Here is a 133912-nt window from a genome sequence, read left to right on the forward strand (position 1 = left end):
TGAGAAAGCGCGAGGACATCCAGGAGGTGATGGCTGAGAGGCAGTCAGATACATGAGAGAGGAGGGAGGTGGAAAGATCAGAAGAAGATATGTAGAGTTGAATGTCATCAGCATAGAGGTGATACTGAAGACCGAAAGAGGAGATGAGAGCGCCAAGGGAGGAAGTGTAGAGCGAAAATAGTAGAGGGCCCAGAACAGAGCCTTGAGGGACTCCAATAGGGAGAGTGGAGGGGGTGCAGACGTGGATACAGAGAAAGCGGTTAGCAAGGTATGAGGTGAAACAGGCATGGACCGAACCGGAAAGGCCGAGAGAGAGAAGAGTTTGCAGCAGGAGGGGGTGGTCTACAGTGTCAAAGGCCGCGGAGAGATCGAGGAGGATGAGTAGGGAGAAGTGACCCTTGGCTTTGGCTGATAGGAGATCATTGGTAACTTTGGCCAAGGCAGTTTCAGTGGAGTGGAGGGGGCGATAGCCAGATTGGAGGGGGTCAAGGAGGGAGTTGACCGAGAGGTGTCTGGTGAGGCGGCTGCAGACAATCCGCTCGAGTAATTTGGAGGCAAAGGGGAGAAGAGAGATAGGGCGATAATTCGCAAGGGAGGTGGGGTCAAGATTGGCTTTCTTGAGGATAGGAGAGATGAGAGCGTGTTTGAATGAAGAGGGGACTGTGCCAGAGGAGAGTGATAAGTTGAAAAAGTGAGCCAGGTGAGAGCAAGCAGTAGGAGTAAGAGAGCGAAGGAGGTGAGAGGGGATTGGATCAAGAGGACAGGTAGAGGGTGGAGAGGAAAGAATAAGGGAGCGACCTTCATCACCAGATGTAGGGGTGAAGGAGCATCAGAGCTGATTAATAGAGGGCGGTGACGCGATGGTGGTGGCGGGAGAGGGATTGGAGGAGGAAATGTTCAGTCTGATGGCCTCAATTTTGGAAGAGAAAAAGGTGGAGAAGTCAGAGGCGGAGAGGGAAGGTGGGAGAGGGGGAGGGGGAGGAGAGAGGATGGAATTGAAGGTGGCAAAGAGGCGACGGGGATTGGAGGACTGAGAAGAAATGAGGGACTTGAAGTAGGATTGTTTAGCAAGGGACAGGGCAGAGCAGAAAGAGGAGAGCATAAATTTAAAGTGGAGGAAGTCAGCCAGGGAACGAGATTTCCTCCAGAGGCGTTCAGCTGTGCGAGAGCATTTTTGAAGGAAGCGTGTAAGTTTTGAGTGCCAGGGTTGGGGAATAAGGCGTCGGCGGCGGATAGAAGAGGCCGGGGCGACAGCGTCTAAGGCAGTAGTGAGGGATATGTTGTAGACAGAGGACGCCTGATCAGGGCAGGCCATAGAGAGCAGCGGTGATAGGAGAGTTTCAAGAGAGGAGGAGAAAGAGATGGGGTCAATGGCATCAAGGTTGCGCCTAGTGAGGGTGGCTTTAGGCGAGGCGGGAGCGGGGGAGGAGGACAGAGTGAAGGAGAGGAGATGGTGGTCAGAGAGTGGGAAGGGAGAGTTGGAGAAGTCAGAGAGATCGCAGAGATGAGAGAAGACAAGGTCGAGGGAGTGACCAAGACAGTGGGTAGGGGAGGAGGTCCACTGAGTGAGGCCAAGGGAGGAGGAAAGGGCGAGAAGTTTGATGGTGGCAGGGTCAGGGCAGTTGTCAATAGGGATGTTAAAGTCTCCTAGTATAATGGATGGAAGGTCAGAGGAAAGATAATGGGGGAGCCAGGCGGCGAAGTTGTCAAGAAAAAGAGAGGTGGGGCCAGGGGGAAGATATTACTTATCACAATTTATCAAGAAAGTGCTACTCAGCTGCCCCATGTCATACTGTCCTGGTGCAATAAGCATTCGCTTACCAATAACCAGGTCAGTCTCTGCAGGAATGTGCCTGCTAACATTTTGGCTTTCAGTTCCACTAATGCGGAAAAAGGTTTAAAAATAGATAAACAATATTAATAGAAATAAAATTAAATAAAAAAAATGTAAAAAACATTGTCATTGAAGAAATACTTTATAAAAAGAATAAACCATTTTTCAATGATTTTCATCTGTCATCGCTACTGCTGAGATGGCGATAATAGAGGAGTTATTGCATCGGTACAGGTACCACTGCAATGCTTGTTAAATAGGCATTAGGCTAGAAAATGTTATCTCTGTTGGGGATTACAGAGCGAGAGAGAGACAGGCAGCGGCCGGTAACCTTCGTAACAGTTCTTTATATTGGGAGAACAAAAAAATTGCTGATCTGCATCTGGGCTTTTCACACAAGCTGTTGTATTTATTACATACTGTCCATCACTGTACAATAGGCCTCCAAGGAAACTCTTCTACACACAGACTATATCTTACAGAGTTGCTTTTTTGGCAACTGCGAGTAGGACAAACCATTTAAAGGTTCAAAAAGGCTTCTTAACTTGTTCTTCAGTAGATCTGTGGACAGGAAGTTTGGGTTGCATTGAAAAGAAATGTTCCCACCACAAATGAAGCATCATCTAAAATATATTTAGTTCTAGCAAGATGCTGAAACGTTATCATATCTCTGCCTGTTACTTGTAGCTCCGTTATATAGAGCTGCTCGAATTTTAGCTGTAGTGGTCCTTAGAAAGCACATTTATTAGCAAGTGAAAGTCACCTACCCACAGTGGTGGCAGCCATATTTTGTACTGAACTAACATTCAAAAGAATGTTACCCACTAAGAGCCAGAACCTCACAAATATTGGTCATGAAGAGCCTCAGTGCTGAATTGATATATTCCTGTGATTAGGTTCAGACAGAAGACAGTGACGAATATTCTAATTGCTGTGGAGGGCAGTGGTCTTCCAGACCAGTGCTGGGAGGGAGCAGGGGCAATTGCTTCCTAGTCAATCATTCATTTCCTTTCTGGTGCATAGAGAAGGGGTATTTTTTTCCTTTTTAACTTCAATAGTATTTGTATTATTCTTCAAAGTTTAAGGGGTACAGAAAGCAAAGGAGGGGGATGGAAGGAAAGGACAAAAAAAGAAGGGAAGGAGGGGTACATAGTGGGGAGGAACACAATACACAATACCATACTTATAATACATTTTATAGAGATAGCCAAAAAAAAACTCTGTAGGTCGCTTACTCACAAATAGCATGAAGGACACAACATCACTGATTCGGCCACCCGGGAGAAACTATGTGGGCCCCTAGGGAGATTCATTCAGCGAGAATGGGCAGAGAGGGTGTAATGAATTAGGTTGGGTCAAAGTCACCCCCCCACCTTCTGTGATGTACTCATGCCAAGTAAACCACCTCATTAGGGGTGTATTTTTTTCTCCTTTTAATTTAAAGGGGTTCTGCACTTTAAGAAATGTACTAAACCCCTTCACAATAATTGTAAATAAAGTGGAAATCCCCTTTAAGTCTCTATTAGAATTTAGTAAGCGTATACAAAGTGTCCAAGGGTCAGGTCATGAAGCAATAGTTTCATTTTTGAGAAAAAAATGCCCCTTATTTCAAAACATCAGAAAATGCTGAATAAGGCTGAAATGTTATCGTCTTCCATGCCTGATTTGGCAATTTTACTCTAATCATGTTTCCGTAAGAAAATAGTGACTTCCACTTGCAGAAGTCCCAGAAAGATTACACTTTTATTACCACATATTAACACTACAGAATACAGAGAACCTTCTCTCTAAAGAGCAAGTTAACCCAACCTTAACATTGATACTTGTATGTTATTCATTTAGAGCAATGTATCTGAAATGTTGCTATATGTTTTCAGTAAAATGTCATCATATGAGAACTTAAATCAAGCAATACCTCAGCGGTATAACAGACCTATCAGTACCTCAGCGATATATAACAGATCTAGCAGTACCTCAGCGATATATAACAGATCTAGCAGTCCCTCGGCGGTATAACAGATCTAGCAGTACCTCAGCAATATATAACAGACCTATCAGTACCTCAGCAGTATAACAGACCTATCAGTACCTCAGCGATATATAACAGATCTAGCAGTCCCTCAGCAGTATAACAGACCTATCAGTACCTCAGCGATATATAACAGATCTAGCAGTCCCTCGGCGGTATAACAGATCTAGCAGTACCTCAGCAGTATAACAGATCTAGCAGTACCTCAGCGATATATAACAGATCTAGCAGTACCTCAGCGGTATATAACAGATCTAGCAGTACCTCAGCGATATATAACAGACCTATCAGTACCTCAGCAGTATAACAGATCTAGCAGTACCTCAGCGATATATAACAGATCTAGCAGTACCTCAGCGATATATAACAGACCTATCAGTACCTCAGCGGTATAACAGACCTATCAGTACCTCAGCGATATATAACAGATCTAGCAGTACCTCAGCAGTATAACAGACCTATCAGTACCTCAGCGATATATAACAGATCTAGCAGTACCTCAGCAGTATAACAGACCTATCAGTACCTCAGCGATATATAACAGATCTAGCAGTACCTCAGCGATATATAACAGATCTAGCAGTCCCTCGGCGGTATAACAGATCTAGCAGTACCTCAGCAGTATAACAGATCTAGCAGTACCTCAGCGGTATAACAGATCTAGCAGTACCTCAGCGGTATAACAGATCTAGCAGTACCTCAGCAGTATAACAGATCTAGCAGTACAACAGACCTATCAGTACCTCAGCGATATATAACAGACCTATCAGTACCTCAGCGATATATAACAGATCTAGCAGTCCCTCAGCGATATATAACAGATCTAGCAGTACCTCAGCAATATATAACAGATCTAGCAGTACCTCAGCAATATATAACAGATCTAGCAGTACCTCAGCAGTATAACAGACCTATCAGTACCTCAGCGATATATAACAGATCTAGCAGTCCCTCAGCAGTATAACAGACCTATCAGTACCTCAGCGATATATAACAGATCTAGCAGTCCCTCAGCGGTATAACAGATCTAGCAGTCCCTCAGCGATATATAACAGATCTAGCAGTACCTCAGCAGTATAACAGACCTATCAGTACCTCAGCGATATATAACAGATCTAGCAGTCCCTCAGCGATATATAACAGATCTAGCAGTACCTCAGCAATATATAACAGATCTAGCAGTACCTCAGCGATATATAACAGATCTAGCAGTCCCTCAGCGGTATAACAGATCTAGCAGTCCCTCAGCGATATATAACAGATCTAGCAGTACCTCAGCGATATATAACAGATCTAGCAGTCCCTCAGCGATATATAACAGATCTAGCAGTACCTCAGCGATATATAACAGATCTAGCAGTACCTCAGCAGTATAACAGATCTAGCAGTACCTCAGCGATATATAACAGATCTAGCAGTCCCTCAGCGATATATAACAGATCTAGCAGTACCTCAGCGATATATAACAGATCTAGCAGTACCTCAGCGATATATAACAGATCTAGCAGTACCTCAGCGATATATAACAGACCTATCAGTACCTCAGCAGTATAACAGACCTATCAGTACCTCAGCGATATATAACAGATCTAGCAGTACCTCACCAGTATAACAGACCTATCAGTACCTCAGCGGTATAACAGACCTATCAGTACCTCAGCGATATATAACAGATCTAGCAGTACCTCACCAGTATAACAGACCTATCAGTACCTCAGCGGTATAACAGACCTATCAGTACCTCAGCGATATATAACAGATCTAGCAGTACCTCAGCAGTATAACAGACCTATCAGTACCTCAGCGATATATAACAGATCTAGCAGTACAACAGACCTATCAGTACCTCAGCGATATATAACAGACCTATCAGTACCTCAGCGATATATAACAGATCTAGCAGTACCTCAGCGATATATAACAGATCTAGCAGTCCCTCAGCGATATATAACAGATCTAGCAGTACCTCAGCAATATATAACAGATCTAGCAGTACCTCAGCAATATATAACAGATCTAGCAGTACCTCAGCAATATATAACAGATCTAGCAGTCCCTCAGCGATATATAACAGATCTAGCAGTCCCTCAGCGATATATAACAGATCTAGCAGTCCCTCAGCGATATATAACAGATCTAGCAGTACCTCAGCGATATATAACAGATCTAGCAGTACCTCAGCAGTATAACAGATCTAGCAGTACCTCAGCGATATATAACAGATCTAGCAGTACCTCAGCAGTATAACAGATCTAGCAGTACCTCAGCGATATATAACAGATCTAGCAGTCCCTCAGCGATATATAACAGATCTAGCAGTCCCTCAGCGATATATAACAGATCTAGCAGTCCCTCAGCGATATATAACAGATCTAGCAGTACCTCAGCGATATATAACAGATCTAGCAGTCCCTCAGCGGTATAACAGATCTAGCAGTCCCTCAGCGATATATAACAGATCTAGCAGTACCTCAGCGATATATAACAGATCTAGCAGTACCTCAGCGATATATAACAGATCTAGCAGTCCCTCAGCGATATATAACAGATCTAGCAGTACCTCAGCGATATATAACAGATCTAGCAGTACCTCAGCAGTATAACAGATCTAGCAGTACCTCAGCGATATATAACAGACCTATCAGTACCTCAGCGATATATAACAGATCTAGCAGTACCTCAGCGATATATAACAGATCTAGCAGTACCTCAGCGATATATAACAGATCTAGCAGTACCTCAGCGATATATAACAGATCTAGCAGTACCTCAGCGATATATAACAGATCTAGCAGTACCTCAGCGATATATAACAGATCTAGCAGTACCTCAGCGATATATAACAGATCTAGCAGTCCCTCAGCGATATATAACAGATCTAGCAGTACCTCAGCGATATATAACAGATCTAGCAGTACCTCAGCGATATATAACAGATCTAGCAGTCCCTCAGCAGTATAACAGACCTATCAGTACCTCAGCGATATATAACAGATCTAGCAGTACCTCACCAGTATAACAGACCTATCAGTACCTCAGCGGTATAACAGACCTATCAGTACCTCAGCGATATATAACAGATCTAGCAGTACCTCACCAGTATAACAGACCTATCAGTACCTCAGCGGTATAACAGACCTATCAGTACCTCAGCGATATATAACAGATCTAGCAGTACCTCAGCAGTATAACAGACCTATCAGTACCTCAGCGATATATAACAGATCTAGCAGTACCTCAGCAGTATAACAGACCTATCAGTACCTCAGCGATATATAACAGATCTAGCAGTACCTCAGCGGTATAACAGATCTAGCAGTACCTCAGCAGTATAACAGATCTAGCAGTACAACAGACCTATCAGTACCTCAGCAGTATAACAGACCTATCAGTACCTCAGCGATATATAACAGATCTAGCAGTACCTCACCAGTATAACAGACCTATCAGTACCTCAGCGGTATAACAGACCTATCAGTACCTCAGCGATATATAACAGATCTAGCAGTACCTCAGCAGTATAACAGACCTATCAGTACCTCAGCGATATATAACAGATCTAGCAGTACCTCAGCAGTATAACAGACCTATCAGTACCTCAGCGATATATAACAGATCTAGCAGTCCCTCAGCGATATATAACAGATCTAGCAGTACCTCAGCAGTATAACAGACCTATCAGTCCCTCAGCGATATATAACAGACCTATCAGTACCTCAGCAGTATAACAGACCTATCAGTACCTCAGCGATATATAACAGATCTAGCAGTACCTCAGCAGTATAACAGACCTATCAGTACCTCAGCGATATATAACAGATCTAGCAGTACCTCAGCGGTATAACAGATCTAGCAGTACCTCAGCAGTATAACAGATCTAGCAGTACAACAGACCTATCAGTACCTCAGCGATATATAACAGACCTATCAGTACCTCAGCGATATATAACAGATCTAGCAGTACCTCAGCGATATATAACAGATCTAGCAGTCCCTCAGCGATATATAACAGATCTAGCAGTACCTCAGCAATATATAACAGATCTAGCAGTACCTCAGCAATATATAACAGATCTAGCAGTCCCTCAGCGATATATAACAGATCTAGCAGTCCCTCAGCGATATATAACAGATCTAGCAGTACCTCAGCGATATATAACAGATCTAGCAGTACCTCAGCGATATATAACAGATCTAGCAGTACCTCAGCAGTATAACAGATCTAGCAGTACCTCAGCGATATATAACAGACCTATCAGTACCTCAGCGGTATAACAGACCTATCAGTACCTCAGCGATATATAACAGATCTAGCAGTACCTCACCAGTATAACAGACCTATCAGTACCTCAGCGGTATAACAGACCTATCAGTACCTCAGCGATATATAACAGATCTAGCAGTACCTCAGCGATATATAACAGATCTAGCAGTACCTCAGCGATATATAACAGATCTAGCAGTCCCTCAGCGATATATAACAGACCTAGCAGTCCCTCAGCGATATATAACAGATCTAGCAGTCCCTCAGCGATATATAACAGACCTAGCAGTCCCTCAGCAGTATAACAGACCTATCAGTACCTCAGCGATATATAACAGACCTAGCAGTCCCTCGGCGGTATATAACAGATCTAGCAGTCCCTCAGCGGTATATAACAGATCTAGCAGTCCCTCAGCGGTATAACAGACCTATCAGTACCTCAGCAGTATAACAAGTTGTGCCACCATCAGTAACAGTACAGATCCAGAAATACATCACCAACATTAAGAGCAGGATTATGATAAGTATGCATTCGAGTAGTAAGCATTGTCCTGACATCTGCCAAACCAGGCATTTGGCAGCAATGCCACCCAGAACTGCCATCAGAAAGGGAAGGGTCCAGTACAACTGTAACAGGCAGGATCTCCTCCTTTCCTCTCTCACTAACCCCCACTGCTCTCTCCAGCCTCCCCAGTCCAGAGGCTGAAGAGTTACCTTGCTGCTTCTTCTTGCTGGATCCTTTGGGCTACTCTCCAATGACAGTGTTGTACCATCATTAGTTACGTGACCTCAGTGAAACTGCAGCGCACTTCTCTGCCTTGTCGCAGCTCTGTCTGGAAGCCAAGTGCCTCCTTCTCGGGCAGAAGAGCAACTGGGGGGCAGAGACTGGCGCAAATGGAGCCATAATTCACTGCGGAGGCCCCCTGCCCTTATAAATCTGCTTGGGCCCAGGGCTGGTCGGGCATACTGCTGTACCCCTGATGGCGGCCCTGATGCCACCATCATCATCATGTATTTATATAGCGCCACTGATTCCGCAGCGCTGTACAGAGAACTCACTCACATCAGTCCCTGCCCCATTGGAGCTTACAGTCTAAATTCCCTAATATACACACAGACAGACTAGGGTCAATTTCTGATAGCAGCCAATTAACCTACCAGTATGTTTTTGGAGTGTGGGAGGAAACCGGAGCACCCGGAGGAAACCCACGCAAACACAGGGAGAACATACAAACTCCACACAGATAAGGCCATGGTTGGGATTTGAACTCATGACCCCAGTGCTGTGAGGCAGAAGTGCTAACCACTGAGCCACGTGCTGCCCATGCCCACCACCAGCAGCAGTCAATCTCCTCATTCTCAATGCTGTCAGCATGGTCCCTGTGTTCATGTGAGTTGGACATGCTCTTTCTGATCATGACTGCTGTGGTGCACATAGTGAAAGAGCATTTATTCACTCATCTGTCCCCTTCCCCTACAGCCAGAGACATCACAAGTTCACGTCTCCATGAATACAGCATACTTGCCAACTCTCCTGGAATGTCCGGGAGACTCCGGAAATTAGGGTAGGTCTCCCAGACTCCCAGGAGAGCAGGCAAGTATCCCGCATACTGCAACTTACTCGTCAAAATGACGCGATTCGTGATGAATCTCGTCATTTTTGCCCCACCCCCGACGACAAAATTACATTTTTGTAGCGGGGATGGAGACAAAATGACACGATTGACTGTGCTCCGCCCCCTCCCGCCCTCCAACCACGCCCCCTGCCCGGGATCTCCTGGAATTCACCTTTCAAACGTTGGCAAGTATGGAATTCAGCAACTAGGAATACGTGACCTCCCGCACACTAACACCTCTATCTAATCACAGCTCTTGTTTTATATAAAATACTACTTGAAGTCTAATTTATGTCTTATTTTAGAGCAACTCGCTCTGTTGATAAATCCAGGGATCAGTGATGAGATGCAGAGGATCGTCCCAATCACCCCCACACACCACATCTGTCTGCTGAATTATCTTGGAAATATTGTAAGTGTATTTATTTATATTATTCATTAAAAGTCTCTATTTACTGTTTATCTATTGGTGGATTACAGCAATTATACCAGGCCCATTATTAAAGAAAGGATTATACGTGCAATTAATAAGGCACTACTGAAATCACTGAGGCATAAGCTCCTAACATAAAACCATGGTTTAATTACACATACTCTGATGTTGGGTTGATTGGGGTAGCTGGGAACACAAGGCGCCTCTCGTAGCTCCCAATATTCAGGTCTCAAGTCTCAAATTGATAGACTAAAAATTGGTTCAGACCACAATATAACGTCCTGAAGTAAGTGAAACCTGTATTGCACATTATTTGTGGCCAGGATGCTGCAGTTGCCCTATCACTGATTAATGCTCAGGTATATGCAAAAGAACATGAAATGCGCTGCCATTGACACTGATTCATAAAGGGTTAATACATTAGCCGGGGGCGCCCAACCCAATGTGTCATCTCTGAAAGACTCCCAGCATATAGTAAAGGCAGCTGTGATATCTCTGATATTTCCAGCGTTCCCAAAATTTCACCTGGGAAAAGATGGGGATAGGAAGAGGTTTAAGGTTTAGATGCAAATCTGTGCAGCCGTGTTTACATTAACATCAGACACAAACATGTTACTGTATATACAACTGCATGCTACTACATTACATGTAAGGGCCAAGTAGACACAAACATGTTACTGTATATACAACTGCATGCTACTACATTACATGTAAGGGCCAAGTAGACACAAACATGTTACTGTATATACAACTGCATGCTACTACATTACATGTAAGGGCCAAGTAGACACAAACATGTTACTGTATATACAACTGCATGCTACTACATTGCACGTAAGGGCCAAGTAGACACAAACATGTTAATGTATATACAACTGCATGCTACTACATTACATGTAAGGGCCAAGTAGACACAAACATGTTACTGTATATACAACTGCATGCTACTACATTACATGTAAGGGCCAAGTAGACACAAACATGTTACTGTATATACAACTGCATGCTACTACATTGCATGTAAGGGACAAGTAGACACAAACATGTTACTGTATATACAACTGCATGCTACTACATTGCATGTAAGGGACAAGTAGACACAAACATGTTAATGTATATACAACTGCATGCTACTACATTACATGTAAGGGACAAGTAGACACAAACATGTTAATGTATATACAACTGCATGCTACTACATTACATGTAAGGGACAAGTAGACACAAACATGTTAATGTATATACAACTGCATGCTACTACATTACATGTAAGGGACAAGTAGACACTTATCAGACACAAACATGTTAATGTATATACAACTGCATGCTACTACATTGCATGTAAGGGACAAGTAGACACAAACATGTTACTGTATATACAACTGCATGCTACTACATTGCATGTAAGGGACAAGTAGACACAAACATGTTAATGTATATACAACTGCATGCTACTACATTACATGTAAGGGACAAGTAGACACAAACATGTTACTGTATATACAACTGCATGCTACTACATTGCATGTAAGGGACAAGTAGACACAAACATGTTACTGTATATACAACTGCATGCTACTACATTGCATGTAAGGGACAAGTAGACACAAACATGTTAATGTATATACAACTGCATGCTACTACATTACATGTAAGGGACAAGTAGACACTTATCAGACACAAACATGTTAATGTATATACAACTGCATGCTACTACATTACATGTAAGGGCCAAGTAGACACAAACATGTTACTGTATATACAACTGCATGCTACTACATTGCATGTAAGGGCCAAGTAGACACAAACATGTTAATGTATATACAACTGCATGCTACTACATTGCATGTAAGGGCCAAGTAGACACAAACATGTTACTGTATAGACAACTGACTGCTACTACATTGCATGTAAGGGACAAGTAGACACTTATCAGACACAAACATGTTAATGTATATACAACTGCATGCTACTACATTGCATGTAAGGGACAAGTAGACACAAACATGGTAATGTATATACAACTGCATGCTACTACATTGCATGTAAGGGACAAGTAGACACAAACATGTTACTGTATATACAACTGCATGCTACTACATTACATGTAAGGGACAAGTAGACACAAACATGTTACTGTATATACAACTGCATGCTACTACATTGCATGTAAGGGCCAAGTAGACACAAACATGCAGTGCCGTAACTAGACATTTCGGTGCCCTGGGCGAGACAGGGCACCGATGCCCCCCATCTAAGTGGGAATGGCATTTGATAAGTGGGTGTGGCCAACCTAATGTGGGTGTGTCCAGCACTTTACTGAAAGAATTTGTGTATATATATACACAGTGGTGGGATTCCAATAAATTAACAACCGGTTCTCTGCCCTAATGACTATTTAAAGCATGCTAAAAATATATAGTGATAGGTATTATGCAGTGGTATTGTGTGTGTAAAAATTTTTACAAAATTGTCTTGTATATAAGAGCTTATGAATTTATATGTAAATTGTCACCATTTCTTCAAGTAATTTTGAAAACCTAATCAATTGGAATTGAACACCAAGAAAAGTATTTTACTGCAACAACATTATACATGGAAATAAATATTAAATACTAAGGCTAATAATTAACCAAGTACTATGGTAGCTAAAGAACATTTTAATGGTGTTATCACACACAATGGCAAGTCTGCAGAACAGAGGCAGCCCACTGTGGCTCTCATGCTATTATGGAACTACAAATCCCAGCATGTATTATTATTCTATATTTGCAAATCAGTTCAACAGCAAGAGAGACACTATGTCTACTTCTGTCATGAATAATTAGCATCACATTAAATCTTTTTTGAAAGTAGAGTACAGGTAAACCTCTTCCCCTTGGTGTGTGGTAGAGAAAGGCATTTTTACACCAGGGAAGCTGGATTCACACACTGTAAATACTCCTACATGTGAGGACCTGCAGACACGGGAGGGGACAAACGGCAGACCTGGAGGAGAGTGCAGACACGACGCAGCGGTGCACGGCAGCGGAGCCTTTCATTCAAGATGTGCCTTTGACTTCCGCAGTGGAACGTTCCACAGACAGGAAGTTCGGCATTTGCGTTCCAAATACCTAACTTCCTGTATGTGGAACGCACATGCGTTCCACTGCGGAAGTCAAAGGCACATCTTGAATGAAAGGCTCCGCTGCCGTGCACCGCTGCCGTGCACCGCTGCGTCGTGTCTGCACTCTCCTCCAGGTCTGCTGTTCTTATCACTGGCAACAGAGCTAGGTAGCGGGCGGCTGCTGCGCCCTCTTTGGGCTTGCGCCCTGGGCGACGGCACCGCCCGCACCACCCTAGTTACGGCTCTGCAAACATGTTATTGTATATACAACTGCATGCTACTACATTGCATGTAAGGGACAAGTAGACACTTATCAGAGGCAAATGCTGATTTGTTTCATGCAGATTTATACATCAGACATAACATAGGACCATCCTGGTAATGAAGCCAGATTTGTGTTCACAAGAGAGACTGCTGGAAGCCAGAAAAGTAATGTCTTACAAGTCACTATTTTAACCTACATTTAGGGAAAAAACTGGAAGATAATATCCCTCAAATCACCCAGTGAGTCCTGAGCTGCAAAATGACTAAACCACTGACCTTAATGTAAGTGTTCAGAATGCAGGATTCATGGTCCTGTCCTCTCCATGTGAGTTCTGAAGAAGACTGAGGGAAGGGTGTAAAGACACAATGAGCTCTGGGAGGAGCTGTTTCCAGATTACTTCCGTGTATGCAGAGAGATTCCATAGTACAACCTGACATCCCATTTCCTGCTCTAAAACCACATAAAGGGAAAGTGATACCTGGAGTCAGACACACCTGGCTGCCCATGATGTGGTATTATGTCAGAGATCTCTGATAAACTACATCTAGTGACTTCTCTAATAAATGGACTAAGACACCGTATTCATGACTCTAGGGCTAGATTTACTAAGCTGCGGGTTTGAAAAAGTGGGGATGTTGCCTATGGCAACCAATCAGATTCTAGCTTTCATTTATTTAGTACCTTCTACAAAATTAAAGCTAGAATCTGATTGGTTGCTATAGGCAACATCCCCACTTTTTCAAACCCGCAGCTTAGTAAATCTAGCCCTAGGATTCAATTTGGCGCAAAGTGTCTGCAGAACGTCCATGTAGACACAACGCGCTGATTTTATGGCAGAAATCTACGCTCATATTTTCGCGCACCCCATAGAGGTGTCCAGAGGATTGAGATTCCTACTGTAATAGTTGGAGCATCTGCCCCTAAAGCTATTGTGTAACTACAAGTCCGAGCATGACCAGTAAGATCTGACTGACTAAAGCTTTCTGGAGCTTGTAGTTCCACAGCACTTGCTACAAGCCTAGGTAGTGCCCTTTGTCTACCAAGAGAGCACTGAATGCAACTTGTTATAGATGCAGCAATTTTTATTACACATTAAAGCCCTTCTGCTTTCAGTGTTTATTGCTCTAGATATTGTTATATGAAGTTTGCATCAGAAGAGTTTACAATCTGATTTTATACTGCACATCTTCACTTAGTGCACACAATCTGTCATTATTTACATACATATGTGTAAAGTGGGAAATATATTTAAAAGTAAACAAATACAACACTAAAGCAATTCATAAAATATCACAAACAAAAAGCCGGTAAGACAAGATTAGTTCATAATAAGTTATAAATGTAAACACCAACAATTCAAAATAAAAGCCTAAGATGCAGATATATGTGGATGCATCATCTAGTGAACATTTCAGTGTTGTGCAAAAAGGTTACTTATCCAAACAGCTGTGGTCTGTCTGTAAAGAGAATGTTGTGGCTGATTGACTCCTCTAACGCAGAACAGGATGTGCGTTGTCTCAACCTAATTTAAGTTCCTCCTTTTCCTTAGTTTTGCAATGTGTTATATTATTATTCCTATGGCTATAATATGCTATGTCATTATTAATGATTACAACATATATGTAAAACTAGCCATCTCCAGAAAGATTTAATTGTATCATTACCTCTAATAATTCTTTAGGCTCACTCGGAATGGGCTGTTTTTATTGCCCAAATATATTACTTTTGGTTGACTAACTGTTATATGGTAGATTAAGTACAAAATTAAAAGAATGCAAACAATAGAGAAGTGTTGTTCACTGCATTAAATGTCCCACGGAACCAGCTTTGCCTCTGTGTAGTCAGGACCAGTGTTAGGGAAGGCAGAGAGGACAATTGTCCATGGACTACAGTTTCTTTAATATAATCCCATTAAGTAGCGTTCACTGATATAGGTGCAAATACATAGAGATGTTTTACAATGATATCAAATTCTTTGCTATGCTCTATTTTTTAAAAATTTGCAAATATTGCTATTAATAGGGAAACTTATTGGTCTAAGTCAGTGACCTAGGACACATTTTGAACAATAATGGCCTTATCTGTGTGGAGTTTGTATGTTCTTGCTCTAGTTTCCTCCCATGCTCCAAAAACATACTGGTAGGTTAATTGGCTGCTATCAAAACTGGTGTGTGTGTGTGTGCGTGTGTGTTTAGATTGCAAGCTCCAATGGGGCAGGGACTTGCTGATGTCTGCATCTTGAAGGGTGGAACAGGGGAGGGATGGGGCGGATGAACTTACACAAGGTACAGTGAAGGCGTTTTCCAAGCAGATGCAGGTAATACAAGTTCAGCCATACGCAGAAGACGTAAGGTTTGCACCGCGTCCAGAGCAGGTGTAACTGCTGGATGATAGTGATGACCGAACACGTCGTTCACTCTCGTAATCTTATGGGATGATTGACAATTCACTGCACACCTGACGCCGCTCAGCGCAGTAAACAGCATTATAAGATCATGGCAGGGGGACACTATTGTGCCATTTCGTATCCAAAAAAGGAAAATCCAAACCACTGCTTACATAAAAGAGTTGGTGAAACCTTCACATGTGCATCTCAGTAACAACAAGAGCATTTTATTTTATGCATGGCCGACGTTATTGGATGTTTTAAATTATCTTACTGACCATTTTTAAAAAATGTGCCCAATGTGAGACTTTAGAAATACACCAAATGAATTTACAATTTACATTACAGAATATTGTTGCAAATGTTTAGACATAGTTACATACATTAGGAAATACAGGTTGTTTTAAAATGTTGCCAATGTGAAGCAGTTTACACATTACCGTTTTTTTAGGTGCAAAAGACACTACACATTTTGTTGCAAAACATAAAAAAAAATAAAAAATTAAAACAATATTTAAATCTAATAAAAAAAAAAATCCTAAATTACCTTAAGTATTATAAATATGTTTATCTTTATTTTTGTTGATTGTTTTATAAAAAAAAATAGTTGTTTAATAATCCTTTGTGTGTTTTTTTTCTAAGCAAATGTGCATGAGACCTATTTGTGAGTAAAGTGTGTTATAGATGGGGTTTTGTTATCACGGAATAGTGTAGGTTGATAAGGTAATGCATATAAAGGGTTAATTTGCAGTAATTGTCATGAAACATGAGTATTTAGCAGTAATAAGATGAATTAGAGCAATTAATGAATTGCACACATGTGCAATCATATGTGAATTGCGAGTATAGAAGTATTAACATGAAAATAATTGATTGTCCAATGATATTTTCTTAAGGGAAAAAAGAACATTTATTATTTAAACATTAATTTAATTTTGAATTAGCAGTGTGGCCAACGTCAGCTTTGTCTCATACTGAACACTCTGCCACTGACACTTGTTTTTATACCATTTGAACAATTGTATAGGACAGTGTTTCCCAAACTCAGTCCTCTAGTACCCCTAACAGGGCAGGTTTTCAAGGTCACAAGTGAAATAATTACACCACAGGTGGATCTGTTACAATGTGTCAGTAATGACTACACCTGTGCTCCAGCAGAGAGGAGGAAAACATGGACTGACGATGGTGGATGATGATGGTGGATGATGATGATAACGACGACGACGACGATGATGGTGGATGATGATAGGGGTACTTGAGGACTGGGTTCGGGAAACACTGTTATAGGAGATGATAAACATTCACAAATATACATAAATTATATTACAATGTTATACAGCAATTAAAAAAACCAGTTCATTATAAGATGCAGTAGTCTCTTGGGGTGGTTGAATGGTGTCTCTGTTTTGGTCCCTTAATCAATTAGATACCTGGATCTTTATTAACATTATAATTAGTGACTGGGCCAGTGCAAGATTGTCCTGCCCCCTAGGCAAAGCTGCAACACACCGCCCCCCCCCCCCAATACCCTCTTCACAGACCCTCACACACTTGTAAAATAAAAAAAAGATCTCTTACCCCCTCCTGGCTGGCTGGTACCTCCTCCTGGCTGGCTGGTACCTCCTCCTGGCTGGCTGGTACCCCCTCCTGGCTGGCTGGTACCCCCTCCTGGCTGGCTGATACCCCCTCCTGGCTGGCTGGTACCCCCTCCTGGCTGGCTGGTACCTCCTCCTGGCTGGCTGATACCTCCTCCTGGCTGGCACCCCCTCCTGGCTGGCTGGCACCCCCTCCTGGCTGGCTGATACATCCTCCTGGCTGGCACCCCCTCCTGGCTGGCTGGTACCCCCTCCTGGCTGGCTGATACATCCTCCTGGCTGGCTGATACATCCTCCTGGCTGGCTGGTACCCCCTCCTGGCTGGTACCTCCTCCTGGCTGGCTGGTACCCCCTCCTGGCTGGCTGGTACCCCCTCCTGGCTGGCTGATACCTCCTCCTGGCTGGCTGGTACCCCCTCCTGGCTGGCTGGCACCCCCTCCTGGCTGGCTGGTACCCCCTCCTGGCTGGCTGATACCTCCTCCTGGCTGGCTGGTACCCCCTCCTGGCTGGCTGGCACCCCCTCCTGGCTGGCTGGTACCCCCTCCTGGCTGGCTGGTACCTCCTCCTGGCTGGCACCTCCTCCTGGCTGGCTGGTACCTCCTCCTGGCTGGCTGGTACCCCCTCCTGGCTGGCTGGTACACCCTCCTGGCTGGCTGGTACCCCCTCCTGGCTGGCTGGTACCTCCTCCTGGCTGGCTGGTACACCCTCCTGGCTGGCTGGTACCCCCTCCTAGCTGGCTGGTACCTCCTCCTGGCTGGCTGGTACACCCTCCTGGCTGGCTGGTACCCCCTCCTGGCTGGCACCCCCTCCTGGCTGGCTGGTACCTCCTCCTGGCTGGCTGGTACACCCTCCTGGCTGGCTGGTACCCCCTCCTGGCTGGCTGGTACCCCCTCCTGGCTGGCACCCCCTCCTGGCTGGCTGGTACCTCCTCCTGGCTGGCTGGTACACCCTCCTGGCTGGCTGGTACCCCCTCCTGGCTGGCACCCCCTCCTGGCTGGCTGGTACCTCCTCCTGGCTGGCTGGTACCTCCTCCTGGCTGGCTGGTACCCCCTCCTGGCTGGCACCCCCTCCTGGCTGGCTGGTACCTCCTCCTGGCTGGCTGGTACCCCCTCCTGGCTGGCACCCCCTCCTGGCTGGCTGGTACCCCCTCCTGGCTGGCTGGTACCCCCTCCTGGCTGGCACCCCCTCCTGGCTGGCTGGTATCTCCTCCTGGCTGGCTGGTACCTCCTCCTGGCTGGCTGGTACCTCCTCCTGGCTGGCTGGTACCCCCTCCTGGCTGGTAAAGCTGCAGTCCAGATGCACTGATGTCTGACACAGACTGCTGTCCAGGAACTAATGCAGGATATTTAGAGGGGAGGCCCCAAATCTTAGATTTCAGACAGCACACACCTGTTACACACTGACCTGTACCCGCTGCCCACCAGCTATTCTCGCATATGCCACCCCTTGCCCATAATCTTTTGTCACACATGCTACCCACATACCACCAGCTTTACTCACATACACCCCTGCCCAAGGTACCCTAGCCAGCTGTTTTTTTCACATAGGCTCCCCTGACAAACCGCTTTCCTCTCACATGCCCCCCTGCAAACTAGTTTATTGGAGAAGGTACATGAGAAATAAATAGCTTAATTCTGTCTGTGTGTGTCTGTGTCTGTGTGTGTGTGTGTGTGTGGGTGTGTGTGTGTGTGTGTGTGGGTGTGTGTGTGTGTGTGTGTGTGTCTGTGTGTGTCTATATTGGGGAATTTAGACTGTAAGCCCCAATGGGGCGGGGACTGATGTGAGTGAGTTCTCTGTACAGCGCTGCGGAATTAGTGGCGCTATATAAATAAATGATGATGATGATGATGATGATGATGATGAAATGCTTAATCCTGATGCAATGATAATTTTGTGTTTGGGGAATCATCTAATGCATGATTCCTGGAACCGCTCAATTATACAACGTTTGCATTCATGGAGTTGAAAAAAATAAGCTCTTCAGTATCATCATCAACATTTATTTATGTACAGTAGTGCCAGGAACATAGGTGGAACTAGTGAGATGTGGGCCCCAGCAGTGTCGGACTGGCCTGGTGGGGTCCCGGGGAAATACCCGGCAGGCCCCACTGTCCGATGGCCCTGCCCCCCAGAGTGCGGTCACCAGGACCCCACGGAGAGGTCCGTGTAGGAGCAGCCTGAGCTGCTGGTAAAGCAGAGGAGCTTCCTGCGCAGGCAGGAAGTCCTCACTGTCTCCCTTCACCCCCTCTGCTATGTTCTGATTGGCTGACAGTCACTCAGCCAATCAGAGCAGACACACCCCCTACCCACACTGCCATGGAGGAAGGTGTGTGTGTGCGCAATGGGGCTTGTGGCAATGTAATGGGGTGAGGGCAGGGGGGCTTGTGGTGATATAATGTGGGTGTGAGGTAGGTGGTGGTTAATGTGTGAAATTTATTTTGTGGGGTGATGGTGGGTAAATTTAATTTAAGATGAGGTGGCGATACTTTTAATGCTGGGGTGGTTTGGGGCTATTAATTGAATATGGGGTTAAGTTTGGGCAGGAGGGCTATTTATTAAATGTGAATTATTTAATGCCAGGGATGGTTGTGGGAAATTATTATATTTATTAAACTTAAATGCTATTTATTGCTAAGCCTGTTTGGGGGTAGGGAAATAGATTTATTTATTAAATGTGGATACTATTAATTTAATGTCGGGCTGGTTAGAGCGAAATAGATCTATTTATCAAAAGTGAATACTATTGTTTTATTGTTGGGGCTGGAAGGAGGCCTAATTATTATTAAACGTGTGTACTGTTTATTTAATGCCGTGGCTGGTTGGAGTTTTCTAAATGTCATGTACCTATTTTTTTCCAGGTAGGACTCCAACATTGCAGGATCCAAAACAGCAGCAACTAATCTAACGACATCAGCAGATACAGGTCAGGAAAGCGACAAGAAAAGGACACACAGGTACATACAGTAGGCGCACACACACATACTGGGCCCCACCTAACATTTATTTGGCCCGTCTACATGATGTCACTTTCAGGGTTTTTTCCAGGGCCACTTTTATGTTCCAAATCTGCCCCCTCCCCTTTTCTATGTAGGTGGGACCCACCCAAGTCCAAAATTTGCAAAGCGCAAGTAACCTGCACCTTTAAGAGTTGCACACGTCATGACGTTGCAATGCTGGCAGTGTACAGGAGCTACGAGGACACTGCCCGGCCAACCACAGAGAGGAGATGAAGCAGAGGTAAGTCACATTTACTTTATTTTATTGTAATTTTTTCTTGCTATTTTTTTTTTTTTTTTAAACTTGACAATGTTCCCTTTTTACCTGGGGGAAAGTGGCCTGTTCTTGTACATATCCCTTTTTCAAAACAGGACCCCAACATTCCAGGGTCCAGACAGCAACTGAGCTTATGACATCAGCAGCAGCAGGTAGTGAACACTGCAAGAACAGGTAAGAGAGAGCAGGACAGTCTGCCAATTGTTCCGATTATAGTGGGACAAGACTTTATCCCGATCTAAGGGATGGAGCATAGACTATGCATTCTTTATATACTACACTATGCCACTAGCCATGCCCTTCATGGGCTGACCACTGCCCCTCTAGTGTCTGGTCCCACCTCTATGATGGCTGGCCACACCCCCTCTGGTGGACCCTACCGTTGCAGTCCCCCTGTGGGCCCTTCATGCCCCAGTCCGACACTGGGCCCCGGTGCAGGGAGACGGGGAGGATATATCTGGGGCCCCCGACCCTCTGCATCTGCCATGCAGCGGGCCCCTTTATCTCCATGGGCCCGCACCAATAGTAGTTCTGGCACTGGTCAGGATATTTCATAGCGCTTTACAATTGGGAACAGACAATACTGGGTAATACGCAGACAGAGTGGTAAGCTTACAATCTACAGGACAGGAGCAGGACTGTCAGTGAGAAAGGGTTAAGTCATGGTTATTATTATTTCTTTCAGTGTAACAATGACAGGAACAATAATCTATCCCATAACGCAGGTGTGTGTGTGCTCGCAGCCCTTCCTATAATAACACAGAGCTTCACCTGCTGTAGAGGGAACACACATCCAGACTGTAGCAGCCTCCACAGCCGCATGTAAACAAGGCCGTGCCCAGAGGCACAGGACTGTCTTGGTGTTAGGTTACCTGAGGAATCAAAAGAACGAGGTGTCAAGGTCTCATACTATTGAATAATTCTTAATATTACTTATAAGCAGCAAACCTTAAGGGATAAGAGTTCATAGTAGACAAAATGGCTTAACTCTGATGTCTTATTGGCTCATACACACATCCAAAGTTACAAAATGATTTAAAGATATCACTTAAATGCCACACTGAGTGGCCACTTTATTATTACCTGTGTAATGTGTTCAAATGTGGGAATGGCAGATAATTTAAAGAAGTAGATACCAATAGATTGTATGGACCATTCACAGCGTATAGTGCCCACCACAGAGAGCAGCAGTGTCCGATTTATATAAAGGACATTTACGACAGCTTATGATCCAGGAACGGTTGAATACACATAGGCTATGTACAGTAAAGGCATTCCCCGGCAAATATAGTTGATTCAGACTCCAGCGCACGTAGAAGTGCGCTGTTATTCAGACGTGAGGTTTGCACCTGTTCGGGGTCATGTCTAACTCACGGATGATAGTGATGACCAAACACAGCATTCACATCCTTATCAACTAATCGGAGAATGGACTATTCCCCTGCACACACTCATCTAGATATACACACTATATAAGACCCACGGAGGGGAGAGGACTATGGTGCCATTTAGTCAGAAACACAATTGTTTGATATCATAAGAGCAGGTGCATTATTTTCTATTTTACAAGCACTGCAGGGTGAATGCTTGAAATTGTCTTATACGTTATATTGTATAACTTTTGCATACATTTGTCTTGCGTTTGTTGGTATTTTAAAAGTCTTGCCTATGTTGTCTAATATGTATGCCAAGGGTCACTACTCCATACTCATCCTCCTTGACCTCTCCGCGGCCTTCAACACCGTGGACCACCCCCTCCTACTGCAAACTCTTCTCTCACTCGGCCTCTCTGGCTCTGTCCATGCCTGGTTCACCTCATACCTTGCTAATCGCTCCTTCTCCATATCCACGTCTGGTTCTTCCTCCACCCCCTCCCCTCTCCCTGTTGGAGTCCCTCAGGGCTCTGTTCTTGGCTCTTTACTTTTTTCGCTCTATACTTCCTCCCTTGGGGCTCTCATCTCCTCTTTCGGTCTTCAGTATCACCTATATGCTGATGATATTCAACTCTACATCTCTTCTCCTGATCTTTCCTCCTCCCTCCTCTCTCGTGTAACTGACTGCCTCTCAGCCATCTCATCCTGGATGTCCTCTCGCTTTCTTAAAATTAACATCTCCAAAACCGAACTCATTGTCTTTCCCTCACCCAGACTCCCTTCCCACCATGACCTCTCTATCGTTGTTAACAACTCCACTATCTCCTCTGTCACCCAACTCCGCTGCCTAGGAGTCACTCTTGACTCCTCTCTCTCTTTTGCCCCCCACATTCAATCCCTTACCCAAGCTTGTCGCTTCCAACTCCGTAACATTGCCCGCATCCGTCCCTTCCTCTCTCAAGATGCCACCAAAACTGTCATCCATGCTCTCATCATCTCCCGCCTCGACTACTGCAACCTCCTCCTTACTGGCCTCCCCTGCTCCCACCTTGCCCCCCTCCGCTATATACTTAATGCGGCTGCGAGACTCATTTTGCTCTCATGCCGCTCCTCCTCTGTCTCCCCTCTCTGTCTTTCCTTACACTGGCTTCCCTTCCCCTACAGAATCCTTTTCAAACTCCTCACCACCACTTACAAGGCTCTCTCCCAGTCTACTGCCCCTTATATCTCCTCTCCATTCACACTCCCGCCCGCTCCCTGCGCTCGGCCAATGATCGCCGCCTCTCCTCCACTCTGATTACCTCTTCCCACTCTAGAATACAAGACTTCTCCCGTGCTGCCCCCCTTCTCTGGAACGACCTCCCTCGCTCCATCCGTCTATCACCCAATCTGTGCTCCTTCAAGCGGGCTCTTAAAACTCACCTGTTCCTTAAGGCCTACCAACCATCCACTTAACCTCTCACCTCTTCTGGTTCTCCCCTGCCCCCTTTCTCTCTCCCCGTTGCTTCATTGGCTCCCTTATGTACCTGATTCTGTTTACCCTTCCTTAGGATGTAAGCTCGTATGAGCAGGGCCCCCTCCCCTCCTGTCTCCATACCTGTTCTTCCACTCCGTCTCTACTGTATCTGCCTGCCTGGAGTTTCTGAAGTACTGGTACTTTGTGTTTATTGTTCTGTACTGTCTTACCCTGTATAGTCTACTGTTTGTACCATGTACGGCGCTGCGGAAACCTTGTGGCGCCTTACAAATAAACGATAATAATAATAATATGCCTATGTAGTACCATACCTTTGTAAGGTGTTTTTTTATTTATTAGAATTTAATAAAATTCGACATGTTTTTTTACATTTCATGTCATGTTTTTATATATTTTTTGCATGATTTTACAGCTATTTGAGAATTATTATTATTATTACCCTTACTTTATAGGGCACCACAAAATTTCCGCAGCGCCGTACAGAGACAGACAAGACCATACAGGGTAGATACAGTACAGAGAATGACCCTCAGGCTGAGTACACACTACAATGTCTTCAGCTAATCACCCAATAAACGACTATTCAGCCAGATATCGCATTAGTGTGTAACTTAGACGATGAACGATGGTTATTCCAAAGCACCAACCATAGTTTGATTTGATTGTTCAGCAGAACTATAAATCTGGTCCCAATGTCATTCTAATCCTGCAGTGTGTATGTACTCAGGACCAGGATCTCCATAGAGTTTGCAGAGTCACAATCTTTTCAGCCAACATTTATGACAGATGAAGAGCACAGATCTGAGGGTAAATCTTGTAAAACATGTTCAGTGTGTGCACAGGAATCAGCTGCTGATCGGGTCTTCTTCTTCAGTCGTTAGTTGTAGATAACATATTGGTCAGAAAATCCTGCAGTGTGTACCCAGCCTTAGAATGAGCCTTAGTAGATCCTTTATAGTAAATATGTCTATAATGTTTAGTGTTCAATAAGGCTACAAAATCTGCAAGGCATTAGGTAGTTGATTTGTCACATATACCCAGGCATGGGCATGGTAGAGGCTTAGAATCAGGTGATGTCTGCTCAGGGCCGGATTAACGGAATGGAGGCCCCTGGGCTAAGGGGGCCCCCATTCCCCCGTGAGGCCCCCCTCCGTTAGCTGACCGCCCCCTCCCCCAAGCGCTTACCTTCTCCTGTCACTGCAGTCCTCCTTCCGCGGCGCGCTGTATGCTGCTTACTGAGGAGATCTCGTGACACTCTTGCGAGATTTCCTCAGTAAGGAGATTACGGAGCGCCGGAGAAGGAGGACTGCAGTGACAGAGCTCAGCATTGATCGGGCCGGGGGCGCCCCCGCCCCCATCCCGATCAGTAATTCTGCTGAGCTCTGTCAAGGGCTCCCTGGATGCCCGAGGCACCTGGGCTGTAGCCCAGTTAGACCTTGGGTTAATCCGGCCCTGTGTCTGCTCCGAAACCAGCAACTGGTACACCATTACTGGCCCAGGGAGCGTGCCTTCAGGCCATGTGTCAGCCTCTTTGGGATGTCGGAGGTGGTCTGCACTATTGTCTACCACCTCATCATGGACACCTTGTGGATTGTGCAGAATGACCTACAGCTGTTGTGCAGCCCATTCACCATCCGCTAATTTACAACTACTGTGGGACACACTGAAGTTGGCTTGGCCACCTGTCGTAGTTTCTACAGTTTCCTGACTCCATGCTCCCACGTTCAGGCTATCCTGGGGGTAACCTCTCTACTACATACATAATCCAGCGTTTCTAACCAATGTTTATTTTCACTGTAAATGTTCAGCAGTACAGAGTGGCAGAAGCCATTTCACACTTGTAACATTCACCCCCTGCAGGTTTACATTTCTGTACATAATGAAGCTGCCATTTTGGTTGCTCTTCTAAGGTAAAAGCAAATATCACAGATTCTCAAAGAACAAGTGTCATGGAAACTGACAGAATATCTAAGTGCCAGTGACAAGCAAATAACCTGAACATAAATTCCTTTCAGATATGAGGTTCACTAGTTTTACTCAGCTACAAAGCCATAAAAGATAATTGTTGTAAAGGTACTTTCCGCTGTCACCCCCTCTCACCCCCAGGCAATGTATTTATTGTGGTTCTCTCAGCCCTGTTATGAGCAGTTGTGTATTATCTGGCAGCCGCCTCAGTAATATAAGCAGAAGCCATGAAGATAAAGCAATGTGTTTGATGACGTTTGCAGGAAGGGGGTGGGGTACGTTAAAACGGCCACATTAAATCCGACAAACTTGTAAACGACTTTGAAATAACGATGCCTATAAGCCCTACACTAATCAAATAACTACTTACCATATTTCAGACATGGACTTTGTCCGGCGCTTGAAATTTACGTCCACTGTACCATCCAAATGTGTTAAACAGCTACAGTGTGAAATTCCGTCATTTAGTGTGGGCAGAGTGAAAACGCCGGACCCCGGACCCCACGCCTATATTCCATTATACAGGCATGTGCAAGCTAATAAATGTTATATTAAGGTGAAAAATGTAATGTCAGCTTAAATGAGCTTATTGAGATTTATATTATTCCTCAAGCTATTTAAACCCCTAAACTAATGCACACGGTCACATCTTTCAGGTGCAAAATAAAGTTCTGTTATGTTCTAGTAGTTCTAGACATCTCCCAATAGAATTCACCCGGACACTCCACACCATGTGACTGACACTCCCCACCATGTGACTGACACTCCCCACCATGTGACTGACACTCCACTCCACTCCACTCCACTCCACTCCACTCCACTCCACTCCACTCCACTCCACTCCACTCCACTCCCCTCCACTCCACACCCTGAAACTCCACTCTACACCCTGACACTCCCCACCATGTGACTGACACTCCACTCCGCACCCTAACACTTCACTCTACACCCTGACACTCCACACCATGTGACCGACACTCCACTCCACTCCACACCCTGAAACTCCACTCTACACCCGGACACTCCCCACCATGTGACTGACACTCCACTCCGCACCCTAACACTTCACTCTACACCCTGACACTCCACACCATGTGACCGACACTCCACTCCACTCCACACCCTGAAACTCCACTCTACACCCGGACACTCCCCACCATGTGACTGACACTCCACTCCACTCCACTCCACACCCTGACACTCCACTCTACACCCTGACACTCCCCACCATGTGACTGACACTCCACTCCGCACCCTAACACTTCACTCTACACCCTGACACTCCACACCATGTGACCGACACTCCACTCCACTCCACACCCTGAAACTCCACTCTACACCCGGACACTCCCCACCATGTGACTGACACTCCACTCCACTCCACTCCACACCCTGACACTCCACTCTACACCCTGACACTCCCCACCATGTGACTGACACTCCACTCCACACCCTGACACTCCACACCATGTGACTGACACTCCACTCCACACCATGTGACTGACACTCCACTCCGCACCCTAACACTCCACTCTACACCCTGACACTCCCCACCATGTGACTGACACTCCACTCCGCACCCTAACACTCCACTCTACACCCTGACACTCCACACCATGTGACTGACACTCCACTCCGCACCCTAAACTCTACTCCACACCCTAACACTCCACTCCCTGACACTCCACTCTACACCCTGACACTCTACACCATGTGACTGACACTCCACTCCACACCATGTGACTGACACTAGACTCCACACCCTAACACTCCACTCTACACCCTAACATTCCACACCATATGACTGACACTCTACTGCACACCCTAACACTCCACTCCACACCCTAACATTCCACACCATGTGACTGACACTCCACACCCTGACACTCCCCACCATGTGTCTGACACTCCACTCCACACCCTAACACTCCACTCTACACCATGTGACTGACACTCCACACCCTGAAACTCCACTCCACTCCACACCCTAACACTCCACTCTACACCATGTGACTGACACTCCACTCTACACCCTGACACTCCCCACCATGTGTCTGGAGCATCCTTTGGATGCCTCATTTATTGATCTGTACTTGCTATACATTGCCTTACATACCTGCCTTCTATTGGGCTTTTTAGTCATAATATTTATTCAGTTGTTTATTTTTATATGCACTGGACACACAAACTATTGCCTAAAATTAAAGGCATAGCGTCCTCATTCACACAAGAGAAAAAACTATGTTATTGCTAGTCTCATATCCCTCTCATTTCCCATCCATGTCTCTCTCATTAGTCCCTCCGTGCCATTCTTATTGCTGCCTCATCCCTATAGTTGGTGCAACCCTCCCCCTCCCCTGTAGATCTCATTGCAGACCCCCCTTCCCCATAGGTCTCATTGCAGCCCCCCTTCTTGTGGCATCTTGCGCGACTTCACTGCGCCACGCCTAGAAGGAGCACCAAGCATGAGAACAGACACAGTCTCCAGAACACACACACAGCACAGAGCTGTGCGCACCGAGAAGGAGCACCAAGCATGAGAACAGTCTCCAGAACACACACACACAGCACAAAGCTGTGCGCACCGAGAAGGAGCACCAAGCATGAGAACAGACACAGTCTCCAGAACACACACACAGCACAGAGCTGTGCGCCCCGAGAAGGAGCACCAAGCATGAGAACAGACACAGTCTCCAGAACACACACACAGCACAGAGCTGTGCGCACCGAGAAGGAGCACCAAGCATGAGAACAGTCTCCAGAACACACACACACAGCACAAAGCTGTGCGCACCGAGAAGGAGCACCAAGCATGAGAACAGACACAGTCTCCAGAACACACAGCACAGAGCTGTGCGCACCGAGAAGGAGCACCAAGCATGAGAACAGACACAGTCTCCAGAACACACACACAGCACAGAGCTGTGCGCACCGAGAAGGAAGGTAAGAAAAGAGAGAAAGAACATTAATTTCTATTGCCAATTGCACTTTCTTCATTATCCCTTGTCATGAAAATTAGACCATTTCCTTCAGGTGGTGCACTCATATTAGATGGAAATAAGTCTAAAAATTATACTTTATTGCTCATTAATTAAATTCCTTAAATATAAGGAGATGGCGAATATTAAAAACAATATTGTCCTCTGCGTAGTGTGGTTATACAAAATGAGTTAAAACTCGCTTCTTGCCACAATTTATATAATAATAATAATAATAACAGTCCTTATTGAAACATATTTTGAGGTATCTTATAGTTGCCTTTTGATTTATTTTCATTTTATAATTACCCCTTATTTATAATTACCCCACATATGTATCTATGATGATTAATAATTGCTGTACGGAGGCCCAGTATTTTCCTGGCCTGCCCTGGTCATATGCTGCAGGATTCAGGACTAAGACTGCAGGTTGTTCCACTGCTGACACCATCCCACAGTTAGTACCAATGATTACTGGTGGACTGTAATAGATCTTGATAAGTGTATTCCCCACTAGTACATCTTGTGAGAGACCCAGACAGAGATTGATCAGATATTTCTTTCCAGCCGCTTACACAGGGGGGACAATAAAACTCTCTGCGGATTAGAGGGGATCCAAGGCTGGCCTGGACTGGTATAACATTGGGTGTCATCGCTCTCTCACAGCTAATGCCTCTTGGTAAAGACGACTATAAGTTGGATGAAATCTGCAGCGTTAGTCAGGAATAGCTAAACGGCTCATTATAGTTCCGGAATACATTGATTTCTATTAGTAATTTTCCAACAGATGGTTTCTATGAATGATATGTGCTCTTTTCTATCCACATGGGTTTGGTTCATTTATAAATCAGCTTCTAACCCGAGTGCGGTTGGTGTATTTTACAGCACTTCCTTCATATAATCAACAGAAATTTAGCAACATATTCACTGATACATATTTTACATCTACTCATCCTGGAAATATTCAGGGATGGATATTTGTGACCATATCGCTCATTGGTGTTACATGTTTAATATTGTGAGCTGCTATTTAAACATTTTCCTTATGATCATCTGTGTTAGGGGTAAGTGTGTTAGTGGTAAGTTTAGTGTTAGGGGTAAGTGTAAGTGTGTTAGGGGTAAGTGTGTAAGGGGTAAGTGTAAGTGTGTTAGGGGTAGGTTTAGTAATAGGGGTAAGTGTGTTAGGGGTAAGTGTAAGTGTGTTAGGGGTAAGTGTGTAAGGGGTAAGTGTAAGTGTGTTAGGGGTAAGTGTGTAAGGGGTAAGTGTAAGTGTGTTAGGGGTAGGTTTAGTAATAGGGGTAAGTGTGTTAGGGGTAAGTGTAAGTGTGTTAGGGGTAAGTGTGTTAGGGGTAAGTGTAAGTGTGTTAGGGGTAAGTGTGTAAGGGGTAAGTGTAAGTGTGTTAGGGGTAGGTTTAGTAATAGGGGTAAGTGTGTTAGGGGTAAGTGTAAGTGTGTTAGGGGTAAGTGTGTAAGGGGTAAGTGTAAGTGTGTTAGGGGTAAGTTTAGTAATAGGGGTAAGTGTGTTAGGGGTAAGTTTAGTAATAGAGGTAAGTGTGTTAGGGTTAAGTGTGTTAGGGGTAAGTGTAAGTGTGTTAGGGGTAATTGTGTTAGGGGTAAGTTTAGTGTTAGGGGTAAGTGTGTTAGGGGTAAGTGTAAGTGTGTTAGGGGTAAGTGTGTTAGGGGTAAGTTTAGTAATAGGGGTAAGTGTGTTAGGGGTAAGTTTAGTAATAGGGGTAAGTGTGTTAGGGGTAAGTTTAGTAATAGGGGTAAGTGTGTTAGGGGTAAGTTTAGTAATAGGGGTAAGTGTGTTAGGGGTAAGTTTAGTAATAGGGGTAAGTGTGTTAGGGGTAAGTTTAGTAATAGGGGTAAGTGTGTTAGGGGTAAGTTTAGTAATAGGGGTAAGTGTGTTAGGGGTAAGTTTAGTAATAGAGGTAAGTGTATTAGGGGTAAGTGTGTTAGGGGTAAGTGTGTTAGGGGTAAGTTTAGTAATAGGGGTAAGTGTGTTAGGGGTAAGTTTATTAATAGGGGTAAGTGTGTTAGGGGTAAGTTTAGTAATAGGGGTAAGTTTAGTAATAGGGGTAAGTGTGTTAGGGGTAAGTTTAGTAATAGGGGTAAGTGTGTTAGGGGTAAGTGTGTTAGTGCGTTAGGGGTAAGTTTATTGATAGAGGTTGGTGACAGCTTCCAGCGCTGCACTTGTTTCTTTTATCATTAGTTGTCATTGTGGAGTCCACGTATCCCTCATCTAGCCGCGCTGGTTGCCCTTCCTATTACATTAAAGTGAATGGTATATGTTTATGTCAAAATATTTTTTTAGATATTGAGACATAATATACGGCATTAGGAGGTTTGTGGGTTTTTTACAGTTTGGTTAAATATTGCCTTAGCATCATCATCATCATCATCATTTATTTATATAGCGCCCACTAATTCCGCAGCGCTGTACAGAGAACTCATTCACATCAGTCCCTGCCCCATTGGAGCTTACAGTCTAAATTCTCTAATATAGAGACACACTCACACACATAGACATAGACATATACATACAGACAGACAGGTAGAGACTAGAGTCAATTTTTTGATAGCAGCCAATTAACCTACCAGTATGTTTTTGGAGTGTGGGAGGAAACCGGAGCACCCGGAGGAAACCCACGCAAACACAGGGAGAACATACAAACTCCACACAGATAAGGCCATGGTTGGGAATTGAACTCATGACCCCAGTGCTGCGAAGCACAAGTGCTAACCACTAGGCCACTGTGCTGCCTTAGCAGACAACATGGCTGCCTCCAATCAGTATAGACGATAGATCCCCTGTCAATGGGATGTGCATTTGGACCAGATTGGAATGGGCATTTAAGAAAACTCTGTTACTGTATGTGATGAGCTTCCAACAGCAAGATAATGTGTTACAGCAGGTAAACTTTCACACAAAGAGCAAGATTTCCAGTTCTGTACTCTGGTCTTTCATGTATCTGTCTTAGCATAAAAGCAACAACATGTTTGTCATTTCTATGTGCTAAATATAGTGGTGTGTAGAGTGTATGAAATGAGTTCGCATAGGTACATGAAATATTTGGCAGCATGGCTGTGATTATATATATATATATATATATATATATATATATATATATATATACATATATATATATACCTGGAGTGTTACTGTATAACTAAACATGTTCATTGCGTTCCCTCCCACCCCTCTGCAGCAGGCTGCCATGTTAGTGGGGAGCAGAGCCCTAACTTAGAATTCTAGTGCCTGGGGTGAGAAAGACAAGTGACGCCCCCCTTCAGCATTGCGCCCTGGGCGGTCGCCCCCTGCCGCACAGCCCTAGTTACGGCCCTGGGGGGAGGTTCTCCTCTAACCTAAGAAGAAGAGAGGGACTGACAGCTTGGCAGGCTCACTTTGCAGAATGGACAGTGTGTTTTCATGACGGATTCATACACAGAGGTGGGGCAGTGATGTCACAGCCACTGAAATGACTGCATGTAATTTAGAAGAGAGCAGCAGTGATGTCAGGGTAATGCTGAACAGTGTATTTTACCTTCATGGTTCAAATCTAAAAATAAAAACAACCTGTTTTTGGTTTGCGTCGTCCTTTCATTGAATTATTGGATTCTATATTTTAACTTCACTGCCAGAGATCCAAGAAAACATTTGTTCCTCCGGAGGCCACACTGCTTTCCACTTTATACACCATGGTAACTTCACCTGGAAAACAATTTTAGTTTTTACTCAACAAAAGTGATATTTACAATGAGTTATTTTCAGGAAAGGAATTTTCTTCTGTACCACAGTCAAGTAATACCCTTTTTTGTGATCCTTCCACTACTTTGATAATTATTGCTTATTTTATTATGTGACTTAATGTTTACAGGGATGTTAGATTTGGGTATCTTACTGGAGACTTGGAGCTAGATTTACTAAACTGCGGGTTTGGTAAAGTGGAGATGTTGCCTATAGCAACCAATCAGACTCTAGCTGTCATTTTGTAGAATGTAGTAAATAAACTAGGATCTGATTGGTTGCTATAGGCAACATCTCCACTTTTTCAAACCCCTAGCTTAGTAAATATACCGCTATATGTTTTCTCAAAATAGAAAAATAGTTTCCTTACCACAATGAAAAACATGGTGAAGAAATAAATCATAGCTTCCATGTGGAACTTCCTCTTTGCTGCTATGCTGATAGTTGGCAGGAACGCCAGGCTGCTGATGGTTGGTATCTATAGAGCCCATGGTAATATAAGACTGGAGATTATAAATATATTAGATTATATATAGAAGACTATCAGAATCTAGCTTTCATTTATTTAGTGTATACTACAAAATGACGGCTAGAATCTGATTGGTTGCTATAGGCAACATCTTCACTTTTTCAAACCCGCACTTTAGTAAATATACCTCTTAATGTTAAAATATGTTTTGTGCTACAGAGTTAAGTGCATATATTCAAGCAGGTAATAAACACATGCTCTACCACTAGTGTCGCTGTGGTAAAGATATCTTACTAGACCCAGATCATCTCTTTCATAAAGGAAACATAAGTGATGAGGTCACAGTTGTTTCCTGCCGTTATGGGTGATGCAATCATGATGCACAAGATGAAACCTGATGCTACTTCCATGAGAGTCTGGTTGCAGATGTTCTACACCAGGACGCTGTAGGAGTGGATGACAAGGAATTTACATCATTGGTCACAGAAGTGTAGAGTCAGAGCAAGGGTGGAACAGAATCTGTGACCACGTGCATTAAATGTATGCATGACCCAAGTGTCCCAATCTCCTCTGTGAGCCACACTTGGCCTTTGTCTCGGCTTTGCTTTTGAAAGAGCGAACAATCTAATGGGGGAAAAAACAGAGCACTCTCTACCTTTTGTTTTAATGTCCTCATTTATTCTGTTTTCCTTGCATGTCCATGTTTGATGTACACGGTTCTCCCTCTCTGTCATTGTGGCACCTTACAGAAACAACAAAGATAATAACAATAATTTGCATTGCTCAGAACATTGTTGACCTTTGATGTGAAATAACTAGAGCTGTGTAGTGACTTGTCGGCCTGGTTTGCTATTGACTTGTGTGTAAGCTACAAGCACGGTTTGTATGTATAAGTAAAATGTAAATCTAGAGCCAGGTGACCGACTCTTTTCAAAATACTATGTTATGTAATAAAAGTATATAAGAAAACAGTTTTACTGATATTATATAGCAGTGTAATCAAGAATGGGCGCTGATGTATCGCCAAAAAGCAGCCTGAGTCAACATATAAAGAGCCACCTGCTCCCCAAAAACATGTATGACAAGGAAAATGTTCACTGACAGCGCTGAAAGGTTGACATACATAAGAATGGCAGCATCTAACATGGATAGCTGTAACATAAGAAGAAAATATACATAGAGCAGTAAAGTCCCAATATTTATATGGGGATATTAAAGATGTCCTCAAAGGTGATCCCTCTTCCAAATGTGTTCTGGGTGGCCAATTAGTGGATAACCACGTGAGGGGGTCCCCGTAGGGTATGTGCTTACAAGATGGTTTCTTTAAAATCTGCACATCAACCAAATTCCTGGTGGGGAACACGGGATCCGTCTCCACTGTGGACTCCAGCAATAAAACACGTGCACAAAAAATAAAATCATAGCATAATACCATTTATTGCAAATGATTGAAATGGTTCAAATTGATTAAAAAAGCAGAAATAGGTTTGCTTCTAGGAGCGTACCTCATAGCAAAATATAAACAGCATATAAATATGAGAGACGGGGTCAATTACCCACACGGCAGTAGATTCTCAAAGCTGTAATATTTCCTCAGGTAGTCCTAAACGATTATCTTCCTGTTGAATCAACGCGTTTCAAATCCAGTAGATTCTTTATCAAGATAACAGGTAGATGAACATAGGATCCTTTTAAACTGACAAAGTCCGGTCACATGTAGAACTTTGACGAATCACGCTTAGTGTATACTCCGATAGCGGTCACATGGTAGTCATCCGGAAGCTTAGATGTGTCCTACAAAGAGGCTTGGATGTTCTGCGGTTCAGTCATGCGCAGATGGATTTAATCTTCTATGTAGCTGCTTGTACACATGAGGTGGTTATGCGCATGCGTGGATAGATTTTTCCTATATGCAGCCACTCTTGCATAGAGTGTCTCAAATGAAGTAGGAGGCAGTAATAAACCATTATGTGCTCCCAATGGAATGATATATAAAATAACAACAATAAAGACAGCATAGTTTGTTAAAAATAACGTTACAATAAAAAGCGCACATTTCAATCAAGATAAAAATCCTACTTTTGTGGCTATACATAGACAGACAACTATACACAGTCAAAAGGTGGTCTGTCAATAATGTTAAGCAAAAAGATAAACCCCCTCCGAACATCAATATATTTATTAGAACCATTTAAGCTGGTTTTACTGATATTGATCACTGTGAATGTATGAGTCAGGTCTGAGCTGGGGACAGGTATTCCTCTATGCACTCACAGGATCTGCCACAATTACCTCCTGTTTTACAGAACAATGAATAGTGACAAACAGTCGTATATTTTACATCCTCTCCCTCTATTACAGAGCGCTGGAAGCATCTTTAGGATAGTTCTTGTAGACTCTCACACAGGTCAAAAGTGGATACTCAGGTGCTGTGACATCACTGGGCCCTAGTTGCCTACTCTCCTGGCAGACACCCAACTTATTTAAAGATGGTGGGGCCTTGATGACAATTCACATCATAATGGTCCCACCCCGAATTGTGTACTGATGCCAGCGTGTCGTTGCACAGTGGGGGGCAGAGCTGTGATGATGCCATTCACCCCCACACTTGCCCTTTGTATGTCTCCTCTGGGATGTCCTTAATAAGTGGATGTTAGAGGGGCTTGAGGATTGGAATAGGGAACCACTGCCCTATGGAAAGGCTTTTCATTATTTACACCATCTAATTCAAACATCATGTGCTACCATGTAAGGACATTACCGTAGAGATCAGTGTGTGAGGGGCAGGTAACACTTACTACAGACTTGGGGTAAGGGCAGGTTCTGAAAGTATCTTGGGGGTTTTATTATACCCAGGAGTTCTCCCTCCTCTATGGAAACCCTATTGGTGAATTACATTGTATTTACACTTCCTATGCAGAAGAATAATAATTATAACTCTGTAATACGCCACAGTGCTGTACAGCAGGGAAAAGACGACATGCATAAAACCGGGGCATAAAAAGTAGGCAAAATATAAACAGACGTGAAAACAAAGAGTAGGGAGGACCCTGCTCACGAAAGAGCTTACTATCTAATTGAAATAGAGCACAACTAAAACAAGAGGAGTGTAGCTTAGAATGGAGACTGGGACAGTTGTGATGGTGCATTCGTGTGAGTAGTATCAGCAGGAGTAGGGTACGCTCTAATTGTCAGGAACCCCACGAACCAATACACCACCACCCGGAGTCTACTCTGATAGTCAGGTGTTCGCTGGAGCCCCTAGTGGTGGGGACAGACTTGGCTGCAGACTACAGAGGGTCGTGTGGCATGTACCAGCTGCGGGGAACCCAGGAGCAGAGGATAATGACAGGCAGCACATCCAAAGGACGGGCCGAGGTCGGGGGTCACTTGCTAGGAAGAATAGTCAGGGAACACGCCAAGGGTCGAGGTCACGAGCAAATCAGCAGAAACGGTGGTACAGGCCAGAAGGTCAAGGGCACAGGCAAATCCAGTAACCAGGCAGAGGTCATACACGGTAGGCAACAATCCAAAGGTAACACCAGAAATACAGCAGCAGGCAGCAACACAGGAAACTGGAAGCTATAACCGGCTCAGCCCTCCCTGCCTTATATACAGAGACTCTCCAATCAGAGCTTAGCTCTGTGATTGCTACCAGGACCCAGTTAATTAATAAGGGGTGAATCAGCCCACAGGCTTGAGGAACGCTAGCGCACGTGCCCAGCTGATTAGTGATGCTGGGGCGTGCTTACAGAGCGCTCGGCGTCCGACCGTTGCCCTGGCAACGGCCGTCCCGAGTACCGGAAGTGACGTCCCGGTCGTCATAGCGACGGCCGGGACTCAGGTAGGAGAGTTGCGGCGGCTGGGCACCGCCGCGGCTCGTAACACTAATAGATTGTTTTCAGAGAAGATTTTAGAAAGTCCCAGGGAGTATGTGGCCCAGAGACATTTTCCTCTGAAAAAAATGACTTCATGTAATAAAACACGTCAGAGAAATTTATATTGTGGTTTTAATAACCGTTGAAATTATTTTGTGTTTACTGTGATTGACATTTAGATATCTGATGGCAATAGACACATACAAACTTCTCTGAAGTTTAAATACAGCCTTTATACTATATGACATTGTTTCTCTATGAGCTACATTGTTCCATTGCTCAGCTAAGACTTCCATTGACTATGTCTGCTAAACAAATCCATTATTCACCTATATGGATCCATTCTAGAACTCGGGATATTAGATTTAATAATCACAAAAGCACAAAGTAAGATCTGAGTGGAGCCGCCGGGCCGCGGGTAAGAGCTGCAGACAAGCTGCTCTGAGAGGTCTCAGCTGCCACTTTGTAGATCTGTCAGTTGTTGTAAAGATAAACACGGATGAGTATTCTTCGGTTTGCCCAGTGAACGGTTTGGATAAGCTTCTATGGTTACCTTTCTATAATGATGAGAGCTGTTACATATTTTTGGAGAAGCAGCATGTTGGGCGCAGTGTGATCATAAGGGGGCACAACATGATCATGAAGGGGCACAGTAATGTGTGTGCGCGACAACACAGCGGGCTTGTGGCAATGTAATGTGTGTGTGGTAGGTAGTGGTTAACTAACGGATGCTATTTTGTTTGTGGGGTGATGGTGGGGAAATTTAATTTTATAGTGGGGACTATTAATTTAAGATGGGGTGGTTTGGGGCTATTATTTGAATGAGTTTGAGGAGTATCATTTATTTATATAGCGCCACTGATTCCGTAGCGCTGTACAGAGAACTCACTCACATCAGGCCCTGCCCCACTGGAGCTTACAGTCTAAATTCCCTAACACACACAGACTAGGGTCAATTTTGATAGTGATGTGTTTACAACTCGCTGCTTCAACACAGGGGAGTTAGCTAAACTCGGGAGTGTTTACATCGCAGCAAATCACCAGAGATGACCAGCGATTTTGAAGATCAGTTGAAGATCAGTGTCAAAATCACAGTTTGATACATTTCAGTTTGTTTTTTTTACTAAAATCGCGGGTTAACACCCGCGATTTGCCGCAATTTTAACAAGCTGTCAAAAATCGGACCTTGATACATTTACCCCCTGAGGTGTGAGGGAACACAATTGAGGAAATGGGACATTTCAGTCTTGATAGACCCCTCATGAAAATGCACGATTTGATGTCTAAAGCAGATTTTAAAACCTTTTTTCCACATAGCCATCACCCCCCCCACCTTTGGAGTTTAGCTGTCAAAAGACAGATTGATCTCCCAAATCGCACAGGACTTTTCGAAGGGAGTTAGGGATGTCACGAGAGCGGAATGTTCACAAGATCTGACTTCCCACCTTTGCTCCTTCTGCTTGGCTAGCTAGATGGTTTACAACTTTGGGGCTTTACACTCCTCCAAGATCCTTATCTATCCCGGGCCTGCTAGCTTCAAAAGATTAATGACACTTGCATAAGTTCAAACTCATGTCATCTACCAAATCACACGTTGAGATTACATTACAAGGTGACATACAATATACATTGTCATAAAAATAAGAAAATAAGAAATGTCAGAAAATAAGAATCAGTCATTGGATATACTACATAATCATCACAGGAAGTAATTCTGAACTCGGTCTTCCAGCCAACAAACCCTCTGAAAGCTGTTCTGACCAATGTTCCACAGCTTTGTTCACCTAAGCAGACACCAAGGCAGGCCTTAAGAAAGCACCCGCTACCACAAAAATGGACTTAAGGATTACCTCAACCTTACGGTCTGCACCATTAAGAGTGGCCACATTGGGAATTGAGAGTAACCTTAACTAGCCACACAACAGGAGCGTCCATCCATGGAGGTGCTTCCCCATTTAGCTAGAACCTCAGGAGAAAACAGTTAAAAGAACTGCAGCTGACCGGACACCTGGAACTTCTGAACCATTGATAGCCAGACCTCACCCAACAGCCTACCAACTGGGAGACAAAGGAACTCTTCAACCATAATGCAAAGGAAGACGGCTCTGCAGTCTCAGGGACTGCTTCCTCCAGAATGTCCAGCATATGCTACAAAGCCCGTTTCAAATACTCCACTCTGAGAAATGTAGATAAGGTTATTGGGACTGGAAGAACGAGGTGGATGGAAACTGTTGGGAGTAGAACAAGGAGTGTGACCAGATTGGGCCCATGCAGCCCCCCCTGTGTTGGATGAAATGTTGCAAGCAGCCACGGGTGATAAAGGACAAGCACGATTTGTGGTTGTGAGGTTTATTTCTGTTTATGTAGGCCGGTGAGTGCAGGAAACAAAACAGTTCATGGATGCAAACTAGCGAGAAGGGAACTAGTGAGGGTGAAATAATAAAAGGGGAGGGGGAGAAGTAGGATGCTGGAGAGAGAAGAGTAGTGAAAGTGAATAGGAGAAAGAATGGAAATTGAGTAGGTGCATGATCAACGAATGCGAGATGTGGATTAACTATGGTAGGTAATGAGAAAGTGGGAAAGAACAATTGGTGCAAATTGTGCAGGGCAGTGGAGGAAGTGAATCATCATTATCATCATTTATTTATATAGTGCCAACATATTCCGTAGCGCTTTACAATTGGGGACAAACATAATAAACTAATAAACAAACTGTCTGTTTTACCCAAAGAGGTGAGAAGGCCCTGCTCGCAAGCTTACAATCTATGGGACAATGGGAGATTGACACATGAGGTTAAGTCTACATTTTGCATTTTGGCCCAGCCAGACTGCAAAGGTAAAAGTGACTCATAAGCTAAATGATCCTGTCACACAACAATGTTGGTCAGGGGGCAGCCGCCCCACGTGAAACTGTGCAACAGGCTAAAGGTAGCGAGGTTAAGAGGGTGGCCGAGGAATATTATAAGCTTGTCTGAAGAGATAGGTTTTCAGAGAATGCTTGAAAGTTTGCAGACCAGAGGAGAGTCTTACTGTGCGAGGGAGAGAATTCCACAGAGTGGGTGCAGCCCAAAAAAAGTCCTGTAACCGGTAATGGGAGGATGTAATGAGGGTGGATGAGAGACGCAGATCTTGTGTAGAACAGAGTTGCCGAGTTGGGAGATATTTTGAGACAAGAGAGGAGATGTATGTTGGTGCAGCTTTGTTGATGGCCTTGTAGGTTAGTAAAAGTATTTTATATTGGATTCGGTACAAAACAGGCAGCCAGTGTAGAGACATACAGAGTGATTCAACAGAGGAAGAACGATTTACAAGGAAAATCAGTCTTGCCGCAGCGTGCAAAATAGATTGTAGAGGTTTGAGTCTGTTTTTGGGAAGACCAGTGAGGAGGGAATTGCAATAGTCAATGCGGGAGATGATGAGTGCATGAATTAAGGTTTTTGCAGTCTCTTGAGTGAGATATGTGCGAATTCTGGAAATGTTCTTTAGATGTATGTAGCAGGATTTAGATATAGAGTCAATGTGGGGAACAAAGGATAGGTGTGAGTCAAGGATTACACCTAGGCAGCGAGCTTGTGGGGTGGGATTTATGGTCATGTTATCAACAGAGATAGAAATGTCAGGTATGCTCTTGTTGGTGGGTGGGAATATTATTAACTCTGTTTTAGAAAGATTAAGTTTGAGTTGGCGAGAAGACATCCAAGATGATATGGCAGAAAGACAGTCAGTTACACGGGACAACACAGATGTCGAGAGATCAGGAGAGGATAGATAGATTTGGGTATCATCCGCATAGAGATGATACTGAAAGCCAAAGGAACTTATTAGATTTCCAAGAGAAGCGGTATAGATAGAGAACAGCAGAGGACCTAGCACTGAGCCTTGCAGTACTCCAACTGATAGAGGAAGCGGAGCAGAGGTGGCTCCAGAGAAATTAACAGTGAAAGAGCGATTAGTGAGGTAGGATGAGAACCAGGATAGAACAGTGTCTTGAAGACCTAGGGATTGCAGCGTTTGTAGGAGAAGAGAGTGGTCAACGGTGTCAAATGCAGCCGAGAGATCCAGGAGAATTAGGAGAGAGTAATGGCGTTCAGTTTTAGCAGTGATCAGATCATTGACAACCTTGGTCAGCGCAGTCTCTGTGGAGTGTTGAGAACGAAAGCCAGACTGAAAAGGATCCAACAGGTTGTTAGCAGAAAGAAAGCGTGTGAGGCGTGTGTAGGCAAGTCTCTCTAGAAGCTTGGAGGGGCACGGCAGCTGAGAGATGGGACGGTAATTTGATAGAGAGTTTGGGTCAGAATCTTGTTTTTTTAGAATAGGAGTAATCACTGCATGCTTGTATAGTGATGGAAAGATGCCAGTAGAGAGCGAGAGATTACAGATTTGAATTAGAGGTGAAATGAGCACAGAAGACAGGGATCTACCAATTTGCGAGGGAATAGGATCAAGAGGACAGGAGGTAGAGTAGGAAGATAAGAGCGTAGAAATTTCCTCTTCATTTGTGGGGTCAAATGAAGAGAGGGTGTCAGAGGGTAGTGGGAAGGAATTGAGTCGATTGCTTGTCAAGGAAGAGGATACAATTTCTAGTCTGATCTTATCAATCTTGTCCTTGAAGTAGGAAGCAAGATCCTGAGCACTGATAATAGATGGAGGGTTCGGGGTGGGAGGGTTGAGAAGATATTTAAATGTATTGAAAAGGCGTTTGGGGTTAGAAGCCTGAGCATAGATAAGAGATTGGAAGTATGTTTGTTTTGCAGTGTCCAGAGCATTTCGATAGGAGTGGTAGACAGAAGTATATGTGAAGAAGTCTTTAGAGGTGCGAGATTTACGCCAGTGACGTTCTGCTTTACGGGACAGTTTTTGAAGATTTCGTGTTGCTTTAGTGTGCCACGGTTGACATCGAAGTCGACGTGTAGTATGTAGTGTCGCTGGAGCCACTTGATCAAGGGCCGTTTCTAAGGTTTGGTGAAAATGGGGTATTGCCATCTCAGGGGATGAGAATGTACAGATAGGGGAGAGAAGGTGTTGGAGAGAGGTGGAAAATTGTTGAAGATTAATAGGATTCAGATTTCTGCGAGTATGAGGAGGCTTGGTAGAGTTAGACAGTAGAGAGGTTAGAGCAGTGGGGGTGAGTGAGTAGCTGATAAGGTGATGATCCGGGAGGGGGAAGGGTGTGAAGAAAATTAGAAACTGAGCATAGTCTAGAGAAAACAAGATCAAGGCAGTGGCCATCCTTATGAGTAGCTGATTCAATCCACTGGGAGAGGTCAAGTGAGGAGGTTAGAGAGAGTAGTTTGGAAGCAGCTTTGGAAGGTGGGTTATCAATGGGGATGTTGAAATCACCCATGATGATGGTGGGGATGTCTGAAGATAAGAAGTGAGGGAGCCATGCAGAGAAATCCTCAATAAATTGTTGGTGTGCTCCAGGTGGACGATAGATCACTGCAACACGTAGAGAGAATGGATTAAAAATGCGAATAGCATGTACTTCAAAATATGTGAATGTGAGTGATGGGACACTTGGTAGAACTGTGAACGTGCACTGTGGGGAGAGAAGTAGTCCAACCCCACCTCCTTGTCTGCCTCCAGGTCTGGAGGTGTGGGTGAGATGGAGGCCACCATGTGAAAGGGCTGCAGGTGAGGCAGTGTCTGATTGCATGAGCCATGTTTCTGTTATTGCCAGAAGGTTGAGGTTTTTTGAGAGGAAGAGATCATGAATGGAGGTAAGTTTGTTACAAACAGAGCGTGCATTCCAAAGGGCACATTTAAAGGACTTTGGAAGAGAGGGGAGACAGGTGATGTGTTTGAGGTTTGCTATAGAACGGTAGTGCTCTGATGTATGTGTTTGTATGGAGTGTGGGGGACCTGGATTAGGTGATATGTCACCAGCTAATAGAAGCAGAGAGAGACAATGATAGGTAAGGGGATTGTAAGATGTGTGACCTTTTATTTTCTGGCGACAGGTGGAGGTTGTACTTGTTAGAGATAATAAATAGGACAGCAGTTCATGGGTGTTGACTAGAGGTGAGTGGAGTAATGCAGGTGCAATGTGGACAAATGTTTGTGTTGGTGGCAGGGGCGGACCCAGACATTTGCCCTACCCGGGGTGATTTTAGGGGGGGGGGGGGGCGATTTATGCCCCGCCCCCTTTCTGTGTTCTAAGGCTGCCGGTGGCTGCACAGTATGTGCAGGTCCGTTCAGCAGTGACAGTGTGCTGTCCCGCTGCTCTGATTGTGTTTAAAACACAATCAGAGCAGCCGGCTGCACACTGTCATTGCTGAACGGACCTGCACAGTGTGCAGCTGTCAGCAGCAAGCCCCTGGTAGGAGGGGCGATCGCCCCGATCGTCCCCCCCCCCGGATCCACCACTGGTTGGTGGAGGGGTGGAAGATGACAGTTTTAAAGATCATGCCATGAAAAGAGACCAAGAAAAGCAATTTGTTCCACATTGTGATAAAAGGCGTTAAAGCCAAAAAGTTATACATTACGCCCCCCTGGCTGGGGTTAAAAGAGTAAGCAGTTTCTGCAGCTGTGGCATGATGAGTTTAGGAGGCTTATAGTAGGTCTAAGAAGGTCCAGCAGCTGAATAGAGATGGTAATTTTGTAAAGCCTAAAACAGCCTTGTTTTTGGTGTGAAGTCAATCCGCAGCATTATTGACATTCACAAATAACCAATGCTTTAGATTAGTGAGAATACGGAAAAATAGGAGCCAGAGCATAAGGCTGAGCAATTGTCCAGCTTACTTTAACTGCTTGTACATGCTGTTGATCTGTTATCAACTATTTCAGACAAAGATGCCCCCTGTGGTGTCCTGGGAACCTTGCAACAGACAGTCTGCTCTGCTCAGGGACAATATCTCATATAGTCAGACTCATGAAATTGCTACATATTCTTCTGGATATTAGAATTTGTATGTAATCAGGATAACAAGCTAGAGACAAAGATTTAAACGACTGATTAACTTTCTTAAGCAAATTTTCAATACCGTTGGATATAGAAAATTGCCAGTATCCACCATTCCTAGACTTTCCCATATATATTTCTGAATGTTAGAGGCATCTCTTTCATATAAAACTTTATTTATTCTCAAACTTGACTTCATCATTGTAATCGAACACAAACCTCTGATCATGAAATTCTGCAATAAAGAAACATCTGCATGTAAACCAGTTTCCTGGACCTTCAAGACCAGAGCTCACACAACTAGAAAATAGGGAAGGAAAACAGAAACACAGAGCAAAACAGTGAGGATGTTGTAACTCAGAAGAGAATTTTTTTTAATCAAATACAGTCAAGAATTTGATACAAAAAAAACAAAAACATTTTACAAGCAAAGCTGACCTCCTGAAAATACAAATCTAAAATAAATAGGACTTGTTCTTAAGCAATACTAACAATTGAATGCCACAAAACAAATACATTAACGTGTCTCGCATAAGCAGCATGGAGCAAAATATCAAAACAGATCAAAAATTAGACAGAACTTTCTGAACACTGTTACTAAATTAAATCTCCCATGATGCACTTGGTGAGCTGACATCATGGGATTACCCGGCATTCTCCTAAACAGTGCAGGAGACTTTAAATACCTGACGAACCATTATTCCTAAGTGGTGTCTTAAACACAATAACTTATGTGTCTAGTTGACCATTTGTGAAAAACACAAAAACTTGTAGTTATCGTCACATTCATCTTCCCAATGCTAGAGTACTATATTTTATAGTCCCTCTTTAATACCTTGCTCACATGTAATACTACTGGTAGAGGAGGCTACAAACTAAATAAAATAAAAAAATAATTAATCTTTATATAAACATTTTATATAGGTTGTTTTTGGTGAACTGCAAACTTATGGTGACCGACCCACTTAATTTTGTGATAATTAATGGAGCACCATTGTTAAACATTTCACTAGACTGTCCTACACCTAGTAGTCGCCATTTTGTAAATGCAGCCTGTGAAATCCCCAGTAATGACTGAGGCACAATGTAAAGGACCACGGTGAATGCAGATATTTTATGCCTCAGTGATGTCACCATGAATATAGGCTCAGCCTCCATTGTATGCGAGACATATTGAAGTGTCTTGTGCTTCTGAGGTCAGTCCATACACCTTCCTGCTCCTGCAAGCATAGATCTTCACATGCTGGTTTACAGAGAGCATGAATAACTCAGGCGTGTATCGGCGACGTATGTTCCACTCGGTTTCCCACCAATCTGCGGCAGACACACTTTTAGGTGGACATTTCTTCACTGCAAGAGAAAAACAATACTTCTGGATTAGTACACAGAGCGGACATATACAGCTCTCCTCTATATAAAAGCTCAGCACAGGTGAGGTGTACACAGAGCAGAGACATGATATCCTCTACTTACATATACAACATTCTTCTACATCTGTACAGTAAAACAGTAGTACTGAGTATTCCCAATGCAAAAGGAAACCTTCCCATTGCTAGTAGCCAAGATAAACTGTAAGTAGAGCAACTCTGCTGCTGCTCCAGCAACTCTGCAGACCCAAGTTACTCAGATGAACAATAGAATAAAATTTGAGCAGCACATAATTTATTTTAACAAATAAGTTAAGAACTATGAACCAAAAGCCAAAGTTGTGTGTATATAATGACACTCTAGGGGTTACATTACAACCTTGTTATTTACAATGACCCCAACAACCCCTGGGTTTCAAGAAGGGCCTCAGCTCTCTTCAGTACATGGTTGGTCATCACTGGGACAAGGGGCATACTGGGTTTTTTAGCAGCCACCTTCCCCCCTTACAGAGACACCAGCCTGCGATGGTCTCATACTCATGGTCTCCCTATTGTAGAAATTAGCCCAGCCTGTTTAACACTCAGATTATTGTTAAATATCTATAACAGGTTATTCCCCAATAATCTACCCTCCACCTGCTGTAACAAACTAGTTTAAAAACTAATGTCACCAGGATTTGTGTGTTAGGTTCTACCCTAGATTTATGTGGGTCAAACACCACTCTACAATCGCCACTGAAATAGTAGATTAATAGGTGGCCCCTAGACCAAGATGTAGGCATGAGACCAGAATTATAATTTATATATACTTGGGATTAACAAAAAAAAACTTGCCAGAGTGCTAGATGGGTAATTATACCACTGTTTTAAAAATGAATAATCTCCACTACTCAAAAAAGGAGAGTGAGGAGCTCATATTGCCCCCCTCACCCCTCTCCCATTTTGGGAGTCTGTTTGGAGAGCTGTGGTGGAGAGTTAGACTGACCAGTCTTCCTTTAATCACCCCATGGTGAAGGTTCAGCGGGATCCATAAGTGGCAGAGGACTAGAAAGCTATTTATACAGTAGCATCTGCCTCAGCGCGTTTCGTCTTAGTAGACTTCATCAGGAGGAGATATATATATATACACATACACATACACACATCATAAATTTGTCAATAGATGGATTATAGTGTACAATTATCTTCTGTTTGTACATGCAAGTAGCCAGTAATTTGTGTTGTACTGAAATCTATTTCATTAACATCTACTGTTCAGTCACCCCTAAAATAGTAAGTAGTCTCCATTAACTACTGCACTCCACTGCATACAATACTTACTCAATTGGGGGTTTATTTAGCAATATTTGTGTCCAAGTCTGTAAATAATGTATCAAATTATGCTTATGCTGTTATTACAGTTTGTCTCCTTGTGGAGTGACCAATGAGAATGTTTTCCCCCCCCCCAGGTTCATGTAGATGTAGAGAACTTGTCGCACAGTTTGTTTATTACATTGGTTTAGTAATGATGTAAAAGATATATCAATCACAAAATGAAACTTAGCATTATTACAATATTATTTTACAACACATTGAGTTTAACTAACCAAATATGTATTGTATAATATGTGTGGAAAATGATTTGTAGTGCCATAGTTAATAAAGTAATTAAACACATTTATTCAATTGGAATTGAGACCTGATGTTCGGTCAGGTGAACTCCAATAGATACCATAATGTATCCTCAAAAAAATACAGTAAATCATAGCAATTAACTGCATTGTTTTTGAATATTACAAGGTACAGAACAAGCACTTGCTGATATTTACAGTAGTTTGTAGAGGATACTGTACAGCCTTTCAAATTTTATATTACTGTACAGTTTTGTTTTAACAATTAACAGTATAAAAAGTTTTGTGTTTGCAGAGTAGAAATATATGTTAAACAAATGAAAACGTTAATGACCAATAGTAATTAAAAAATCACTCACCCTCCAACCCCCTGTACAAACCCCCCGTACATAAAACCCCCCGTTTCCCTCTTCACCTAACCTACAAACACCCCATACTCCCCTTTACCTAACCTATGACCATTCCCTAATATGGAGGTGGGGTCAGTGGGATTGCATGCCCAGGCTTCTACACACCACTGTATGTTCTCAGTCTCACAAAAATAATACAACTAGTAAATATATGGTTCATGTTTGTACACTACTGCAGCGGTGGGGAATGACCCGAACCCTAATATGTCCGGACCCAAACCCTAACCCCCTAACACCAACCCCCTAACCCCCTAACACCCTAACCCCCTAACCCCTAACCCCCTAACCCTAACCCTAACCCCCTAACACCCTAATATGTCCGGACCCAAACCCTAACCCCCTAACACCAACCCCCTAACCCCCTAACCCTACCCCTAACCCTAACCCTAACATGTCCAGGGAGATAGAATTCCATATACAGTGACCGTAACTCTTCACTCGCAACCAAACACAAAATCTTAATTCCCTTTCTTCCTCTGTTTACCTTAATTAAATCTATTATTGGGAGATCTGTTCCCTTGCTAACAGTTAAAGCATGCATGTGGAGATTACTTCTTTAAACAATTAAACTTTTAACATTCCCACCACCTGCATCTATTCTAATCTTGAGTAGGATAACAGATCATAGTAGCAATTCTTCCTATTCCACTGTGTGTGTGACAATACTCACTGTAGTTACACAATATAACATCTTATAGCAGGACATTTTATGTCCTACTCTGTGCAAGTTTACTGTAGGTTTACCCTTTGCAATGCCCTGACCAAAATATTGGCGTCTCACAACCTAGTTGACAAAAGGTGTCACAAAAACATGAGAAGGTTTGGTGAAGAACTGAAATTTATTGAACATACAACGCATACAGTAAGATTTCAATACAGTAAGTGGAACAGTTATCACATTCCTGTAGCTGAACCATTACGCTTGACAGCAATTGGCAAAACTCAAAATAGGTTTAGTGAATTACGTCAAGTATCTATAGTAAGGCAATTATAACAAACGTTTAATCACTGACAGGGTAGGAGACAATGAGGAAGGATTTGCCTTTCAGTGAGGAGAATGTGTGTACTCTTTGCAAGTACATAGTAACATAGTAAAATAGTTGATGAGGTTGAAGAAAAAAAAAAAAAAAAAAGACACCAGTCCATCAAGTTCAACCTATTTTGGATCTCCTGCGATCCTGCACTTATATTTGAAATTGATCCAGAGTAAGCAACCGCCCATCTGTTTCAAATGTGAAAATCCCCCAGACTCAATACTGCAGTCCTATTTTTACCCTATATCCACTACTATCCTTCATTTTAATTAACGGTCGTATTCCTGGATACACCTTACCGCTAAAAATTTGTCTAACCCTTTCTTAAACATATCTATTGAATCTGCCATCACAACCTTCCCTGGCAATGATTTCCATATCTTGACTGCCCTTACTGTAAAGAACCCCTTCCTTTGCTGGTTGTGAAATTTCCTCTCCTCTAACCTTAGGGGGTGAACACATGTCCTGTGTATGGTACTTGAGGTAAAAAGTTCCCATGAAAGTTCTCTGTATTGACCCCTAATGAATTTGTACATAGTAATCATATCTCCCCTTAGACGCCTCTTTTCTAAAGTAAACATGCCTAAACTGGATAACCTTTCCTCATAACTTAATGACTCCATACCCTTTATCAATTTTGTCGCCCTTCTCTGAACCCTTTCTAGTTCCAAATTATCTTTTTTATAGAGTGATGCCCAGAACTGTACAGCATATTCAAGATGAGGTCTTACCAACGATTTATACAGTGGCAAAATTAAACTGTCTTCCCTTGCATCTATGCCCCTTTTTATGCTTGCCAATACTTTGTATGCCCTTGCAGCTGCTGCTTGACATTGAGCACTATTGCTAAGTCTACTGTCAACGAGCACTCCCAAATCCTTTTCCATTATAGATTCTCCTAAATTAATTCCATTTAATTTATAGATTGCGTTCTTGTTTTTGATCCCTGAATGCATAACCTTACATTTATCTGTGTTAAATCTCATATTCCATTTGGCCGCCCAATCCTCCAGTTTATTTAAGTCCCTCTGTAGAGAAGCTACATCTTGCTGATTTTATTACCTTACAGAGTTTAGTGTCATCTGCAAAAATAGAAACTTTACTCTCTAAACCATCACCAAGGTCATTAATAAATATATTAAAAAGAAGTGGCCCCAGCACGGAACCTTGAGGTACTCCTCTTAAGACTTTTGACCAATTAGAAAATGTTCCATTTATCACAACTCTCTGTTCCCTATTCTCTAACCAGTTTTTGATCCAAGTACAAATGTTGACCCAGTTCCCTTATTTTGTAAACCAACCTCTTGTGTGGCACTGTATCAAAGGCCTTTGTAAAATCTAAGAAGACCACATCTACTGTCCTGCCCTGGTCTAAGTTCCCACTAACTTCCCCGTAGAAACTAATAAGAACTGAGATCTGCATAGGAGCGAAGGATAATAAAAGCTTTGCTGTATCTTTAACTGAGTTATTCTCCGGAGTGTTAACAGTTAACTTTGTGGTACGCCCATCCAGTGTCATAGGGGAGGGGTATAGGGCTATAAATTGGATGGGCGGAGTTTTGCTCAGTCTTGGCAGATTTGGACGTTGCCCATCCACCTTCCCTGTTTTCGTTGCTGAGAGACAAAGGAGTCGGCTAGATTCTGTTACGATGGATATCAGCGTTGGAGGCAGGCATAGTTCTCAGCGAAGATGGATGGAGTATTTGCCGGAAAAGCAGTTCAGTCGACGGCCAGTGGTTGTTTGGGCGCACATTACGGTATTGGGCATGGTGAACCCACCTCTCTTCGAGTGAATCGGCTATTAGTCTCGGTTTCAGGTACCGCCCTTGTGGGTTGCCCTGTGGTTGCTTCCCGTATAGCCCAGAATAGGGGCGGGTTCGGTAGAATTGGGACGTGGTGCCCTGTCCAGGTAGATATGTGCGCCCGGGGTTTGATTGGTTGGTCCCCCACTTGAACCCAGGGGTTTGGTTGTTCCCCAGTGAGAAGTCCTAAGGAGTTCTGCCCAGGACAGTTGGGTTTTGCCTGGCACACGTCGGTCTGACTGCTTTATTCACCTCCACCATATTTAAATAAATAATTTATTTGTGCCCTATTTCAAGTCTCGTGTCGTGACTTTAAGGTTATAGTGAATAAGATAAAGAAGGTAAAAGAGGTTAAGGTATCAGACATAAGACTTTTATTTGATTAGATTAGATTAGTTTGACATGACCTATCCCTCACAAATCCATGTTGATTCCCACTAATAATTTTATTGCGTACCAAGTAATCCTGAATACAGTCCCTTAAAATACCTTCCAGTAGTTTCCCCACTATTGATGTCAGGCTTACAGGTCTATAATTCTCTGGTTGTGATCTCGTCCCCTTTTTAAACAACGGCACCACATCTGCTATTCGCCAATCCCTTGGTACTGAGCCTGATGAGATTGAATCTCTGAAAATTAATAATAGCGGTCTAGCTATTTCTGAGTTTAACTCCATAAGGACCCTTGGGTGTATGCCATCTGGACCTGGAGCTTTATTTATCTTAATATTCTCAGTCGCCTTTGGACTTCTTCCTCTGACAACCAAGTATTAATTAATGGCATGGTTTAATTTCCATTTTTTTGTATTACTCCTGCCTTTTGTTCCTCTCTAGTAAATACTGAAGAAAAGAAAGTGTTTAATATCTCTGCTTTTTCCTTAGTATAATTTATCAATTCACCCATCTAACTTCTTAGGGGTCCTATATTATCTTTTTTAATCCTTTTGCCATTTATATAATTAAAAAACTTTTTTGGGTTTGTCTTACTTTCTTTTGCAACGTGCCTTTCATTTTCTAATTTAGCCAATCTAATTTCCTTTTTGCATGTTTTATTACATTCCTTGTACCTACGGAAGGACTCCTCTGACCCTTCAGACTTAATTTAAATGCACGCTTCTTCCTTTGCTTTTCTTCCCTTACCTTTTTATTTAGCCACATTGGTTTTGACTTAATTCTTTTACATTTATTTCCCATAGGAATGAACTTATACGTGTAGGTTTCCAACAACATTTTAAAGACAGCCCACTTTTCTTCCGTATTTTTTCCTTCAAAGGCTTTGTCCCAGTCTATGCTCTTTATAGACTCCTTTAGCATATTAAAAGTTGCCTTTCTAAAGTTTAAAGTCCTAGTTGATACCTTATACCGTTGCTTCTGGAAACTAATTTCAAATGAGACCATATTATGATCACTGTTTCATAAGTGCTCCTTTACCTGAATATTCAATATTATGTCTACATTGTTTGTTATTACTAGGTCCAGTATAGTCCGGTTCCTAGTTGGTTCCTCAACTAATGTAATGGTCTTTTAGCGTGCTCAGAAACCTATTTCTCCTAGCTGTACCGCAGGTCTCAGTACTCCAATCAATGTCCGGATAATTAAAATCCCCCATAATTATAACCTGACCTAGTTGTGTAGCCTTTTCAATTTGCTGTAGAAGTTGGGCTTCCTCAATCGTACTAATATCTGGCGGTTTATAGCATATCCCTATCAGCAACTTCTCTGAACTTTTTCCCCTGCTGGATATTTCCACCCACAATGCCTCTATATTATCACCAATATTCTCGTATATAACTTCCTGAATACTTGGTTTTAATTCTGGCTTAAGACATACTCCTCCTCCCCTTTTATTTACCCTATCCCGCCTGAAGAGAGAATAGCCTTCCAAGTTGACTGCCCAGTCATGTGTATCATCCCACCAGGTCTCAGTAATACCTATAATATCATAATGCTCATTCATTGCTACTAGTTCTAACTCCCCCATTTTACCTGTCAGGCTTCTTGCATGTGCAAGCATACACTTAAGTCTATTGCCTCCCTTAGGTATTTCTTTTTGCTTATCGGCTATGCTTCCCTTTCCCCCCTCTCCACCCCCTTGACTCTTGTTAAATTCCTCCTTACTACTCTCAATGTCTATCCCATAAACACTTGCTTGCCCCTCCCCCCCGGAGCCAAGTTTAAAATCTCCTCCAACCTTCTAACCATCCTCCCCCCTAGAACAGCAGCCCCCTCCTCATTCAGATGCAATCCATCACGACAATAAAGATGGCAACTGACCGAGAAATCAGCCCAGTGCTCTAAGAATCCAAAACCCTCCTTCCTACACCAATCTTTTAGCCACGCATTAACCTCCCTAATCTCCTCCAACCTTCTAACCATCCTCTCCCCTAGAACAGCAGCCCCCTCCTCATTCAGGTGCAATCCATCTCCACAATAAAGATGGAAGTGACTGAGAAATCAGCCCAGTGCTCTAAGAATCCAGAACCCTCCTTCCTACACCAATCTTTTAGCCACACATTAACCTCCCTAATCTCCCGCTGCTTCCCTGGACTAGCGCGTGGCACAGGTAGTATTTCCGAAAATACTACCTTGGATGTCCTTGCCTTAAGTTTGCGACCTATGTCCCTGAAATCATTCTTTAGGACACCCCTTCTTCCTCTAACTCGGTCATTGGTGCCAACATGCACCAAAACCGCAGGGTCATTCCCAGCCCCTCCCAACAATCTGTCCACCCGATCCGCAATATGCCGAGCCCGAGCACCCGGGAGACACCACATTGTTCGGCATGCACGGTCCCGGTAACAGATTGCCCTATCTACCTTCCTAATAATTGAATCCCCTACCACCACAATCTGCCTGGGTCACTGAGTAGCTTTGGTCCCCTCTATGCTGGAGAGACCATTCCCCTGGTTGCTAGAGGAAGCAGTGTCATCCAACTCTACCAATTCTGAACTGCCTTCCACAGTATCTTCATCCAATCTGGCAAATCTGCTGGGATTGACCCAGCTTTCACATCATGTCCCATTGGTACATGCAGATGTGAGGCATTAGTAACAATTTCAACATTGGAAAGGGAGATCTAATGGTCATTTAAAATCTTCATGATCATCATTGGAAATATTATGGAGGATGCGGTCACAAAAGTTTTGGCTATTAACCCAGTCCCAAAAATTGTGACCAAGTACAAATGCACAACACATACAACCCAGCACCACCACCAATCCTGAAAGCAACAACGACAACCAACTGAACCTCACTGTCACTTCAGAACCAGAAACCAACTACCTGACTTTAGGAACCAACAAACCAACATTTCACATTACTGTACTGCAAGTCATGAGCGCTCATAATAAACCACACCAGTTTGCATAGATTTTTTTACATTTAATAATTGCCTTTGCTTTGTTTGAGAGGCATAGGAGGTGTTAAACACCTCACTTCTGGATCTGACTGTGTCCTCATTAATGGTGAACAATTTTATATTGAACTCAGTCAATTGAGTGTACCGGTGGCTTTAAGGTGTATCACTTGGCTGTTTAGAATTGTAGGTCTCTTTTGTACCCAAGTTTAGCAGAGTCATTGTAACATCACTTCAACAGACGTCACGCAGCTGTTGAGTCACCTTGCCTGTTTTTGGTACCAGAATTCAGCATCCTTTGGAACTCATTGTGCGAAACGAGAATCCCTTCCACTACTCAGTTTTGAAGACTGTTGGGTTTTTCTTCAGGGATATAGACAACTGATTGCATCCAAAAGCTCTGGCGTGGTGAGAAACCTAGCGTAAGACACAAAGTTCATATGAAGCTTTCTCCACTATTCTGGAGAACAATCTGTTTTGTAGGTAAGTAAACTGCTTCACCCCAGTATTTTCCAGTTTATTTTAAGTATTTTAGCATGATCATTTCAGTCAGGGTTCTGTTCTTCCATTCATCTACCCCATTTTGCTCTGGTGTATATGGAATTATCTTTTTGATGCTCTATGTCACATTGTCTTAAGTTCTCTGTTTTGTGTCCTGTAAATTCACCTCCATTGTCATTGTTACATAATTCTGTAATTTGTTCAATGCATCATCTTTGCTCCTCAGAAGACCCTATGTATCTTTTGCCTCCTGGTGGGGGTAATTTCATAGGACCACATGTCATTGTGTATGATCAAGGAGTCTTGAAGCTCTGTTCTTGCGCTCTTAAGGAATGGTTATTCTTGTAGCTTTAGCATTTATGCAACAAACAACTCAGCATTGATGAACAAACTAACAGCCTAATACACTTGTCACCTTGTAATTTGTTGGGGAGTCCTTTAGCCACCAAATGCCTTACAGAAGAGAGTCTGGCTTCCAACCCAGAAACAAGCAGCACATGCCTTACTGGTACTACCAGATAGTCCCATTTGTAGACTGTGACCAATTCCTTCAGTGGTGTTACCATTTCCATCTGCAAAATAGATGAGCTCTTTGTTATGCAGGTCAAGTTCTGTGAAAAAGTTACTTGGCTTATTAATCCTGAATCTATGCACCAATTCTGGGAAAGGCGACCTTCTGTTGCTTTAAAGGTTCCACGCCACTGATTTGTTCATGCATCAGCGAGTGCAGTTTTAATGGTCTGTTGCTCAGCTCTCCAAATAGAACAATTTTTATTTGTTTCTTGCATCTAAAATATACTTGTAACGTTATTTTGTGACTTTATCTCTGTGGCATAATCCTATAAACCTGGTGTTCAAAGTCCAGTGTTCATTCCTCTTCCAGCCTTATACCCAGGGTGCTAATCATGTATGTAAGTATATATATCAGGTAGAGTACACAGAAGTATGGCTACCATATGATTATGCTTTAAGTCCTCACCCAGTAACCAGAGTGGTGATACGGTCTCTAGCATCCCATTTATATGCTCCTGTATGTCCTTTCCTTGCTCTAGTCTCATGTGATCTAGTTTCCTCAACAGAAACAGCTTACTGTCTAAACTGATCCTTCATATAGCTTCTGTAACGCATCCCACTTGTCCTATGTGGCAGTCTCATGTCTTATGTGAATTAGCTGCTTATCTCCAACTAATACATGTATGGTAGCTCATATCAGTCTGCTTTTCTTATCCTATTCTTTGTTATTAAACTCTGGCCCGTCTGTAGTAACCTCCCACAAGTCATCTCTGGATAGCAGCATCTCAACCTTAAATTTCCACAGCTGATCATGCTTATTATTCCGTTTAGGCTGCTGCTGGTTCAAGCTCTGAGCTGCGGCCCTTTCACTTTAGTCCCTCTGAAGTGCAGGGCCGAGTTCCTCACATATATTCTGCAGAACTCACGGTACGATTGCTTGTACTTTTCTGTTGTGCAATATCTGAGCCCATAACTTGTTGCATATTATGCTACTATGCTCAAGCATCAACATGCAGGGAAGGTTTGTTGGAGAAGAAATTATATGGTCACCATTACATGGAGGATGACTGGAGAGAAGAATCATTAGAAAAGAGTGACTACAAATATACAATTTAAGAAACAGCGCTATCTAAAACAGTCACTCAAGTAATAAAGCCAGAAGCTGGATGTACATTTTCTGCCATATATTCTAAATACTACCGCATCTAAGCAATGGGGACAGGGATGCAGAAGACAGTGGACAAAATGTGGCCCTAGAGAAAGCAAATATACTGAAGCATCTGAAGGCACATTAAGCCTTTTTGGCGTTTGGTGGACCTTTGTAACCCCATCTATAATGTAGTTTATAGAGGCAGCAACAGTCTGGTAAAGGAATGATGTATCGTCTCCCCCACATATGAATCCTGCAGAACCTACATCACAGACCGGTCAGTGTAACAATCAACCACAGTTCTCCAACTTTACTCCCTTGTCCTATCTCACATATTGTTTATGGAATATAACAAAATTGTGTACGATGGGATCTAAAGATCTGTGCGCCAGCGAGATCCAGACTGAGGAGGGGGTAGACACCTACTCTACATGGGTAACACTTTCTGACAGACCAGCAAGCTTTGATCAAGTCATTTGAGGACTTGACCTTCAACTGAAGTCAGATGTTCTTTATTGTAGCTTCAATAACTAAACAGAATATATAAAAGCCCTGGGTTCTGGCTGTGGAAGAGAAAGCGGTCATGTGTATTCTGAGGCATACGGCCCATATTTGCCCCATCTGGCTACAGTCTACAGAGTCACTGTACAGAAAGGAACACATCTGGGATCCATAACTTATCCTTCAAGACAGGGAAAGGTTTCTCTGACATCATACAGACATTATTCTGACACATTGGGGTATATTTACTAAACTACAGGTTTGATTGGTTGCTACAGGCAACATCTCCAGTTTTTCAAACCCGCAGTTTAGTAAATATATCCCATGGACTCTAAACCCAATCCACAAAAGCTCAATTCAGCTGAAACTGGAAACATTCATCTCAGGGTCCATATGAGAGGCAGATACAGCTAATTTATGAAAGCATATTACTAATAATCAGTGCAAGAGAAGGAAAAATATAAAAATTACAGTGTTCCTACAATTGGGGGGCCTAATCTATTACATTTTCAACTCTTGCATATCTGAATAAACAGTTTTGTAGTGGATAGGGCTAGAAGAGCCAACAAATTACTGCATTGTAACATCGACAACACCACTGAGAACTTTAGTAGACAAGTATGTCAATTTCTTATCTTATGGGAAACGAGAGCAGTACCATGACATCGGGAAGAGAATGCAGAGAGATGGGAAGTTGCCGACTGACAGATCGTTGGATAAGCTGACAGGCAGCAGATCCCAGGAACACCTGAGGTAGAGGTAGAATAGGGCACTGTGTCAACCAGGAGAGACCAGTGCATTTCAGCCCAACTACTGTGAACCCCTTAATTGCAAAACCACAGTCTCCGTTCCCAATAGATCTTGGCCTCAGGTAATGCTATTATACTACTGCAAAACTTCTGCTCTAGTCTCTGGTGTATAATACTTCAAGTCTGAGAAACAGAAAGCAGGCACCCGCTGTTAATCCAGGATACACATACAACCGACAGGAGCCTTTCTATGTCTTGTCAATGGATGTAAATGTAATACCATTTGTATTTTATTGCCTTGAGATTTCATGTTACACAGACGTTTGACTGATTGGCTAAAGTGTAAGTCCACTAAAGGGTTCTGTTTAATCTTTTATTATTGCTTAGATACACTCTAATAGAGTGCATCCAACAGAACCAGTTATGAATATTTCTGCTACTCAAAGGGTCAGGCATATGCAGTTCCATTAGAGAGTACTTATGATAAGAAAGAAAAGACCATTTGTTTTATTTATTCCCCTTTATGGGAAAAAGCACTGCGATATAAAAAAATAGCATACAGATATAAATTATCACATGAATTTCACATACCAGTATTTCACGTTAATCTACCACAGCGCACAGTTGTCCTTGTGATTCTCCTCTCAGCGTTATCAATGCCATTTGTATTATCAGCAGACATTGCTTGACACGGATCATTTAAAGTCTCCTCCTGTGAGATGAACAAGACACTTAGAGGGGTTTTTGCCTAATGTTTAAAACCAATCCCTACACAAGAACTGGACCCTTCACACTTAGATTAATGCTATAGTGTCCTAATAATCATCATGTGTGGACCTATGCTGGTCAGCAGTAATACTCTATGAAAGAAGTAGGATTCAACACAATTGGAAATGACAGCTTTCTCCTAATTACACAGATGGCAGGGATCATGCTGCTTTGAGCAATAGGTGAGGGGTCCCAAGTGAGGGATCCCCACTAAAGTATTGTATGGGGGAAAGGGTGGCATTTACACACACACACACACACACACACACAAGGTAGATTATTAACAAACCTTAAACAAAAGTTGCAAATCGTGCTTTTCTGTAAAGGTCAGTAAATATCACACAAATGAAACATGGCTTCCTCCACTCCCTCATTCGGATTTAAGGTGGTGTCACACAGGCACTGTGAATGTTTACAGTTAGAAAAAGAAGATTTTATACTTACTTTAAATCCTTTTCTCTTAATCCAATGGGGGATACTGGAAAATTTGGGTATTGAGTGCAGCCAGGAGCAAGGGCTCTTTAAATCTTAGCATTTAAATCACAGCAGCCCCCCTTCTCCCTTCATACCCCACACCTGCCAGTTACATTTTAACTAAGCCCCACAGGACAGAGTAGGAGGAAACACAAAAACAAGGAGAGGAGAACAAAAGTGTAAAAAGATGGGTGTTCAGTGTCCCCACTGGATTCAAAGTAATTAGGATTTATCGCAAGTAGAAAATCTTATTTTCTCTGGCATCCATTTGGGTGACCCCAGAACATTGGGGACATCTCCAAGCTACCCTCAGGGGTGGTGCAAAGCACATTCCTTACGAAACTGGCATCCTTAATGCAAACACATAGAAACTGAGGTTTGAGTCCAGGAAGATGAGGGTGCTTTCCGTGCAGTAGAAGAGGAGTCATTTGAAAAATTGGGGGGAATTAAAGGTATTCCCAGTTTCTCAAGAACAGAAAGGCCCTCTTTGTGAGTTCTGACTCTGTATTTGGTATCATTGTGGGAGAATTTTAGAGATAATGGAAACCCCCAATAGTAGCCGATGCAATGATTCCTGAGAGCTTTCGTGATGTTAACAAGGCTTCAATGCTTCCGAAGAGTAGAGGGGGCTAGATCTTGAAAAATCTGTAAATTGTGGCCCGAGTACGGGATGACTGGGGCGTTGCATGTGGAGGCAATGAATAGTTCCTTAATTCTATAGTAGTGAAACAATTACATCTGTCCGGCTGGAGCATTAAGTATGGACTGAAGAGGAGCGAGAAGGCTAAGGGGGAGGCCAATGAGGAGGTTGCAGTAATCAAGGCGGGAGATGATCAGAGTGTGGATGAGAGTTTTTGTGGTCTCAGAGGATAGGACGAGTCTGATCCGGGCTATGTTGAGGAGATGGAAGCGGCAGGATTCAGCAAGGGATTAAATATGAGGGGTGAAGGAGAGAGAGGAGTCAAGGGTGACCCCCGGGCATCGAACTTGGGGAGAACAGGAGATGATGGAGAACCAATAGTGATGGAGAGGGTGGCAGGGGAGGAGGGATAAGTTTGGATTTGGCCATATTAAGTTTGAGGAAATTTTGGGACATCCAGAAGAAAATGGCAGAGAGGTAGCAGGACACATTATGGAGGATGGAAGGGGAGAGAACAGAAAAAGAAAGTTGTATTTGGGTGTTAGCATAGAGATGATACTGGAGGCTGAAGAAGCTGATAAGATCACCCAGTGAAGAGGTGTACAAAGAAAAGAGCATTGGGGCAAGGACAGAGCCCTGAGGGACACCTACAGGAAGTGGGGAGTAGGCAGAGGAGGAGACAGGGATGGAGACAGAGAAGGAGCAGTCAGAGTCGAACCAAGTGAGGACAACATCGAAAAGGCCAAAGGAGCGAAGGGTATACAGCAGGAGAGGGTGATCAACAGTATAGATGACTGCGGAGAGGTCCAAGGGGATGAGGAGGGAGTAGTGGCCTTTGAATTTGTCAGTTAAGATGTCATTAGTGGCTTTAGCTAGGGCAGTTTCGGTGGAGTAGAGGGGCGAAAACCAGGTTGAAGAGGATCAGGAGAAAGTTGTTAGAGAGGTAGCTGGTAAAACGGCTGTAGACTAACCGTTCAAGTAATTTAGAGTTAAAGGGCAGTAGAGAGATGGGGTGGTAATTGGACAGGGAGGTGGGATTGAGATTTGGTTTCTTAAGAATGGGCAAGACTAGAGCATTTTTGAAAAAACAAGGGAAGATACCAGATGAAAGGGATGAATTGAACAGGTGAGCCAGGTGGGAGCAGGCAATGGGTGAGAGGGATCTGAGGAGGCGAGAGGGGATTCGATCAACGGGCAGGTGAAGGGGGTAAGGACAGAAGTAAGGAATGTACTTCCTCGCTGGAAGTAGGGCAGTTTTCTGGAGATAAGTCCATTAGTCTGATGGAGAAGTAATTTTTCCTTCATTTTTATTGAATGCTATAAACGGTAGCTGAAAACGTTCACTGTGACACCACTCTTACAAACTGAGGCAGGCATACACTCAATGCCGCCAAGTGCGCAATAGCATCTGCCTGGAAACAACCTGAGCCCCCTGCTCTTCCCGAAGTGATTAATAGGAACTGGCAGACCTACAACTGTGAATATATCACAAGTATCACTAATTCCCGTCCCAACAAATACCGTGTCATGTGGGGCTTGTGGCTTTCATACAATGGTTCAAGTGCCCAACGGCTTTCTTGATGCACAGATTACAGACAATCACCCCACTAATGGTCTGCATGCTTGGCATTTCACGAGTCAGGCCGGGCCCCCCCCCCCTCCTCCTTTCCATACTAATATGTCCCTTCTTCCCCCCTAAATCCCTTCTATACTCCCCTTGTTCTCTCTTTTCTCTCTTTCCCTATTCTCTTCATATGTTTAATTACCTTAATGCTGACTGTTCCACAAAATGTAATCTTTATATTGTAAAACGGTCATAAAAATCCTAATAAAAAATATTTTTTTAAAAAAAATCTGAGGCAACATGGTTAAGTGAGTGGTCACAGCCTATCAGCCTATTTACCCAGAACTTCTCATTAAAGCTCCATATAACAGGAGAGGGATAATGTTCCTATTGTTCAGTTCATTACAAAACCCCAGCAGTAAAAGATAGATTTTCTTCCCCCCCCCCCCCATTTGTTGGAGGAGCCCCCACGTTTTACCCCCTTTACATATTCACCATATTCTTGAATGCGATATAGTCACTCCAAGCATCTTACCTGTTGTGTATGTGTGAACACAGCGGCTCCAGAAGTGTTGGTATCTGATTGGCCATCAGTTGAATTAGTATTATTAATGGTCCTTCCATGCCTGTTCATTTCAGTATACATGGAATCATCACTGTCTTCATCGCTGTCCTCCCTCTTCTCCTTAGCCGACTTACTTTTAGCTGGTGTGAATATGGCCAAGAACCCTGGGAACGTGAAGGCAGAGAGAAATCGTTGCTTGAGCATTTGGTACGCTTGATTATCCTTAAGTTTCTGTTCCACCAAGTCATTGAGAATCTCCTGCTTCCTACTAGAGGTCATCTTTTTTACATCCTCAACATGAGGCACAAGTTTAAAAGCACATTCTTCCAAATATTTCTTCTGTAACAGAATCCTAGAAAATGTTTTCAGAGTGCAAATAGAAGGTGGCAAATAGGCCATGCCGCTTTTTTCTACTGCTACTTCTACCCCTTTCTTCCCCTGAAGCCATTCTTTCACACTGGTCTCCTCTTCAAAGGAGATGTGACTCACATCTAAAACTTTCTTCTCGGTGTTCGCTGTAGAAGTCTGGGTGGTGCTGCTCAGAATTGGACCCGGCTGTCCACTCTTTGATAAATTCACTGTACCTATTTTAACATGGTCTGTGGGCAAAAGTTTTGCTATCTTAACAACAGGATATTTTCTGGGCATCAAGGTGGATGGACTTGATCTGTTTAGTAGACTTGGTGCAGAGGTGACAGCTGGCAAAAGAGGTCCAGTCAGTCGAACATCTACAGAAGTCTTTGCAGTACCTTCTTGTGATAAAGAGCTTTTCATGGCAGGCAAAGTTTGATTTGGACTCTTTCTTACATCTGGTGCGGCTTCTGAGATTTTACCAAAACACGCTTCATTTGTTGACATTTCAACAGCTCTTGCTTCCAATGATGCAGAGACATCTCCTGTGCTCTGATTTATGGTCGGCTGGGTTGGACTAGGAAATGTTAAAGCTTGCGCAGGAAACTGTAGCAAACCTTTCGGAGTAACTAACCAAGTCATAGAAATTGGGTTACTGTTGGCTGCAGGGCTCATCGCTGTGTGAAATACATGTACAGGCACTTGCTGTGAAACTGATGCTTGTGAATCTAGAATTGCTTGAGACTGAGAATCACTGGTTGATTTACTATGGAAACTGTCTGGGGCATTGGTAATTTGAGTATCGGGTATATGTTTCCCTACATCTGTCCCTGTTCTGATTATGGAATCATCATTTGCTGAGGACAACTGATTGTCAGCAAAATGGTTTGTTGAAATAACCTGGCTCGCTGGCAAGGAAACAAACGGCATGACTGGCCAGACACTATTTTGTGCATTAGGTGAAGCCATGGGAATCCCCATGCGTGGAGGCCGTTCTGTTGGGTTGCATTGCTGGTGAATTAACATCTGTGGTGAAACCAGGATGTTTGGAGACAGAACAACTGTATTTTGGTTAGCCTTTTGGACTCTTGATTGCTGCATTCGTTTTTCCTTCAACAATTCATAGACAGTTTTTGGCTTTTGTGTGGGACCAGGAGCTGTTACTTTGGGAGTAAGATTGCTTGGTTGAGAAACACAACGTTTTGCTTGGGGTTTTGGTGTGCTGCCAGGTTCCACCTGCAGACTAACAGCCTTTGGTTCTTGGGTGTTAAAAGAACAGGCTGCAAAAAAAATAGTTAGTTATGTACATTAAAAAAAGTATTGGCTGCCCTAAAAGAAATGTAAACACTAAAGAACTAATTTAAAAAAACAATAAAAATGCCAGGTTTGTAATTGGAGTACTATTAACATAATAATGTATTAGTTAGTCAGATAGGTAACAGTATACAACAAAATGTTTTCTTAGTGTGAGACACTTGAGCAGAACTTTATAACTAGTGTGTGGAAAGCTAATGACAAAGCAGAACAAAAACTCCCTCAAATTATGATTTGCAAGGAGCAGAACTGCATCATCCCAGCATTCTGGGAAATTGTATCATATACTATATCTCAATGATGTTTTTACTGCAAAAACGTCTACAGTGCCGTACATGACATACATGCGGTAGTACAAAATAAACAGCAATGATCCATGACGTATTACAAAATAGATGAAAAACAATACAATTCCAAGACCAGACATACTGATTAAACAAAAAATACACAGATAACATGATAATACAGATCAAATATTTACAGTGAGTGAGAGTGATGGTAATGTCCTACATGAAGTAGGCCTGGCCTGGAGGTACGGAGGGAGATAGAATAGTATAAGGAGAACACAAGGAAAGTGGGCCCTGCTTATGAGTGTTTACATCCAAGAGGGAAGGGGAAAACACAAATAGGGTGGTACCGACTGGGGAGTGGAGGTGGTAACAGAGACAAAGAAGTTAGGAGGAGGACTAAAGGTCTTGAATAAAGAAATAAGGTTTAAGAGCACACTGGAAGCCTTGGAGAGTAGATAGGGCATGGGAGATAATTCCACAGGTGGGGAGCACCCCAAAGACACTAAGCTACTATGGCACAAGTCCCCTCCACCACCTCCTCTCGGTGCTCTGCTTGGGACCAATCAGAACCCACTGCCACCATTCCTGATAGGGCTGTGGCAATAGATAAACCGGAGGACGCAGCCTACAGCAAGCGATAATGCGACTTCTCTTTCCAAATATAGATTCCACCCTTGTGCTTGGAAACTGCGGTGGCCAGGAATAGAGTGAGGGGAAAGATCTACAACTGACCCCTCACATCAGGAAAAGGCAAGAGCAGCATTTAGTATAATAAGTGTGTTCTAATATCAGAGCCAATTATACAAATATTATTTACAGAAAAGTCAATGGATTAGGTGCATGACGTGTATAAGAGAATTAAATGTCACAGAGCAAAATTAACTCATGTGTCTTAGTCTTTCTTTGCAGCACAAAATCACACAATATTTTGAAGACAGACAAATCCATTTAAATATAAAATGTAACTTATCAAGGTCTATTTTACATACATAAAGTCATTAATGAGATTTGTGAACCAAATGCCTATATACATTGACACACAAATGTTTATGCAAATTAACCATCAGCCTACTCAGTTCTGCACCATGTATGGTCAGGAATCTCCTAATACCCGTATAAAGCCCACTACAGTCATCTCCTCCTCTGCACTGACAGACACGAATATCACCAATATGTCCCCAATTATGACAACACTATAATCCACCAAGAAACAAAATTAAGTTCGAGTTGCAGAAAGTGTTCCTTCCTGGGAACATTAAATATCCTTCTAGTCTGCAGTACGGAAGATAGTATTTCTTAGGACACATATTTATGAATAATGAAATGACATAAATAAGCAGTTTTTATAAAATGGATATGTATAATTATAACACTTCTATATTATGATTTAATAAATGACGACTATCATTAGACTTTATCAGACATAAAGAATACTTCGTATTATGTATAAAACCCACACATACCTAAAATGCTTTTCGGCGATAGGAGGTCCTAGAAATAATAAATGAAATAAAAAAAACAAAAAAAAAACGTTAATAAACTGTATTGAACGGAGAGAATTAAATAGACCTGGATGAAACGTAAGACAGGTTAGCAACGCACTGTTCTCTGGGTACGATAGAAAGGTGCTGCCAGCATACTGAGAGTTGTAATCCCAGCAGGACAGCTATGGTCTGCGTAAACCTTCTAAAAGCAGTGGTCAATGCCTGATAAATCATATATGTCCGGTAAGTAAATACAATTTACTATTTGTATGTGCAAAATCAAAACTTTAATCTTTAACTCTACAACAAGCTCTTATATCGTGGTGTTTAGTCCTGCAGACACATTCCAGACACTTAAGATTAGAAGCAGTATAAGAATGGGAAAGGATGTAATTAAGGTCCTGCCTCCTGTTGGTAGAAGCTTATCTTAGTAAAGTTTGTGTCCCCAGACGGCTGAAGTAGAAAACAATTTGCTGAATGGTATACCCTGTGAGATACCCCTGCTCTTTAACTAGACAAGTCCATCTAGCATTTGCTGGTTATCAAGACTACCAATCAAGGAATACGCTCTCAGTTAATCCAGGATTTGCTGAATAAACCAGCCACTAGGAGTTTACAATCAGCTAAGGCTGCCTTTGCATTAGAATGTATATTATTTCTTTCTGCCTTCTCCTTTCTCACTGACACTTTCTGTAAGTTGTTATTTACACGACAATGTGTATTAAGCTTATAAACATATGGTAATTCCTCTATCAATGTAAGTTTTTCATCTCCTCAGCTCCTAGAGTCCCTTCACGTTCTTCCTCAAATCATAAAAGTCCCATCACTCAACCCCATGTCCTCACCTTTAACTAATGACAAGCAGTTCCTAAATGGTAGATTAGGTGGTGTATTGAGCATAATCTTCTGATCTCTTGGATCATCAAATGGCCAGCAGGGTACAGAGGCACGGGGTGCGGCCTGCAAAGTGAAGGACCGTGACTGGCGTATGCCTTGGGGGGCGCAGCTGAAATGGTGGAACCTGCCTGGGTGGGGTCCCTGGTTCAGTCCATTGATGAGCCGACTAGACTGGCTGCGAGTCCTAGAGGGGAATATAAATCCTCTCTTTCCTCTCTCTGCAAGTGCGCCTGGTCCAAACGCTCTCCCTTTGGAGACAGTCACCCAGGTTAATGAATAAGGCTAAACCAGAGTGGACCAAGACACTGGAAAGATCTGTTTTGGGATTGGCTCAGGTGTCTTCAATGTTCAGAGTGCGCATAAATGTTTGTAGGTTACTCAAGTTCTCCAAGGTGAGAATTCAGAAATTTCTTTGCAGGAAAAGGTAGAGTTTGAGTGACTCAGACCCAGAACACCCGATTGGTATTGAACGAGAATCCCTTGAAGGTCAGGGAATTGACAAACTGGTTATGACAGTCCATCAACTTAAGGATGGAATGAACACAAAGTGAAAACACAGTCTACTAGTGCAATGCTCAGGCCTACGCTGATATGGATAATAGTGTGGGTTACCAAGGCCATGGAAAAACTGCCTGATCACCTTTTTGAAGGCTTGCAGTCTGACCGACCTAGTTCAGAGTTGCTTCTGATTGCAGAACATAATAAAGAAGCTTTATAATACCTTGGTGAAATAACTCTGGATGCAGCTTTTACCAGCTCTATAACGTTTGCATTGTGTGTTGTTGCCAGGCGAGCACTTTGGCTCCAGTCCTGGATGCAATGTTGGATATAAGTCTTTAGAAGCCCTTCCACTTGAAGGTACTGTTCTTTATGGAACTGAACTTGACAAAATTATCTTTCAGGCTAAAGGAGGAAAGAAGTTCGGTTATTTTTATCCTTTCGTCCAAAAAGTTGTCCTTCCAGGGGCCAGTCCTTTTCTGCACATGTGGGACAGCAGAGGGGACAATAGGTCTGGGTGACCAAGTTCCCAGGGTCTAAGTCCACTAACAAACTGCCGGATCCAGCTCAAGCTGTGGTGGGATCACTTTTATGTTGGTCAGACATGTGGAAAGCCTCCTACTCAGACCTGTGGGTAACAGACATTATGGAGAGGAATTACACATCATGGGCCTTCAGAGCCACTGCTAAAGATATTTTCTCACCGGCCTTCTCAAGGAAAAGGCAAAATGGCTGGTGCTCAGGAAGGCAATAGCCTCTATACTTTCTTCACAAGAGATTACCAATGTCCCAGAAGATTCTGGAGTTTACTCAAACTTCTTCCTTTCAAGAAGCCAGCCATTTCCGTTTGGATGATCTTGAACCTGAAATTCTTGAAAACCAAGCTTAGGGTGGATAGGTTTAAGATATAGTTCCTCCGATCAGTCATTATTGGCATAGAGGTGAACAAATCTTTAGTGTCCATAGACATCAAAGACGCATATTTACATATTTCAACTTGAAAGGGGCACGACTGCCTACTCAGATTCACAGTACAGGACTCACCTTCTGTTTGGTCTGGCCACTGCGCCACAAATCACTATTGTGCATGACTTGAATGATCTTCTCAAAGCAGAGTCTGCCACTTTACTACAGTCTCATCTGGTCCAGACAGCCCAGGTACTAGAATCACATTGGTGAATTTTTAGTTATCAAAACTCCAATCTGGTTCTCAATCAAATTATGGCGTTTCTGGGCCTAGTTTTCGATACAAGCGTGCAGAGTCTCTTCCTTTTCGAAGACTAGATCCAGACCCTCCAGGTACTGATGCGTTCTGGACCTCAGACATCCATCTCTGCATGAAGTTGAGGGGGAAAATGTTTTTCACCTTCTATGTGGTTAAGTATGCCAGGTTCCACTCTTTATTGTTTCAGCTAGACCTCTTTAGAAAATAGTCAAGGTCCAATCTTCAGTTGGCTTGTCAGCTCATCACATTGTCACTAGAGAAACATCTGTGTCTCAGGTGGTGTTTGAGGGTGGATAACATGAACCAAAGTAACCCACCATTCATCCTCAATTGGAACATAGTCACGACAAATGCAAGTCTTCAAGAATGGGGTGCGGTGATGTTGCACCTTAGTTTCCAGGGTCCAGTGCTGAAGCAAAGCTCCCTATCAATGGCCTGGAGCTTAGAGCACGGGTGAATGTTCTGTCAGGGGCTCAGTCTGCATTCATACCAACAATGCCACAGCAGTGGCATACATAAAGGGGGAACCAGGAGTAGCCTAGCAATGAGAGAGTCTTCTATATATTGACATGCCCGGAACACTTTGTGCCAGTAATATTCAGAAGTATACATTCCAGGTGTGGAGAATTGAGAGGTGGATATTCAAAGCAAGTATTCCATACTCCCAGGAGGGTGGTTTCGACATTCAGAAGTATTTAGTCTGCTAGTGCAGACATGGGACCAGCCAGATGTTGATAGGATGGACTCCCGGCTCAACAAGATACCCATATTCAGAACCAGGGATCTGTTGCCATCCTTAATAGATGCCATGATGGTCCGTTGGATGATGGTGATCATTGGGATTACAGATTATCCACGAAGAGTCTGGTACACAGACATTCTATGCAAGGCAGCAGGTCCAGTGTGGCAACTTCCTCTGTCACAACACTTTGTCATCTGGCTTTAAAGGTGTGGCTGTTGGAGCAATTATCTTGAGAGCCAAGGGGTTGTCTGAAGTCATTATACAGACCATGATGAAATCTAGAATGCTTGTTTGTACATGAACTATCAGAGTGTGGAAGACTTATCTTGTTTGGTGTGAATGCAGAGGAGGGACTGGACAGTGGACTTAAGCTTAGTTCTCTTAGGGTTCAGGTCTCGGATTCAGACCTCCTTTCAGGGGGTTTTGCATATCCAGCCTCTATATGTCCCTCCAACAGTACCATGGTATTTTCACTTCATTCTTTCAGCTCTTCTGCTCCTTTCCTTTGAATCTTTGACTATTTAGCTGAAGTATTTAACTTGGAAAAGGACTTTCCTTCTAGCCATTTCTACAACTAGATGGGTTTTTGATTTGGGGGCCCTGTCTTGCAGGTGTCCTTACTTGTTATTTCACGAGGACAGGGGAGTCTTGCACACAACATCATAATTTCAACCTGAGGTGGTGTCAGGCTCTTCTGGTGATCAGGAACAGCTGGCTCTCTGTTATGAGGTCAAAGGACCAACACGCTGCTGGCTCTCTATGACGCGCAGAGGTGGGGCTAGCTGGAAAAGACTATAGCCAGATGGATCAGACCCACTATTCTGCTAGCTTACTCTAGTTCTGGTCAGCTGATTACAGAGAGTGTTTCAGTTCCCTCCACTAGATCAGCGAGTGCTTCCTTGGTGGCACGTTACTGGGCTTCTGCCAAGCAGCTGTGTCGGGGGCCACCAGGTTTCGGTCCACACTTCTACCAGATTTTATCGGTTTCACGTGTTCATGTCCAACAAGGCTAGCGTTGTACAGAAAGTGCTGTGTCTGAGCGTTCCTCCCCTAGGGACAGCTTTGGAACACGCCCAAGGTAGCCGATTCCCCAAGATAGAATGCAAGAGAAGGTATTTTGTACTCCGTTTCGCCGACTCCGTCTGGGGGACACGGTGTTCCCACTGTTTCTGCTCAGTTCTGTTTGTTTGGACTGTGTTTGGTGTGTTTACCCGATCCATTGGGGCTTAGCAAGTTATGAACTGAGGAGCAACGTGGTTGGGAGAGGACTTGAATATCAGAAGTTTTAACTATTAATCCAAAAGGTAGCAGAGTCCCCCACATGGATTTGAATAAATGGATTTAATGTGGAGTACAAATATTTTTTTTCTCCACCTTTTTTGTTGCTCAACACTGCAGTGATGGGGACAAGAGGACTAGAGATACTGCAGGAGTGAAGCCGTAATATTCCCTTTTTACCCTTCACAACCAAAGTCCACTTGAAGTGGCATCAGGCAAGCCTAGAAGGTACAGGATACCTTCTGGTCATGCTCCAGGTGACTTATGGGGCATTCTCTCAATATGATACAATAAAATAAAGGAATAAGGCTGTATTTTCTCATCTATCCATCATACATTCCATAATATGGCTTCCTATGGCCTTCCCTTTAGTTCAAAGAGTACACAGAGTAGAAAAGGTTCAAATCACAAAGCATTTCATGTCAGTTATACCTGATATACTATTACTCTACACCATTTTGTCTGTGAAATATAAAAACAAAGAAACACCATTTTGAATAGGTATATGCTTACAGATTTTGCAGTCTTTTGACCCATTTTTATTGAGCAACTTTTGATAGTTTTAAGAAATTCAGACTCTTTAAATTTCCTCAGACGGATCATTTGCAAGCAGCCTTCTGCATCTATCTGGAACAACTGAAACAGAAGCACGGGAAATGGAATTCAAAAACTATATTAGTAGTAAAGTATGTTTGTTATAGACCTCAAAACAGCTAATACAATAAAAGAACATGAAAACTGAAACATTAAATGTAAAATAGTAAAAGAAAATGTAAGTCTAATGTGATCTGTAGGACATTTGTCAGCTAATAATCCCCTCCAAGTGCCAAAACAGCCCTTTCAGTATCTAGATATACAACAATCTGTCCCAACACTGTCATCTTTACAATTATCAATGTTTAAAAATATTTGCAGATGAACCTACCACAATATGACAAGTTCTGACAAAACTGAGGACAATTACTTTCAACGATGATTAATGTGCCTTCATTTGATACAATTTAGAGTTTTATTATTTGTTTATAAACAAAAAAATAAGACTAGGAAACTGCTATGTTTTTTGTTCAGTCAGAGAGATGTTATTAAGTCTGAGGATAAATCTTATATTAATAAGTATATTATAATTAATAATATTATATTAATCTTATATTCTATATTAATTATAGTGACATAATGATAAACATGATGTAAAATATATTTGGATATAAAATAAATAAGTGTAAAAATATGGCAGACACCAGAGCGGCCTCCTGAATTTCAGAGGTTGTGGACATCAGTACTCGGACGCTCTGCTGGTTCAGTAGGTTAAGTGACTGCACTATGGAAGGTTCTATTAAAACTAGGTAAAAACCATAAATAGAACCAAACTCCGTACCGAACAAACTAGAGTTATAGGAGCCGACACCCTACAAATGTGTATATTAGTGACCCCACAGACTCACTTGGATTAGCAGGGTGAACATAGGGGTACTGGTTACTGTCACAGAACGAAGCTTCATTCTCATCACATCAGCTGAAAATAAATTATTATTATTAGTCCTTCGGACAGAGAAAGGGTGAACAACACATTTAGCATCACCGTGAAATAACGCTAACACTAAACTGTTACTCATAACACACATACGCTACTTAGATATGCTAGTTTCAATGTCAATAAACATCAGAAATTTGCATTAACTTACAAACCGTTATCCAAATCCCCTACAAACGGGAGTACACTAGTTTTAAAGAACTACTCCAGCAAATGTGCAAAAAGAAAAATGTGCAAAAAAACTTACAAAAAAAAAAAACAAAAACAAAAAAAACAACCAAACAAAACATATCCTCCTAACTAGCAAAAATCATGGTGTCCACGTGTCAAGGACCTTCAACCTTCTTGCTATTAACACTCTTGCCTGAGCCAGTTATGTTCTCTAGGGATAGACACCTTGGAAAAATGTGAAATTATACAGTGAGGAGTGTAACGATTACGCTGATTGGATGAACCGTCATACCGTGGAGTCAGCGTTCTCGAAACATTTCCCTGGGAGCTTGTGGTTTGTGCTGGATGCAGGGAGATCATTGTGCTGTAAATTATATGGGTATTAGAATTCACAGATAAGTCCTGTGACCACATACAAGTACAGGGCAGTAGGCTGAGAAATCTGAGGTCACTTATAGCTTATTTGTTTCATTTATAGTAGGGGACGCATTATTCCTTATAATACACAAGTTTTCCCAATGAACATAGAAGTGATGACATCAGAGCTCACTATTTATATGTATAGGATTTTTCTTTTACATATATTAATTTTTGTATGATCACAGATTACGGAGCATGTGTCAGAACAGTGACAGGTGCGGACTGAAAGCACAGAATGTTCTCATGTATCTAATTTCAATTAGTCTTTCAGGACAATTAACAATTTCTAAATCTGGTCCATAAAAAAAATTCAATTCAGATTTTGAAGTTTACCCTGTGTTCTCCTTTTCCAAGGTGTTCCACAATTTGTTGATAGGGGAAGAAAGACATTTCCCACCCATGGGGTCACAGCAAAAAGAAGTTTTTTGTCCATAGAGCCTCTGTACATCTGAGACATTGAAAACCTAGAAAAAGATTTGTCCAATTCCTCATTCCCAGTGTTATCCATCCCAGACTCTGCTGAGCACTTTGTATGCTTCCGTTTCAGCCGCTGGACCTAAAAACAACAGTAACAAACTTACATGTAACTAAAATCATGTATTCTTGCAAACAGCCTCTCAGTGGCCGCAGCTGGAGGGACTGTGAATGGTCAGCACAAGAGATGGCCACTCCCACAAGGGTCAGGTAAGTTCTCCACTTACTTAGTGGGAGGCTAAGTGTAGAAAATGAAAAGAAACATGAATTCACTTGGAACCGGAGTTAAAGTTGTTCAGAATATATTCTTTTATTTTCAAATTTTGTTATAGCTACAATGATCAATAACCTACTCAGGCAACTTACACTTTCAGGAGATTTCTTTTGGTAACAAATTGATATAAATATTTTTTCTTTTTAAAGCATGTGTTACAAGCTGAAGGCAGCTATTCTGTTGGCTGATAAAATACACACAAGGGGGTAAATGTATGATAGTACGATTTCTGCAAGTCACCGGAAATCGGCGACTTTGCAGGTAAAATTTAAAGCGGCGATGGCTTGTAAAGGCAAGTTTGCCTTTACAAGCCATCGCCCTGTCGAAGTCAGCAAATTGGATAAAGTCATTTCAATTAAAGTTGAGCAAACTTGGTTGTCTTTGTCTGAAAAGATGCATACTGTACGCTACGACGTACAAGGGCACGCTACGGCGTGAAAGGGCGTACGCATCCACTACACGTGGCAGCAACAGTAATTGGTCTTTTACCATACATTCGCACAAACACACATACTAATAAAATAGTACACATTAATGGTAGTTGCAACACATAGTCAGTTATGTCGAAATATAGTAGTATTTATATGTTATATTAGAGTTACATGCATATTAGTGAAATACACGGAACAGGTTGAAGGAATCATATCATGAGTGGTATCATAATAAACCTCTTTACATATCCTACTGTTTGGTTCACTCTGCGAGGGAATCGCAGAGTGCATACGCAAGTTATGAATGATAGGGAATTATGAACTACTTAAGACTAAGGAATCTTGGCGGGAAGAGCAGAGCATACCCCCTGCAGAGATGACCCCCTCCTTTGGATTCCTTAGGATGAACCAGCCAATGATTGACAACCCCTTGGACCTTCCTGAAACCTGGACCAATAGATGCAAGCTATACCATCTTCATTGTATTACTGTATTTCTGTGTGCATATAAACAGCAGCTCCTCATCTAGTGTTCAGACATCTTGTCCCCAGACTTCAGGATTGAATGCTGCACACTGGATCCAGAGCGCCTGCGATAAGTACCGGCTGTATTTATTATCACTACGCTTGAGCATATTATTCAACTATTTGCGAATAAATCTTTGTGCGTTGGAAACACAAATCGAGGTTCGACAATCGTTATTGGTTAGCGACAATACGCACATAACAGCCCCTTTAAATTTTCACTGCAAAGTCACCGATTTCCGGCGACTTGCAGAAATCGGACTATCATACATTACATTTACCCCCAGAACTCAGCAGGACTAATTCCTACTGAATTCAGAGGCAAAAGTGGTGACACTGGTTCCAAGGGAATTCATAGGCTCTCCACCCTCTGACCAGTGCTGAACATGCCAGCACCTTAAGAGTTAATCCCATAGGAGACGTCGGCACAGTGCACCTATATGTTAATGTACAACTGTATTTAATAAAAATGTCTTTATTGTTTGTTTTATTTTAACTTCTACTGGTTAAGAGGGGACTGGACCAATGCGGTGTCAGGGGGTCCCCACTGGGGGATTGAAGAGCAGCAGCTCAAGACACCTTTCTAGTAGATTGTAATGAAGCCTGTCGGTGTACTGCCCCCTGGAGGTATTAGGGAGCACTGAATTACCCCAAGACCCATGTGCAGTGTATTCCAGCTCTGTGCATCATCACTACCTCTTAATGCTGCCATTCTACCACTCAATGTCCATTACCTGCCATAACCCTGCAACCACCAGATAAAGGCTAACTCTCTAATCGGGTCTGTCCTGTGTTGAACCCAGAACCTTGTGTCAATAGCTCTGCCTGATACCTTGCTGTCCTGATCCAAAGTATGCGGGCAAGGGGAAACGGTCACCAGGAAGAGGTGCTGCAGTAGCAGCTGTACCAGCCCCCCTCTATAAGCAGCTCCAGGTGCTGGTGAAGGACCCTGGGCAGTGACTACTCTCCTGCAACTAATCTGCTACTTCTTCCAAGTACAAGGAAACCAACTATATATTTACCTACTTCTTACTAAACAAACACTAACTAAGCATCTAAGTGTTTGATGGTATTAATGCTAGCACTGGCTTCATTTGGGTGCAGTGCTAAAATGCAGTTTTATAATTTGTTTTCCAATTGGCCTCTGATATGTACATTTAAGTTTGCATTTAATAGTCAGGATTGTACTAATCTTGGAGACAAATTCTTTGCAGGAGGTTTGTTTACTGCACCTGTTTTTCCCGGTAGCGTTTCATGTTCTGTCTCAGAACTTTGCGGACATCATCTTCCCCGATCTGTAGCAGCCTACACCCACTATCCACAGCCTGGGGAGACATGAACAATATTTTTACCAGACCTCTCACAGTGGAACATATTAATATGCTGTGGGAATAACACAATTACAGTTACTATAGGAGGAAAATGTCATGCAGATTATTCCAGACTCTCAGTTAATGCTTTTAGTCTATGAATGTCTAGCACTCCCCTATGACACACAAACCTCTGCGTTTCATGTACAACGTTTGTCTGTCTTTCCTCTGCAGAAAGTGTGATGGTTTGTACCATGAAACAACCAATGTATGCTCCTTGGCCACTTAAAGCGCCCACACACAATTTTGTCTTACTATATTCAATGACATATTACAATTATTGCTACATGTGGATCACAAGAAATCCAATGCAAAGATCTTAATTAAACAGTTTGTTCAGAAATAGTAATTGTGTGGATTGAACATATAGATTGCTTACATCTGATCATTCAGTTTGCCAACACAAAAGATAGAATTGCATCTTTCAAGCAATCAACAATTTCTTTTCTGTAGATGCTCAGTTTGCTAAGTTCATTAGACAATTCTGAACTTTAAAATCCAGCTATGATCTTTAGAATAAAATTCACAGTTTTGCATGTAGGTGACTTTTTGGGCTATACCTTAGTACATCTTTACCTTCGGTTTCATAGAATTATGTTATTTATTTATTTATATTATGGCCCCCTTCATTGTATAGCACTACATAATATGTCAGCTTTATAAATAAAAGGATAATAATAAATAAGTTTTACGTTGCAACATAAAATACCTCTAAGAGGAAGTCCTCTGGGGTCTCAGTCACCGTATCGGTGGATGGGGGATAGGCGATACCCTTCAGTATAGTGTTGAACTGAAAAGTGTCCCCCCTCCCCTTTTTCTGGATTTTAGTCTTCGCTACTTGTTCACTGCCAGAAAAAGCAGAATGGATGAGGAGGGTCTTGCTATGCAAGTCAGGGAACGTCCTCCGGGGGATCCACAGATTCAAATCAGGAATTGGATTTAGATAAAGGGGGGCCACCGTCTGCTCATGGTCTTCCTCTGAATCAGTGGTTGATTCCATAGCATTGTCCTCACTCTCACTACTACTGCTAACACTGACAGAGCTGCTGCTACTGTTACTAGTGCTGGACTCCTCCTCACTCAAAACGTCTTCCTTTATCTTCTTAGGCCTCTGCTTTCGAATTCTTTTACATTGTTGCTTCCTCTGCGAAAATCAAGGAAATGGTGTAATTACCGTGTGAGGGTTCCCACTGCAGAAATCTCAATAAATATTTACAGTTCTAAAGCAGATAAGATTTTGGCTAGCTCCAATAACTTTGGCCAAAAAATAAATAAATTGTGCTACATTCCCCGTTGTATGATCAGCAACTTCAGTGTATGCAACTTGTTTTGCAGCTATACTTTTTTCATAAATATTTGGCCAAAGTATACTCACTCTCCTAGTAAAACAATTTCCATGTCCTTAGTGTAATCTACATACATTCACCAAATTGCTCAACTGCTCTCCTGCGAATCATTTGAGTTGAAGAGGGAATTATAAGTAAATATTTAATTCAGCATCATCCACTTTTTGGACTACCCCTGATCTTAATACAGCCTCCCTCCTACCCTCATAGTTTGGTTGGGGTTCCTTTTCCAGGGATAATTACACAAGCCTGTCCAAATAGCAGGTGTTATCCCTTTTATATTCAACAGTAAGCCTGGAGAAGTTACACCATATGGGCTACACAAGGGTGACAAGGTCGACCAGCATTAAAATAATTTGATGTGTGTTACATCTGTTACCTCTGACGCATTCCATCCCGAACACTGAGAATGTGGAAGACAAGGAACACAGGCAAACATGGAACCTTTATACGTATGACGGAAGACGTTCACAGACAAGCGGATTAATAAGCCATCAAAGCTGCCAATACCTATTTGTTAGGAGTAAATATTTTACTTTTATATTTAAGTTCCATACCTTGAAGTAACCTGTAATATGTTTCCATTTGCTCAGGCATTGAGAACCAGTTCGATGTGTTAGCTCTCTGCTTACTTTTGTCCAGTGACCTGGCAGGTATCATATAAACAGAATGAGAAATAGAAAGAGCTGTAAGTGTAGACACCAGATGAGTGGTCATTATTAGGGTCAGTGACTCACCTACTCCGTACTTTGCAGTAAGTTCCACCAGTTTTTCCCTTTCTTCCTGGCTCCATTTGCCTTTTTTCACATCCTTGTGAAGCCCCTTGTAATACCTGAGAGATTGTTATACAAGAAAATGTTGACAACGATGTATTGATATTGGCTTGTCAGTGTGCAGTCTGTATGGAGCACAAATAAGCCGAGTACTTCATTTATTTTCACATAAAATAGAAAAAACGGAATGAACACACTTGAGCGAATATACTTTGCACCTAATGTTTGATACGTCAAATTGTGCTTTCTGGTACAATGAGCAAAAATTCAATCTATGCACATACAGAAATTCCTTGTTCCCAATGTCTTAATTTTCATGCGGTTAATGGATATTTAAATTATTGAAATGCAGTTCTGCACTTGAAACAAGTTATTTTTTATTGTGTTTAAATATATATTTGCTGGAGAGAAGCTAAGCTTGGCACATGCACACGATATAGGTAAATTGGTCCAACATTGCAGCAATGAGCCCAGTGCCTATAGTAATCCTATCAAAGTTGACCGGATCCTTATTGAGCATGTTAGTACATTTGTTTGGAAACTGATATAGGCCTGTGAGTGACGTCAGTCTGACCGCTCTGTCCATGCTCGGCCTGGGCGCCCTCTTGTCAAAACAGACATCTACATATAGGTCAAATGAGACCGTTGTCCTGTGTTAGGGATAAAGGTAAGAAACAGAACTTCCAAAATTTGTGATTTTGGGTCAGTAGTTTAAAACAGGAATAAAAGATTTGAGAATTTAAATCTTCTATTTTAAGTAAGAGAATCATTTATAAAGATGTTTAAGAGTCATTTATACTTTCTCTGCAAATAACCCCCCATCTCTATGTACACAGCTGTTGGCCTCATCATTACATTTGGGTTTCCATCAAAAAGGATACAATTTGATTGGGTATGATGGACCCACCAAGTACAATGGGTAGACAATTTAGCATGTGTGGCCAGCTTTAACCAATGATCTGAATGTCCATTCAACAATGTTACGTTCTTGCTTCCATATGAAAACAGCATACATGCTATGGCAGAGTCTGCATCATTTCCTCACTTGCCATGTATATAATTGCAGTACGTGTGGGCAGCATGGTATAAGGATCAATTGATCACTGTGGCAAGATTGTCTTTGAAGTTTGCATGAGTTGCATTGCAATAAGAGAACTCCTGTGAAGACGAGCCCTAAATGTGACCAGATTTGGCCATATGAATAATCATCACCATTTATTTATATAGCGTCACCAATTCTGCAGCGCTGTACAGAGAATACTTATCATTAAATGATAAGTATTAAATAAATGATGATGATGATGATGATGATGATGATGATTCAGGCACTGCCCCATTGGAGTTTACAGTCTAAATTCCCTAATATATAAATAGACAAGTGTTCATTTCGTCAGCAGCCAATTAACCTATCAGTATGTCTTTGGAGTGTGGGAGGAAACCGGAGCACCTGGAGGAAACCCACGCAAACACGGGGAGAACATACAAACTCCACACAGATAAGGCCATGGTCGGGAATCAAACTCATGACCCCAGTGCTGTGAGGCAGAGGTGCTACATACAGAGCTACCATATAAATGTGGCCAAATATGAACAATTCGGCCATTTCCTGCTTGGGTTGAACCTATTTGGGAATTAGCATCGCTGAACAATGATGGCTGCACAGGGAGCTGCAGTCATCAACCAACAGGATTGACAGTACATGTCCATTGAAATCAGAAAACATCCTGATCACCTGTTGATCAGAATCAGTGATCTTTATGGGCCCATACACAGTTGAAGACATCCTAAGTGGGAGTTACAATTGCTGAGTGTATGGGCACCTCAGATGTCCAAGGAAAAAGAATATCTTGAACAGCCCGACAGCATTTCACCTTAGGCTGTGTGATTGCTAATTACTTACTATAGGTCCCTAATTAGTTATCTAAGTTATGTTACAAAAACATAAAAAATAAAAAGAAGAACAGTGAATCTAAACATACAGTAATTCAAAATAAAAAAAAACAGACAGAAAAATAGATTATCCGAGATGGTTTGCAGAGCGAGGTTTGTCATTCCCGATACCGGTATACAGATTTTTAAACACATTCTCGCAATCATCCGTCAATAAAGTTGTTCCTAGGCTTATGCCAGCCAGACCTCTCTCGGCACTGGACATCGCTTCTTCCCGGCACCTCAAAACGGATTTTGTACCAATCTTTCTCTCCATGTTTAGCCACGGCTTTTAACAACATCTGAAGAAGATGAAAAGGGAAATTATACTACAGGGACATTTATTCCACTGAAAACACCACAATTTACCAAAGTCTGAAGAAGACATTCACTTGTCCAGTCATTATGTTTCCAGATATGATCTTATGATGACAGTATTGCTGCACCCTTTAGTGGTTATCTACATTCTAGAAAGACAATCTATGCCCTTCAGAGGTAGAACTACAAACCCAACAAGCACAAGCGCTCAGTGACTGGCAGTACATGCTAGGACTAATTCCATATTTGCCCATATCAGCACTAAGTGACCTAAATCTGTCCTGTGGGTGGGCCATGTCTAGTGGGTGTGCCCACACATTATCCCACCTATAAGCTGCCCAACAGACCAAGCGAAGAAATCAGGTGCTAGAACCCAGGATCTAGGTTGTAGGATCAGCCGCTTTATAACTTTTTGCAGTGAATTTAATTGTAAAATATACAGACATTCAATTGAAGGGACCATTTTATCAACATTTAATGATTTAGAAAAGTAAAGTAATGTAGTAGATAGATTGATACATAGCTAAATTCACATGAAAACATAGGATTTCTATACTTACATTATATCCTTTTATCTTAATCCATGGGGGGGGTTAAGTAGATCGGGGCATAGTGTAGGGATTCAGGGTTCCGGGCACTTTAAAACATCTTAACAGGTGGCCAAAGCTCCTCCCCCTCTATACCCCTCTCGTGTCAGGCCTAAGTTTATGATTAACCAAGCCCCACAGAAAAGGAAAGAACCAAACAGAAAAAGAGGAAAACAACAGCAACCTCAAAACAAACAAGACAAACAGTTCACACAAAAGGAGAATCCAGAGTGTAAAGGTTTGGGCATCAAGTGTCCCTAATGCACTAAGAGAAAAGGGTTTAACATAAGTAAAGAATCCTATTTTCTCAGGCACCCATTGAAGAAGACCTGGCAGATAGGGGCTTTGGGTCATACCCAATCACAGGTGGGAACGCACAGAACAGTGCGAAGCATCTTTCTCCAAAAACTGACATCCTTGGATCAGTAGAAATGGCCAAAAGTAAGGCAATCTTCAATTTCAAGTCAATTGAATCCAATGGTTCTGATGTAGCATTGTTTGAATATTCAGTTCAATAGGCGAATACTGCAAAGCATTCCATACCAAGCGGAGATCCTATGGGGCCACCGAAGGGACATAAGGAAGTTGTACATGAAGTACAACCTGCAAAAAACATTTGTACATACCATAACAGAGTCTGTTTTCTTTGAAAGAAGGCCGAGAACCTTAAGAGAGCTAAAGACACAAAACGGTGTCCAACCCCTCCTGTAACATAAGCAACTGTCCAGTGTCTCCCAGATGGGATCATATAAACGGATTTATCGTAAGTATAAAAATCCTATTTTTGCTTTCATCCTATCTGGGGGACACGGTTACCATGGGGATTTTCTAAAGCAGCCCCCTAAAGGAGGGACCGCTCTGACAGTCCGGCAAGTAGAGCACTACGGCCAAAACTGGTGTCTGCCGATGCAAATATATTGAATTGATAGAATTTTGTAAAAGTATGGACCAAGTCGCTGCTCTGCATAACTGGGCCGCTGAGGCCCCATTTTGAGCAGCCTAAGACGCCCCACCCAATGGGTGAAATGAGCAACAATACAACCTGGCACAGGTCGGTTAGCATTGATATAAGCTTGCTTAATAGTCGCCGTAAGCCACCTAGCAATCGATTGAAGCCGGCCATCCTCGATTTGAGCAGTCAAATAAAATAAATAGAGAATCTGTGCGGCGAATCTTTGATGTTCTATGGATATAGATTCGGAGAGCTCTGAACACATCCAGAAACTCCATAGAGCGTGCTCCTGAAGACTGTGGCTCCCCTGTGAACACCGGGACCACTATTTCTTGGTTAACATGAAAACTGGAAACCACTTTTGTCAGGAAAGAAGGAACTGTTCGGAGAACCGCCCCTATCGTCGTGAAAGACTAGATATGGTTCGCGACATATGAGAGCCCCCTGCTCAGAAACTCTACGAGCTGAAGCAATAGCTAGTAGGAACGCAACCTTTCATATTAGGAATCTTAATTCCAAAGTATGAAACGGTTCAAAGGGAGGTCCTTGAAACATTAAGGACCAGGTTAAGGTCCCGGGCAGTCGTGGGCAGAATATATAGAGGCTGGATATGCAGGACTCCCTGCACAAAGGTCTTGATGTCCAGAATGTCTGCCAGGCAAGGTGAAAAACACAGAAAGGGCCGAGATCTGCAGTTTTAATGATCCCAGGCGAAGGCCCCCATCCAGGCCATCCTGGAGAATGGGAAGAATCCTTGAGAGGCGGAACTAAACTGTGTGGCAGGATCGGCTCTCGCACCCCCTAATGTAGGTAGGCCAGATGCCGTGGTAAATACGAGCAGAGACTGGTTTTCTAGCCCGACGGAGGGTGTCCACTATTCTTGGAGAGAACCCTCTAGACTTCTAAAGGTTGGCTTCAACAGATATACCATTAAAATCTGCCGAGTAAGTCTTGATATTGGAATGATCCTTGTACAAGAAGGTCTTCTCAAAGTGGTAACCGAACAGCTGGAGCTACCACCATTAACAGGTTTTCTGCATACCATACTCTCAGAGGCCAAGCTGGAGCCACCAGTATAACTGGGAGTCCACCCTCCATGACTCTCCGAAGGATGCAGGGAATCACGGAAATGGGAGGAAACAGGTACCCTAGCCTGAAGTCCCAGGGCATTGTAATTACATTGACAGCCACTGCCAAGGGGTCCCTTGCCCTTGAGCAAAAGTGCTGGACTTTTCAGTTGTGATGCAATTAGGGCTCGGTCAGGGGTCCCCCATCGAACAACCAGAGACTGAAAAACCTCCTGATGAAGAGACCATTTCCCCGGCAGAATTGCATGCCGGCTTAGATAGTCTGCTTCCCAGTCCTGGATGCCTGGAATAAAGACTGCGAAGATGGAGGGAACATGGTTTTCGGCCCAGGTCAAGATCTGAGCCGCCACCTCCATTGCCCCTGCACTCTTGGTGCCCCCGTCTGTTAACATACAACACTGCCATGGCATTGCCTGACTGCAGACGGACCGGGCTGCCATGAAGGATGGTCTGGGCACCCTGTAAAGCCATTAATATGGCTTTCAGTTATAGTATGTTGATGGGGAGAGAGGTCTCCCGAGTGGACCAGAGTCCCTTAAGTCGCAAATGAAGCACCACGGGGCAAAGGATCTGTGACTACCAGATTGTCCTGGACCATCCACCATCTGAGGGATTGTCTCGCCTCTGGTGACAGCATATCAATTGGCGTTCTAATTTTTTATGCGATCCTGACCACTTCTTTAAGAGGTCCCATTGGAAGCAGTGAGAGTGAAGTCGACCATAAGAAAGAGTCTCGGAGGTCGATACCATCTCTCCTAGAAAGCGCATGCATAAGAGGATTGATGGTCTGCGGCAGATCACAAGTCGTGTCGTAGCTTCCCGCAAGGATCGAGATTTGTCCTCTGGAAGGAATAACTTGTTTGTTGGTATCCAGAATTGGTCCCAAAAAGTTCAGTCTCTGGCATGAAGTTAACTGGGATTTGGACCGATTTATGAGCCACCAATGCATCTCCAGGATCCTGATGGTGAGCTGCAGATGCTGTTCTAGCAGGTGAGCAGAGGCAGCTTTGATTAGTAGATCGTCCAGGTAGGGCACGACTTGCACTCCTCTTGAATGAAGACAAGGCACCATTAATACCATTATTTTTGTAAACATTAAATGGGAGAGCTCTGTACTGGTAGTGAGAAGGTCCCACTGTGAATCTGAGGAGGGCCTGATGTGCCCTTCCAGATAGGTACGTGGAGATAGGCGTCTGATGTCTATTGATGCCATGAACTGGTTTGCTTCCAATCCATTGATAACCGACCTGAGGGACTCCATTTGAAATCTGTCCGTCTGCACGTGAAGGTTCAACTGTTTTAGGTTCAGAATATGGAGGAAAAAGCCACCTGGCTTTCGTACCAAAAAGAGGTTAGAGTAGAAACCCTGTATTTTTTTTGGTGTTCCGGGGCTTTAAGGATGACTCCATTGGAAAGAAGAGAGGCCACACAGAGGAGCACTCCCTGATTTCTTTGCGGGTCGGGAGGTAAGTTGGTTGCAAAAAAAAAAAAACAGTCGAGGGGCTAGACCCGACAGGTCTATTACGTACCCCTCTCGTCATTATCCCGCGAATCCAATGGTCCTCCGAGGACTCCGCCCACTGATCTTTGAACAAAAGCAGATGTCCTCCCACTCCCGCCACCTCGAGAAGGATGGGGGACCATCAAACGGATGGCTTATCCGGGAGTTTGGAAGAAAGATGGTTCGTGGAGGATGAAGCCCTACATCTGTGTGAGTGTCCTCTGGTGCCAGATGGTCTGGAACTGAAGACGCCCCCTGTGTCTGGCCCCGACCAGATGAGCCCCCCTAGGGGGCTGTCAAAATGAGCCAATTCTTGGTGCCCTAGGCTTTGGGACATTGACCGGGAGGAAGGTACTTTTGCCTCCTGTGGCTTGGCAAAATATGCTTTCCAGTTCAGGCCCAAATAGTACCCCACCTAAATAAGGGAGAAATTCCAGAGATTTCTTAGATTTGGTGTCTGCGTCCCAGGACCTCAGGACATTGGGTTCTCCTGGCCGCGACTGCAGTTGTGGAGACCGAGGAGGAGATGGAGTCTGCATATTGGGTAGCCTCATAAGTATCCTGAAGCCTCCTTGAGATGCAGGGCAAGGGGCAGAAAGTCTGAATCTTGCAGACTCGTTGCCATCTGGTCAGCCCATGTTTCCATAGTTCCGGCAAGCCATGCAGATGAAAACATGGGTCTAAATGAAGTGCCTCTTGCCATATAGATGGACTTTAAGAAAGCCTCTATCTTACGGTCAGTGAGATCTTGCAGGGTGGCTGTCCATGGAACAGGCAGTGTGGTGTGGCGAGCTAAGCGTGCCACTGTTGTATCAACCCTTTGGACCTGTTCCAAACGGGTTAGGTCCTCTTCCTGTAACAGGAATAGAGCCAGGTACCTTTGTGGAATAACGAACCTGCAATCAGGTGGTTTCCAAGATGCCTCTGCGATTTCTTTCAGCTCCACTGATGGAAAAAATCAGATCGCCCATCTCCTGACCTTTTTAAAGAGACTCTGATACTATTCATGGCAGTGCCCGTAGTAAGTAACGATCAGTGTGACAGCGGCTTATATAAGCCACCTGTCAGCACCGAGAAGAAGCTGAAAAATATCTCTCTGCTATCAGTGAGAGCCGGATCTCTGTCTGACAGCTGCTTCTTTTTCTAAACGAGTGTGCTCTGTATGATAGGACAAAGCACATCTCTGTATGGAATAATATTGTAAGTTTAAATGAGTATATTAAGTAAAAATTTACTACCTAGCATAAGTGAGCCCAACTCCCTTGGGCACTCAACTAAAACCGAAGAGGCTACAGGGGGGTTGCAGAGGGGAGGGGTTTGTCAGCATGATACAGTAACAACTTTAACTAGTTAAGTGCCAAACTCCACTTCCCTCACACAACCCATGGTAGCAGTGTCCCCTAAATAGGATGAAAGAGAAATATATATTTTCCAGACCCTGTGATAATTTTTGGACAGAATATGGCTTCTTAACCCAAATCATGGTTTACACCACATGCTCAGACAACCCCTTTGCTCGAAGTATAATAGCTTCAATAGCCATATTATTAAAACCAACCAGCCATTCTAAACATTGTTGTAGAAACAGCCCTTGACTTTAGAGGTTTTAGTCTGAGCAGCAGACGCCATGTCAGACCCACCACCGTGGAGATAAAGTATACCAAGCCCTACGTGGCAAATCTGGAGCTAGCAGAATGTACGGGGGGATGCCCTCTTTCTTCACCTTCAAGACCCTCGGAATCACTGGTAACAGTGAGGGAACAGGTAAACCAGGAAAAGGATCTCTTGCACAGGAGCACAAGAGCTCCACTTTGTGGTTCAATTGAGACACCATTGTGTCTACACTTCGTTGACTCCACAACCGGATGACAGACCTAAGATGCAGAGACCATTTGCAAGGGTGAAGAGTCTGCCTGTCTGGTCCAACGACCCTGAAAGCAGGTGTCAGATACAGCCCCCCAACCCCGTAGGCTGGCATCACCAAAATCCAAACCCAGAATGAGAATGGCTGACCTTTGCAGAGATTCTCCCTCTGCAGACACCAAAGGAGCGACTGATGCACCTTTGGGGAAGACATATCGCCTGACTGGAAAGACCCAGGTAAGATCTGTTCAACTTCGATAGGAGCTCCAACTGCAGCACCCTCACATGAAACGGAGCAAGTTGGACAAACTCGAAAGTCCATACCATTTTGCTCAAAACCTTTATGAATAAGTGCACTGAAGTCTTTTTGATAGCCAACAAGGACCTTACTATTTATTGTAAGGCCTGAATGTTGTTCGGTGACAAAGTCGCCCACTGTTACTGGGTGTTGAAGAGAAGACCCAAAAAGATCATCCAGTGAGAAGGAATGAATTTGGACTTCTTGTAGTGCAGAATCCAACCGTGGGATTCCAGAGATTGTGCCGTCACCTGTACATACAAAAACACTGATGGCGACTACCTTCATGAGAAGATTATCATATGGGCAGCACGGTGGCTAAGTGGTTAGCACTTCTGCCTCACAGCACTGGGGTCATGAGTTCAATTCCCGACCATGGCCTTATCTGTGTGGAGTTTGTATGTTCTCCCCGTGTTTGCGTGGGTTTCCTCCGGTTTCCTCCCACACTCCAAAAACATACTGGTAGGTTAATTGGCTGCTAGCAAACTGACCCTAATCTGTCTGTGTCTGTCTGTGTATGTTAGGAAATTTAGACTGTAAGCTCCAATGGGGCAGGGACTGATGTGAATGAGTTCTCTGTACAGCGCTGCGGAATTAGTAGCGCTAAATAAATAAATGGTGATGATGATGATGATAGGGAATGATTGTCTCTCTCTTAGAACGCAATAGAGCTGCCATGATCTTGGTGAAGACCCACGGGGTTGTGGAGAACAGCAAAGGGAAGAGCCCACAGCTGGTAATGATCTGACTGAACAGCAAACCTGAAAAAGGTCTCATGTCCCTACAAGATGGGAACATGTAAATGCACATCCTTATATCGCACATCCTTCTATCGCACATCCTTATATCAAACACCACCAAGAACTCGTCCTGTTCCATGCAATTCATTTCTGATTTCGAGGATTCAATCTTAAATTTTGGCACCTGAAGATGGGTGTTTAACGCTTCCAGATACAAAATGAGTCTGAATAACAGTTAAGCTTTTGAATCAAAAATAGGCTGGAGTAAAACTCCCCAAAATTTTTGATGGTCTGGGACGAATAAAAAAAAAACCCAAAAAAAAAAAACCCGCATCTGTGGAAGTGCTGAACCACTGAATCTGGAATAAGTAGACAGGCTCGCACCACAGAGGATCCTGGGTGGGCATTATGCCAGTCATGCTAATTGCTCTTGTTGGAAGACTTGGCTGCTGGATGTCTAGCAACACAACCTGCCTCCCTCCCTGCAAGTCATCCATGTGGGAAGACGACTCCCTGAACTTGGGAGCATTAACAGAAAGGAAAGTTCTTTCACTTCCTGTCACCTGACTAATTGTGTTATTGAGCTCAGCCCCAAACAAAACACCTCCTGAAAAGTCCTTTTAGACGCCACATTAGATTTCCCAGGGATTAAGTCACAGATTCAATGGAGCAGAGACAGAGATCCTAGCCCTAACCAGTCCCAAGTCCAGAGCTGCCTCCCAAATACTCCGTAGCTCTCTGAAGGGGAGCAATTCAGACCCTGCTTGCCAATCAACAAGCCCTTTGAAAGTTGTTCGGACCATCATTCCACAGCCTTATTCACCCAAGCAGAGGCCAAAGATGAACCTGCCGAGACAAAGATAGACTTAAGGATGCCATGAACCTCACGGTCTAGAACACAGCCACCATTGTGGACTCCAGAGATGGTTGATCAGACTCTATCAGTTAATAATATAAAATAAATGAATGAAAAAGAATGCAAAGCAAAACTAAACAGAGGCATTAATGGAGAGGTGTATAGAGGGAGGAGCTACGGACAACTGAAGTTTTAAAAAACCCACAAGCATGGATCCTTACACTATACCCTGGTATATGCAAGAGAGAAAACAGTACATTTTAAATATATTTTTTTTTACATGTGTATTCAGTGGTGTAGTATCCTACTAACTTAAGTATGCAAATCACACACCTGCTTGCCACCCTCACCCGTTCTCACAACCGGAGGTAGATCACAAGGACACAGGTTAAATTAACTGAAGGCCACAGAGGGTCTCTAACATGGAAAAACACCAGATGTGAGGGAAAGCCAATAACAGGAATAAGTCTGACCTCATCTTCTGTTTTGTTCCAGGGCCCCTTTGTCAGACTGGGATCCAGTGACTTTGACCATCGAATGAGAAGCTGCAAGGAGTCCCTACCCTCCATGAAATAGGCAACTAAAAATAAAAATACTAGGTTAAGATTAAACACTGAAAAAATTCACTTTAAATCAGAAAAAGCAAGCCAACAACACATTGGTTCCTAACAGACGTTAACACAAGGTTAGATCATGTTTAGGTTTATTTTGCATGACTGAATACTTTGACGTCCACTGGCTGAAGTTATATTATACCCCCTTAAATATTATTGCCAATTAATCCTGCATTTTTACTTTTCTAACCCTATACACAATAGCTTATTATGAATGTGACCACATTGCTTGGAGACAGATTTTTCAGATGAACTTCAGTAAATATTTAACAGTAGTTGAGACAACGACTTGTGATGTCCAACACGCACTTTTACGGTAAGGAATGTGGTTTCCGACCCTCATTCGCTGGACGAAGTGTGCTAATATTTCGTCTTCTTCCTTGGTGAACTCTTTCCTCTTGAAATCTTTGTTGTTCAGCTGGAATCTCTGTAGACACTGGAACGCCGTTCTCTTGGTCTGTCCGAAAAAATACATCTGGGTAAAAGCTGTGTTCTCAAAACTTTTTAATACTGAATTAAACAATGAATTTGAAGTAAACAGTGTCTAAACGTAACTAAATCGGTCCAACTTGCTATTTGCCCAATCCCCTAGCTGGCAGTCAGGGTTTTAAGTCTTATAATTTTCCCACCTATCACAAGCTACCATCCATAAATCCCCTATCACTGAAAATATTGAAGGGAAAATGACCTGTTTGACAGTTTGGAGGAGTAGTGGATTAGTGTCACATGTGTATGCTGTACCTACAAAGAATCTCAGCTGTCTGGTGATTGTAGTTCCACATGTCTGTATTGCAATCTACAGAATAAACTGCATTTTGGTTGCAACAATCTGCCTAGGCGATTTCAAAGAACCCACTAGGATGTGCAGTCCTCAAAAATTATATTTATATTATTCACAAGTCATAGTATAAACCAAGAGTGTACTGACCCACCATTATATCTGTGAAAGGGGAACTGCGGCCATATACAGTACATACATATACAGGGCACTCACCCCCAGCTCCTGTGCGATCTCTTGCCAGTTGACAAACATGTGCTTCTTTGCTATTTCTTGTAACTTACAGGTTTCGTCATCTTCCCAGGGCTCTTTGTTGATATGCGGATGCTCGTAGTTCTGCCAAACTTTCCTCAGCCTCTCAGCACTATGAGCCCCTTCAAACTGTTCAAGAAAATTTGCCATTTTAAATATCAGAAAGCAATATTATTCTACCCAAAAAATGGAGGCATTTCCCTGACATGTGATGTGGAGAAGGAGAATGTTTACCCTCTAGTGCAGGGGTCATGGAATTTTTTTACCTTTTACCCCAAAATATATTTAGATACGCCGACATAACCCCCTTGAGTTGAAAGGAAGGAAATCATACACTATTAATTATTGGACTTCAAAATTTCTTTGAAAGCTTCAACTTCAAAACTTCAGGTTTTGGAGAAATGATGTTGCTTCATTTTTGATACAAGAGCATCAATATTGGGGCATTTTGATGTCACAGTAATTTGGATACAGTCTTCAGCGTCCAATCGATTTCTCTGCTTTGTTTTTATGTTCGTTAGAATGGAAAATCCTTGTTCACAAAGGTAGGTTGTTGCAAAAGGCAGCAACTATTTGACTGCCTCCTCGTGTGCAATTTTGATGCCCTTGCAGCTGTTGACATCCAAAAATATGACAGATCTGCTTTGTTTTTAAATGCAATACGTGCTTCATTATTACATCGTAGCTCAAGAAGGGCCTCTGCCAACCCTTGAGGCTCTTCTGGTACAACAGCAATTTCACATGTAAAGGGGTCTACAATCCAACTGACAGCATGTGAATCAGCAGCATTCCCCCAGGAATTTCATTTTTACCCCATTTGGGGTAATTTACCCCTGTTCCCTGACCACTGCTCGAGTGGCACGCGGATGGCAGTGTTAATGTAGCGTACCTGTTATATTCTTTGTGTGAATGAGAGAAATGCCTACAATTTGCCACTAGCCCACGGAACAAATATCATCTTGACTATGTGCAGGCTCAGAACAAAGAAAATAACTTGTACTTTTGCACAACTACAATTACAGGCATACCCCGCCAGCAGGTTGTACTGGAGCAGAATCTCACAACCTGCTCTTTGAGTATCCGCTAACAGATCATGTTCTGAGAATTTCTTTGTGGTTCAGGAAATGACACCCGTAGGCTTAAAAATGTACAGTACAGTACCAATCAAAAAGCCATTTTCTTAATTGCTTTGTAATTGTTTTAAAATAAACAGAAAAATGTAACTAGAGGATTTTTGCACTCGCCTTGAAACACTGTTTACGATGGGGTATAGAGGGCGCTGTGCTGGGAGAATGACACTAATAAAGCAACGACTTCTCTGGCTTGCTCCTTCCCCCCTGTGGAGACCCATCAGTTGTTTGACTAACAAAACCCTAATTATAGAAATTAAACAACAATCAAACAAGAACCACACAACTGAAAAACAGAACATAAATGGGTGAGAGTGCAGTGCCCCCATGAATGGATTCAGAGAAATTCATTTTAAAGAGAGTACAAAAATCCTCTTTTCTCAGTTATTCCATTTGGGGAACACTGCTTACCATGAAACATTCCAAACCTGCCCCTAGTGGGAGTACGCTCAGACACTGCTGCCTGCAAAACCTTTTGGCCAAAGTTTGTGTGTTTAGAAACAAAGATGTTGAACCTTTAGAATCTGGTCCAGGAGACGCTCACTGATCTAATGGAGAAAACCCCAGTTCCTGAAGATATTACAGCACACTCTATTATATAAGCCTGATGGGTGGTAACCTTGATCCGCCTTACAACTGTCTGTTTCGCTTACAATATCTTGAGCGAGATGAAATTTTGACACCACCTTGGGCTGAAAAGAAGCCCTGGGGGTATATTTACTAAACTGCGGGTTTGAAAAAGTGGAGATGTTGCCTATAGCAACCAATCAGATTCTAGTTATTTATTTAGTACATTCTACAAAATGACAGAATCTGATTGGTTGCTATAGGCAACATCTCCACTTTTTCAAACCCGCAGTTTAGTAAATATATCCCCCGGTGCGCAGAACAGCTCTGTCAGTGTGAAAGACAAGAAATAGTGATCTGCAAGACAGGGCAGCCAATTCAGATACTTGTCTCACAAAAGAGACGCCGTCCAGGTAAGAAATGTTAAATCAACAGATTGCAGAGGTTCAAATGGAGGCTTCTGTAGTGCTGAAAGGACAAGATCCCACGGCGCTACTGTTGGAACAAAGTGCAGCTGCACAAAGAACCTCCTGAAGAAAAGTATGGACTTCAGGTATAGTATCCATTTTTTGGGAGGAAAAAGATGCATAACGCATATACCCTAACTTTGAGTGACGCCAATTACAATCCCCTGTCCAAGCCATCCTGTAAGAAGGATAAGAAACGAGCCAATGTAAAAGAAGAACTGGAAACACCTTTTCTTTCACATCAGTTTTTTGAAGGTTTCCACACACTGTCATTTTTACAAGAAGCCAGTTTTCTGGCCCTGATCATGGTCTGGATGACCTTCTCAGATAGACCCTTTTTACGAAGACTCATAGCCCAACGCCATGCTGTTAAAGCCAGCCGCGCTAAGTCCTGGAGGTAAAACGAACCCTGGCTTACAAAAGTGGTAGCCTTCATGATGGTTCTGCCGCCATGCTTAGAAGATCAGCGTAATATATTCTTGGCCAGTCCAGGACCACCAGAATTACTGGCACCCACTAATAGAACCACTTGGCCCATCTAGTCTGCCCCCTTGGTCTTCTTCCATACCCAAGGTAGCATAGAAATCGGAGGTAAAAGATACACTAGCTGGTAACGCCAGGGGACAGTCATAGCATCCACTAGGAATGTTTGCGGATCCCTGATTCTTGAACATACTCCGATGCCTCCTTTATGTGGTTTGCCTATGGTGGTCTAGGCATCCCAGAATGTACGCCCTACCTGAGATTTCCGCCCAATTTCCCATCACTTTGATCATCCAAGCAACTGCAACAATGGGTCTGAGCAAGGAACCCGATGCAACATAAATGGAATTTAATTACCCCTCGCATTTCTTATCCGTGTTGTCTTTTAAGGAAGAAGAGCTTGGAAAAGGAACGGTAATGGATTTAGCAAGGTTGGCAATGGGGGTATCCACTCTTGGTGGAGTCTCCCACTTCTCTGTGTCTGCTTCAGACAAAGAACCAGAACCAGAACCAGAACCTTCTCCGATCTTAAAACCTCCTATCTGGTTTCTGCCAAGCCTCATGCAAGAGTTCAGATAACTTCCTGCACTGCTGCTATTGGGTCTGGGGCTCATTGAAGAACTAACTTACTGTGGCGGTGTTACTGAGTAGGGTATTGACAGAGCCCCTAGAGGAAAAGAAGGAACAATTTCACCAACCGCCACAGTAAGTTAGTTTCACAATTTCAGGTGCGCTCCCGCCCCCCAAGGACATACACAGACCCTGGTCCTCACAAGTCGTGTTTCGGGCATCTAGTTCTAAACATCCACTGGGTATCTTTGCTTGACATTTGGACAGGTGAAGTACAGATCTTTCACCGGCAGCCTTGGATCTGGGAGTTGTCCCTTTTTCTGACATAATGACAAGAGCCGGAGCACAGGGAAAAAAAAAAAAAAAAAAAAAGAAATGGAGAAAGCGTAGAATACAATCTAGAACAGACTGATCTAGCCGGTTATGTATAAATATACACAGCATAGCAATGTTTTATTTTAAATAAGAGTGCTAAATAAAGTCAGTACTCAACCACAAGTAGGAGAGAATACAGAGACAACCCCACACAATTTTAACAAAGTCAGTAGTCAGTATACATATAAAGTCAGAGAGTAGTGACACAGAGCGGCCAATGGGTCAGTATCAATGTATAAAAGCAGAGGGAGTACAGTGACAACAGGCTGGAAGAAGTCCGTACTGAAGAGTTACACCAACAAACATTACAGTGACAGGGTATGACAAGGCTACATAACAGCATGTTCACAATAACAAACAGCGATTAGACATTGCAGAGGTCAGGGACAAGTGAAAAAATTGTGGGCTTTTCTGCACAGAATCCCGCCAAGGAGGAAGCGCTGCTATAAGAATAAAGCGGCTACTTCCCTTGTTCCAGACCAAGTATGGCTGCTCCTTAACCTGCCATAATAGTCCCTGGTGTGGTGTTTAGCTGCCACCAGACTACTTCCCTGGCTACCTATGTCAAACGCTGTCTGCCTCTTCGTTGTGCTTGCAAAGTCACTCTGGTAGCCGGAAGAGACCGCAGTCAGCCCCAACTCTGACAGGCTGGAACAGACTGGGGCTTGCATGCCATGCTCCCGGATGTGGTCTGATGCTGCGGTGGTGCAGATCCTGGGGCCCTGGTCACTCAGATGTGACCCTTCTCCAAGAGCTGCCATTGGAGAGTCGGGGGAGGCACTGAAGCAACATCTCCGCTTTTTTGCAAACACCACCGCTATTAAAAGTCTGAAAAGAAAACCTAAGAAAAGTACCCCCCTTGTGGGCACCGAAATAAGAACTGATGGGTCTCCGTACAGGGATCATAGAGAGGAAGGAGCAGGCCAGACAAGTTGTTACTTTATTGATGCCTTACTCCCAGAACAGCACCCTCTATACCCCAAGGTAAACAGTGTCTCCAAAATGGAATGACTGAGCAATACCTTTTTATTTGTTACTGGTCTTAAGAAAGAGTAATCTTATCAGGAAGCCATCATAGTCTGTGATCTACATGTATCGTTCCCATCTGGTAGATTACCAGGCAGCCAAGAAAGGAACCAGACGTATCAGCCCCACTCACATTGATGTTTGAAATCTTTTCCCAGTCGTGTTCATCTTCTCTTTGGCCCAACAATGTGTTCTCTGGAAGTTGGCTGGAAAAATAAGACAAGATTTGCTCACAATAATGTCAAACATCTACAGAAAGTAAAAAGATGCCTAACCCATAGAACCATCTCATTCCTATAACATTGTATTCTGATAGAAGAAACTATAGTAACGTTAGACGTCACTGAGGAACTGCATGGCCACAGACCATAGAATTTATATAGGGAAAAGAACTACAAAGTGACTGTTAATATCAATAGAATGTAAAGTAGGAGAGAAAGTAATCTATATTACATAAACTCTTCTCGTTAATACTAAATGGATAACATCATTAGGCTCCAAATATGGGACTGGATCAGGGTATTTACAAGGTTCTCTGATATATTAATATTTTTCTGGAATTTTTGTTATGTCTTTTTGAAGTGTCAAAAGCCTCAATTTTTAATTGCATTATTTGTGCAGGAAGGTAAATGTAACAATATTGTCTGTTTTATTATGTTCTATTTTTGGGTATAGCCATTTCTGTGGGAGGGTGCGAAGTTCTTTACCCACAGCATTCAGCCATGTTCAGTGGGTTGGTAAATGTTTTTATTAGAGATCAACAACCAGTCATTCCAAGAGGCATACAGAACGAATAAAGATTGACAGAATCAAGAACAAATTGTGTAATTTCTAATAAAAGCTAAATATATTTCTTAACTACTCCATTACATACCTGATATTGGAACACTTAGAAAATAGGATTAGAGAGTGCCTTTAAGGCCTGACACGGGAGCGAATCAACGAGTGGGAAGCATAACAGCTAAAGCAATACAGGTACGATTATTGTGAACAAGATGATCGTATATGCTCCAGCAAACATCCAATACATCTGGGAAGACGCAGAGGCTCATGGTTGGAACAGAACACCACCTTTTTTTTTTTTTAATGCTCAGATAAAAATAGTGACTTATAGTAATTCATTCTTCTCGAAAAAATCCAAGGCAGACATCACAATGGGTAGGAAACCTTCTAGTTTGGGTAGAGGAAGACCATATATTAGCTTCTCCTCTGCCCCTGCATCTGTGAGTAACTTCCCAAGCTGTAATTACGTCTCTGATCCATCTGGAAACGGCTCGATGTGGTCCTGTAGGAATCACCAAAAGTTGTTCCTCTCTTCTAAATCCTTGTCCTGGATAAATTTATCAATGTAAAATCCTTTCCCCATCAATAGGTTGTGGACAGAAAGAATGTTATCACAGCCGCCTGACAATATGGAGTACAGATACTACTTTTGGCAGAATGGATTGGCTTGTGAGCACACTAGCTGCGTAGATAGAAGCAGATCCGATCTCTGGGAAGCGGCAGTCTGGCTTTCCCCAAACCTTGGCTTACACTACAGAATATAAACTACTTTACTACCTAACTACAGACAGCAAAAGAAGAGGAGGAGCTGCATTAAAGACGCTCTGGAAACAATTCTGTTTATCCAGTCTCTACCTAAACTAGAAGGGAACTTAATTGTGATGGCTGAAACTGTGGTAACAACACCAACACTGTGGTAACAACACCAACACTGTGGTAACAACACCAACACTGTGGTAACAACACCAACACTGTGGTAACAACACCAACACTGTGGTAACAACACCAACACTGTGGTAACAACACCAACACTGTGGTAACAACACCAACACTGTGGTAACAACACCAACACTGTGGTAACGCCAACACTGTGGTAAGTAACACCAACACTGTGGTAACACCAACACTGTGGTAACACCAACACTGTGGTAACACCAACACTGTGGTAACACCAACACTGTGGTAACAACAACACTGTGGTAACAACAACACTGTGGTAACACCAACACTGTGGTAACACCAACACTGTGGTAACACCAACACTGTGGTAACACCAACACTGTGGTAACAACAACACTGTGGTAACAACACCACTGTGGTAACACCAACACTGTGGTAACAACAACACTGTGGTAACAACAACACTGTGGTAACAACAACATGGCAGCTCCCACTTGCTCTCTGTTCTAGGAGTAAGTTCCATCTGTTTGGCACAATCACTGAATGACCAGAGCAATGTCACACGTTAAATGGAAAAATGCACCGACTGAGAAATTCATCGCCCTGACTCTGATCACAGCGGTCTGCACAGCCGCCTACACTTCCAGGGGAAACGACAGACACAAATTAGAGTGGAGGTCAATGCTTGAGGAGTCTAACAACAAATCTGCATGCGTTGGTCCAGTGTGTTTAGGTTTAGTTATCAACCTATTGAAATAGATAGAAAACTGAAAACAAATTAAACTTACTTGATATCATCTATTTCCCTCTCTGTTTCCTGGATCTGCTTTGTAAATATTTTCCGGTCAATATCACTCTTGGTGTCATCGCGCTTTTGCTGCAGATATTCCAGTCTATAAAGATACATTTTGCACATAAATATTAAGCAATCAGGTAATCTTTAGCCATTACAATTCCGTTAGGAAAAGCCTAATGTGGCAATCACCTACTTTGGGTGTTTCAAGGTCAGGAGGAAACATAACTAAATCCTGAAAGGACGTTGGAGAGAAAAGTGACACACAGGTGTCTGTAGAGGTTTTCTAGCTAATTAAAGCTGCACTGTCCTGTGGTAATTTACATGCAACAAACAGTAAAGCAGTTTCCTGATGCAAAAAAATGATCCATACTGGATGTACTGGGTATACTGGGTATACTGGGTATACTGGATCACACGTGTAAGGAATATGGGTATCTTCATTACTGTAATAGTCATAAAGGTCTTATTACTCCTTTACACAAGCCTGGCAGCATGCGTATGCTTCCAACAACACTGCTGTACATTAATGCTGCACTATGCAATAAGTAGAGAACAGAGCACTAAACGTACATTATATCCACAGATATTTGCCAACATTAAATTGATTGTACGCTCCTCTGAGCAGGGCCATCTCTCCTTCTGTTTCCACCACTTTTAACTCTGCTCTCCAGCTACTTAGCCCTCCTCCTCGAGGGTCCCTCCTCCACCCCACGTCCACTCTCGCTCCCTCCTCCCCCCTGGGGGTCTCCCTGTCTTCCGCGCCCTCCTTCTTGGGCCCCGTTGTTTGCGGATCCTCCCTCCCCCTTCCCCGCCCTCTCTAGCTGTGCATTGAGTTTACAGAGTTCCTGTGTTTACTGTACTGTGCTATCTCCCATTGTATTGTAATTTGTTTGTCTCTGTACGGCGCTGCGGACGCCTTGTGGCGCCTTATAAATAAATATTAATAATAATAATAATAAATTAAATGTGCACTAAAACTTACTTGAGCAGCTTGGGCTGCAGCGTCCTCTGTAATGTGTCACTGATAATGGCATTTCTCAATTCAGAATTATCCGAAGACCTCACTGGGTGACAATAAAAACCATCAGCCTTTCAGGTAACGGATTTAGGGGAGGGGGAGTAAGAATACTTTTCATTGTTTAAGACGACAGTCAAAAAACACACACACAACATGTTCCCTCTGAACACAGGAATGAGCATAAATGCAGTATATACCATCTTCTGAGGTCAACGATCTGTCCTACATTCAGAATGAACTCACAAGTGCATATGATGTGACGTAATACACTAGTCTGCGCATGCATGAAACATGTATATGCAGTTTTCATACAATAGTTAAAACCTACAATACAATTTGTGTAATGTGTTGGTGGGGTCATTCATACAGACAATCATTACATATAAAAATTGGAGATTTTTATTTTTTTGCACTAATCACTTAAAATATTGTTTTCTCTCTTAATCCGTGAGCTGGACAAGTATACAATTCTCCCCCTTACACTTCAAGTATCAGTAAAGTTCCATCACAGATTTACAAGCCATACTGCCTCTGCCGCTTATTACCAGGTCTTACGTTTTTCCATCTCAGCTTTTCCACAAAGAATTGGCAATATTCCTTCTATCGAGAACTTAGAAACCTTTAAACTTTAAACTGAAATAATTTGGGAAACCTAACTATAACCCTCTCTTGTCTTAGTACATCCTGTAATCATTGAAGTGTACTGATTATACATGACTAGTACATCCCCAGTAATATTCTAACTGCAATGCACAGTTATACATCACCTACAAATATTGAGAAAAATCAGCTATAAAACGGTACCTGTTCCTCTGCTTTAGGCATTAAAGTAGCTGTTGGTGAGGCCAGACATTCCTGTGACACTGATCATGGGATTATTTTGAGCCAATGTACTGAAACCTGGCAGCTTGATGATGTCACAGGAAGATCCTCAGGAGCACAAAGAGCGCTCCTGCCGGTACACTCAAGAATAACTGCCCAGAAGATGGCTGACTTTATGGAAACATTTTATAAGTTGAAAGAGGTCAGCAGTGAGACATGACTGCTGTGGAAGGCCCAGGCAGACGCACGGGCCCAGGCAGACGCACGGGCCCAGGCAGACGCACGGGCCCAGGCAGACGCACGGGCCCAGGCAGACGCACGGGCCCTGGCAGACGCACGGGCCCTGGCAGACGCACGGGCCCTGGCAGACGCACGGGCCCTGGCAGACGCACAGCATCTTCACACACAGCATTTATAAATCAATAAAGCGGAGAGGAAAACTTGAACATTTTATTAACATTGATGGCTTACATTACAATATCCTATATTTTAAAGGACTTGAACACCTCAGACCTGATTCATCAAGGCCCATATCTGCCGATTTTGAGCGTATCACACTGCACATGCCTAGAACCGGGAGATACACCCGTGAACGCAGCACTGTCCGCTGCGTCTTCATACGCAAAGGACACGTAGCTTAAGATTTTGTAAAGTGAATGTGGGGGGAATGGGCGTTTTGCTGTAGTGGATGTACACTAGGGGCGTGCACACAAGCACACAGCCACATCCAGCTCTTGTCATCTCAAAGTTACTTGTTTTTCTCCTGTATCTCTTGCTCCAGCTAAAGGACTAGTCTACGCCCTGATCAGTAGCATGCTATAACATGTGTTTGCAAGCACCAGCAACTAAAAATGTATTTTGTGCTTAAGTGGACATTAACAATATTCTAATAAATGCATTTCATTGGAAATAAAAACTTTTTTTTTTTTTTTAAACTATTTTATCATTATACACACTTATCTTAATATACATGCCTTGATGAGTCCAGGAGTACCCGAAGCCTAAATACGTGCGTATAATACTAAACGCGGGTTGTGTTCAGTATACGTGCCTCGATGATCAGGCCCCACATGTGTCCCATGAGTTTGGACAGAATTCTGTAAACCTTCATTCCCACTACTTTATAATAGACAAGCAGAGTGTTCATTTGTCATGTTTGTGTGAGTGAAGCATTCTGGGAATTCAGGGTTGCCAACCTTAGAAAATATTTTTAAACTGATCATTTTCTAAAAACTTACTTCCATTTGATATTGTTTACGAACATATCATGTATCTAACTAAATGTAGAAGTGATGTTGACAACAAGTGGGCAGGGGGTAGTATTGTACTGGTGTTTGGCGGTGTGTGCTAGCCAGGGGAGGGCTGGCAGATTGCCTGGGGGGCAAGACTTGACTCAGTAGCCTATTAGGAACATTTTAAAGGAAAAAAAAGACAAACCAGGTGGCCCAATGACCCAGCCCAAGTTAGCCCACTATGGCACGGGCCGGGGGGCAGATGCCCACCTGCCCCCCGGCCCCCCAGCCCACCCTGCCCCTGGTACTAGCCAAGATTCTATGAAGTGAATACGACTCAATTACTCACATTTCCTTATAGTAAGTTCTTTAAAGGTTTTCACAATATGAGTGGTTCTTTCTACCATCTCCTCATTGGCTGGGGGCCCCTGTAAAGAAACATGATCAGAAAAAAGGGGTTTCCAACAGAATTATACATCATTGTATCAAATCCAGCCTTGGCCTCAGAGAGGAACTACAAAACATTTCTGTTCTGTAAACGTTTTCTTCATCAGTTCAGTCGGATTAGCTTCTAAAACTGTTCCCAAAAACTCTAAACGTTACAAAATACGTTAAAGTCTCACTCACACCAAAGTTTGATTATTTTGTGTTGCAGAAGAGAAACAAACGGCATCATGTAGCATTTAAATTGTGGTTATGAAATGGGTTTGAAAGTTGTTTTTTTTGAGAGGTTTTATCTGCAACACAATTTATTTATTATTGCCACGCAGCATCATTTTTTATCTCCCGTATCTTGGCGTGAAGTATTACATAGGCATTAACGTGTTCTACTTTTCATGAAAAAACCCCACACGTCCCAGCTACCCAAAAAGTGTCTGTGTGAACGAGTCTGAGTTACTCAGCATCTGAGCATCAGTAGTAGCACAGGTTACACCATGCAGGGCGGGCAATAATCTAGCGATACAGCTCTCATGTTGCTTGCGGACTGTGGTAGTCAGTGATTGACATGTTTTTACCATGTTCACAAACAAGGAGCCAGGTTCATCTGTACTACAACTCACAATGTATGTCAGGTATGGACGGAAGAAGATATGAACACAAGCAGAGTGTAGAATACATTGTATATTGGAGTATAAACTGTCAGAATTTCATATATTACCAATCCCAAAAATACAAATGGACATTAGCTGATGAGACACACATTGAAAAATAAATAAATGAAGAACATAAATAAATTCAATCAGTCAAGTATAAAATTGAGAAATACACCCACCACTCCAGAGAACTTATCCTTAAAATAAGGCTTGGAGAAATGGCCAACAGACAGATTTGATGGGTAACCTTTTGCGATTCCGGCCCTTTGAGTTTTTCGTCCAGCAAGTTCCCACAGCAGCTCTTCCTGAAATGATCAGAAATCATACATGGGAGAACAACTCTAACATCTCATCTGCAGGACGTTTCACAAAAGCCGCCTCCATACCTGCTGGTCCTTGTTCTGAGCAATGAGAATTTCCACTTCCTGAAGCTTTTCTTCTATCACTGCCTGATAAACCAAGTTCATCTGCAAGCAAATCTCTGCCGAGCTTCCACCATCTTCCCAAGCGACGTCATCCTGAAATCAAAATAAATAATCCTGATGATTTAGGAAATAAAGAAGTGGACATGTAGGTTGGACAGACCCCCGACACGCAGAGTACCAGCCAGCCTCTTACCATGGAGACAAGGAGGCCACAGGAAAAGAGATGGCCCCTTGTCTCTCCTAACTCAAGGAGATGAAAATATCCACCAAAAACACTGCTCTAAAACAAGCTCACGCTTCAAAATATAATATTCTAGTATAAGTACCTATAATTCTTGGTGTTACCCAGTGACAGGTAGAGATTTAACTCTATAAGAGCCAAGATAGAAGAGGACGTCCCCTAGATACAGTGCAGGCAGCCGTTATGTCGGCTGAACCAAAGGTCAAAAAATGCAACCCATCAAATCTCAAGGAACCAGTGCCATCTACAAAGTATTTATGACCAATAGTCATGAGGAATGTGTTCTTAGTAAATGAATAGGCTGAGTGTCCATGGACAATCTACTGTGTGTAGCTGACAAGAACTATGAATCACTGACTTCTGGTGTAAATATCACATGGGTGTTTTTATCCAAGAGTGAAAGTGCCAAAAAGAGGATTTCTGTACTCACCGAAAAATCTGTTTCTTTTAACCCATTTGGAGGACACGCTGACCATGGGGCATAGAGGGCGCTGTGCTGGGAGTAAGGTACTAAATTGTAGCAACCTGACTGGCCTGCTACCTCCCCTCTATGCCCCCTGGAGGATAATCAGTTTATTTAACCAAAAAAGCCCTAAGGATAGGACTAAAGTCACGTTCAAACATACAACCGATAACTGCCAGAACAAAAGGGTGGCCCCCACTTGTGGGACACTGCTGACCACGGGGACGTTCCAAAGCTGCCCGTGTGGATGGGTACACTCAGACCACGCTGGGTGCAAAACTTTTCGGCCACTGACGTCTTTGGAATCAAAAAAGACTATGCAGCGACAGAATCTGGTGGACGGAAGACCAGGTCGCTGCCCGACCAAGGCTGCTTTTCGAGCAGCCCAGGAAGTGCTAAAAAGCCTGGTGGAATGAGCCATAATCTACTGAAAACCCTCCAAGAGAGAAGCCTGACAAATGGTAGTCTCAATCCATCTGGAATCTGTCTGTTGCGGTGCCAGCAATCCGTGCTTGTATAACACAAGACTATTCATTTTACACACAGATGCCATGCGATCAACATAGATCCGCAAAGCCCGAACCACATCTAACAGAATAAGCAAATCCTGAGAACCAGACTGCAAGTCCCAGGGCAACGCAGGTATAACATCCTGGTCGATCTGAAATTTGGACACCACCTTCGGTTAGAAAGAGGCCTTGGTGCATGAAACAGATCTGTCCTCATGAATAATAAGAAAGGACGGCCTGCAAGACAGAGCTCCCGACTCAGAGACCAGTTGATATAACGAGTAAAAATGAAACCTTCCAGGTCAGAAATTTTGAGGGAACAGATTCCAAAGGTTCAATCAGTGACTTCTGCAAAGCTGAAAGTACCAAATTTAGGTCCCGAAGCGCCACCGGTGGAACAAAAGGTAGTTGGATGTGAAGGACCCCTGTGAAAAAAGGTGTGGATCTCCGGCAACACAGCCAGTCGTCTTTGGAAAAAGACTGACAAGGCACAGACCTGAACCTTAAGAGAAGCCAAACACAGGACCTTGTACAGGGCGGTGGTAATCGTATTAACGATCCTGAAAATTCCGGCTTTAGTCCTACCAATGTTAATTTAAAGCGGCAATGTCTGGACCCCGCATGCTAAACATTAGCCTCCTTAGCCGTCTTAGCCTCCGGGGTCCAGACATTGCCGCTTTTAATTTAACATTGATGTAAGTCGCGCTGACATCAAACTGAAGTGCCGGAGTCCTGCGTCTTCGGAATGACTGCCTGTCAGCATGCCGCTTCCATCGGAGATCTGGAGCTTCGGTGTTCAGGTAAGTCTGCTTATATTTGATTCGTTTTTGTCAGAATTCGGGGTTTTTTGGTAGAACTAAAGCCTGCCAGAATTTTCAGGATCATTAATACGTACCCAACCCGTACAGGGCACCCTGCAGGAAAGAAAAGAACCAAGTCAGACATAACGAAGAGGTGGGTGCAGCTAGCCTTACACACCAGCATATGTAGGACTTCCAGAGTTGGTGACAATTTTTGGCTGTTTCCTGGCCTTAATCATTGCCTGGATAACCCTGTCTGCAGAGAATCAGGGCGGCAGCGACCAGGCTGTCACAGCCAGCCCTAGTAAGTCCCGATGAAAGAATGGACCCTGGCTTAGAAGAACTTTTCGGAGAAGAAGTCTTCAGGACAGTTCTATCGCCATGCTGAGAAGATCAGTGTACCAGGATCTTCTCGGCTAGCTTGGGATAAAGGCTGCTGGTATGGATGTGATGATTCACCCAGCGCATGATCCTGGTCGCTTCCTTCATGGCAAGGGAACTTCTGGTCGCTCCTTTGTGGTTGATAAATGCCACCACCGTTGCGTTGTGAGACTGGACTTGAATGGGACTGTTCCTCAGAAACAACTGTGCCAGAACTTTGAAGACTGCCCGTAACTCGAGAACATTGATGGGCTGTCTTGCCTCCTACTGGGTCAAAAGCCTCTGAAGACGGAGGTTCAGTGTCACCGCACCCCAGCCATATAGGATGGTGTCTGTGGTTACTATGGTCCAGTCCCACACCGAGAAGGGGCACTTGTAGCCACCACAAGAGAGACTGACAGGTTGTTGGAGACAGACAGAAAAACTGTCAACCACCTTGCTAGTATTTCGTGTAGAAGGGCCATAAGTGAAAGCGAGCAAACTGTACCGCTCTGAAACAAGACACCAATCACCCCATAAGTCTCATACACTATAGGATGGAAACATGCTAGAGGGATACATTTTCACCTGTTTTTGAATGGCCAGCATTTTGTCCCTGGGGAAAAAACACCTTCTGACACCTGATGTCAAGCAAGAGACCCAGGAACACTATGCACTGACTACCATTACCTTTGTAAATACCCACGGTGCTGTTGCTAAACCAAAGGGTAGGGTTTGGAACTGGTAATGAGAAGCGTCCACCGCAAACCAGAGAAGGTTGTGGTGGCCTTCCCCATATTGGAATGTAAATATATGCATCCTTGATATCCAAAAGGTGCAGGAAACTCGTTCCAATCCATGGAGTTGATCACGGAGAAAACCCACTCCATCCGTAAGCTCGCTACCCTCAAGCCTAAGTTGAGAGACTTCAGGTTTAGGATCGGGTTGAAGGACAAACCCGGCTTTTGTACAAGAAAAAGGATTGAATAAGAAAGCCTGATGATAACAAGGATTAAATGGGCCCCTGAAGAGCCATTCATCTGGTGCAGACTTGTGGAAGGGGAGTGGAAAGAAAACGTGTCGGAGGTGTCCCCAAGAGATTCAGAACGTAACCTCTGGTCACGATGTCCCTTACCCAGACGTCTGGGGAAGAATGGATCAACTGGTCCCAAATCTCGAGACCCTACTACCGAACTTCCGGGGCAGGCTGTTTGTCTGCCGGCTTTGGTCCAGGACTTTTACCTGTCCAAGCCTACCTACCCTTCAGATGCACTCCCAGTGGGGCGAAGGAATAGCCTCCCGCAGCAGCTTCCCTGAATCTCCTGACGAAGTGAAAGGGTTGGGGAGCTGCGAGCAAAATGCTGGCGGTAAAATTACCATAATAACGGTATTTACGGTAATAGGGCACGGCCAACTGAATTCCCCCCTTAAAGTTGATCTAGGACATGCCCTAACCCAAATATATATCACATTTAAATTTACCTCCCCCTCCAATGCAACATGGTTTTGCCTTACTCACTTTTGCTTAACTTTCCTTAATGAATCAGTCCCAATATGATTAACAGGACTAAAGCCTGCTTCTAAGATATGAAGTACGGAAAGCCATCAATAAATGAAACATAATTTTCCACATATTTAGTTATAACGCAGGCTTTTTTTTTTTTATTTTGCCAGAGTTTTTGATATCCACCACTATCAAAATTATATTTGCTCTCTTCATCATATATAAGTTCTTGGCAAGTTTATATCAAACCTCAGCAAAACTTGCAGTAAAAGGATTCATCATCCAGTCATACACCTTCAAGTTCAAAATATCTTTAAATCATTTTCCATATCCAATTTAAGTTCATTGAGGTGGCTACAGAACCCTTCAATCTCCTCTGGAGTTACATCATCTTCTATAGATGACAATTCGGGAAACTGATGAAATTCTCTCTTCAAAAGATAATGACAGAGAAGTTCAAGTTTTGCAATAAACAATGACAATATTTTTGCAACTGATAAGAATTATATTGGCTCCTTGTAACGTCAAATTAATATCATTAAATCTCTTGAAAATGTCTGCAATTAAAAGGCATCATTCTTTACGATTTGTAATGATCGACAGAACAGCCTCATTATTACTTTCACAAAACTGTATGACATAATGCTACAAAACAAGTCAAGAACCATTTGAGAGCCATCAAATTGGTAATTATTGTCCTGAAATAGCTGTCGAAACATTCTATCATCTTTAGCATTAGATCTCATATAGAGCTCTTATTATTATACTTCATGATGAATGGAGACTTGTATTTAAATGTTTCCCTACAAAATGTTGTCTGTGCACCACAGAATGAATACACAAAACGTTTGGCACTTCTTCCTTCAAATAAGCAACAAACCCACGACGGCGACATACCATTGATGGTGCTTTGTCAGTAGCGCATGCAACAATATTGTTCAAGAGTATATTATATTTTGCAAAGTATGATTTCATAGCATTAAATATTGATAATCCTTTTGTATCTGTAATAAGATATACAGTGAATAGCATTGTTTTCATCAAGGTACCGTACATATGTCATCAATAGAGCATTATTATCTGCAATGGTATCCTTGCCCAAGTGTATGGAATATGATGAGTTTTGGAGAATACCTATAAGTTTATTTTCAACATTAACTACCATTTTGTCAATGCATCACTTTACTGTGCTAGCGCTAAGGAGCAATGTTTTTAAAACTTCAGATATATCCTGATGCATTACTGTTAAGATGATCTTTTTTGATAGAGGTTAATATCAAAGTTTCTCCAATATTACGGCTCTTGCCACTTTTGCAGTTAATTGTGATATACAATAAGCAGCAGTTAATCCATCTTTGTTTGCATGTTGTTTTTTAAATTCTGCACTTATTTGTAAACAATTTTGAAATCTTTTATAAATTTCTTGAAAATATTCAATGGGCTCATCTTTATCTTTTGAATGCATTGTAGCAATCGACTAGGTTTCATTGGCTCATGTCTTGTAGCACACTAAACACATTGGAAGCTGTTTATATGTAACAGATTCGATGAAACCCATCTTCATATACTCTGGTAAATAGCCACGAGCGTATTTCTTTTTCAGACATAGGTTCACAATTTATCAACTCGTTCCAAGCCGTGGATGCTCACAAGTCTAACCACGTACTGCCCCCACCATGAAAGAGGTTCAGGGATGGAATTCAAAAGTACATCGCAAAACCCTTTTTTAAAAAGTCAAACTCTGCTGTCTGGCATATACAGGTTACTGTAGTCACATATATACATGCAGGTTGTTGTATGCACTGTAACTCTGCTGTCTGGTATATACAGGTTACTGTAGTCACATATATACATGCAGGTTGTTGTATGCACTGTAACTCTGCTGTCTGGCATATACAGGTTACTGTAGTCACATATATACATGCAGGTTGTTGTATGCACTGTAACTCTGCGGTCTGGCATATACAGGTTACTGTAGTCACATATATACATGCAGGTTGTTGTATGCACTGTAACTCTGCGGTCTGGCATATACAGGTTACTGTAGTCACATATATACATGGAGGTTGTTGTATGCACTGTAACTCTGCGGTCTGGCATATACAGGTTACTGTAGTCACATATATACATGCAGGTTGTTGTATGCACTGTAACTCTGCTGTCTGGCATATACAGGTTACTGTAGTCACATATATACATGCAGGTTGTTGTATGCACTGTAACTCTGCGGTCTGGCATATACAGGTTACTGTAGTCACATATATACATGCAGGTTGTTGTATGCACTGTAACTCTGCTGTCTGGCATATACAGGTTACTGTAGTCACATATATACATGCAGGTTGTTGTATGCACTGTAACTCTGCGGTCTGGCATATACAGGTTACTGTAGTCACATATATACATGCAGGTTGTTGTATGCACTGTAACTCTGCAGTCTGGTATATACAGGTTACTGTAGTCACACATATATACATGCAGGTTGTTGTATGCACTGTAACTCTGCGGTCTGGCATATACAGGTTACTGTAGTCACATATATACATGCAGGTTGTTGTATGCACTGTAACTCTGCAGTCTGGTATATACAGGTTACTGTAGTCACACATATATACATGCAGGTTGTTGTATGCACTGTAACTCTGCGGTCTGGCATATACAGGTTACTGTAGTCACATATATACATGCAGGTTGTTGTATGCACTGTAACTCTGCTGTCTGGTATATACAGGTTACTGTAGTCACATATATACATGCAGGTTGTTGTATGCACTGTAACTCTGCTGTCTGGCATATACAGGTTACTGTAGTCACATATATACATGCAGGTTGTTGTATGCACTGTAACTCTGCGGTCTGGCATATACAGGTTACTGTAGTCACATATATACATGCAGGTTGTTGTATGCACTGTAACTCTGCGGTCTGGCATATACAGGTTACTGTAGTCACATATATACATGCAGGTTGTTGTATGCACTGTAACTCTGCGGTCTGGCATATACAGGTTACTGTAGTCACATATATACATGCAGGTTGTTGTATGCACTGTAACTCTGCTGTCTGGCATATACAGGTTACTGTAGTCACATATATACATGGAGGTTGTTGTATGCACTGTAACTCTGCGGTCTGGCATATACAGGTTACTGTAGTCACATATATACATGCAGGTTGTTGGTATGCACTGTAACTCTGCTGTCTGGCATATACAGGTTACTGTAGTCACATATATACATGCAGGTTGTTGTATGCACTGTAACTCTGCTGTCTGGCATATACAGGTTACTGTAGTCACATATATACATGCAGGTTGTTGTATGCACTGTAACTCTGTGACAGTCTCTGTACGTCCCTGCAGGATACACCTTTGTGGTGGACAGGCTCTCATACTTATATTAAGTATTATACTTATAATGCGGCTCCAGTGTAATGTATTTCACTATATACATAGCAGCTACTTGCTGCATCTGGTCACTGTGGGCACTAATGGAAGACTCAGCGAAAGCCAAACTTGTAGTTTCAGATATTTGGGGCATGCACCAGAGCGCATTTTGGACACTGGAGTCCTGCCCCACTTCCTCCTATCAGTAGACCACAGGGGAACATTGCTAAAACCCCACCGCCCACCATGAAAGCTTGAATCGCCCATGAGTAGGCAGTAGGGACCAGGTTGATGACCACTGGTTTAGATGTACTCAAGTAGTATAATGTTTATTATGTCCATGACAGACACTTTACAAATATATACGATTTATTGTATTAATAAACTCTACTTAAGCTCTCTGTCCTTGGGCGCCTTCATATGCATCTGGCCTACATTGCATTTTTGACAGCAAACAGAGAAAAGACGGATATTCACATAGATATCGTGCATAACGTTATTATATACAGATGGTATTATCTACTTTGATATTTTATTCAGATTTTGCATTATATTGATAATATTGTACTTTATTATAAGATACTGAGTCTATAATCTTGACAAATACATAAAAAAAAAATATTTTACTATGGTCAGAGAAATTGATTGCAATGAACCTTCAGCTCCTATGGAATGTCTGTAGTATTGATGGTGGGAGGGGACAGAAGGACTTGCAGACAGCAGACATTTCAGGAGAGTACTGTGTGATCCACTTGTGGTTACCTGACGGAGGACAGGGTTATGGTGCGAGGAGGGGAGATAAGTGGGAAGCCACAGAGAGTATCTGGTCCTCCAACCTCACAGTGATGTGAAGCTCTACAATATGGGCGCAGGAAAACAACTCTGAATGTAAGACAAAGTTCTTACATCATTAATATTTTAGATAGGATGAGAAACTAAACACAAACATTCAAACACCAAATGACCACTTACTGTTTGCCCATCTCCATCCAACCTGTCTTCAATGTCAAAATCATCTGCAAAAAAAAAGAATAAAAATAAATATTTTATCATACAGCTTTATAAATTGTGGACCCAGAGTCAGAACATAATTAGTCAGCTTAATTAACGCAGAAGGAAATATAATGTAATAATGTCCCCTTTATCATGTTGTAACAGTAAAGCTTTTGGATATTATTTGTTTATATGGATCCTTATTATAGTTGAATATTTAAAATGCTTCTCCGCCCTTCAAGTACTTTGTAAATGGATGTGTTTAGGTACCTCGCTCAGCATATTTACCCAGCTCTTCCTACCTGTTGTCCACTAAGCATCCAGTCTCTGGGGCTCTCACTAATAGTAGGATATTTACACTGTAAACCCAACCATGTCTGAATCCCACTGGGAAGAGAATGTTTCAGGATAACAGGGCGCCTGTCAAATGACATTAAACTCAGAGGTGAAACCTGGGACTGAAGAAACAGCACAGAGTAAGAAATATGTTGAACAAATCTCTACAAAGAGGCATAATAAATAAAAACAACATAAAGGGCTATTAGAAGTAGTCAGTTTTCACTATAACAACCTCTCTAAAAACTAACTATTCAAGTATTTATTTGCGGATCGGAGCATACAAATGATAGGATCACTATGCAGGAAAATCAGCTGTACAACATGGTCTGACTGTGGAAATAATCAGGCACCGTGACATATAACGTTTCATCAGGTCCATACTAACATGTACATGACATATAACGTTTCATCAGGTCCATACTAACATGCACATGACATATTACATTCTATCAGGTCCATACTAACATGTACATGACATATAACATCATATCAGGTCCATACTAACATGTACATGACATATAACATCATATCAGGTCCATACTAACATGTACATGACATATAACGTTCTATCAGGTCCATACTAACATGTACATGACATATAACATCATATCAGGTCCATACTAACATGTACATGACATATAACGTTCTATCAGGTCCATACTAACATGTACATGACATATAACGTTCTATCAGGTCCATACTAACATGTACATGACATAACATGTACATGACATATAACGTTCTATCAGGTCCATACTAACATGTACATGACATATAACGTTCTATCAGGTCCATACTAACATGTACATGACATATAACATTCTATCAGGTCCATACTAACATGTACATGACATATAACATTCTATCAGGTCCATACTAACATGTACATGACATATAACGTTCTATCAGGTCCATACTAACATGTACATGACATATAACGTTCTATCAGGTCCATACTAACATGTACATGACATATAACGTTCTATCAGGTCCATACTAACATGTACATGACATATAACATCATATCAGGTCCATACTAACATGTACATGACATATAACATCATATCAGGTCCATACTAACATGTACATGACATATAACATCATATCAGGTCCATACTAACATGTACATGACATATAACATCCTATCAGGTCCATACTAACATGTACATGACATATAACATCCTATCAGGTCCATACTAACATGTACATGACATATAACATCATATCAGGTCCATACTAACATGCACATGACATATAACATAATATCAGGTCCATAATAACATGTACATGACATATAACATAATATCAGGTCCATACTAACATGCACATGACATATAACGTTCTATCAGGTCCATAATAACATGTACATGACATATAACATCATAGCAGGTCCATAATAACATGTACATGACATATAACATCATAGCAGGTCCATAATAACATGTACATGACATATAACATACAGCTTAGAAGCTAGTTACCATCATCGGAATCCTCACTGGCCACGGACCCGTCCGGCTCCGCTGTTGATACATTTGGACCCAAAGTTCTCTCCAGAGCCTCAATCTCCCTCTGGATCTTGTCCCGTTCCGCATTGATGTGACTGGCGGACATTGTGCTCACATCAGTAGAACGATCTCTACGGGTCACTCAGCAGAAATAAAGAACATTCATCCCTAGAACAGCTCAGATTAGTTCCTGTACCGGGAACAGCGCTGCCCGTGGGTGAGACAGAGAGGATTCTGGGGGATCACATGCAAATAACTCTGTGACGTCACGCCGTATGTCTGCCGGGCGGGAATAACAGCAATGTCAGGTCTGAGAAATGTGGAATGGGCGTGGCCAGATGCGCTTATTAGCATGAATTACCCATGGTGCATTTCGTTACATTCACCGTCTGCAGCTGACAAACATCTATAAATAAACCGATTAAGGCTGAAATACACCCAGTATAATATACTGCAGACCACATAGTTACCTTCATGTGTGTTACACATATGTGATCACTTAGTCACTGTTATAGGGATGGGGTCACTTAGTCACTGTTATAGGGATGGATGGGGTCACTTAGTCACTGTTATAGGGAGGGACGGGGTCACTTAGTCACTGTTATAGGGAGGGATGGGGGTCACTTAGTCACTGTTATAGGGAGGGACGGGGGTCACTTAGTCCCTGTTATAGGGATGGATGGGGTCACTTAGTCACTGTTATAGGGAGGGATGGGGTCACTTAGTCCCTGTTATAGGGATGGATGGGGTCACTTAGTCACTGTTATAGGGAGGGATGGGGTCACTTAGTCCCTGTTATAGGGAGGGATGGGGTCACTGTTATAGGGATGGACGGGGTCACTTAGTCACTGTTATAGGGATGGACGGGGTCACTTAGTCACTGTTATAGGGAGGGACGGGGTCACTTAGTCACTGTTATAGGGAGGGACGGGGTCACTTAGTCACTGTTATAGGGAGGGACGGGGTCACTTAGTCACTGTTATAGGGAGGGATGGGGTCACTTAGTCACTGTTATAGGGAGGGATGAGGTCATTTAGTCACTGTTATAGGGATGGATGGGGTCACTTAGTCACTGTTATAGGGATGGATGGGGTCACTTAGTCACTGTTATAGGGATGGATGGGGTCACTTAGTCACTGTTATAGGGATGGATGGGGTCACTTAGTCACTGTTATAGGGAGGGATGGGGTCACTTAGTCACTGTTATAGGGATGGATGGGGTCATTTAGTCACTGTTATAGGGATGGGGTCACTTAGTCACTGTTATAGGGATGGGGTCACTTAGTTACTGTTATAGGGAGGGATGGGGTCACTTAGTCACTGTTATAGGGACGGGGTCACTTAGTCACTGTTATAGGGAGGGATGGGGTCACTTAGTCACTGTTATAGGGAGGGACGGGGTCACTTAGTCACTGTTATAGGGAGGGACGGGGTCACTTAGTCACTGTTATAGGGATGGATGGGGTCACTTAGTCACTGTTATAGGGAGGGATGGGGTCACTTAGTCACTGTTATAGGGAGGGATGGGGTCACTTAGTCACTGTTATATAGGGATGGGGTCACTTAGTCACTGTTATAGGGACGGGGTCACTTAGTCACTGTTATAGGGACGGGGTCACTTAGTCCCTGTTATAGGGAGGGATGGGGTCACTTAGTCACTGTTATAGGGATGGGGTCACTTAGTCACTGTTATAGGGAGGGATGGGGTCACTTAGTCACTGTTATAGGGATGGGGTCACTTAGTCACTATTATAGGGAGGGATGGGGTCACTTAGTCACTGTTATAGGGAGGGATGGGGTCACTTAGTCACTGTTATAGGGATGGGGTCACTTAGTCACTGTTATAGGGATGGATGGGGTCATTTAGTCACTGTTATAGGGAGGGATGGGGTCACTTAGTCACTGTTATAGGGAGGGATGGGGTCACTTAGTCACTGTTATAGGGATGGATGGGGTCATTTAGTCACTGTTATAGGGATGGGGTCACTTAGTCACTGTTATAGGGATGGGGTCACTTAGTCACTGTTATAGGGATGGGGTCACTTAGTCACTGTTATAGGGACGGGGTCACTTAGTCACTGTTATAGGGACGGGGTCACTCAGTCACTGTTATAGGGATGGATGGGGTCATTTAGTCACTGTTATAGGGATGGGGTCACTTAGTCACTGTTATAGGGACGGGGTCACTTAGTCACTGTTATAGGGACGGGGTCACTTAGTCACTGTTATAGGGATGGATGGGGTCACTTAGTCACTGTTATAGGGACGGGGTCACTTAGTCACTGTTATAGGGACGGGGTCACTTAGTCACTGTTATAGGGAGGGATGGGGTCACTTAGTCACTGTTATAGGGACGGGGTCACTTAGTCCCTGTTATAGGGAGGGATGGGGTCACTTAGTCACTGTTATAGGGATGAGGTCATTTAGTCACTGTTATAGGGATGGGGTCACTTAGTCACTGTTATAGGGATGGGGTCATTTAGTCACTGTTATAGGGAGGGATGAGGTCATTTAGTCACTGTTATAGGGATGGGGTCACTTAGTCACTGTTATAGGGATGGATGGGGTCACTTAGTCACTGTTATAGGGATGGATGGGGTCACTTAGTCACTGTTATAGGGATGGATGGGGTCACTTAGTCACTGTTATAGGGATGGATGGGGTCACTTAGTCACTGTTATAGGGATGGATGGGGTCACTTAGTCACTGTTATAGGGATGGATGGGGTCACTGTTATAGGGACGGGGTCACTTAGTTACTGTTATAGGGATGGGGTCAGCGCTGGCTTTATGCAGAAAGATGGGAGAACAGTGATAGGGTTATTGTGGTGCTAGTGGCTTCCACTAATATATATATCAATATAAGAGAGGCTAATATAGTGTTGCTTAAACCAGTGACATTTTATTGTTATAAATAATAAATCTGAAATAAAGAATATAATGTAACAAAATACAAATCTCACCTTATAATGTATTTTATTTTTCAAGATCTTCCTACAGCACCTTTTCTTGACATACATGATTGATTATAATGGTGTATATATATATATATATATATATATATATATATATATATATATATATATATATATATATATATATATATATATATAGATACATACATATATATATATATAGATACAAAATAAAGATACTTTTTCAATAAATGAAATCAATTGAGTTATGTGTTGTCTATTCAGATATGCATTTAATATATAGGTGACAAGTTTGCTTTATCTTGTCTGAAAAGATTAAAACCTGTTGATTTAAAGGAACTTTATGCTGGGAAAATAATGCCACTTGCAATTTTTTCTTCCTAATAGGAAAGCACATAGAAAACACAGCAAAATGTTGCTTCCAGCTATTGAAATGAATGGATGTGTCACTTTTGTCAAATGTATCAAAAGGATTTGATAAACTGACTCCATGTTGTCATACATAAAAATTCTTGTTGTTTTCTCTGTGTCAGGCTTCAATGATTGGTGGGTCTATTGTGGGAATTATATTAATGATGGCTTTCCATATGTACTGTTCCTATAAGCTCCCCAGCTGTTTATCTCCCCAGTTTTCTTTGTCCTTCCAAGTTACTTAATATTGCTAATTATCCGTTGTTTGCAGAGTTTGAAACTTTTGAAAGACTCCATAGTAAACAGTACTCGGACATGGGGACATGAAGGTGCAGGACAAAGATACCTGATGATTCTCCTGCAGTGGGAGAACTAGATCTCAGCATACTGGCAGGGGATGATAAACAGGGCAGCCGAGAGGAATTTGTGGCTCTGGTACAGCAGCCCCCCCGCCCCACCACAGGGGGCACCACCAAAGGGGCGTGGTCACACAATGTTGGGGGTGTGGTCAACATGGGGCGTGGCTGCGTTTCTTTAGATAGAACATATTGAGGGAGATTCAATTGCTGGCGATGTGACACGCAGACATTGAGCAGCGCACAATGGCGGCAATTATGGTACAAATCTCCGCTTATTTTCCTTCACACCCCGTAGAGGTGCAAGGAAAAATGAGAGGACATTTCTGTCAACTCTCCGCCACAAAGTGTCTCGCAGACGTTCCGGAGACACTTTACTACGAATTGAATCCCCCCATTATGTATTAAAATGCTGTTACTCTCACCTACCTGTTAATGCAGCTTTCACAAGCTGGTACTGGATCCTGGAATGTTGGGATCTGTTGGAAAGCGTTATATTATCTTCCCAACCCCCGGCACATTATGACCCTTCAGCCGGTCACAGCCCGCTCCCGCTGACCCCCGGCAGCCTCCCCGCTGTCACTTACCCGTCTTCCGTGCCTCTCTTGGACAGACGCCACAGTCTTTTCTTTGGCGTCATTCTGCCGCTTCTGCGCATACACGGAACCAGCGGCTGTCAGTACTTTCATTCATTCAGTCACACCCTGAGGACAAATCAGTTCCCCTCACTGACTATTTAAAGTCCCTCCCACACTCCTAGGGTAGACCTGCACCCGCTGGCTCATTTCCATTACCTGCAGATCATCGCTGTCCGCACCACTGTTGCAGAGTATTCCTCTCTGCTAATCCTCAGCTCTCTGGACGAAACCTGTTCCATTAGCTGCAGATCATCGCTGTCCGCACCGCTGTTGCAGAGTATTCCTCTCTGCTAATCCTCAGCTCTCTGGACGAAACCTGTTCCATTAGCTGCAGATCATCGCTGTCCGCACCACTGTTGCAGAGTATTCCTCTCTGCTAATCCTCAGCTCTCTGGACGAAACCTGTTCCATTAGCTGCAGATCATCGCTGTCCGCACCGCTGTTGCAGAGTATTCCTCTCTGCTAATCCTCAGCTCTCTGGACGCACACCTGTTCTATTAGCTGCAGATCATCGCTGTCCGCACCGCTGTTGCAGAGTATTCCTCTCTGCTAATCCTCAGCTCTCTGGACGCACACCTGTTCCATTACCCGCAGATCATCGCTGTCCGCACCGCTGTTGCAGAGTATTCCTCTCTGCTAATCCTCAGCTCTCTGGACGCACACCTGTTCCATTACCCGCAGATCATCGCTGTCCGCACCGCTGTTGCAGAGTATTCCTCTCTGCTAATCCTCAGCTCTCTGGACGCACACCTGTTCTATTAGCTGTTCCTGTTTCCCATTCCCTGGTTCTCACCTTGGTCTCGCTTGTTATCTTCCGTGAGGCTCGCGACCTGCAATTAGGGAGCCGCAAAGTCCCTTGCGGGGGTCCCTGGTGAACACTTCCCTTTCTTTTAGATTCCATGTCTCTAGGTAGGTAGTGCCAACACAAGCAGACCGTACGGGGACTCCTCAGACCTTGCATTGTGACATAGACACATTATAACCCTCCCAGGCACATTATGATACCCCCCATCCTTAACTGCATGATGCTGACATCAATGTAGAAAACATCCTGCAGAGTGAGCAGGGACGCTGTTAGTCTCGCAAGGTTTAGTAATCTCGTGAGATGTGGAGCTCCTGGCTTGCTTTGCAGACTGCTGGACAGTATGTGATGACACACACGGTCATTACACACTGTCTGTGGACAAGCCCTCCCTTCCCACGGACGAGCACCACACCCGTTGCACGAATAAATATGCTTTAAAATATACTTTTTTTTTTTTTTTAACTATAGAGCTCCAGTAGCGCCCCGGTCTTCCCAGGCAGGTCCGGGCTCAGGTAATTTGTACTCCCCCTTCCTCTCGGCTCCTCTGCTAGTTCCACCCCCCCATCATCTGCTCAATGGCTTCAAATTTAGTTTACCATCACTTGTGTACTATCACGCATCACACCAGTTTAGTTCCATGTGGTTCATTGGTTTCCCTTGGTTACTGCTGTTTAGCCTGGTGTTCCTGTCTCATCGGACGCCATCTTGCCTAGTGGTTTGCGCATGCGCTACCCCGGGACCCTTCAAACCTCTGCTCAGCAATGATTGGATCATCTACAGCCAGTTCCCTTTACAAGGGCCCTCATCCATTTAATGGGTGTCAGATCATCGGGTCTCTCTACCTGATAGGAAGCTTCTCCCCTGAGTCCTGTTCAGCTACTCCTGTTGTTCCTGACATCGTGGATAGTGCAGCTCACCGCTTCTCAGCAAACACCTGTGCAGCTAACCGCTTCTCAGTGTTACCGGTGCAGCTCCTCAGCATTACCGGTGCAGCTAACCGCTTCTCAGCATTACCGGTGCAGCTAACCGCTTCTCAGTGTTACCGGTGCAGCTAACCGCTTCTCAGTGTTACCGGTGCAGCTCCTCAGTGTTACCGGTGCAGCTAACCGCTTCTCAGTGTTACCGGTGCAGCTCCTCAGTGTTACCGGTGCAGCTAACCGCTTCTCAGTGTTACCGGTGCAGCTCCTCAGCATTACCGATGCAGCTCCTCAGCATTACCGATGCAGCTAACCGCTTCTCAGTGTTACCGGTGCAGCTAACCGCTTCTCAGTGTTACCGGTGCAGCTAACCGCTTCTCAGCAAACACCTGTGCAGCTCCTCAGCATTACCGGTGCAGCTCCTCAGCATTACCGGTGCAGCTAACCGCTTCTCAGTGTTACCGGTGCAGCTCCTCAGCATTACCGGTGCAGCTAACCGCTTCTCAGTGTTACCGGTGCAGCTCCTCAGCATTACCGGTGCAGCTCACCGCTTCTCAGTGTTACCGGTGCAGCTAACCGCTTCTCAGTGTTACCGGTGCAGCTCCTCAGCATTACCGGTGCAGCTAACCGCTTCTCAGTGTTACCGGTGCAGCTCCTCAGCATTACCGGTGCAGCTAACCGCTTCTCAGTGTTACCGGTGCAGCTAAACGCTTCTCAGTGTTACCGGTGCAGCTCCTCAGCATTACCGGTGCAGCTAACCGCTTCTCAGTGTTACCGGTGCAGCTAACCGCTTCTCAGTGTTACCGGTGCAGCTCCTCAGCATTACCGGTGCAGCTAACCGCTTCTCAGTGTTACCGGTGCAGCTCCTCAGCATTACCGGTGCAGCTAACCGCTTCTCAGTGTTACCGGTGCAGCTCCTCAGCATTACCGGTGCAGCTAACTGCTTCTCAGTGTTATCGGAGCAGCTAACCGCTTCTCAGTGTTACCGGTGCAGCTAACCGCTTCTCAGTGTTACCGGTGCGGCAATGAGAGGTAACCAATGGACGAGCAGAGTAGGTAAGAAAAGGTGAGATGGTCACTTGCGCATGCGCAGCACCGCTGCCGACATGACAGCCGGAGGAGAAAGCAGGGATTCCGGAAACGGGTAGGCGCACTGGTTACTGGGTGGCAGCCGCGAGACAGCGGCGTGTGACAATTTCCACTGCGGAGCATCGCTCATCATCGGTCCAGTTCCAGAGTTATAACACCTGTGTGGATCTTAGTGCTCCAGCTCTCTGCAGCTCATCTCTTTACTACTACTCCCCTTCTGCCTTGGTGGCTCCGTGCATTATCTGCACTACGCCCCCTAGAGGACTGTGATCTGCTGTTGAGAGCAGCTAAGACCATATCCCCTTGCGGGAATCCATGGTGAATACCTCTCAGAGGGTAGGCTGTCACTCCAGCAGAGGTCAAGACCATTCCCATTATCTGGCTTTCATGACATGTACTCTAACCTCCATTTTTACTTCTCCTACTCATGTGTTAGAACTTAATGACCCGATCGTATCCTTTCTAGAGCTACCTGCTTGTATTCTCAGTGTCCACTACACGCTTTCTTCTTACATCTGTCTGAGATAACAAGAATTTCCTGCCAGGTTCCCCCTTCTTTTGTACTCATTCTTGGAGGAGATTTCTTTACTTTCTCCATGGACTCCCTATCAGAAAAATATAGCCTCCCATGGGGGATTTTCTTTGAATATTCCCAATTACATTCCTATATGTGTTCTGTACCCAGGACGCTGGTGCTCAAGGGCCTATCCCCGTTTTAAAGAATTTGCTATTACACCCCTAATAGGAGAGGTATGATTGATTTCCATAATATACTCCTTGCTACGATCTACTACAGCAGAATCCTTTCTGAAGCATGAACTTGATTGGGAGAGAGATCTGGGGCCCCCGATACATGCTGGCACGTGGAGTAGGATTAGAGACAGGATTTCTAGGCCCTCTATTTCTACTCTAATTAAGGAATCATCCTATTAAGGATGACTCAAAGGTTGAAGTGCAGCCTTTCAAGACTGCCTGTATTAATACAACTTTATTTAAAATCGCTAATTTGCCACATTCACAATTTGATACATTTACCGCTAGGTGGTCTTAAAAACTAAAATAAATAAAAAGTACAAGGGAAAAAGATAAAAAAAAATCTAAGAAATCTTAAAAATAAATATAAAATATTTAAAGAGATAAGGACCACAGGTGACACAACAGAAGTCACTAAAATAATACAGTGATTTCTAAAAGAATTCAAGATATAAGTGGAGATGAATAAGAGTGGTAGCCAGAGCCTCAGTAGTTATGTATCTGGCAAAGGGTGGTCATCTTGAGGTTACTGACGGTCTCTTGTGGCTTTTGATAAAATGTAAAAGATACAGGGCCTGATTCATTAAGGAAAGTAAAGTGTAAAAAAAGAAGTAACTTTGCACCTTGGCAAAACCATGTTGCATTGGAGGGGGAGGTACATCTAAAATGTGGGGACAGATTTATAGTTGAGGTAGGACATTGTCGAAGTCAAATAATTGGATGAAGTTGTTCTAAATACAGATTGTAATATTTTCCTGTATGATTGCCATTAGTACAAGACGACGTTCTGTCGCTAATTAGGCTGTCACATTGGAATACATAGTAAATACACACCTACATTTGCCAATAGTTCACTTTTAATAAAGTTACCAACTTACATTCTTTACCATCAATAATGTTTTATTCAAAAGATTTTTGCAAAGGTATGAGGTACAGAAAATAAGAAGGGAGGCCAACAATTACAAAATGCAGGGGGGGGGGGGGGGGTTTGGGAGAGACATAGGCAGTTGCTCAATGAGTATTACAACATATCAAAATCCACAGATATTAATGTTCAAAGTAGAGAAAATAGTGGCAAACCATTGTAGAGAGAGAGTAAACATGACATTGCTCAATGCAGAAACCAACTCACAATCTTTTATTAATATAAGGGGCTTAGAGATTTTATTACACAAAGGTAAACATATATTAAAGATATTTATAGTTCAGGTCTTAAAAAATGTATTGTGTTTGGTCTTATATTGATCATCATCATCATCAGCTATTTATATAGCACCACTAATTCCGCAGCGCTGTACAGAGAACTCATTCACATCAGTCCCTGCCCCATTGGAGCTTACAATCTAAATTCCCCAACACACACACACACAGAGACTGACTATAATCAATTTGATAGCAACCAATTAACCTACCAGTATGTTTTTTGGGATTGTGGGAGGAAACCGGAGCACCCGGAGGAAACCCATGCAAACACGGGGGGGGGGGAACATACAAACTCCACACAAATAAGGCCATGGTCGGGAATTGAACTCATGACCCCAGTGCTGTAAGGCAGAAGTGCTAACCACTTAGCCACCATGCTGCCCACATTAATCCACAATTCACCAGCAGGAATTCGATATCATCGGAGAAGGACATTGCGATAGCTAGTTATGATTAGTATAAGATTAATATGCAAAAAATTTCTGTTACTGGGTTAGATTAAACCAGATTTTCAGCGGTTCCCTGAGGCAAGACATGTACACAGCTGTTGACGAGAGTTTCTCCCACCTTTGGAGAATCTTAAACCCTAAACCAATGGAGAACTATCTTAGTGTTACCTTTGTGCATATTATGACATCATCACAGTTCTTTTCAAACCAAACTGTTAATAAACAGGCCACTGGTACAGTAACACTATCTTTGGCAACACAGACTTCAGGATTGATGAGCTGTTACTGGATCCAGTGCGCAAGCGTATTTATCAGTTATACTTTGTTATAGTTTTATATTAAATCTCTTTGTGCATTGGAACCACATTGATCGCATCGGGCAATCTTCATTGGTAATCGATGCCACACTACTCAGTGATTCGAAAACCTACGGATTCTGGTTTACCAACAAAAGGGTGAAGAGGCGCCATAAACAGGTAAAAATGCAAATAGTTCTATACCTTTTATCATCCAGTGTTGCTAAACTGAACATTTGCTTTGTAAAATCTAAGGGGCGCTGGTGAGAATATTGGGACAAGAAAGAAAAATTGTCTTTTATGTCGTTTTGCGATTAATATGTGGTTTATTTTAGAGATGTTCACTGACCCCCGTGTTTTGGTTTTGGATCTGGATTAACTTTGTGTTGGCAAAACCGCCCAGTGTGTTTTGGTTTTGGATCCCTATTTTTTTTTCTATAATCACATAATTTGGATCTTTTTTTGTTCCTACATTATTATTAACCTTAATAACATTAATTTCCAGTCAATTTTTGTCAAGTGACAAGATCACTGCTACCCCTGTTTCTATGTGAGCAATGGCGCTGGATCTCCTGGGGAGGGAGGTACTTATAGAAGCCAAAACCCGCAAGATCCGACAATGCAACAATGATGTTTTGCCTCGATTCAGATCTGAGGACGTGCAAAAGTACTGAGCCGGCTCACGAGCCTAATCGGATCCCCTAAGTTCGGGTGCGGTCAGTTTTCAGAAAACCAGGCCCGAGCTTCTCTAGTTTATTTGCATGGCATATGTGTATATTTCCTGTACTATATTGCCACATGTTTAAACGGTTATATTGATAGATATTATTGTTGTATTTTATAGTGAAAGGAAAACCTCTGAAAAGTTATTACCAACATTTGGGAAAATATTTTTCTGTACAGAAAACAATGGTTTATGTGAATTGTGTGATTGTGAAAGTAAAGGAAAACTTGAGGAAACAGGGTATAAAAAGAGTAAAATAAAGACGTTGAGGGGGCGTGGCTTGGCGGACTAGATGGCTCCGTCAGAGGTTTTCTTGCCCATGCTGCATCAACGCTTACGTGTACTGGTATTTTGTGCCAAATATAACCCCGGGCTGCTGAACACCTCAGCTACATATTGAGGTTAAAATTTTCACTGTACCTGGTCCCGGAGCCGAGATACCCTCTGATCGGGGCTTCCTCCGTGCTTTTGGTGTGAAAAACGCTGGGCCCCATAACTCATCATTGGACAGAGGCACCGTTTCCCTGAAGCCAGTCCCGTGGTTCCCCCTATGGGCTCCTTCTTCCATGGAGGCCCTCTTTGACACAGAAGGGCGGCGTACAATCCGCTGACCAGACTCTGCTCTCCGTGTCGACAGCACCTGATTCTCACCCGCCTCTGAGATCTGCCACATCCTTACATCCAAAGCTGAGCTGCACAACACCTCTGCTGTGTTACCGCTGGATAGCACTCACGGGTCAGAGGATGGGGTTTGCTGTCCTGTCCTCACGGATCCCTGATAATCGGGCAATTTGTAGCGTTATCCCTACAAGCACCCCAGTACATAACATCTGCTAGGGGCTTACCCTACACAAGGAGAAGTGGAATAAGTGTCCCTATCAAATATTGTACTACAGAGACTGCCTTATATATCTGACCTGCTTTAAAAAGAGACTCCATCTGGTCTAACTTTATATACAAAACAAATAGGACAGAAATTGAGACTCAATAAAAAATCAATATGACATGCCACATATTGTCCTTTTGCTACAAAACACCGCAGATTAGACATTGGGATCCTTCTTCAATCAAAAAATATTGCTATCTTACCTTGCAATCTGCGTTGACCTACCTACTATTTTTCTTAAGTTGTGGCACCATCTTGTGGTCATTTTGCAAAATGCACCATCCTTAATTTCACTCTCAGGAAGACAATGCCACCTTGTGTCCACTTTGAATATTGTATTCAGTCTTCTACCAGGTAAATAGCGCCATCTTGTGTTCATTAAATATACTATGCAGGTTGTTATTTTCTATCAAGACAGCATCTTCCAAGTAGCCATTTCTTACAAAGCAGCGACAAGAATTTACTCTCACACTACTATGAACATCGCCCGGCCAACTTTGGTTGATCACAAACACAGACCATATAGTCAATTGGTTATATACAATCGCATTCAAACTGAAACATGCCGTTATTACAACTACAGCACTTTGTGCTGATACTTCAAACTGGCATAGCAAGCCCCCATCTTGCAGTACCACTCATACTTTACCCGTTTCATAGGACATTCTGTAATATGGCTATAAAAATGCTGTAAAGCCATCCTTTGGTCTGGTGCGTGGACCTCCCGCCGCTGGAACATTACATATATACCAATCTCATTCTAGACACCTCCACTCTACTTCTGCATCGTACAAAAATGCCTAAGAACAAAAAGATCAATTCACAATCTTTGGTCAAATATCTGAATTCAAGTCATCCCAATCTGTCGAGGGGGGGCTTGGTAGTGACTCGGAACTGGAATCTTTACTGGAGGATCCCGCTGCTCACTCTAATAAAGCTGACATTGCTACCCTCCTTTCTGAAATGAAAAACATCAAAGAAATCATTAAAGAGGAGGTTACCAAGGCCATTTCTAATTTATCCTCAGAACTTGCAGATCTGGGCTGGGATCTGGGGTGATACAGTAGAGCAGGGGTTGGTAACCTTTTACTATCGGTGTGCCAGAAAAAATCTAGCTGAGCCCAGGTGTGCCATAAATTCATATTAGGCCACAGTAGTGGCCCCAAATCATATTATGCCACACAGTAGTGCACCAAATTCATATTATGCCACATAGTAGTGCACCCAATTCATATTATGCCACATAGTAGAGCCCTCAGTTCATAATATGCCACAGAGTTGTGTCCCCAATTCATCTTACACCTCATAGTTGTGCCCCCAATTCACATTATGCCTCATAGTTGTGCCCCCAATTCACATTATGCCACATAGTAGTACCCTTAATTCATATCATACTACAGAATAGTGACCCCAGTTTATATTATGCCTCATAGTAGAACCCCAGTTAATATTATGCCGAATAGTTGTGCCCCCAATTCACATTATGCCACAGTAATGCCCACAATTCCTATTATGCCTCACAAAGGTGCCTCCATTTAAAATAATTGCATACATAAGTGCCCCCAATTAATATAATGCCTCATTAGGCAGCTTTCCCTCTCTGTCACTCCCCCTGCCTCCATCCCAGGCTGTCACCCACACGAACTGTCTCCCCCCTTGGTTAAGCAAGGGGGGAGATGTGCTGCAGGGGGTGGCATGTTATTGCTGCTAGTGTGAGCTAGAGGAGTTGAAGTGGTCATACAACCGTTATCTGCAACCATTATCTTTTTCTATGCTGGAGGAGAAGAGGAGTTCAATGAAGTTTTATTCTGTTTTGCACTGAGATGGCCTGGTGCTCAATATTTCAATTGTACTGCACCACACCACTGCACTAGAGTCTGCCCACATGGCCACCAGAGGGACCCTTCACACTGCCACCATGGACCTCAACTGTTCTGACCTCCAACACATGGTTCTACCTGGCCAAGTCTTCTGCTGCCTGTTATTTGTTTATACCCTAACACAGCTAAGTTTTCTGCTGTACTTTACTGTGTTTAGTTTGTATTATGTTTTACAAAGATTGGTATTATGTTTTCTATACTACTGTCAGGGCTGATGGTAAATATCATAAACTCGTAGAACAGGCAGAAGAGGTCTTCACCTATAGCAGCCGCCTTTCCCATAGAGCTGAATGCGCTCACAGGTACTCAGAAGCCCCCAGGTTTTAAACTCAGAGTAGTACAAGTCTATAATATTACTGTAGCGCGGGCGAGGGCCTGGTGGTAGAAAGCAGCAAAGTCCAAAACAGGCTGAGGTCTAAGGGCAACAGCAGGCAGCGGGTGAGGTCCAGGCAGAGGTAAGGGCCGGCAGAAATCAGCGTATCCAGAGAACAGGCAGAGATCAGGGTCACAAGCAATCCAACATTGTCCAGTAAGCAAGCCAGGGGTCATACACATAAGTATCAATCCAAATAACAAGGGGCAGAGGAGCAGAGAAAGAGAGCAGGTCAGCAGACTGAGAACAGAGAACTATAACCGGCAGGGAGGCTAAGCCCTCCCTGCCTAATATACCTGGAAGGACCAATAGGAATTGAGGGGCATGGAAGCAATCATTCCCCAGCTGGAAATGGATTAGCTGTTAATGTTACCGCTCGTACCCGGCTGGCCAGGTCGCAGCGGTGATGTGTGGAGCGTCCGGGCCGTTGTCATGTTGACGGCCATGACAACTCTATAGTAAACTATGTTATAGTAAACTCTATAACATTTCACCTAAAGTTAGCTCCCCCTGGTGCCTGTGGAATCTATTCGGGACTTCTTGTCCCAATGCCTAAACTCCTACCTTGCGCGATTGAGGTGCTGGGTGCAGATGACACTCCACAAGAAATTTACAGCGTCATAAAAATTTTAAAATGAAATAAAGCCCCTGGGCCAGATGGCTTTACTGCCATGTACTATAGAACATTCAATGCCTTGCTTTCGCCTTATCTTACCGATGTGTTCAATAGCGTGTTGAAAGTTGGATCCTTCTCCAAGGAAGCTCTTGAAGCTAGAATTATTATTATTCCTAAGGAAGGCAAAGATCCTTCAGACTGTGCCAATTTACAGACTCATCTCACTCTTGAACACAGATGTTAAAATATATGCGAAGGCACTGGAGGAGTGTCTTAATGCAGTGTTACCTCAACTAATCCATAAAGATCAGGTCGGTGTCATACAGACAAGCACGCGATAATACTAGACGTACCATCAATCTTATACACTGTATCAACACCTCCAAGACCCCGGCCATTGTGGTCTCTTTGGATGCAGAGAAGGCCATTAATCGAATCATCTGGCCATTTATGCTGGAAACACTTAAAAAGTGTGGAATTGATGGTAACTTCTTGCATGGGATCCAGGCCCATTACTCCGGTCCTCGTCGAGGGTCTTAGTGAATGGAGTACTTTCTTCTATACTCCCGATAACAAAACGGCACCCGCCAGGATGCCCACTTTCACCGCTGATTTTTGCTCCCGATAGAGCCCTTGGCAACGAGGATACGTCTCTCTTCCCTGATATTAAATGGGTTGCAGTTGGGTCTGACGAGTATAAACTGAGTTTATTCGCAGAGGATATCCTGCTCACACTAACCTCACCTCATACCTCCATTCCAATTTAATGTTCATTTTGTTGCTATAAATATTGTCCAATGTGATTATTCTGGTTCCAACGCACAAAGAGATTTAATTACCAGCAAGCCATAATGATGCATAAAAGGTATAACATTTTACAGGAAAGTATAAGCTGAATACATTACGCAAACACATCCCCTGGGCCCAGGTCCAGATTCAGTCTTGTAGTCTGCAGTCAGAAAAAAGAGTTGTAATACTGGCCCAGGGACTTGCTTATATGCAGTTTGAATTAACAAAAAACAGTGAAGATGTCACAATGTACACAAAGATAAATGAAGGTCTTTCTTCATTGGTCCAGGGGTCAGGTCAGTCCAGTACAATGCAAATCATAGGTCAATTCAAAGTATTCCTCCCATAAGGTGGGGCAGCTCACTCCAACAGCTGAGCACATGTTGTGCCTGAGGGAACCAACCTAATCCAGTTTAAACCAACCTATAAACAAAGTGCTTTCGAATATTAATCTCATTCCACTCATAACGTGCAATTTCAATATGCAATCGTTTCCCTATTGACAGCGGATTTCAGCTAGTAAAATAGAGATTAATATGAGACCAAACACCACACATTTCTGTGGACCTGAACCATAGTTACCTTTAATGTAAATTTATCTTTGTATACATAACCTTCAAGTTTTACCAATAAGCTGATGTGAGTAGGAACTTTAATAAATGTGTCCTAATAACAAGTCTAAGTGTGAATGTGTGTTATTAATCCGTGCAATTGCGTCATTACACGTGGCGCACGAATCACAATCACATGGTAAACCAATATTAATTAATTTAGCCGAATTCATCCAATTATTTGACTTCCACACCAATCTTAATTGATGTCCTCGCTACCTACATCTCTCTCTAGGGGGTATAGAGTTAACTTTCAAAGACTGAGGCCCTTGCACTTCCTCTTCCACCTCCTACCCTGGATCCTTAAAAATAATTTTAATTTTCCCTTGCAGCAGTCCATATATAACAGTATGGTGTGTTATGCCGCTAGAAGGGAAGCTGCTCCAGCTCTAGCAGATAGTCCTGACCTGCTGGGGTTGATACCAACAAATCGATCCAGTGCTACACGCTTCTCACGGTTATTAGTGGTTGTATGTAGGTGCGGAGACAAAATGCTAGCACTAGTTGTCAAATGGAAAATAGACATGAGTTTTGTTCTAAAAACTATTAAAATCTAGGCAATATATAAATACACAAGAAGATTAAAACCATCATGCACATGGGATGCTAAACATCCTTTCCATTATTTAAGGCAAGTGAGGCGAAATATATCCCATCTATGCTGCGGTCAAATAGTCCAGAAACAAGTTAACAGTCACAAAAATCGTTCTGCAATTGGACTGATAACCCCTTTTTACTGCTGTGATGAAAAGCGTTTGGGCACTCCAGAGCCGTAACTTAAAATTCTAGCGCCTGGGGCGAGAAAGACAAATGCCGCCCCCCTAGTCCTCATTTTTAACCAAATGCACCTAAAATATTCCTAAATTGTGCCCTGGGCGGTCGCCCCTGTCGCACAGCCCTAGTTACAGCCCTGGGGCACTCCCCCTTCCCCATAAATCAGGATATAGAACGTGCGTTCCACAGTGTAACGCACGCGGACATCTCACTTTACAAGCCTGTAGGACTGCGTGTTTGCTGTAGGAGAAAAACCGTCCAACGCTCTACTTCTCTTAACTCAAAGCACATCATTGAACAGCAGGTATAAAGGAATTATCACTCCAATTACAGAACTAATATTGTAACTGTTAAGCCCTTTATGGACCGCAGCATAGATATATTTCACCTCACTTCCCTTCCTTATAGAATGGATGTTTAACAACCCACGTGCACGTTGGTTTTATTCTTCTTGTGTATTAATATATTGCCTATCTTTTATTGTTCTGATTGGTGCTGATGGTTGTCCTATTCTTATTTTTAACTTTCTCTTAGTACAACCCACATACTGAAGGTGGAAGGATATTAGTATGTTAAACTTGCAGAGCTTATCTTATACCAGAAGAGACAAGATAATAATCTTATTATACCACCACTACAGAGGCTACAGTGACCTTATCATTACGATACTGTCCTTACCCAATGTAACCTCAAAACTGCATCTAACTACCACTTACTGCACAACACTTTCATCACTATATTCTCCCACATCACTCCATGTCACTAATATGTACAGACAGTAATCTTCCTTAACATTATAAGTTCATGGAACTCTAGAACACCCTGCACTACTCACCATGGGACTATGAACACTACCACTATGAACACTAAGCCATGATGCACAGTTCAAGACACCTGTAATCAGCGCATGCGCAGAACGACTTCCCCCCCTCACTGCCGCTGCAATCTTGTATTCTAATTACATGTCACAATATAAGAGTGTGCTGCCCCATGTCTTCCCTGACATATATGCAGCCAGTAAGTACTACGCCTCTGCATTATTAATATAGAAGATAGGGGAAAAATTTCACTGGGCCTCAAAATGTTTCGACTTACTGTTTTTGTGTTACAACTTTTTTTTATTTATCCATTTGCTAATTTAGCAATTTCAATGTAATAAAAGTTCAAACCTACCACCTGAACATGCTACTTGGTTAAATTGGCATAACGAGCAGTAGCGCATGCACTTATTGCTCTCTCTGTGCATGATGCCAAAAAGCCCTATAGGGTCAACATATTGAATGTAGTTGTATACTCCATTCTGTCTGGTCTTCATCCTCAATTTACTTTATTGTAAGTAATTTTTAACTTGTTTAAGTTTCTTTGGGAGTTCAACGAATTGAGAAACGAAGACCTGTGGTCTGCAGCTGAACACTTCCAGCAATAACACAAGAAAGATATTGCCCAAGATTTCAGTGACAAACTAATTTTCCTGAAGCAAATTTATAGTTAGAAAGCAGCTAAAGGAATTTCTTACAGAAATCCTAGAACTAAGATCTCGTGGGGCGTTTCCCAATATCACAATTGCTTTGCACATTTTCCTGTTTGTCAGCAGCTATTGCTTCTGGTGAACGAATGCTCAGTATGCTGAACATTAAAAACTATCATCACTCCATTATGGACAAGAGCGATTAAATGGGCTGATCATGCTCAATATTACCTGTCATGTACACTAAAGTTGGATTTTTCCAAATTGAAGATCTAAAATAAAAAAGCCAGAAAAGCACTTCTAATTTGAAACCTTCAATAATCAAGTACATCAGTATATGTATATAGTATTTTATTTGTAAACTTTAATAAAGTTATTCATTAAAATCAATTTAAAACATTTTAAATGCATTTTTTAATGTTTTTTGTTTTTCAAGAAAGAGGGGGTGGGGGACCTACTAATTTTGGTTTCCCAGGACCTCTACGAAAGGGCATGTTAATATAATTATATATACACACACACACACACACACACACACACACACACACACACACATACATATACATATACATATACACATTATATATATATATATATATATATATATATATATATATATATATATATATATATATATATATATATATATATATGAGACCGATCATTTCGGGCATTGATTCCCTTACGTGTAATTCGTCTAAATATGTAGACTTTTTTCTTAGAAAATATGTCAGTTCTTTAAATTCATACCTTAAGGATACAACGAGCATTTTACAGATACTTCAAGATTTTGTGTGGGACAGTAGCTATCATTGGGTTACTATTGACGTACAGTCCCTTTATACTTCTATAAAACATGAGAAGGGTATCGAATCCTGTAGAGAATTTTTAAGTCAGGATAGCTCTATTACAGTAGAACACAGAGATTTTCTGTGTGATCTTATTTATTTTATTCTTTCTCATAATTACTTTAATTTTTTAGATACATTTTATCTTCAAACATGGGGTACAGCCATGGGTACCACCTTTGCACCCAGCTTCGCTAATCTACATATGGGGAGCTGGGAAGCTAAATATATATACCAACATAATCCTTTTTCAGATAAAATCAAGCTGTTTAAACGGTATATTGACAACATGCTACTCATTTGGAATGGTACTCTAGAAGAATTTGAGAAATTCCTCGAGTATATTGGTAGGAATGAATACAATCTTAAGTTCACAGCCAACATAAGTAATGTACAAGTGGAATATCTGGATCTTGTTTTAACATCAAACGATACACAAGTGATCACTAAAAACTACATTAAGCCTGTAGACACAAACAGCTATCTACACTTTAACAGCTGTCATCAGAGAAGATGGAAAGAGAATATCCCATTTTCTCAGTTCAATAGGATAAAAAGAAATTGTAGTCATAACAACGACTTTGAACAACAACTCAGCATTTATGCTGATCGTTTCAAGGAAAGGGGATACCCACAACAGGTTCTCAATGAGGCGACTAAAAAGATAACTGAGAAGGATAGGACTGAAACTTTGAGATATACCGCTAAATCAGGGAAAGGTGATATCATACCGTTTATTACGGACTTCAATAGTGGAGAAAATTTGGTTAGGTCAACTGTAAGAAAACATTGGGGTATTCTACAGAGAGATCCGATTCTCTCCACAATACTCCCCGATAAACCATTTTTAATTTTTCGGAAAAATCGTAGTTTGAAGGAATTGATAGCTCCTAGTCTACTCTCAAATAACAAAACTATCCAGAGATCCTCTAGTTTTATACCTGATAGGATCTGTGAAGTGTACCCATTGTAATATATGTCAATACATGAATCCAGCGGTAACCTTTTTTTACAATCATGATAACAGCAAAAAATTTAATGTTAAACAGCGGATGGATTGTTTATCAACTTCCGTTGTTTATATGTTGGAATGTTCATGTAAATTGAAATACGTTGGTAAGACCAAACGACTTCTTAAATTACGTATTCAGGAACATATCCGTAAAATTAAAAACGGAGTTCAAAGCCATTCAGTTTCTAGACATTTTGCACTGAACCATAATAGGGATCCTAAACATCTTAAATTTATGGCTCTGGAAAGAGTAGTTCTTAATTCAAGGGGGAGGAGATTTACAGCGCAAACTTTCCCAACGAGAAATGTTTTGGATATTTCAATTAGGTACCATGACTCCATCTGGACTTAATGAGAATTATGAGTTGGCCCCTTTTTTTTATAAATTGGAAGTTTTAGTTTCTATGATACTTATGGTATCTTTGAAACATATTTTACCGTTGTTTATTGTAAGGAGTTTGGTGTATACTATAGTTTGGGGTTGCACCCTGTTTACAGTATAGAATATAATATAATAAATCTTAAGCAGTGGTCATATATATATATATATATAATAAGATACATCAGTGAGCACGGATGTGAGTATCCCCTCCCTTTCCCCCTCCCCCCTTTTTTTCCCTGTTTATTGGCATTGTTTCTCTATAATAAGCACTAATGGTTGTCTGATTTATACCCAGGTTATATAGTAGGGTTCTTTGGCAAACATATGTTTTAGCTTTTTTGGCATAAGGTTTAATTATAGCCCTGGGTCTAATAAGAGAACGTTTAGACTATGGGTAATATTAGTATCATTTAACTTTATTGCTTAATCTATAACATTAGGATATCATTTCAGCTATTGTGAAGTCAGATTGATCACGGATACTATGTAGTGATTATGGTCTTCATATCTGGTATGTATCACCAGGCTTTAGTCTATCTGCAACGGTTATTAATTTGAATAGCATGTATTTATGTGTGTATGGGCATGTCTTTATGTTTTTATGTTATTGCATTTTTTATATATTGCATTTGTATATTGTGTTTGATTGTTTTTAATGCTTCTATAGATGTTCTAATATGAGTGTGTCTGACGCTACGGGAATTATGCAATGAGCGCGATTATACTCCTTAATTACATATTTTTTGTTAAGGAGAGGCGAGGAAATATCCTGATATAGTATCACTCTTTTTTTTGGGGCATATATATGGCTCCATTAGATTTTTATCTATACGGAATCCTAGCACTGATCCGTTCAGTGTCTTTGTTGTGATCTATAAAGTTATTTTGCCGCATGCGCGGTGAGTGGCGGCAACCGCGAATGTGCAAAGATGGCGTCTGGGCTCTATTTAAAGCCGGCAATTTATCGGTACATACATCTGCTATTTCTTGCTCCTGATGATGTCCCGTTATACCGGGACGAAACGTGTTGAGCCTATTACCCAGCATCCATTTGCACTCCCTGATGTAAGTGCATATATTTATTTTTTATTAAAACGCTATTGTAATACTTACACCTCTCTCCTGTCATTATTGCTGCCAATGACTGAGACTGGAAAAGAGGGACCACACAACTAATCCTCTAAAGAATTTATCTTATGTCAGCTTGGAGAGATTATCTGGTACGCAGTTTTTATTTGCATATATTTTTGGTACACACGGGTGTCCTATATGTTACAACTGCTGATTTCTGGGCACTAGTGTTTTTTGCACGATAAGGAAGCCCTATAGGTGGTGTACACTTCGCAGGTGGTGTGATTGCACATCCTGACAATACTACTCTATGTTGTGCTCTGTTTTTTGCATTGTCCATTACTCGACCAACTGGGAGGAACAATCTATGAAGATGATCTTCACTCTCTGATTAGAGGACCTACCAATACCTCATGGTACGCATGTTATTACATCTATTCACGTTATATAAATGATAATACACATTGAGGCGCCCTGCCTGTCTTCTGTTACAATATATATATATATATATATATATATATATATATATATATATATATATATATATATATATACACACACACACACACACATACACTCCGTGGCAACTTTCAGTTACACCTGTTTAATGCCAATATCTAATCTGACAATTAAGTAGCAGCAACTCAGTGAATGCACATGAGGTCAAGAGGTTCAGTTGTGGTTCACATCAAACACCAGAATGGAGAGGAAAGTTAACGGAATGATTCTTGGTGCCAGATGGGGTGGTTTGAGTATCTCAGAAACCGCTGATCTGGGATTTTTACGCACTACAGCCTCTACACTTTACAGAGAATAGTGCACAAAACAAAAACATCCAGTGAGGGGCAGCTCCTTGGGCATAAACACCTTGTTCATGGGACTGTTCAGACTGGTTGATACTGACAGGAAGACAATGTAACAATTACGGTATGTAGCAATGTAAGTAATGAATATGGAGTACTTCATCATCATCATCATCTATCTATCTATCTATATAGCGCCACTAATTCCGCAGCGCTGTGAAGAGAACTCATTCACATCAGTCCCTGCCCCATTGGAGCTTACAGTCTAAATTCCCTACTATAGACTCACACACAGAGACAGAGAGGGGTAGACTAGGGTCAATTTTCGATTGCAGCCAATTAACCTACCAGTATGTTTTTGGAATGTGGGAGGAAACCGGAGCACCCGGAGGAAACCCACGCAAACACAGGGAGAACATACAAACTCCACACAGATAAGACCATGGTCGGGAATCTAACTCATGACCCCAGTGCTGTGAGGCAGATGTGCTAACCACTGGCCCACTGTGCTGAGTACTTGCCTTATTCTAGATTAGCGCTGACCGGCCGGTGGTGCGGAGTCTAACGAACCCCTTGGTGTTCGCGGGATGGGCTTTGCTGCGGAGGATCGCAGGTCGCGGTCCACTGGTCTGCCTCCAGAGGTAAGGGTTTAGGAGGTAGCCCACGAGAACACTGGAACTGGAAGGTAGTATCAGGATAGCCGGGGTCTGGTACACTTGGAATGGAGATAATACATAGTCAGCAAGCCGGGGTCTGGTACACTTGGAATGGAGATAATACGTAGTCAGCAAGCCGGGGTCTGGTACACTTGGAATGGAGATAATACGTAGTCAGCAAGCCTGGGTCTGTACACTTGGAATGGAGATAATACGTAGTCAGCAAGCCGGGGTCTGGTACACTTGGAATGGAGATAATACGTAGTCAGCAAGCCGGGGTCTGTACACTTGGAATGGAGATAATACGTAGTCAGCAAGCCAGGGTCTGGTACACTTGGAATGGAGATAATACGTAGTCAGCAAGCCAGGGTCTGGTACACTTGGAATGGAGATAATACGTAGTCAGCAAGCCTGGGTCTGGTACACTTGGAATGGAGATAATACGTAGTCAGCAAGCCAGGGTCTGGTACACTTGGAATGGAGATAATACGTAGTCAGCAAGCCTGGGTCTGTACACTTGGAATGGAGATAATACGTAGTCAGCAAGCCTGGGTCTGTACACTTGGAATGGAGATAATACGTAGTCAGCAAGCCGGGGTCTGGTACACTTGGAATGGAGATAATACGTAGTCAGCAAGCCTGGGTCTGGTACACTTGGAATGGAGATAATACGTAGTCAGCAAGCCAGGGTCTGGTACACTTGGAATGGAGATAATACGTAGTCAGCAAGCCAGGGTCTGGTACACTTGGAGTGAAGATAATACGTAGTCAGCAAGCCGGGGTCTGGTACACTTGGAATGGAGATAATACGTAGTCAGCAAGCCTGGGTCTGTACACTTGGAATGGAGATAATACGTAGTCAGCAAGCCGGGGTCTGGTACACTTGGAGTGAAGATAATACGTAGTCAGCAAGCCGGGGTCTGGTACACTTGGAGTGAAGATAATACGTAGTCAGCAAGCCGGGGTCTGGTACACTTGGAGTGAAGATAATACGTAGTCAGCAAGCCGGGGTCTGGTACACTTGGAGTGAAGATAATACGTAGTCAGCAAGCCTGGGTTTGGTACACGAGGAGCACCTAGTCAGGGTACATAGGAATCTACTACTAAAGTCCTGCTCTGACGCCTGGACAGCGTCAGAGCAGGACTTTAGTAGTTTACAGATTTGAATTCCCCGCCCCGACTGTCATGTGACAGCGCCGCCGCGACCCGGAAAGAAGAGAGGATCGCGGCACTGGAGCGAGGACAGGTGAGTTGTAACAAACAACAGTAGCTCAAATAAACTTGTGTTACAACAGTGATATGCAGAAGGGAATCTATGAATGTCCAGCACATCTAACCATGAAGTGGATGAGTTACAGCAGCGGAAGACACCACCAAGATCCACTCCTGTCCGTTTATAACATGGAACTAAGGCTACAGAGTTATAGGCTCATCAAAACTGTAAAAGCATTGCCTGGTCTGATGAATCTTGATTTCTGCCGTGACGTGCAGACGGTATGGAATATGGCATAAAGAAACATGGATCCATCCCGCCTTGTGTCAACGGTGCAGGCTGGTGGTGGTACAGTGGTGTTGAAAATGTTTTTGTCACGGGCACTAGGAGTCTTTGCCCAGGA

The 133912-nt window shown here is 42.9% G+C and overlaps 2 protein-coding genes and 1 long non-coding RNA gene across 6 annotated transcripts in view; all 3 read right to left on the minus strand.

Moving 5' to 3' along the window:
• The window catches only part of CARD9 (caspase recruitment domain family member 9), a 56590-nt gene extending 42660 nt beyond the window's left edge, over nt 1–13930 (minus strand). The window contains exon 1 of the mRNA XM_075185841.1: nt 13823–13930. The gene's annotated coding sequence lies outside the window, so the exon portion shown is untranslated. The remainder of the gene's footprint in view (nt 1–13822) is intronic.
• An 18831-nt stretch (nt 13931–32761) lies between these two features.
• LOC142101743 (uncharacterized) lies at nt 32762–36882 on the minus strand. Its single transcript, XR_012679141.1, has 4 exons — nt 34368–36882; nt 33467–33553; nt 33206–33255; nt 32762–32820 (listed from the first exon to the last, which is right to left on the minus strand). It is a non-coding gene; the product is annotated as an uncharacterized LOC142101743 (long non-coding RNA).
• A 6867-nt stretch (nt 36883–43749) lies between these two features.
• SNAPC4 (small nuclear RNA activating complex polypeptide 4) lies at nt 43750–109784 on the minus strand. Of its 4 annotated transcripts, none has more exons than XR_012678995.1 (24): nt 109525–109784; nt 107684–107727; nt 99411–99542; nt 99204–99329; nt 98280–98358; nt 95841–95922; nt 94851–94955; nt 92513–92585; nt 87726–87890; nt 87041–87188; nt 86591–86697; nt 78122–78216; nt 75950–76044; nt 75770–75858; nt 74576–75010; nt 73729–73821; nt 71127–71349; nt 70114–70184; nt 69185–69307; nt 64011–64038; nt 60563–62223; nt 57173–57293; nt 54084–54240; nt 43750–44940 (listed from the first exon to the last, which is right to left on the minus strand). XR_012678995.1 is itself a non-coding variant. In XM_075185843.1 (23 exons), exons 1-22 carry the CDS (start codon nt 109655–109657, stop codon nt 57180–57182), a joined length of 4221 nt encoding a protein of 1406 aa, XP_075041944.1. In that variant the 5' UTR covers nt 109658–109784; the 3' UTR covers nt 43750–44940; nt 57173–57179. The 4 variants fall into 4 exon arrangements, 2 of the variants coding, with proteins under 2 accessions (XP_075041944.1, XP_075041945.1); XR_012678994.1 differs by lacking the exon at nt 54084–54240 and adding an exon at nt 56491–56580; XM_075185843.1 differs by lacking the exon at nt 54084–54240.
• Nucleotides 109785–133912: the final 24128 nt, after the last annotated feature.

Source organism: Mixophyes fleayi, chromosome 9, assembly GCF_038048845.1.
Source record: "Mixophyes fleayi isolate aMixFle1 chromosome 9, aMixFle1.hap1, whole genome shotgun sequence".
NCBI classification, from domain to species: Eukaryota; Metazoa; Chordata; class Amphibia; order Anura; family Limnodynastidae; genus Mixophyes; species Mixophyes fleayi.

Excerpts from the sequence above, each read along its gene's own strand:
- SNAPC4 (XM_075185843.1), bottom strand. The coding sequence starts at position 109,657 with ATGTCCGCCAGTCACATCAATGCGGAACGGGACAAGATCCAGAGGGAG. Across the intron at positions 95,923-98,279 it reads AGAACTTACTATAAGGAAAT|TGAGGTCTTCGGATAATTCT; the intron begins GTGAGTAATTGA and ends ATTGTCACCCAG. Across the intron at positions 70,185-71,126 it reads TTGGAAAAGGAGAACACAGG|CTGATGTGATGAGAATGAAG; the intron begins GTAAACTTCAAA and ends ATTTATTTTCAG.